We start from the raw sequence: 118,149 nt of genomic DNA on the forward strand, positions 1-118,149 counted from the left end.
AGAGCGGTATATGTGACGCAGCTTGCATCTGATTCAGCTGGAGTGCAGAAAACGCACTTATTACTATGCACTTCAATTTCCATTAATTATATGGAATGCAAAGGCAATACATTTACCATCTATAGAAACCCTTTTTTTGCGCCCATTTTATTTTACTTTATTTAAGCCTGCGAATGCCATGCAAATCGCGGCCGTGTGACCCTTTGAACTAATTGCATATTGCACTCATGCCCATTAGCCCTTAACCAAAGAGAAAGCTCCAACTTTTTTGCGAATATGTTAAACACAAATTATTATTTTATTTTTAGTCGTTTGAAAAGTTCGTAAGAATACTACAAATACAGAATCCACAAATCTAAAAATACAAAAAAAACTATAACATTTTTCTCGGAAATAGTTGTGGGTCATTATTTATTTGCACTTGAACTAGTTTCACTTAAACACTGGGGTAGGATACTAAAAATATTTTTATTGTGATTGTTATCTCAAACGGAATTATACGCTATTTCAGAGACCTTCCTGTAATTGTTGCTTTCGTTCCATTTCATTTCATTTTATTTTATTTACATATTAAGTTTGTTACGATGAAATTGTGCTTATGTGGCTTCAAGGATTTTCCGCTTTTCCGCTGGAAATCGTTGTTCAGCACTTAATGCTCCAATTAATCGATTTAAGATCGAGCATATATATGTTTGTTTTCATTTCGACATTTATTAGACCTCTCGCACAAACAACGACACGTGTGCACCTCAAATTGATTAATACAATAAATAGTTTCTAATTCAGAGTTCGAATGATGAACGACTTCTGGACGCGCGCGTAAAATCGAACATGGAAAATAGAAATGGAACAAGTGGCCGAGAAACAGGAACGAAGCGATTCCGACAAAAAGCCATAAAAACCATATACTCGTATACTCGTATAGCAACCGTATTAATATACAATAATTGCTCAAGGTCGACCTGAGCATTCTGCCTTAGAACAACACAAAAACAAAAAAAATTAAAATAAAACACAAGCTTCGAGGGGAAAAGAGTTTTGCTGGCAGGTGGATATCTAGGTGTACATATTATGACACGAAATGAGCTTGCATTCTGCAAGTGTGAAATTCACAACAAATAAAAGTACAGCGAAAATACCATTAAAAAGTTAATGGGAAATGGTGCTTAGGTAATTCGCCAGCGTTGTACTGCAACGGGATTCACAGGGCTGAAATGCGTAATCCGTTCCGACTAAAACGTAGATCGCAACTGGGATATTTTCTGAGGAATAGATTACTACTTTACAATTTGCAAGTCAAGGGAATGGAATACCTTTATAAAAGTCAAGTGAATGGAATATCTTCTTATGTACATTTATCCATACAAATATCTAAATACGAGGGTGACAGACATATTTCATCCATCAAGCAAATAAATGGTTTGAATTCGAATTGACGTTCCTAAGAATTCTAATTAAATCGTTGACATCTTCGACACAAAATGTATTTAATTCATTTCTCAGTTGTATCGAAATCTGATTGCTGCAGGATATTCAATTTATAAATTGTACAAAACGTCACTTGGTATTTTCACAGCTCATCCAGATGAAATTCGGATTATACTCGACTATGATCTTTTACTTTCCCAACTGTGCTTCGCTCATCACTTTGCTATGATGCTTAAATATTAAATATAAAATATTTAATATTATTTGCTGCAGTCAGCACCTTTTAGCCAATTGCGCATTAAGCTCATGGTGTTTCTATTTCAGCGCTCCCATCCCGAGACAGAAACTATTTTCAAAGATCGCAACTGTCACTCAATCGCTACAATGTTGTTATCCGTTCAGCAGTGGATGTCCAAGTATGATCAAATTTTGGCTCTGCCTTTTTTGCTTGGCAGTCGTTATTTGATCGCAACCAGAAACGAGTAGCCGCCGTTCGCGAGTGGGCGGGGTGGTGAGGGGGCGGTTTGGGAGGCGGGGAGTGGAGGGGAGGCTGCTCAAGGTCGCCGCGTCTCTGAGCTGCTCGCGCTGAATAATTAAGTGCGAAATAATTAATTTCGGTAGAACTTTTTAGCATGCGTTGTGTGGCATTTTAGTCGCAGCCAGCACACACACAGCCAGCGAAAAATGAAAATTTATCAAGCAGTTTATCAAGCGTCTCGAATGGCAAACAAGAAATTGTACCTCCTAATAGACGGGCAAGGTCAAATCAAAGCATGACTCAAGGCCAAATGTGCGTGGGCAGTCGGTCGATTGAGTTGGCTGGATGGTGTCTTGTTATGAGTTTTCCTATGAACTGAAAAAATTACTATCGATCTTAAGTCCACAAAGAAAAACACGAGGTAATACGACTATCTGATACCCGCTAGTTCCTCAAACTGGGAGGGAAGTACTTCCGAATTCTTCTGAAATCTCGATAGAACTTAACAAGAAATATATTAATAAAATCGACAAGAAATTCAATACGTTCCAGCTTCCTAGTTTTCAGTTTCCTACATCTTTACGTTCATACGGACAGCCAAACGGACAGCTGTAAGTGGACAAATCGACTCTTCTAGTGATCCTGAAATATAAAATGCGAACAAAAGGGGATTTTCGAAGATCTTTATTACTTCTAATAACAAGAAAGGCGATAATTCAAATTGGCAACTTTTTGCCAAACGCTCTTGTGCCACTTTCAACACAAAAGACAACTAAACTGCAAAGTGCAGCAGTTAAAAATGCAATTATTTACATCTAGCGAAAGCTGCAACGAAATGGGAAATGCTGGAATGCAGTAAATAATTTCTTCGTCAAAATCTAATTACATCGCTGCGCATTTAACCAATTTTATGAGTATTTAAAAAGCACAAATTTTAATAAATCTAGCACAAACTATTGACCCCGAAGTCAGCCTTTTGAGTCCGCCTTTTGGCCACAAGGGGCACGAGGGGCAGAAGGGGCAGTCGGCGAGTGGGGCACAGAGTTTCGTGAAAGTTGCTGCGCGAAAGTGAAAACTGATTTGAGGCTGAAAATGTTGCGCCGGCGCCGGAGACATGGAAACCCACTGACATCGATTCCGCGGCTGAATGAAACGAGGGGGGAGAAAATCAGAAAATAAAGCTGGCACACAAATCGAGTATCCATACTCCAGCCAAATGTTTGAGCAACTGGGGCTGGCTTTTATGTCACAGCAATTAAATTATTTCAGGCGAGCGCTGCTGGGCAACAAGTAAAAATGAACGCTTAAACAAATTATATTTATTTGCATTTATTTGCCATAACAAAAGCACACAAAAATACAGCTTTGAAAAATAAAAAAGACAGAAAATACGAATATATTGAAACAAAACCCGAACGACCTTGAATGGCTGGGCTGCAGGCAAAACAGGCAAATAGAAACATTCAAAAGGCTAAAAAAAAAAATAAGAAAATATAAATTAGCCGAAATGCAATTAAACCGACCAAAACAGATATAAATAAATATAAATAGAGTTGGAGACAGCGAACAAATGTTTTGAGCTCAGAACTTCAATTTATTTATGTGGACCAGTTAAACAAATAAAACAAAACTACAGGATTATTTATTTCTAGACGGGCTGGAAATGTTCTTTTGTTTTGAAAATAAACTTAGCTTGAAGAATTATTAAGAATCCTATTCAGTATTTTATATGCAAAAGTTTATAATGTTGAGAACTTAATAATAATGTTCTAAAAAAAATAAAAAGGAAAAAAATAAATGTATTACAAGCTCAAGTTTTTGTCTAAGCAGCTTTGATTTTAAATAAAATAAAAATAAATAAAATAAAATGATTGTTTTATATTATTATTATTATTCAAAAAACAAAACTGTATTATTTTATTCCTGTTCCTAAATAAATATAATATGATATACATATAAATAACAAATGATATAAAATGATATAAATAGGATCTCATTCACTATTGTTTTGATTTGCACTTTAGCCATTTGCGTATCTGCAATGCATGCTTGCATCTGTATTTTTTGTATCTGCATTATTCATGCCTGACGTGCACCTTTGCAGCCTAGCAACGCGACATGGAGATAAAAACAAAATAAAACCGAACTGCCCGTTTTGGGTCATGATGACGTCCACTTGGAAGCCGCGTGCCGGCTGCAATTCACCGGATTCGAATCGAGTGCATTTGAATGCGCTGTGCACTTGGCCATGCAACGCAGGCGTGAGAGAGAGTGCACTGCGAGAAAGAGGGAGAGAGCGGAACAATCGCGCCAAAATGGCAACAACTTTTTGGCTGACGAGTTAAGCCAAGCTCAGCAGAAAACGACAAATTCAAAGAGATACGGCACAATAAAGAGTACTTTTCGTTGCAGAGAAAAAAAGCTTTATCTCTTTCAATTGCGTGGTGGATTTTGAATTTGAAATAAATTTAAGAGACGAAAGAAAGCAAGCCGTTAAAAAAGCTCATGTGTTAAAGTTTTTAATTTGCATCTTGAGATTAACTATAATAAAAGAGAGCAATACAAATAATTTAATTATTAATGGCAATGCATTAGCCTTGCAGCTTCTTAAAGGCCAATAATATTAGCCAAAATTGGCTTAATTACATGTTGGCATTATTACATGTTAAATAACATAATCAGGAACTCATTGACGCAGGCTGAGAAACATTATTCATAAACGTATCTTAGTACATTTTATGCTAGTTCTACTCAAACTGTAGTTAAGACTCAGGAATATAGCATAAAAAATAGTTTAATTTTAATAATTAATTTAAAATTCCATTCAAATAAGCCGCATTAAAGACCAATTAGTTGGTAACGGGAAATACCACCCTTATCTTACCACCGGATTTGTTTGGCCATGACAGCCTTGAACCCAATCAGATTCCGTGCGGCGATAAGTGGTCGCAGATAGCCCCACACATCGCAATTAAATGGCACTGATACCCTTTATCGCATCTTGTGCTATTGGGTTTCGCCGGAATATACAAAGTATCTGCCAGATACGATTTCTTTTGTGTCTCCGCCAGCAACTGTACTGCGTTTTGGGGGGCTGTGTTCGCTGCCATTGCCCCACCCCAACCCACCAACACCACCACCCCCTCGGCAACACAACACAGCGAGTTCTCCGATAGCGACGCCAATCGACGACCTTGACCGTGAAATTTAAATTTAGAAGCTACGGCGGCGGCTAAGACGTAAAAAATAAAATACCACCAAGCTTTTCGAAGCTACCTCCGCCAGTGTATTAGTCACTGTGTGTTCTGGTAATTGCAAAAAAAGCTGCGCTCTATCATCGGTAATTCCCCTGCACTCCCCCAATAATAACAAAGATTCTTTAAAAATAAATTTGGCCATTTCACGATTCCGCTTCATGTGACTTATGCAAATAATCAAGTGCGGCGGGCAGCTATTTTGAAAAGCAATTTAAATGAAACATGAACTTGCGCACTGGCGCCGTCGCGACTTGGTCAATGATGTAAGTCCGTCTAATTATGTGAAATTGAGTGCAGCACTAATCGGCGCAGGGCGGATTTAGCGAACGTACGTCTAAAAATAATGCCTGTGCTTTCAATTAGCTGCTTGGCGGATGAGTTTGAAATTACCGCCAACACAAAGTGTTGGCTAACGAACTTTTGTAGGTGGTTTGGTATTTTTAATACTGAACTTCAATACCTTCGAAAGTTCAAACTACTTGTTGAAACTAGACCAAGACTTATTGCTAGTTTCTGATTGTGTGTAAATTCATCTAACGTATATTATAATTGATACTTAGTTGCTAATATTAATTATAATATAGGCATACGAACATACATTTGGAAATGATAAAAGGAGCAGTTTTTTAAAAGTAACAAGTTTATTTTCTTTAATTTTTCCGCCCTTAGTAACGATATTTTGTATCAGCTGATTATTTGCGCAATATTCGGGAACTGCCATCACTAATAAACAATCCGCACGGTTTAAAAACATTCTAGAAACACGCTTTAAATGACTGTTTAACAGCTGAATTAAGGTTGTATTCATTCCTGAAAAACTGCTGAAGTACGAACCAAGTATAGTTTCTCTTATAAAGTTGAAACTTTGCCTGAAATCAAGCCGGTATTTTATAGCACGTGAAGCACGTGGATTGTTTGTCCAAACAATACAACAATTTCATCACAATTTATTTCTATAATGGTGGCGGATATATTCAGTGAATATTATATATGCAATTTCAACGATGCGGTGGCAGTTGAAGGTAAAGTATAAACGAGCACAATGGTTTGCCCATAATATATGGTAACTGCCCATAGATCTGCCAGCGGATGAGGCACTGCGTCAATTGTGGACTCGCCAAAAACTGTGGACAGTAGATGATCTCCGGGGGATCCTTCAACGCTGGCAGGAGCAAGGCAAGCCAGGCTTAGAGGATGATCCCACCTCACAGCTCAAGGATTTCCTGCTCCTGATCTTCGCTTTTGTTCAGAACAATTTTACTGGACCCTTTGACAAACTGGAAGAGTACCAACAAATCCATAGTGAATTGGAACTGGAGAAACTCGACGCACTGGAGAAACTGAAGGCCAGTGGCGAGGAACTGAATCCGAATGTAAAATCTGTAGAACTGTTACTTATTGCCAAGGAAATTCTTCAGGGACTTTTAGAAAGCCATCCAGAATCAAAGGTTTTTGGGCTTCAGTATGATCCACTTTCGCTTATTAATGAGCAATATATATAGGTTCTGATTTGGTGGCGATTGCGTGTGCTCTGTCTGCATCAGCATGTCCTGGATGATTTGGCGGCCTCCCTATACGAACAGTTTAAGTCAGCAGCTGGACATCTTCAGGCTCACTTCAACCAGTTTGGGAGCAGGGAACTGCAATCACTGCTGCTACTGGAGTTGGCTAATGGCTACCTGCAGTTTCATCGCTCTGAAATAGCCTCACAAATACTGGATGAACTATGCAGGCATCTCCAGGTGGAGCTGAAAGTTGAGGGCTTACTAGGGGTACGCACCAAGTTCCAGCAGAAGGCTCTGCCTCAGCTCTGCCTTAAAGTTGAGCAACTAAACGAGCAGCAGCCTCTGCCTGCAGCCATCCATACAAATGAGGCGACCAAGTTGCCCAAACTGCTCCTGCTGGAGGATGACACGCGATTGGAGCGGATACGCTTTGTGGAGCTGAAGGACAACGAAGTAATGACGCTTCCCAGTGTACTCCAAGCTCTGGTGCTGGCAAAGGTGTGAGTATGGGCAATAATCTATATTAATTTTATACTATACTCACATTTTTTTCTTTCACAGAAAACAATTGAAACGCTCGACGCCCAAGGATCGCCTTGCGGATGAGCAATTGGAGCCGTATACACAAACGCTGCTCTACCAGGAACACGGACCATTCCAAGTCCGTCAGTCATCCCTTCTGCTAAACTGCCTTCAGGAATCGAACCAAAGAAGGACAGTCGAGCGCAGCTGGAAACAATGCGAGGAGTGTGTCAAGCTGCTTGACACTTCCGAGGAGGAGTTATCGCTTCGATCCCGACTCTCCTATGGTTTCGCTGCCCACTTGAGTCCCAAGTGGCAAGTGCAGCTGCAGCTTGTGGACTTGCTGCGATCCTTGGGCATGACCAAGACAGCTCTGGACATCTGTCTTCGCATACACGCCTGGCAGCAGGTGATCGAGTGCTACACGAGTCTGGAACTCCGTCACAAGGCAGCGGAGATCATCAGGCAGGAGCTGGAGAAGAAGCCGACGGCATTGCTGTACTGCCTTCTTGGCGATGCCATCGATGATCCTTCGTTCTACGAGCAGGCTTGGTTGTATTCCAAAAAGACAAGTGGAAAAGCTCAAGCCTATTGGGGCAACCACTTCTACAGGAGTGCAGATTATGCCCAGGCAATGGATCACTTCGAGATTTCGCTGGAGATTAACAACTTGCAGGAAGCGATTCTTTTGCGCTGTGGCTACTGCGCAATCCAACTGGAACGCTGGGAGCCGGCTGTTAAATATTATTTGGCTTACACCCACCTGGAACCCAATGGCTTCGAGTCCTGGAACAATCTAGCCAAGGCTTTGATTAAATTGGGTGACAAGCAGCGGGCCCATCGCGTTCTTGGCGAGGCCTTGAAGTGCAACTACAGCAACTGGAAGGTTTGGGAGAACTACATGCTGGTGTCCGTGGATACTTCCCACTGGGACGACGCCATGCGGGCTTACCAGCGCATGGCGGAGCTGAAGCAGCACTACCTCGATCAGGAAGTGCTCACCCGTATTGTTTACGGAGTTTCCAAGGAGGATCCCGCCGGCTCAGGTGCTTTGATCAAGAGACTCATAAAGCTGCTGGGACAGCAGAGCATTCAACATGGTAACGAGCCTCTTGTTTGGGAACTGGCAGCCTTGGTGGCCCAAACACCACTGAAAAAGGCCGAGAAACTGGTAAAATCTTATCGCGCATACACGCCGAAACATTTGGGCTGGGAAACCAAGTCGGAGCACGCCTTGAAAGCACTGGATCTTTGCTTAGAGGTCTGCGATCTCTCAGTGGCGGCCATCAAAGAGCACATCCAGGAGGAAAGTGAGGTGATGATTACTTCTCAACTAAATTCAGCCAGGTTGGCGGGCACATCTTGTCTGAATGCATTGAAGAGGGCCATTAATGTGGATGTGCCGGCAAAACAGACGGCAAAAGTGGAACAGCTGGAAAAGCGCATCGAGGATCTGACAAAAATTGTCCAAGAGCGAATGAATGTGTCCCGATCTTAGTTTTAAACTCTGAAAGATTTTGTATTTTCCTTAAAATAAAATAAAAGTTTTTTTGAAAGTGTTTATTACTGATGTATTTGTATGTTTTGATCTGTAATATATTTAAGATCAAGCAGATGATCCAGTTTTTCTGATTCGGGAAGCTTTTGAGCGGATTGATTATTTATTTCTATTGTCTAGCAAACATTGAAAGCTTGAACATTTGCAATAAGTGCAATGAAAATATATTCATAAAAATATACACCTAAGGATAGACCCATAATCCAGTATCACAAGTATGAGGCATTTGTTTTATGGGATTCCTGATGTTCACCTTCTAATAAGTGTTTAATTTGGTGGTAATTAAAACCCGCACGCTTTGATCGAAAGCTCCACAGACGGCTAGGCCCAGTTTGTCCGGATGCCAGTCGAAGCAGTGCACCGGCTGAGTGCTTATAGTGGCTGCACTTACCATGTTAAGTGCTCCAGCCACTCCCAACTTGTTTCCATCGGAGTCATCAACTACCCTCCTGTCGGGATACTCGTATTGCCACAGGCGAATAGAGCCAGTTCCGCCACCGGTAAGAAAGAGATCTCGATTCTGGGGTAGATGACGAACCACCCACACAGTGGCTTTTGGACCGCTGATCACGCCGTTAGTTCCCACACTTCGTCCGGCGTTGCGTTCTTCCACGTAACTGAATCCCTTGGTCGGATGTTGGGTTCTCATATCGAAGACAAGGAGCCCGCCCTCCAAAGTGGTTACCGCCAGCTTGTTCATGGGAATGTCCCGGCGATCAAACTCCAGGCCACAAATACCATTCTTCATGGTGGCCTCCCAGCGTACGGAAAGGGTTCGCAAGTCGAAGATCTTTAGATCGCCGTTATCATAGCCGGCGGCAACGATGCGCTCCTCAGCGTTGTAAGTATTTCCAAAGGCCACGGCCCAGCAATCCCGGCGGCCAGCGCTGTTGTTAATGCCATCGCCCATTTGCGGCGGCGGCGACATGTCCACCACAGGAGCCTGCCCCTGGCGGATATCCCAGACTTTAACGGCGCCGTCACGGCTGCCAGTAACGATTTCCGGAGCACCACAATCGATTTGAGTGCCGCCAATCGCGTCGATGGTGTTGATGATGCCGCTGTGAGCCTTGACATTGTAAACCGGAAGATCTGGCTGCTCCATATCCCTGCAAAGAACACATGTCAGAGAGGTTTCGAAGGGTTTTAAGCGGGATTAAGCCTACAGAACTTGCAGCCTGCCCTCGAAATCACCGATTGCCATGTGACGGTTCCTTAGCGAAGCTGCTCCGAAGGTGCCGCACTTGAAGGCCACCTTCTTCTCCACCGACTTCACCTTCACCAGCTTATCCTGGTTCAGTTCGTAAATGTCCATGATTCCGTGCCCGTTGGGCTTGGAGCCCAGAACCACAAACTTGGCCGAAAGAGGCACCCACTTCGTGTCGTACACCGTGTAGGTGACTGCCTCGTGGAGGTGCTCGATCAGCTGGGGCTTGTCCATTCCGACGATCTGTTTTTCCGTTTCTACTTTATGCTAATATTCCCCAAGCGGCCGGTGAAAAGTTAAGGATTTATCAGAAACAACTTGTTTTGTTGTCATGGCTACCTCTTCCTCTTATTTAGTGTAGCCGTATTTGTGGCGCCTTAAAAATACCTATCAGCTGACGAAAATATACCAAATCCGAAGAAGAAACATATAAATTAAGGCATTTCCACTATGATGTAACACGTTCTAAAATATTAACGTTAAAAACATGAACTATGGAATTTTGATAGCTCTTTTCCTTTAATAGGATGAATAAGTAAACTAAATGGACAGGGTTCTGATGCTGAATTGCGTCTGTCGTTAAATATACTGTACTATACCATTATGAGATATTTTCATATTATGGATGTTCTACGAATATGGAAAAGCTTGTAGAAACTTTGTCCCGCCTATAGTTCGTATTTTGTATTTATTCAGTAGAAACATTTTCGATTAACCAGAAAATGTAAGAGTTCGATATTTATACCGATAGATTGCGAGGCATCGGGAACAGCTGTTTATCGGAAAGCTTACAAAGCTTTTCCCGCTTCGTGAGTTCGTAACTTTTTTTCTTCAGTTTTACTGGGTCAGTCGGGCGCTGTTTTGCTTCCGTCGCGGATTTTCCAAATTCTTAGTTTTTGGCGCGAGCATCTTTTTTTGGCGTTCGACCCCCCACTAGCAACAAAAACAACAACGGCAGCAACATTTTCATATATAACGACAAAGAAATACTTTTACGTGTGTCGCAAGCGACGCTTTTCAACATAAAAAACAACATAAAAACAGAAATAACAACATAAACAACAGCTGTACTCGTTGGCAACCGAATTGAGTGCCAACTAAAAATTAATGTACATAGTTTTAATAAGGTAAAAGCCACAAAGATTCTTCCATTCTCGACATATTTTCACATTCATTCGCATTGCCCAACATTTCTTGACTTCCGTTTGCCTTTCGATTTCTCGTCAATTTGGGACAATCACGTTAATTGTGTACTTTGCTGCTTTTTCATTGGCTTTATTGTTTTTATTTGCTTGCTTCCACCCAAATTTGCCCCCCGCCCTCGCCCTCTTTTGTTGTTTTCGCGTGCATTTGCACTTGACACACAGTCATCGGGTGTACATATGTATATGTACATCTATGTACATCCATGTATAGTGTGTAAAGCGTTATGGGATGTTGTTCTTCCGTTTTGGTGACTTTTTGCCAACCTGTCGCGTCGCCCGTTCGGAATACCCTATATTTATTGGGATTTGTGGGTAAGCCCTCCGCTCTGAGGAAAACAAACAATGAATGGAAACTAATTGGTTTTTTGGTATGAAAAAAAAGAATGTACTATGTAACATTTACAGTGCACAATTATAAAAGCAATTATTTCTACAAAAATTCCCCTTGGTTATTTGTGCAAATTGTTGGTTATGAGTACGGAACCAGATTTAAATCAGTTAAGTCAGTATACCTTCTATAATCTATATATAAATAATGTTTGGATAATATAAAATTGTACCTCTCGTTTTTCCAGAACAAAGCAAATGGAGTAAATACAATTTGTGAATTGCTTATCAAATAATCGGTCATTTACGCTGATTATTTTTAAAATTTATCACTTATACGTGAGCTGTAAAAATTGCCAATAATCAGGGCCTTGAGCACAAGAGTAAAACCCCTCAATTTCACACCTGTCTTGGCTTGAGTTTATTTCTATAGTAACAACTAGGGAAACTGCGGGATTAGTGATAACCTCATATTGTGCCGGGAAATATCACATATCATGTGCCTATACTCAATTTGCTTTTGAGAAAGAAAGCGGACACACACAAACTTATTTTAGACCTAAATGTATAAGTTATCTACTTATTTATTTTCATAACTAATGTTTAAAAAATCTTTGTATTTAAAACAAAATTCGGTTTTGCAATAAATATTGGCGCATCGAGTTTTCAAATCGTTGTTGATCAATCAACGATGTTTCAATTGATTTTACTTGCTTGCTTTCCACTGCGTTGTCCGAAGTAGGGAAATGTGCGTGCGCACAGTAGGGCAAATGGAAAATGTTGCAGCCCCAATTCTTCCCCGGCTCTCCCCCTCCACCACAGAAAAATAAATAAATGCCGCACAATCGAAATCTAAACAAAGAGATATAAAAAATCTGCCAACTGCCGCGCCAACACTTCTACTGAAGCTAAACAAGGGAATCTCAAAGTCCAACCGATGAACATGAATGCAATTCATATCCAACGGAAGCTAAACATAATCGGGGGAAATGGGTAGTACTCGCTGTTTGCAGTCCAGTGGTCAATTCGATGATGAAACTGGACTCCGCCAGCAAGGGTTAATCTGCTGATAAGGGCGCGGCCCACACATACATATATGCCCTATATACATACATACATAGCTCCATAGCCAAACCCAAAGACAAACTATTTCATGGAGTGATATGCTCCGACCTTATTGTTAACTTTACACAGCGAATCGCTGCTGGTTTATTCAATTAACAAAGTGTTAAAATTTGAAGTTCGAATTTCGTATATCAATTTCTTAACATTGTGAATCATAAGGGAAGCGGCAGGCTACCGACAAGAATAGTAAGAACTTAAAGTAATGACCTCAAATGTCAAAGAGTTATCGTAACTGTAACAAATCGTATGCTATTTACACAAGGAGCTTAAAATGTTTATAATAATTTAAACTTGAACTCATTATTGCGACTTTAAATGCCGAAGGGGTCACTAAATGTCAATTCGCTTTATCAGAAAAAAAGATAATATAATAGCGCATGCCAACGCTTTCTATCAATTTATTTTGGGCTAAATGAAAAGTGACTCACTTCTTGCTTGTGAAATATCTTGTTGGACAACCATAATTGTTTGCCTGAATGAATCAGTCAAGGCACTTGCTATATACATATACATAAATATTGCCACGATTATTTGCAAGTCTACCATCTTTCTAAAAATAAAATCTGAGTTCATAAAACGAGAGCTAGAGCTTAGTTTTTATATTATTTCTTTAAAAAAGAAATGTTATACAAACGCTCGCGTGCTCTATAAATTTTCTCCAAAACCCAGACAAATATTTAGCCAAGAAATGCCCGTTTATGTACTTCAACGTCAGCTTTATCACATCAAGTAGACAGCATCAGCTGAATGGGGAAAACGGAGACCCCCGATCTGATCCGACTCTTAGTATTTGCCTCAGTTTTCTCCATTAGCCAGAACAAAGAAGTCGCTGCCAGAACAGCAAGGGCGTCAGTAAAAGTCACGGCGGATCAATCAACATGATTGAAGTACGTATCTCCAATCCGCCGATTTTATTACCTCAAGTTCGTTTCAAAATTGTCTGCGTTATCAGTGACACTCACACCGAGTCCACTTACGCAATCAACATTCTGATATCGAACGCAGTGCATATGGTGGCTAGAAAAGTGGGATTGCTGAAGCAAACTGTAACTATTTCATGGCCATTAGTTACTGATAAGACCCGGGTCAATATATCGACAAACACCTGTCTGAAATCCCCCTGAATTTATATACTCGCTGCAGAACATGACATGACGAGTTAAATTCTTTCGACTGTAGTTGTATGCGTATTTTCAATTAATTTTGAACTCGACCTCTCGAAACTTGGAAACGAAAAGCCTTAAAAGCCAACAGTGAGGTCTTACTTAAAAAAAGTGAAATGCTTAAATCCAGTTTTTACAACTTAAAGTATATGTCATTTTTTCAAAACAGCCTGAAACTTAAAACGGTTGACAACTTAAGCTTGAAAATAGCATCTGTATATAAACTTACACGTATGTACAATGTACAACTCAAAGTTGCGCATGAAACATACACAATTGTTTCCCGATCAAAAGCTAATAATTAGAAGATTTCATTAATAAAACACAAGTTTTAGTGGGACGAAGTAGGGGTTTTGTGTCTGTGCCGAGGCTAAAACATTGATTACCGAGACTGATGTTAGTGCTCGTGTTGCTGATAAGCGGAGTGGACACTTTCGATAAGAATTCAGCAGCGATTCCAGTATATATGCACATATATATAAATAAATTTGTATATAACGCTATTTCCTTCCCTTCGGCTCCCTTTTGAGCTAATCTCGCTTTGGTCATGTGCGTTTGGGCCCATTGCATAAGCCATTTGGATTGGGCCAAATGTGGAATCCCGTTTTTTGCACTCTGTTTTCACAGTAACCGCTTCGTTGGTAGAACTAATGAGGTCCATCACAATTGCCGGCAGTACAACAATGAGCCAGGGGCATCACAATTAAACCGGATTGAAGGTGTTTGTTCTATATATGTATAATAAGCTCGTTTTTATGGGCAAATACGTGTTTAGTCATTACTTTCGAAAATCGAGCGAAAAGAGGAGAAACAAACAATTACTGTCGATTTTGGCAATTCAAGTTGTGGAACAAAAACCGATTTTGGTGAATAAAACAATAATTTGGTAGTAACAGAATCCACAACAATATTATATACTTAGCTTACAAACTTTACTACTAAATAAAAAATAATTTAAAGTACCTGATAAATGGCGAATGGGTTGATGGTTTATTCTTAAGAATAATCTGTGTGGGAATCAATTCACATGCTTTAATCTAAAATGCAAATGCAAATGCAATTGAGTCCGTTGATCTCGGTAGGATCAGAGATCTCTTGATCCACTGATTGATTCCAGATATTTAGCATATAACTGTCTATACATTTGTTTTTTCAGTCAATCGTTGAACTTGACATTGGCGGCAAGGTTTTCAGCAGATCGCAACTGAAAAGCTGGGGAAGTATTATATTTGTGATGCAAGTGGCGTTGCCGAACACAGCTTTCAAAATATATTTTTGGTCGTATTTGTTGTTATGTCTGGCTGCCACTTTGTGGATCCGGTTTATGAAGTTGTTTGCTTTGGTTTATGGAGTGCCATTTCGTGGTCACTTAGCAGGAATTGTGTCAGTTGGTAACGGGGCTTTAAAAAGTGGAATTATATGTAATCGCGGGTGTGTAATGGCAACATTTCATTTGTACTGACTAATTGTTCTAAAATCTATAATATGCTTTTGTTTATATAAAATAATATGTTTCATTAACCATTACCATTACGAGTGAACACTTCAATTTCTGAACAATCTCGTGCAATCCCACTTTTTGTAGCCGAGTTTGCTTTCAGCTGTTCAGTTATCCCCTAATTACACTATTTGCTCGCGATAAACCCTCGAACTGATATTTGTTGGTTCTAGACCAATGTCTTAGGTCATAAAAGTTATCTACTACAATGAACCGACTATTATAGGTGATTATGGTTTCAGCCAATGGAACGAATGACAAAACGCGCAAAGTGCCGTCTACTGTTATCCCATTTGTCGCAGGTGTGTGTTACTTTATTGAGCACTTAGCAAGTGGCTTTCGCCAGACTGTAATTGATGATGAACATCTCTAGGAAATACGTCAACGGTCGACACTTGTCGTCGCTTCGTATGCGTAATGATGGCCGATAGCGAAAACTTCTTCAGGGAATTTGAATGAGTTCGACGACTAAAGCTTGCGGTGGTCACCCAGGGAACAAATGTTGATCAAATCATTAAACCAATTAGCATTTGGCATGGAATCACGATTCACTGTATCTAAAAATGTCCAAGAATTCGGGGATATTGTTATAAATTATCGAAAGGTGATGATAGATGCCTCAGTCGTGTGTCGAGTTTGATAGGGTTAGTTGCTCTGTGTTTTCGAAAGTGATGCTAATCGGTGGCGGTTGGTTGATGTTATCTAACTGGTGTTGCGAAATACTCGGTTCGGTGTTTAAGATAATAAGTTTTAAGTGGATTGCCGAAAAGTTTTCCGTTTACTATCTTGTACTTTGAAAGCATCAACGGTGATAAGAAAACAAATTAAGACAACTACTTAAAAATCTTTAGAAGCTTTAGACGGCAATTTCAATGCGCTTAGATAAGATGAATTGAAAATTAGACATTGGTTGATTCCCAAAATGTACTTTACTTACTTGCGGACGTTTAAACACTGAACATATTATCGCTTGAAAGAAATAGTTTTTATTAAACTTTGTTTGCATCACATAATCCATAGCCTCTATAAAGCAATATTGGATACACAAATTCACCGCACCTAATGTACTTAATTCTTGTATTCAGAAACCAAAACACCATCTTCAAACCCTGCCCAAAGGAGCTTGGAAGCGATTAAAAGACTTACGCGATCGCCAGAAAAGACGGCGCTACTTACCAATAGAGAACAATTACCCAGATTCACATATCAACAACGAATCTGGCACCTCATTAGTACCCATTGCCCATACCGAAGGGATCCCATCAATCAAAGCCACTGGAACAATACCCAAGCAACCCAAAGACGCTTATCTGAATCCAAGTTGCCCAGTTTCACTCTTCAGACAGTTGCAATTCCAGCGCGACCTACGCATTCATCCTTTTACAGACACCAATGTGGAACACGGAAGGAAGCAAAAGGACATAGAAGTAGTGGAAGATAAAGCCAAAATGCCTAGTGACAAAGAGAGTCCAGAGTGAGTTATAAAGATTGTTAACCGTTTTTGAAGATGCTCACCTTTCTTCTTTCTTCTTGCAGAACCAAACCACTGAACAATAATAATACAAATGGAAACGGTGGCAGTGCACCAAGCAAGCTAAAGATCCAGCCGAAGTACAGCATTCACCGGGATGTGTTGACCCATGAGGTGGTGATAAAGCAAACAGGATATGCGGCTAGGGACAAGAGTATACCCTCCTCCTTGCGAAACTGCTGGCAGAGCTGGAACTTCTTTGCACTCTTCACCGGCGTGATTCCCATTCTGCAATGGCTACCCCAGTATTCACCCAGGAGAGATCTTCCCGGCGATATAATCGCCGGCTTCACCGTCGCCATTATGAACATACCCCATGGCATGGCCTATGGCATTTTGGCGGGAGTTTCGGCAGGAAATGGTCTCTACATGGCCGTGTTTCCGGTGCTGGCCTACATGTTCCTGGGTACCTCCAAGCACATCTCCATCGGCACCTTTGCGGTGGCCAGCATGATGACGGCAAAGGTGGTGGATACGTACGCCAACGTGGATGACCACCCTCATATATTGCCAGTTAATGGCTCCGCTTTGCTGTCGAATGGAACACCGACTGTGTCCCCACTGCTATTAAATTCCCCCGCGTATTCGAAGTATATCTCTTTGACCACTGTATCACCTCTTCAACTTTTAAATTCGACTCTGAATGCGGATCCCATTACAAAAATAGAGGTGGCAACCTCTTTGGCCCTTACCGTGGGAATCGTAAACGTAAGTTATATTTTCAGAATTTATTTTAAAAAACGTTTGTCTAATTTTAATTCTTTATCAGCTCCTAATGGCTTTTCTAAGACTGGGAACCCTGTCATCGCTTTTGAGCGAACCTCTGGTGAATGGATTCACCACTGCTGCAGCGTGTCACGTGGTCACCGCCCAGCTCAAGGATGTGCTGGGCATCTCAGTACCCCGCCACAAGGGCGCATTCAAGATCATATACACGGTTATTGACGTGATCAAGGGAGTGCCGCAAACGAATCTTGTGAACTTTGGCTTCTGTATGGCAGTGATCGGATTCATGATGATCTGCAATGAGATCTTAAAGCCGCGACTGAGTAAAAAGTGTCGCTTTCCCCTGCCTGCGGAGCTGATTATGGTGATCGGTGGCACTTTGATCTCCAGATGGTTCAACCTTTATGTTGAGTACAACGTCAATCCAGTGGGAACAATACCCAGTGGCTTACCAGAACCCGCTCTGCCGCGCTTGGATCTTGTACCAAAGGTGGCTGTGGATTCGATTGCCATTGCTATAGTCACCTACTCCATAATCATGTCCATGGGCCTAACGTTCGCCAAAAAGCATGGATACGAGGTCAGGCCGAATCAGGAGCTGTTCGCCATGGGTATTGGGAACATGGTTGGCGGCTGCTTCTCCTGCATTCCCATGGCGTGCTCTCTGTCTAGATCCGTGATCCAGGATCAGACTGGTGGTGTTTCACAGATAGCTTCATTGGTCTCCGCCTCGCTGGTAATCGTCACCCTCATGTGGATCGGACCCTTTTTCAGCAGTTTGCCAAGGGTGAGTCTTATACTTGGCTTAAATATTTTGCAACTCTTATTTATTGGTTTATGCTTACACTTAGTGCGTTCTGGCTGGCGTTATTATAGTGGCACTGAAGCCGATGTTTATGCAGGCGAAGGAGTTGAAAAAGTTCTCCAAGCAGGGCAAGCTGGAGATGTTCACATGGATATCCACCTTCCTCTGCGTGGTAGTCATCGATATTGATATTGGGTTGGTTCAAATTTTATATAGCATTTTGCATTTAAACAATAATGTGTTTATCATTCTATTACAGTCTTTTGATTGGCATCTGCATTTCCTTGTTGGCTCTGTATATCAAGGGATTGAAGCCGTATTCCTGCCTTTTGGGCTATATGCCAGAGGCGCCAGGCATCTATATGGATCTCAACCAGCACCGAAACGCCATGCAGGTTCCCGAAGTCCGCATCTTCCGCTACAGTGGATCGCTAAACTTTGCCACCAGCCTGTTCTTCCGGCGTGCTCTGTACGAAGCCGTTGGCCTGGATAAGATTCCTCTAACGAAAGTCAGCAGCAGCAATAGCAATAGTCCCAGCAAGGGCAGCAAATCGAGTTATTCCCCAGTATCGCAGAACGGCGGCCAGGCGATCAATGGCAAGTTAGAAGAGACATCTGGTGCGTTCAAGGTGCTCGTCCTCGATTTCTCCATGCTGGGACACATAGATGTGGCGGGATGTCGCACACTGACGGATCTGAGCAAGGAGCTGAAGGTGCGAGGAGCCCGTTTGTTGTTAGCTAGCCCCGTAGATCGGGTGTACGATACCCTGGTGCACAGTATGGCCCTCAGCGAAGGACCTTTTGAGATCTTCCCCACCCTGCACGATTGTGTGGAATACGCCAATGCCTGTCGAACAGCGTGAGAGGGTGATCCTGCTCCAGACTCCCCAGTTAACTGGGGCAGAGAGCCAAACCACGTTTTGTGATATGTCCAAGTGATAGCTTGTGAATCGTAGCATCAAAACCCCCTTCCTAGTTGCTAAAATCTATTTTAAACTGAATAGAAACAATGTCGCCGTCTACAATCAAGCAGAATAGGCTAAGTTTGTTTAAGTGCCTCCAAACACAATTGATTTTTGTACTTAAAGCATACACAGCCCACCAGTCAGGCAACCGAAGAACTTCAATCGATCAATGAAGTGCATTGATTTAGTGCAATTTGTACCAAAATGAACAATTCAAAAACACACAATTAGTCTGTAAGGTTGATATGTATGGAGATGTATAAACTGTACATAAACATTTCAAATTTGTTGCATTTCTTGTAGTGTGGATCTTAAGCGGGTCGGCATCGAACTTCTAACACAAATGTGAAGCCTACCTTTAGGGTTTCTCAACAAAAGCGCTATTCAATTTCCGTATGTAAGTATGCGTACCGGAAATCCGATCTCTCCATATCGGAAAGCCAAATCCGTGCGGAATTTAGAACAGGGCGGTGTTGAGTTAAATTTGGCAAGATTTTAAGGTGCCTCCAAATAAAGAGAATAACAATAAAAAAATCGATTATGTAAATAATAAGAAGTGACATGTGGCGTTAATTATGAGATATCATATTAAACAATATTAAACATATGTTTAAGATCAAGGAATATGATTAAAAGTGGCATTTGCATTTAAAGTTACCACAATTTTTTTAAACTAATTATTTTTGTGTGGGTGGAAAGGTAACAGAGTAATGGAGAGGGAAATTGGATTCCGTGAGGGTCTTTCTGATGTGAGTCTCTTGTCAAACTTTAGAAAGTGCAAACTCGAACAGAAACATGTAATTGAACCATAGAACCGATCTTTAGAATATTTGTTAAACAGTATTCTTTAAAATGATTCATATATTTATGTACATAGGATTCTTGAGACTGCCATATTGGTCGGAAATGCCTGACCTGATCGGCAGACTTTATAGTCAGCGGTTGGCTGACACATCGACACGTACAATCACTAAAGCTGACACCGACCAATTAGCAGGCACATGACTAAACTGAGATGTGTATTTTTGGCTATTTGTTAGCCCAATATCTGTGTGTTTGCGTGGGAGGAGGTGGAACATGCCCTCAGCGGCGGCCAAAAGGGAATACAGTTGTTCCAACTGATTAGCCATTTAATGACTTTGGCCCGAGGCCACAGAATGCACTTGGAGTTTGCTTTAGACTTGTGTGGCGCTTGGGAAAAACTACATGACTTGAGTTGGTCAAGATCTGGGATTCAGTTGCGTTTTGCGGTTGTCCACCAAAATAAATGCCAGCCCTCAAGTTCGAATTTTGGAAGGTGACTTTGCGTGTAAGTATTGTTTCGAGCGGTTCATTTATATTTAGAATTATTAGAATATTTAAAATAAAATAAATGCTTTAGAATTAGCTCTGGATAACCTTTCAACTTTCACAATGCATTATTCAAGAGCTCCACACATTCCCATAGAATATTAATGGAATATGCAAATTATTGATTGATCGAGACAGCTTAGATACAGAGATCAGTAAATGGAGAAGGCATAATTAGAGCTATAGCAGTCATATGAGAATATATCATGTGAGAATCAAAATAATGACAATGGCAGAATAAATGTAGTTTTTCTAAATGTTTCACTTTAGTTTTCATCCGATATTTATGTGTTTCGCTGTGTTATTTTGGTTGTTTGCTCAGTTCGGTTAACATTTTAATTATATTTTCCACCACAAGTAGTCACCTGCTTCCAATTCCCGTCTTTGACTCATTCCAATCAGTCAAAGTGCCACAATTTAACGCCTTTGACGCTCGTCACCTTCGCCGAGCTCAACGAGGCTTTCAACTCGCTCACACTAATCGGATCTCAGTAAGTATATTTTCATAGGCGAAATTGACTGGTTTAAATTAAGAATTCCCCATAACATTAATGATTCTTAACTGCTTGAGAAAGAAAAAACGCAGCACTTGTCGCAAACTTCGATTTCTGAGCAATACTTTATCACGAGGCGCCTGTACTCGAGTGTGTGGAAATGGATTTTATGGCATCTATAAAACGCAAAAGGTTCCCACAGCGAGTTTATAAGATGCAAAATCAACAGGCAGAGTAATTGTTTTTCTTTTTTTATGATTTATTTTTATTTTTGCCATGCAACCAACACATTTGCGGCAAACTACGGGGATGTGGCGGGTGGCTGTTGTTAACACGGCCATAAAAGTGCTAAACAAGTCAACAATTTGAGCGCTTTTCAACCGTGCTGTCGAGTGTAAGTTAGGAGGTGTAGCTATTTGTCTATCGGCAGCTTACTTTCTGACCTTAACTTGGAAATTGCTTACAAAATTACTCGACGCAGCCAAAACCATTTGTTCGACTAACAACAAAATTGAGCTCTTAATTGCGAAGGGTTGTCCTTCGGTGCAGCAATTGAGTTGGATCAACAGAAGCCTGAAACACGGATAATAGTATGATGTTCTTGTGCTCTCTTGGAACCCAACCCAATGACCTAAAAATCAAGAAGGGAAATAGGCAATATTTGGTTTATTTTCTATTAGTTTCAATAAATACTCCGATATTGCTACATAAAAAGACCAGATCAAATTAAAAGGAAGATTCACTAATTTTCCATTTATTTTGCGTTTATTTCTATGGCACCCAGGCCCGGCGATGGCACCTAAATGATTTAGTATTTAATAAAGTATTTAAGAAAGGGAAATATAGGAAAGGGTCGGAGTTGATGAGTCTACTCGGCTGATCAATTTAGTGAATATATTTTATGTGGTTGCCAGTGTCGCAACTCAAGAAAGAAAGCTGCTTAGCTAAGAAAACAATCATAACATATAATCCTTGTTCAAGTGGTATTTGAACTAAATATAAATCCATTTGCCGCCGATGTCAACGATCCGTACATTGCCATGTGCAGACCGAAAACTAACTTAAATATCGAATTTCGTTTGCTTATCAATATTTATATTTTGCAATTGGCCGAAATGAAACAAAGGTGCTGGCTGTGAACGGCGGACAATATTTTGTTTGCTCAACGCATTTTCACATGCCGATGCCGACTTCGCAAAAGTCGAAGAGTCGAAGTTGGGGTAAAAAGCCGAAAAATAGATGAATAAATAAGAGAGAAGCACGAAAACATTCAGAAGTATTTGCGGTTTGTAAGCGAGTAGAGCCCCATCTCCCTCGCACCTGAGGAGCTAAGTCCCCAAAAGCAGGGGCTCAAGTCGGAATTGTTGTAATTTCGAGAGACCAGGGCCAGAAAAGCCCAACAACGAAGCTCTTTGTGAGCGAAACTAATAAAAAACCGATCGCCCCGACTGTTCCCACAACCAGTTTCAAGCCAGCTCTCGAGCGGTGGAGTCGTCGCCGTCCCACATATAACACCATAGTATCATAGATCCCCGATCCACTCACTCCCTGTAAGCGAGCTCCAAAACGAGGATTAGGTCCATGAGACCCCAAGTGAAACGTATAGTTTTAGCAACAAGAAATATATCCCGGTAGTACAGTGATAACTCCGCTAAGGATAATGCTGCCTTGGCACATGTGACTTAACTTAAAAAGCAAATGTTAAAAGCAAGACGGCAAAAAAAAAGTGGTTTGCCATGGGAGAACTGCAATTGACAATAACAATAACAACAACAAGCAACAACAATCGAATAAAAACTCAATAACAATTATCGACTGCGAGTGACGCTCAAAACAAATGCAAGAAACCTGTATTAAAAAAAGTTTCATCGAAATTCGAGAGCAAATATTAACGAATATTGAATAAATTGCTATATACATTCGTATGCGTATGTAAACTTTGCAAGCTCTTTCGATCTGCATGAAGTAAAAACAAGCCGACAAGAGAAAACGAACGATTTAAAAATAGGCAAAAAAAAAACAGACAAATCTTGTGAATAATATTTAGTCATAACTTAAGGGACACGAAGTTTAAAACAAGTGAATGAAAATGATTAAGCAACAAATGTACTAGCGTTTTTTCACCAAAAAGTTGTTTATACATAAAAGTGAAATCATTAACACTTCTACTTCTTGCCACAAAAATGTTAATTAAAAGGGCTTAAAATAATTTTTTTCTTCTTTTATAGCCACTTCCCACGCTTCTGTGCATTCAAGTGCAACTAAAAATAGTAGCTATTTCTTTTGTTTTGCTTTGTGTTTTTGCAAAACAACAATTTGAAGGCAATTTACATACACGAAGCTGAGAAAGAAAACCGCCAAAATTGGTTACCTAACGAAAACCTCGTTTGTGCTACGGGACGGCAAACTTGTAAGTGAATTTACTTATTGGATAATATTTCATTTTCTTCATGATATCGTGCGCTTCACAGTTACAAACAGAGGTCCTTCAATTTGAACCATTTCCCCATTTCTATTGGTTTATGTTCAACTACATATAGTATAGTAGAGTATATAGTATATAGCATTGACTGATTCTGCTTACCAACTTTCAAACTATCAAGAACTAGGTTTGAGTTTTAAACCTTAATGACCTAGTAATACTATTCCTAGGCTTACAGCTAGAGAGTAGAATATGGAAGTTGAATCCAAGCCAGTGAGCTCAAAGTTTAGTAGAGTGCTTACAAAGACTGAATACATTTCATAAAACAAAGCTTCAATCATTTTCCAAGTTTTCCTTGAGTGACAGGACTTGGAAACTGAGTTTTAATTGATCTATTAGCATGTGTAGCACGTACAGTTGAACAATTACCATAAACCTAATTGGTTTCAGCTTACAAGCAGCAGATATAGTGATTCGTCCCGCCACCAACGCCCCGTCATTAATGGCGACTTTCGGATGACTTACTGGCATCTGCAGCACGATTCGCGCAACATGATAACGCCGAATGAAAAATAGTGAATATTCAGACAGTGTGAGAACATTTTTTTAATAGCCCCGCCAATTACCTGGCGATCTCGACTGCGGCTTAGCACATTTGAATTTGTAGAATAATGCTCGAAATGAGATGTCGTTACTCGACCCGACTGCTCAGCCTGCAATTACTTTTAATTAGCATTTAGAACATCGCACTGATGATTCCAAGATGATTCAGAGTTTGGGGAGGCGGCACTCCACTCGTAGGTAAACCACTACAATTAGCTGACAATTTTTCGGGCTGGCTATTACTTTGATTTATTTGTTTTGATTGCTCCAACTTCAACTGGAAGTGGGAATTCGTCTCGGCGCGGACCCTTGAAGTGGGCCCAATGCGACGTATGTATGTACGTAACCAAAGTCTCGCATTTGGAGCCGTAACTGACCACATCCACAATACGTTGGCTGGCACCGCCGATAATGAACGCTTGTCTAGTCGCATTGCGTTGGCAGCTGCGCTGCGCAGTCGCAGTTTCCGGAAAGTGGGTCATGGTTAAGTGTACTTCGGTCGCTTCGCGGTTCGGACCCGGCTTAGAAACAGCGAACAGTCGGCCGAAACCACAGCTACGCATGCGCAGTGCGCACCACTCTCCAAGCCGAGCTCCATTGATAGGCAGTCCATATAGTGGAGTGGATCTGACGCGGAAGAAACTCCTAAGAGATTCGTTTCTGGAAATCAATGCATTTGATCTTTCATTGGAGAAGTTCACACAGCATCTTGGTTTACTCACTTGGTTTCATCATGAGAAATAGGGATGAGTTTGTAAAATCGTTAGGAACTTGTTCAAATTGAGTGACCTCACAACGTGTAGCATACAATTAGTTTAATGAATGAAGTAGCCTATTAGTAAGAAGCATAAAGTAGAAGTTAAGATAATGAAGTACATTATGTAAAATTATTATTATCTGCCTTTGCCGTATAGACTTGTATCGCCATCAAGAACCTCTGCATCTTATCCCACCCCAAATTCCCCGCATTATCCTCCTTGCATCAAGTTTCTCTTGGAACTCTTCACCTCTAAACAAAAGTAAACAAAAGTAAACAACGTGACACGCACTAATCAATTGAACTGGTTAATTAAAATGTATTTTACTTTAAAGGAAGACGATATGGGCTTCAGTTCGCGAATGGACTGCTGCGGGCAGTTCGTCAAGTACAGTCTTTTCATAGCCAACTTTGTGATATTCGTGAGTATCCAGGAGTCGATTAAAGAACATCTTATTAGAAATAAATATGATTCTATGTATATATATATTCCAGGTGGGTGGAGCCATTGTGTTTTGCCTCACCCTGTGGACTCTGGTGGATCGTAGTTTCGTCAATGAGTTGCTCGGTACAAATCTTTTCTCGGGAGCTGTCTACGTCCTGCTGGTTACCTCGATTATCATTTGCCTGGTGTCCTTTTTGGGTTGTGTTGGTGCTGGAAAAGAAGTCAAATGCCTGCTTCTAACAGTGAGTTCACAAAATCACGAAAGGAAGTGGTTGTCTGCATCTTCTTGTTTACTATGATGCAAACACTTAAGCATTTAGCTTATATATTAACTCGTTTTCCCTTTTCAGTATTTCATAATAGTGGCCCTAGTTTTCGTCACCATGCTAATTGGCGGCGTCTTGGGTTACGTGTTTCGCGAACGAGTTCAGCAGACCATGCGGCAGGTGAGGCAAATCCATCAATATCAACATGTGGATGTGGGTGGCACACTAAACCTTACCAATGCATACCAATCCATAGGAAATGCGATCGACGATGGCGCTGTACGGAAGCAGGAGGGAGATCACCCAGGCCTGGGACTTGACCCAGGAGCGACTACAGTGCTGCGGAGTGGATACGTGGCACGACTGGAATAGGTACGGACCGGTGCCCGAGTCCTGCTGCCAGGAGCTGTTCGGTGGCCAACGCAAGGAGTGCACCATCTTTCCGACCATCACGAATCTGTACAACCAGGGCTGCCTCTATGTGACAACCAACTTCATCAGGGACCACGCGGCGGTTATTGGGGGTACATCCATAGCGGTGGCCATACTGATGGTAAGTGCATTTCTTAGAAATCATTAATTTGTTATTCTGATTTCTTTCTTATTTCTAGATCTTTGGCATGATATTCTCCTGTCTACTATTCAATATGATCGAATAGCGCCAAAGAGAAGGGAAATCCCATGGTCACGCAGGAAAATCAGATACCAAGGTCCACAGTCCGAAAGAAACCGATTTTTAAACGTACTTCGCTGGAGTTATATTAAGAGTATTATCCGAGTGTATGATTATGTTAGATCTGCACAGGTCAACTTTGCGTTTGTATTATGTATTGTATGTATATACGTGTCTAGATACGCATAACTAGTGAGTATTGAACTTAGTAGTGATTGTATTGTTATCATCTGTTGCATAAAAGTGTATTATTTTTATGAAATTCTGTAAATTTTGTCTTAAGCCCCCGTTATCAAAGACCCATTACTTTTGCTAGTTTTAAGCGAGCTTTTCTATTCTGCATGGAGAATTTAGATGTCTGTCCATTGTTGTTTCTAATAAAATTAGTTAAAACCAAACATTTCAAAAATACAATCTGACATCTGGATTAATCTAACCAACTTTTTAAATACCCTTGAAACTTGGAATTTAAATCATTGATTTAAAAATGGCGCATTACTTTCCAGTGTTCTATATAATTTACTTTTATTAACAATTATTCTAGTAAGAGCTTACCACTACAACAAATTTCGGTGTACTACAATACTGCCAATCACAAGCCATAAATTGATGGGAAATGTGCCGGAACTTGAATCCGTGTCCGTATTATTCCACCACTCCCAATTTCCGTTGTGGAAAGTAGGGTTAGCTCGTGAATCGGAATAGGGAACTCGGGCGCTGGGAATCGCCGTCTTCCGGATTTGTTCCACCTCATCGGCAAGTTGCTGCAGTTGGAGTGGATAGGTTTCGGCTAGGTTGTATCGCTCGCACGGATCTTTGGCCAGATCGAAAAAGCAGGGCGCCTTTAGGGGCTCACACTTGAATTGGGGCTCCAGAGGATTTAGCCCTTCAACAGGGGGGCACATTTCGGTGGCTTCGCTGCGCATCTGTCGGATGCGATCCTCTGTTAACCACCGATTTCCCAGTATGCTTTGAACATCCGAGGCCAGGACATGCTGTTCATAGCTTTCACTCAGAGGATGGTCCTCGTTAGTTTTCAGTTCACCCAACCAGTGATCGTATCTTCCTTGAAAGCTGCTACCGTTTATATACTTTAGAGTATCCTTCATGTACGATGAGTAGCCGAAAACCTCATCGAGTACATGAATCATGGTTCTCGGTTTCGGTTCCTCGTTGCCGCTCAGCATAGGCCAAAGATTAATACCGTCCAACGGAAGATCCTGCGGCAAGGATACCCCGGCAGCTCCTGCCAGTGTGGGCAGCCAGTCTATGGCATGTATCGCCTGGTTGGACACATATCCTCGCTCCTTCAGTAGAGGACTCCACAGAGCACCAGCCGATCGAATGCCACCCTCCCAGGGAGATTCCTTTTGCTAAAGGTAAAATAAACGAGTGTTCTAGTTGCATAGCATTCAATATATTCGCGGAATACTTACTCCTCGATAAGGGTAATTGGAACCCGCATTGGAATGGATGCCTATCGTGGGCGCTCCGTTGTCTGAGTAAAGCAGAATAATGCTGTTATTCAGCATGTCATTATCCTTCAAAGCACCAATTGTCTGAGCCACGCTCTTGTCCAGACTCGAAATCATACCTGTGGTGACCATTAGAAACCAGTTTACAAATACTGATTTGTCAAACGTGTTGTATTCACTTGCCAGCGTAAGTGCGTCGCTTGGGATCCCTGATGTGGGGAAACTTGGCCACCTCCTCCTCAGGAGCCTGCATTGGACTATCCTCGTTGCCCGTGTGCACCGCCAGATGGCTCATCACCATGAACAACGGCTTGCTCTTATCATGCTGCTCAATTATCCTTTTTGCCTCCGAAGTAAAGGCTTCCGTGGCGTATGTGCCATTTGCTTCGGGACAGGGCTCCAGATCCCGGCGGAAATCCAGTCCATGCGAGTAGTTTCTGTCGAGCATCCGCACCTGATGGTCATAATAGTCAATGTACCCATTGTAGTAGCCAAAGTGATGGTCGAATCCTCGCATTGTGGGCGTGAGATCCTTACGCCAGAAGCCCAAGTGCCACTTGCCCACCAAATGGGTCGAGTAGCCTGCATCCCGGAATATTTCGGGCATTAAACGCTCTCGCGAGGGAAGGCCCCACGGCTCGTCGGTGATAATCACAAAGTGTTGCATTCCTGAAAATATTTGAAAATTTGTATTTCAAATCGAATGATTATTTTTGATTTGTAGGTTCTATTTTACCTGTGTGGATGGGATATTTTCCGGTGAGCAAAGTAGCTCTGGATGGAGTGCAGAGGTTCGGGACATAATGCTTATTCAGCAAGATGCCATTGTAGGCCAGAGCATCTATATTCGGTGTAAGGATCTGGTTCGAGCCATGAAAACTCACGTCGTTCATGCCCTGGCATTGGAATGGCAATTCGCTTCTTATAACCATTCATATCAAATTCCTATTTATTGCCAACAACTTACCATGTCATCAATCAGTATTATAACTATGTTTGGTTTTGCGGAATATGCAGATCCGTATGCCAGGCTGACCATGGCACTCACTACCAGCAGTTCGTGGATTTTTGCAGTTGCCATTGTAATTGACACTCAGATAAATTCAAAGTCGATGCTATAAAAAATACACCAATTAGAAATAGGATATTCCTGAAGATTTAGTTTTATTCATCGTTATTACTTTAAAATCAGTTTATGATATGTATCCTAACATCTCTTAATGCTTATAACAATTTCGAACTGCAACTGCCAATTTTGTGAAATGAATGCATTAAGGAAGTGTTATTCCCGGTCATATGGTATTTTCGTTTCGTTTTCTTGATAGTTGTCTGCACATGTTTCGTATTAGTAAATAGTCAATACAAATGATTGAGATACGTCTTTAAAAACTCCTACTTAACGCACACAGCCGAAAGCACTAAAGTGTTGCAATATGTGGAAATTAGTAATATTTCACAGTTAGGCAGTATCTGTTGAGTTTTCCGCGCCATAATTGGCAATTGTATAATCGGCCATCTTCCACAGGTGCTGCCCCCAAGCTTCTTCCCCCTTGACCTCTTCCATTGTACTTGTGCTTGTGTAGTGCGCCATATGGCCAAAAAGTTCATTCAACCGTTCCAGCGACGGTGGTCGTTTTATTTTGGTGGCTTTAGCAACAATTGTTGGGACATTATATAAAACGAGAAACATTTGCAAGCTTGTGAGGAGTGTAATTTCTTTTCATCATGGCTAAAACTGTGTCTTAATTGTCGCAATAGGCCATAAAAAAGCTGGCAATCATGAAATTGAGTCAGATAAGCGAGACAAGCCATAAAATCTATGAGCTGTGCAATTGTTTTAGCATTTAGGCCGAGTTTTATTAACGCCACATCATTTTAATATAAAAACAATAACAAAAAAGTCGTGCGAAAAGTCGTGGAAGCTTTCCCCACGAAATGTGGATTGTGATTGAGAATGGGAACGCCCAGTGAGTAGGCGATGACCTTCACAGGTTTTTTATATCGTGACCTTGATAAAACACATGTTATGTAATTGATATCAAGTTAATCAGTCGCTATTGGAAAGGTTCTTAAGTATAAAGACCCCACAACTGACACTGACTTGTGCGATCAGAACAAGTTTTTTTTTTAGGATTTTGTCGATCTTGTATAAAAACCAACTTATAGTTATTTCCAAACACATTTTTTCTTAGCTCTAAGATAAATCAAAACGATGGCCAATCGTACTATTATTATTATTTAACGGCCCTTTTATGCGCTTTAAGAAAGTGGTTCTCAATTTTCAATCGTTTTAATTTTATTGAACCTCTTCAATTGTCATGAAGTAATCCGTTTTTTCAAGTGCTTTTCATTTCAATTAAAAACATTGATTTTTTATTAGGTTTTCATTAACCCAGAGTCTAGAGAGGTGTTTGCCATTTTAATATAAAACTGGTTCAGAGCTCAATGCTAACTGAAATTTCGTATATTTAATTAGTTGATGCTTTGTAATGATAAAATATCTTTTATAAATATTTTGAGTTACTATTAAGACTATTGGATTCAATTTGAAATATGAACGTGAAGAGTTCTTATTCACAACTGCATAAGTCACTGCATTTGGTGTGATCATCTTTATTCATGTCAATCCCATTAGTTAAATAGAACACTTGAACTTCGCGAACGTGGTATTTTAACTGTCCTAGCATCTTACACCTTATTTTGTAAACTTTATTGTTTTCCTACTGGATGGTACAGCGATGAAAAGTGATCGTCGACGATCCTTCTCCCAGCGACTTCTCCACTCGACTAAACGCTTCGCTGGATTTTGGCGCTTTTAAAGTGACAACGTTTTCGCCGACTCCGACGACTGTGACGTCACTAAGCGTGCGCGCAAAATAGTACTAAAAGTTATAGCTTACTGCTATAAAACAGCAACTTTGCAAAAGCAAAGCCTACTGCCAATAAAAGCAAAAGCAAAAGCAAAAGTTTAATGAACTTTTGAGAGGACGTTGTAAGATTGCGAGTTAAAATGTAAGCCAGTTTTTGATTTAATCTTTACTTTGATAGTTGACTTAGGTCAGGGTTCTTGTACCTCGTTCTTTGATAAGATGACTACGTTGCTAAACCACAAACTGGTTTGGATAGCTTCAATAAAGTTGATTAGTATTCCTGCCTTTGATTTGGTTCCAATTTGGCCTTACCCATATGCGTGCCAAGTTTGGAAGGTTGACCAATTCACATAATATTATAACATATTAGAACTCGCTAAATAAAAAAAACACTCTTTTATTTCCGCAAAAGCTCAAGTGAATCGGTCTATTTGTAAAAAGTAGTAGTAGTAAGAAGTATCGGTTTCAATTTTCCACCATATGTCATACTGCTTTTTTAAGGGGATTTTTTGTTGCTGGGGCTTTGCAAAAGTTTACAAGATCCTCCAAGTAACGGACTCGGGACTTTCCAATCCAAAAAAGTTACCAACAATCTAATCACAAAAGTCCCCCTCGATGAATTATTTACTATTAAATTTTAGATAATAAAGACCTATAAAAGCCGTTGGCAAATCAAAACGACGACAACACCTCGCTTCTCAACAATCGAATCATGTTCTCAGCCAAGAGTTCCGTAGTTGTGGCCGTGGTCCTCGTCCAGCTGGTGGCTCTTATCCAGGGAGGAGTCTACAGCCATGAGGACAAGTGGGTGTACCTGGACAAGACCATGGATCTACCGCACGAAGCGATTTTCGGTGGCTTCGATCCCGATGGTTACTACACCTACGTGGGTCGTGTCACATACAGCAGTAATATTCTGCCAGCACGAGTGGTTCCGGAACTGGGAAAGGCCACCTACAACACAGACACCTTGGGCAACCAAGCCTCCACCTACGAGGTTCTGGTGTCCAACGCCACAGTCAGCTACCACTGGATCCGCAGTTTCGATGGATTCCGGGAGAAGAACGCTGTATCTGTGGGAACCAACGCCGCCAACGACCGCGTCTTCATCTGCCGTGTTCGCTGTGATGGATCGGTCTTTATTGGAACTCTGTACCTTGCCAGCCGGATGTGCATCGTCAAGTACGAGAACTTCCCGCTCCGGCAGTACTCCAAGTACGAGATCCTCGTCCGCAAACGTCATGTAGCTGCCTTCTCCCCATTTGTTGATGGTTATATTGAACATTAAATGTTGAACAACTTAATAAATATTTATTAGAGTAATTTCCTTGCAATTTATTTATTTATATATTTATTTACATATATATGAGATTCAAATGTGAATTTAAATTCATTCACTCATTAACATAATCGCATAGAAAGAAATGCACTATAATTATTTACTTCTTTACTAAATTCATTACATATTTATACCTGTCACATTTGTTGAAAAGCTGTCGATTTTTATATGTCCGTCCGTTCGTCTGATTGTCCGTATGAATGCTGTAATCTCGGAAGCTATAAAAGCTAGAAAGTCGAGATCAGACATGCAGATTCCATAGTCGAGGAAATCGTCTATACGTTCTCTATTATTTTACCTCTATCCGCGATTATAAAAAATTAAGATCTAATGCTAATACGAATTATCTCACTTGAAAGGAGATAAGGTATTGTATAATAATACAAGTTTTATGGCGTTTCTAGCCCAAAGAAGCAATTACTCCGGTCATTTTTGTAAAATTAAATATCACGATGAACAATCAGCATAATCATCAGACCTTTGAAAAAAAAAACAATTTATCTAATCTATTAAATTACACCCAAAATAACGAGAAATAACCACAAAAATAAAAAAGCCATAAAGGCGGTCAGCAATTGGGAATGTGCAGCACATCTTCTTAGTCAACAGTTCCTAGTTCATTTGGTGATCCTCATCAGGGGAGCAGTCTATAGCACTGATGACAAATGGATCCTTGCCGACAGGACAAAGGATCTGCCGGACGAAGCAGAGCTGGGTGTCTTTGATTTCGAGGGCTACCACCATGAATCCGACAAATACGAGATACTGGTCAGACAACGCCAAGTGACTACGTTCATGACATTCGCTCTGTAGATTGCGTTATTGTATACTGAATGCAAGCAAGTGAAATTTATAATTATCGGTAAAATATGTTTCGCGTTCTAATTGATTTATCATGTTAGATAAGATGAAAACTGTGGATTTTTGTGTTCGTTAGGAGGGGAAATCATTACCACTTTCAAACATGAAAATTTCACAAACATAATAAAATAAATAATAACACTATATCATTTAGTATGTATTAGAGGAGTACGTTATAAAGGTATTCCTTGAAACAATGTTTAATGTATGTGATAATATCTTTGATCGTTTAAAACATTTGTGAGATGCAACGATTAAAAAAGAACATTATTATAAAAAAGTTATCTTATATTGTCTGGTTCAAAATACATTAGAGTAAAACAAGCTACTCGTACTTTCAGTTTATTTGTATCAAGATATATTTTGACGTGAATAGCTACTAACTTGCTTTTTAACTTGAATAGGGGTTATTTCAGTCAGACTATGCTCTTTACCAATGGTGACTTAAGGCATAAGTACATATATTTAAAAATATTATGAAATGACTTAAAGGGGGATTTTTTCTTCAAATATCTGTTATTTTTAAAGAGTGCAATAAAACTACGATGTCTAAGCGCACTTCATATGTTAGTCACCGAAACAGATGCTATCAGTACCAATCTTTCGATAGCGATAAGTTCAATTGGAGTCGAAAGATAAGAAGGCGACTATAAAAGCAGTTAAGTCACTGGCGAGATACTCAAAGTGAATCCAGCAGTCCGTCAAGATGTACAAAGTTGCCTGTGCGGTTTTGGCCTTGTTCGCAGTTGCCTACGCTGTGCCCTCGGCTTATGGTGAGAACCAATAATCCAGAAGGTTATCTGAAACCTATTAATATAGCTTTTTCAAACAGATACCGAGCACGTGTGGAAGGCGGGGAACCTGTCCTACGTTATTCCCTATAATGCTGTTGTAGGTGGCTTCGACCCCTACGGATTCAACACATATGTTGGTCGTGTTAAGTACGTGAATGATATTCTGCCGGCTCGAGTTGTTGCGGAAACTGGCACCGCTTACTTCAATACCGAAACCGCGTCCTCGAAGCTTCTTGTATACGACATCCTAGTGGCTGAGCGAGATGTGAACTACGTGTGGGTCAGGAGCTTTGATGGATTCTATGAAAATGGAGCCGTTGCCGTGGGCACAACACTCAAAAATGAGCGGGTGTTTTGCTGCCGTGCCAAGGCCGATGGAGGTATCCTAATCGGGACCCTTCTTCTCAGCAGCCAGAAGCTTTGCATCATCAAGCACGAGAGCTTGGCCCTGCGAAAGTTTGACAAATACGAAGTTCTGGTAGCCCAGCCCAAGGGCAATGGGACATACTACTAGATTCCGGTCTCTGATATCCCGAAACCCTATTAAAAAAATAAATAAAACATAATTTATGTCAAATATATACCGAATAGCAATTATTTAACTGTTTTAAATGAATCAAAAATGTATTTGTTTGGTAAATGGACGGACTTTAAAACAAATAACTTTCATAAATTACTAGACTAATTTCATAAAAAGTGATTTCCAGGACAGAACCAAAGAACCCTTGACAGAACCCTGTTGTCTAATTCTTCTATAAGATATTCGTTGTTTATTTTATAAATTAAAAATCAAACACTAGTGGAGTTAATCGACTATCAGATACCCATTACTCAGTTTGTGTAAGTGCAAACGAGAAATATAAAATTTTTTTCTGACATATTAAAAGAAATTGAAAAAAATTATTACAATTAAAAAAATTCAAAAGTAAGGAAGTTTGGGTGGTTAATGGGCAGGACGTGGAAGTCAAACATTTTCTTCTTTTGTTTTTTGTGCCAATTTTTATCGATAACTGAGTACTGGGTATCTTTTATTAATAGCTAGAAGAGCTGTTCTTGATAACAGTATTTGCCTTGATTTCAGTGTCGTAAATTAAAAAGGTTAAATACTTTCTAAGCCACTTTGATTGGCAGAAAGCTATTTTGCTAGGGTTTCATTTAATTTGACGAGGTTTCGAGGTGACTGATTAGAAAAAAAGGTAGATTGGCTATTTCACACTAGATCCATTTGGACATTTCTTAGAAATGATTATTGATAGTTAAAATATAAGTCACAAAGTATCACAGTGTTTATAGTGAGTTATCTTCACAAGCTAAATGGCCAAGGCTTTGCCTTTGAAAATAAATTAGCAATAAAGTAAGAATAAAATATATACTGCCTATCCTGGTTTTTATTAATTTATCGAATGCAGATTAACTTTGCTAACAAATTTTAATTTAATATTTTACCTACAGACAAATTTGTATTTTATGAATACACCGGCTTGTGAGTATGAATACCACCAAGAGGGTAAAGACTTTCAGTCCTCCGATTGTCCCTGAACTGGAAGCCATCTCGTCCTGCCACCAGGTCCACTCATTATGGTAAAATCTGGGGTCGCAGTCGGGATCCCCTGGTTTATTGTTGGGAGGATGTGACTGTTTGGCAAATTGCTGGATCCGGGCCCAAAGATCCAGAAAGGTCGTCGAGTTTTTATACTCTGCATATAGGTTGCTCCGCTCGCAAGGATCGGCTTCGATGTCGAAGAGACAGGGTGCCTCGAGTGGCAAGCAGGGTCTGACTCCATTCGCAGTATCCGGACATTCAATACTGGCCTGATCTCTTAATTCGCTGATGTTGCGCTCTCCGAAGGACACCTGCTGCAATTGCCGCCACACACTAGTATTCCGAACGAGTTCCTCGTATACCGCGGCGCGAGGATCCACTTCACTGGTTTCCCTGTGACCAAGCCACCCGTCATAGAGACCCTGATTGGTAGTGCCGCTAATGACCTTCCACTTGCCACGCGTGTAGGACAAATGCGGCATCGCCACGTCCTCATCAATCACATGGACAATCTCCCGCTCTACAGATTCGTATCCGTACTTGAGGGCAGACCACAGATTCAATCCGTCCAAATGGAGCGCCGGATCCGGGGATATTCCGGCTCCTGCCGCCAATGTAGGCAACAGGTCGCCAATGTAGATCTGCTGCTTCCACACACTTCCCAGCCGCTCGAACTCAGTGCTCCAAATGGCCGCCGAGGATCTCAGAGCACCCTCCCAGGGCGAATCCTTTTGCTAAAATATATACAAATAAATTAACTAAAAGTTAAGTACACATATGATGTATATGTAGTTCTGGCATATAAATAAATGTGGGATTAAATGTAAATTGATAATACGACTTACCCCCCTCAGTGGATAGTTAGAGGCAGTCGTAGAGTGCTGTCCCTGTGTTGGCCCACCATTATCGGACAGGAAGAGTACGATGCTGTTTTGGAGCATTTCCTGACGAGCTAGAGCATCGATCACATATCCCACACTTTGATCCAGCTTGGAAACCATTGCGGCGTAGTAGCGATGCGTTTTATTGCCAATGTATTCGAATCGGGAGACCTCCTCTGCTGGTGCCTGCATGGGATTATCATCATTTGCAGCATGGGGAGCCAGGTGATTCAAAAGTAGAAAAAGGGGCTGGCTACTATTTTTCGATCCATGATCCTCAATTTCCTTCACGGCAGCATCGGTGAGCACATCGGTGATATAGCGTCCCACATGATCGTGGGTGGATTTAAGATTGTCGCGGAAATCGTGCCCATTGTATCCCTTATTCTGACAAAAGAAAACAACAATATTAAAGATTTCAATGAAATACAATAAAACCAATCGGTTCTGTCCGTCCGTATTAACGTATAATACAAATATGTACTTGTATTAGATAAGTTAAGTAGAAGTTCATTTGTCAAGATGTTATCTTACCTGTTGTTCATAACTCTGGGTGTAGTAGTCCACATAGGCCCCAAGGTATCCGAAATGCCGATCGAAGCCCCTTTGCGTAGGTGTAAAATTACGCTGTGAAAATCCCAAATGCCACTTTCCCAGGAGACTTGTTCGATAACCGTTTTCCCGGAAAATCTCCGCCATGGTAGTCTCATTGAGGGGAAGACCCCAAGGCTGATCGTTCACAATCACATAATGCTGCATTCCTAAAAAAGATAGTTATAGGATCACTTGGTGAGATATCTCTCCTAATTTGTTATAATTAAAGTTCGAGAATTATCTTAGACTAAACTTGCCCGTATTTATAGGATATTTTCCAGTCAGAAGAGCTGCTCTACTGGGTGTGCACATTGGAGCGACATAGAGATTATTAAGGATCACTCCGCTATAGGCCAAAGCATCAATGTTGGGAGTGAGGAAGTTATTGGAGCCGCGAAAGCTAACGTCGTCGAAACCCTGTCGGAAACTGGTGCTAAGTGGTATTTAGCTTCAATAACCATCACGTAGGCCCTACCAGATCATCTGCCATTATAATGATGATATTGGGCTTATCGGATGTGGCAATTATGCCATTTGATAAGGCAATACATAAAACAAAGCCAGTTATCAACGAATTAGCACTGCTGAATCTATCCAGATGAGTTGACATCGCCGTGAATGGAGTGAGCAAGATGTGGGACAGCTAGTATAAAACAAACAAATGAGAATTAGTGCTTATAGGCGTTTAACAAAATTATCATTCCAAATGGGCCACAAGTCAGCGGGTAACTCTCTGTTTATGATGGATGAGCTCTTTAGATCGTTCCGGATATATTAGCATAATTACTTTTTAAAATTTAACCAATTTGGGGAAGCTTTTCATAGTAAATATTGGGAATTTTCTGCCGCTTAACTACTTATCAATTCAATAACAGCTAGTTGAAAAATAAATAAAGTACATCCAATATAAATACTGATAGACAGTACGCAAACATCGAGGCAATGTGCACTCAGGCAAATGTTTTCAACAAATTGGGCGTAATTAAAGATCACAGCTTCACAAATACGCAAATATGCAAATGAGATGACTCTGGAAGTTAGTTAATTAGGAAGTTGGTAATGATCACTGCTAATACAGCAAAATTTTTTTTATGATGTTTATACATATACTTACATATATGTACGTAATACTTATATTTAAATTAAAGCAATAAGTTTTTGTTTTTTAAAAGAAAACATTTGTTTTTCATAATAAAATAAAATGCAAAAAAAAATATTTATTTTACAAGTTTACAAGTTTAACATAAATAGTAGATAATCATAAGTTATTATCACATTAATCAATAAGTTACATTTTAAACATGAACAGTTGCAGCTTGTTTATTGCACACACATAAACATATATTTTACTTTCCCTAATTATTTTCAAATGCCAGTCCAAACCAATTGATATACAATTTAAAATTGTATTTGTACCTGGCGGAAATTTATTTCCAAATCTTTTAATTCTGTTCTCACACTTTTATTATCAGACAAGCTGAAAAAAGTACTCACCAAAATCAAATAAAAGGAATCCAAATAACAATAGACTTATCAGCTGGATTCGTGCATGACAATTTCACTCACTGATTTACGCGATCGAGGTAATAGTTCCCCTAATTCCAATCTCTGTTCCGCCGGACACGAAGTGCGGAGAGCAACTAAATAGCCACTGAGAATATTTGAGGCTGCCTTAATAGCCAGTTACCGGTTAATATATATATCCCATCCAAATTAACATCAAACCAGCTTTGGAGTGGGTGGTACCAAGAGAAGAGAGAGCTGATTCAAAAGAGATATGTATAGATATGTATGTACGTTCCTCTTAACGTAAACGTATCTGCAAGACAGATATGCTGCATACTTTTAGGCGATATAAACTTTTACATTTAAAACTTGCTATACCCGTTAATGGTAGTGTAAATGAGTATTATAGAATCGGTTAAGTGACACTCGAGATCTCGGCAACTATAAAAGCCAAAAAGTTTGGATTGGGCATGCTTTCTTAAGTAACACCTAAATTAAATTTTATACATTTGCAAAGGCTATAAAGGACACACTTGCGATTATATAAGGTATACGGATATACATTCATACATACATATACTGGTCGGAAACGCTTCCTTCTTCCTGTTACATACTTGACAACGAATCTAGTATACCCTTTTACTCTACGATTAACGGGTATAATTACACATAACATATATGTACCATTATATGTGCATACCCGTTGCTGTTAGATTAATATTACATTTTAAATTAGAAATGATCTGTTAATTGGGATTTATATTTTATTTTGCCCATCATTTTCAATTTATTAATAGAAGAGAGTTACATACATAAGTCGAATTCATTCACCTCCGCCCTCATCACCACCGTCATCTCCGCCTCCACCACCGCCTCCACCGCCACCACCACCACCACCGTTACCACCACCACCACCGTTACCACCACCACCACCGTTACCACCACCACCACCGTTACCACCGCCACCACCGCCACCACCAATAATGTTCCTCCAGGCTTTCTTCATCCAGCTCCAAATCCTTTTGCCCCAATTCCATAGCCACCCAAAAGTTCTGGGTTGCATTTCTCTATTCATCATGCCCCTGATCAATGATGTAGTGTCGTTGCTAACTTCTGTTTTGAATATATCAGAATGCATGCAATCTGTCACAGGTTCCGTGTCATCGCATAAATGTTGAAATTTGCCATTAATCCCAGTGGTGCAATATGTTCCAGATTTTCCGGAATACTCGTATAGAAACGAGTTCTTCTTAGGTGAACAGCTATACAGGCAGGTGAGCCATTGGTGAGTCCATCCGTCTTTTTCGATTCTAGCTATGGCACAGCCTAATCGGTTACTGGGTCCCACCATCATTCTTAGGAAGTGCCCAACCTCCTTTCTTAAATCGAGAAATATTAGTTGGCCATGAATTAGATTAAGTTAAGTAGTTAAGCAGTCTAAGTTAAGGATATCGCTTACTTATCCGGGGACAATCCATTAATTAGACTATATGCAGAAACGTGCTTGTACTGATCGTACCACGCATTCAGTTGCGATCGAACTATCCTGGATGTATCCTGGGTCCCCTTGAACTTGTTATATACCGTGTTATAGCCTGGAGACGAAAACTCTTCTGTGGATATGCAGTGGTCTGTGGGTTGGAGATCGCAGCGTTTTACCAAGAGTGTAGCCAAAAAAGCCAAGTCGTGGTCCCAATTCAACTTAAGCATGCGGGCTGCAATGGGCAGCTTGTGCAATTGGCCACCGGCCACCATATCGCGAAATGTGTTATGATAGTTCAGAATGAAATTTCTTATATGCTGGGGTATTGAAACAATTGTTGGCTCTTTTCCGCACTTTGGCGACCAGTTCTGCAATACAAACAAAAGTTACTCATGTAATAGAAGTGACAAGAATATATTCACAAAATTATGTTGGCATACCGTTTAAAATTGGCATAAAAAAATTATTGATATTTAAATAAATCGAAAAAAAATTTAAATTTGTTGGTGTGGTGGTTATGGGCGGCTTGTAGGCATGGCCAACATTTTCAGGATGTCAATAGAAATTGAAAAGACAAATGAGAAATTTAAATGTAATATTCAAAACTGCGGGCGTGGCAGTTTACGGAGCTTTAAAGGCGTTAGAGTGGGCGCGGCAACAGGGCTAGCGACACAGTCGTCGTTTGGAGTGGGGAATGGATTTACTTGAACCCTTACCCCACTAATATTGCAGCCAATATGTGGCAGTTTTTTATCCGCTGGGCAGTTTTTTAAATGGCAATAGTTTGTTTCTGGCAGCAGAAAGACCAGATTCAGACTGAATATGAGCAGCAATCCGGCTGCAACGCAAGGACAACTCCACATCTTCACTATCGTTTTAAAACTAACATTGTTGGCTATTATTCGGTGTTGAAATTAGCTAAGATTATTAGATTAAGCTTGCTTCATTATGACCAAGTGTGACTTAATAGTATGAATGTATTTCGCTTGTTTCATGCTGCAAATGAAAACAAGAAAGATTCCAAAGATTCACCTGCTGCTGAGCTGCGAACGAAAAAATTTCTGAATTTTTATTGAAAATTTGTCATTTTTAAAAACCGATAACAATTTAAAAGACTAATAGAAAAATGCAAGAAAATAAAAAAGAAATTCAAAAGTGTACGTTGCGTGGGCTTGTGCCTTGCAAATGGATTAATACTAAAAGTCGATAGATATAAGTTAACGACAATAATGCAGTAGAAATGACAGGAAAATATTTACAAAACAAGAGAAAACGCTATAGTCGAGTTCCCCGGCTATCTGATACCTGTTACTTAGCTGGTGGAAGTGCGAAGGAGACTCTTCAACACTAACAGTTCTTGGCGGTTTTTGACAAATCGATAGAAATTTACAAGACTAATACAAAAATGAAAAAATATCAAAACATTTTTCAAAAGTGTGGGCGGGGCAGTTTTGGGCGGTTTGTGGGTAGGCGTGGCAACATGAATCGACAAACTTGCGCTGCTCCTATGTCTCTGGAATCTGTATGCTTAATCTCAACTTTCTAGCTTTTGTACTTCCTGAGATCTCGACGTTCATACGGACAGACGGACATGGCCAAATCGACTCGGCTATTGATCCTGATCAAGAATATATATACTTTATATGGTCGGAAACGCTCCCTTCTGCCTGTTACTTACTTTTCAACGAATCTAGTATACCCTTTTACTCTACGAGTAACGGGTATAAATATGAAGCATTATCCCAAGAATAGACCATTTAACCGATAAACAAAGAAAAACATGGACCAACTAGCAAAAAAGTATCCGACACTATTTGCTAAAACAGACGAAAGACTTACATACACCACAAATGTCAAGGCAGAGATCAGAACAAGTACAGACACACCAGTGTTTTCCAATGCCTCTCAGAGAGGAGGTGAACAAACAGGTCAAAGAATTATTGGATGACGGAGTGTGGGTTGTTCCAAAAAAAGCAGACGCACCAGGTGAAAAGAAATATCGTATGGTCATCGATTATAGGAAACTTAACAAGGTGACTATAGCGGATAAATACCCCTTACCCGATATTATCTTTAGTAAAATCCACCCAAAATCTCGAAAAAATTTTCAGAATCTTGCAAGAAGCTAACATGAAATGCCAGTTAGACAAGAGCGACTTCTTCAAACCCAGAGTAGAGTGGGTTTTGTCATATTAGACAAAGGTATCGAGACAAATCCGAATAAAGTGTTGGCCATAGCCAATTAACCTCAGCCTAAAACGCTGAAAGAACTACGAGCATTTCTTGGCTTAGCTATTTATTACAGAAAATTCGTTAAAGATTTCGCTAAGATGGCAAAACCACTTAGCTCCCTTTTAAGAGGGCAAGATGGACGTGTGTCCAAGAGAGAGTCTGCAAAGAAATAAATTGACCTTAATCAAAAAGATACCGCCGGTACCGTCCTGGGTTGGACATCGCCGGCCGAAACGGTGAAGGATACGATTTCCCCATTGACGCAGATCAGTTTTCGTGGGTGGGATCGGCCATGACGCTGGGTGCCGCCTGTGTGTGCATTCCCATTGGCTTCCTGATCAATATGATTGGCCGAAAGTGGACCATGCTGTTGCTGGTGCTGCCCTTCATCCTGGGTTGGGTCATGCTCATCTGGGCGTCCAATCTGGGTATGCTGTATGCCTCCCGTTTCATCCTCGGTATCGCCGGTGGAGCCTTCTGTGTGACCGCTCCCATGTACACGGGTGAGATTGCCCAGAAGGAAATTCGCGGAACGCTGGGCAGCTTCTTCCAGCTGATGATAACCATTGGTATCTTGTTCGTCTATGCCGTCGGAGCTGGTGTGAACATATTCTGGTTGAGCGTCATTTGTGGCATTTTGCCCCTCGTCTTTGGAGTCATCTTCTTCTTCATGCCAGAATCGCCCACCTACTTGGTTTCAAAGATCGGTCGGAGAACGCCATTAAGTCCATTCAATGGCTGCGTGGCAAGGAATACGACTACGAGCCAGAGCTGGCGGAGCTGCGTGAAATCGATCGGGAAACCAAGGCCAGCAAGGTGAACGTGTGGGCTGCCCTGAACCGTCCCGTCACTCGGAAGGCTCCACCCTGGTTGTGGATAAACTGGGCCGTCGCATCCTTCTGTTGGCTTCTGGAATTGCCATGGCCATTTCCACCACCGCCATTGGAGTGTACTTCTACCTCCAGGACCAGAACATCAATCAAGTGGCAAATCTGGGCTGGCTCCCAGTGGGGAGCTTGTGTCTGTTCATCATCATGTTCTCGATTGGCTATGGACCGGTGCCATGGCTGATGATGGGAGAGCTCTTTGCCACCGACATTAAGGGATTCGCTGGATCGCTGGCCGGAACATCCAACTGGCTATTGGCCTTTGTGATTACCAAGACGTTTGTGAACTTGAACGAGGGCATGGGCATTGGCGGAACCTTCTGGCTCTTCGCTGGTCTGACTGTTCTGGGAGTGATATTCGTTTTCTTCGCCGTGCCGGAAACGAAGGGCAAGAGTCTTAATGAGATTCAGCAGGAGCTGGCTGGCAACCGGTCGACTCCTGAAGCTATTCCCGCGGAAAAGTAAAGGAACACCTATATCCACCTGTGTAGCCAGAAACACAAATCGCAATTTGCAAACCGGAAGGCGAAAGACGGACCGGAAATCACTGTTAACTTGCTGTTAATATATTATACATTCGATTTAAGTTCGCGTTGAGTGCAAGTCTTTTGGCGTTTTCGATGGATGAATTTGTTTATAGAATTTAATATCCGCATAGATTTTCGGTTAAGTATAGCAGATTCAGATAAAGATGAAGAAAATTGCAGGAAACTATAACTAAGAGCGAAGACTGAAGGTCAACTGCGGAAAAGCCGCGATATTTTTTATTTTGCAGGCATAGAAAAGACAACAGCAATTTAAGAAAAAACATATATACATACCTATATATATCCATATAATGTATGTATGCTTATTTAGTGTTATTCATTCAACCAACGAAATCTGTTTTACAAAATTTTATGGCATACTTGCATTTGTTCGGATTTTTACGGTGTTTGCAAGCATTTGTTCGATAATTCGTAATCTAATTGTACTATATTGTATGTCTATGTATATGAACTTTATGTATGTGTAGCTGTTTGGGTCTAAATTTCCAAAAGCATTCAGTCGATTCACTTAGCATAGCTCGTTTAAGTTATATATATCCCGTCTATCATTGTTAAACTTGCATATAGTATTTATGGAAAAATGTAAACTACCGAGTAAAATAAAAATATATCAATATATTTAATATGTTAGAGGCATTTAACAAGCTAAAGAACGCACTTGTATCTAATGAAGTAATGCTACAATACCCTGACTATAATGAAGAATTTCAGCTAACCACGGACGCATCCAATTACGCAATAGGGGCGGTTTTATCACAGAGTGACAAGCCAATCGCTTTCTTGTCCAGATCACTTTCAACTACAGAAGAGAATTACGCGACAAACGAGAAAGAAATGCTCGCGATAATATGGGCATTAAAAAAATTCAAAAATTACCTGTACGGTAAAGCAAAGGTGAAAATTTTCACTGACCACGAGCCCTTAACTCATTCTCTTAGTAATTGGAATGGAAACGGTAGAGTAAAAAGGTGGAAAAACTATCTCGAAGAATACAATCATGAATTACTTAACAGACCCGGTAAAGAAAATGTTGTAGCCGACGCGTTTTCAAGGATCAATGAAATAAATTCGGTTACTACTCAGCATAGTTCAGAAATTTCTGGAGAATATCTGATTCCGAGTATTGAGGTACCTATAAATGCGTTTAAAAATCAAATCTTTATAAAAATAGGGACTAACACAGACTAAAATTTCAGCATACCGCATCCCACATTTCACAGACACACCATAAGCCAACCAGAGTACGATAGTGAAACACTTGTTAAAATACTAAAAAATATCTTAATCCATCAGTTGTAAACGGAATCTTTACTGAAGAAAAAATAATGGGAGAAATACAGAAAATCTACCCTCAACACTTTAGAAACGTTAAATCGAGATTTACATCTTTAATTGTCAAAGACCTCGCAACAGAAGCAGAACAGGAGGAAATGATCCTCCAAATTCATAATAGAGCTCATCGAAATACCCTAGAAAACAAGCAGCAACTATCAGACAAATTTTATTTTCCCAAGATGAAACAGAAAATAGCGGCCCTAATAAAACAGTGCAGAGTTGGAAAGAAGAAAAATATGATAGACATACCACTAATCCCGAAATATCTAAAACACCTATCTATTCGATGGAAAAGAAATTAGTTCTAACTGCCATAGATAAATTTTCCAAACTTGCACAAGGCAAAATAATAAAATCAAAAGCCATCGAAGACATTAAAAAACCATTGCATGATATATTATTCTATTATGGTGTGCCACAGTACGTTGTAATGGATAACGAAAAGTCCCTTAATTACGCTACAATAACTTTTATGCTCAGAGACCAGTTAGGTATTCAAATCTTTAGGGCCCCACCTTACAAAAGTTCTGTAAAGGGACAGGTCGAGAGATTTCACTCAACCTAGTCAGAAATTATGCGCTGCCTAAAAACTAAACAAGAACATAAGTCATTCGAAGAATTAATCGATAGAGCTATCTACGAATACCATTATACCGTTCACTCAGTGACGCAAAAAAGACCACTGGACGGACGTATTCTTTGGAAGAAATATTACTACAAACCCCGAACAATTTGAAAAAAGTAGACAAAATCAAACAAAAACAATTAAAGGACCTAGAAACTCACAATAAGTCACGGAAAGAAATAAAAAGCTATTTATCAGGACAAGAAATTTTCGTAAAAAAGACTAACCGGTAGATAAACTAACCCCCAATTAAACTAATCCCCAGTTTAACCACCAGGTAAGCTAAACCCCAGTTAAACTAACGCCCAGATAATCTAACCCCCAGTTAAACTATCCGGCAGTTATACTAACCTAAGGGACGGACAGACAGACGGACATGGCCAGATACATATATAAATACACATAACTTATATTAGCAAATTATTATATATGTATTACCGATGCTATTAGAGTAATATTATATTTTAAAAAGCAAATTATCTGTTAATTGGGATTTATTGTTGTATTTTGCACATTCTTTTTAATTTTTAAAATTTTAACATTTGCCTTTATACGGGTGAAAACACCTTCATAGTGCCACGAGGGCAACTTGGACAAGTAAAAAGGTACTCCTCTCGGAACCTTCTTCGTCACCCTTGCTAACCATGGCACAAAAAAAAATCTGGGTTTAATTTTTCTATTCATCATGTCTCTGATCAATGATGCAGTGTCGTTGCTGATTGTTGTCTTGAATAGATCAGAGTGCATGCAATCTGTGACAGGTTCCGTGTCATTACATAGATGTTGAAACTTGCCATTAATTCCATTGGTGCAATATATGCCAGGTTTTCCGGAATACTCGTATAGAAGCGTGTTCTTCTTGGATGAACAGCTATACAGGCAGGTGAGCCATTGGTGAGTCCATCCGTCTTTTTCGATTCTAGCTATGGCACAGCCTAATCGGTTACTGGGTCCCACCATCATTCTTAGGAAGTGCCCAACCTCCTTTCTTAAATCGAGAAATATTAGTTGGCCATGAATTAGATTAAGTTAAGTAGTTAAGCAGTCTAAGTTAAGGATATCGCTTACTTATCCGGGGACAATCCATTAATTAGACTATATGCAGAAACGTGCTTGTACTGATCGTACCACGCATTCAGTTGCGATCGAACTATCCTGGATGTATCCTGGGTCCCCTTGAACTTGTTATATACCGTGTGGTAGCCTGGAGACGAGAACTCTTCTGTGGATATGCAGTGGTCTGTGGGTTGGATATCGCAGCGTTTTACCAAGAGTGTAGCCAAAAAAGCCAAGTCGTGGTCCCAATTCAACTTAAGCATGCGGGCTGCAATGGGCAGCTTGTGCAATTGGCCACCGGCCACCATATCGCGAAATGTGTTATGATAGTTCAGAATGAAATTTCTTATATGCTGGGGTATTGAAACAATTGTTGGCTCTTTTCCGCACTTTGGCGACCAGTTCTGCAATACAAACAAAAGTTACTCATGTAATAGAGGTGACAAGAATATATTCACAAAATTATGTTGGCTAGCGTTATAATTGGCATAAAAAACTGATAAATATTTAAATAAATCGAAAAAAAATTTAAATTTGTTGGTGTGGTGCTTATGGGCGGCTTGTTGGCGGTACAGTAGGCATGGCCAACAATTTTTAGCATATCGATAGAAATTGAAAATACAAATATTTAAATGGAAAATTTCAATATATTTTTAAAAACTGTGGGCGTGGCAGCTTAGGGCCCTTTGTAGGCGTTAGAATGGGCGCGGCAACATGCATGGTTAGTCCCAAGTTTCTAGCTTTTACAGTTCCTGAGAACTCGACGTTCATAAGGACGGACAGAAGGACATGGCCAGTTTTCAACTATTACTCTTACCCCACTGCAGCCAATATGTGGTTTTTTATCCACTGGGCAGTTTTTTAAATGGCAATAGTTCGTTTCCGGCAGCAGAAAGACCAGATTCAGACTGAATATGAGCAGCAATCCGACTGCAACGCAAGGACAACTCCACATCTTCACTATCGTTCTAAAACTAACATTGTTGGCTATTATTCGGTGTTGAAATTAGCTAAGATTATTAGATTAAGCTTGCTTCATTATGACCAAGTGTGACTTAATAGTATGAATGTATTTCGCTTGTTTCATGCTGCTAATAAAAACAAGAGAGAACGCTATAGTCGAGTTCCCCGACTATCTGATACCCGTTACTCAGCTAGTGAAAGGGAGAAGGAAAGTCTTAAACACAGTTTTTGGCGGTTTGTAGGCGTTATAGTGGGCGTGGCAGAAAGTTTTTTGGCAAATCGATATAAATTTACAAGACTAATACAAAAATATCAAAACATTTTTCAAAAGTGTGGGCGTGGCAGTTTTGGGCGGTTTGTGGGCGTTAGAGTGGGCGTGGCAACATGAATCGACAAACTTGCGCTGCTTCTATGTCTCTGGAGTCTGTATGCTTAATCTCAACTTTCTAGCTTTTGTAGTTCCTGAGATCTCGACGTTCATACGGACAGACAGACGGACAGACGGACGGACAGACGGACATGGCCAAATCGACTCCGCTATTGATCCTGAACAAGAATATATATACTTTATATGGTCGGAAACGCTTCCTTCTGCCTGTTACATACTTTTCAACGAATCTAGTATACCCTTTTACTCTACGATATATATGAAGCAGTCAATAGCATTATCCCAAGAACGGACCATTTAACCGATAAACAAAAAAAAACATGGACCAACTAGTAAAAAAGTATCCGACACTATTTGGTCAAAGAATTATTGGATGACGGAATAATTCGTCCATCCCGATCACCATACAACTCACCAGTGTGGGTTGTTCCAAAAGTGCATAGTTCAGAAATTTCTGGAGAATATCTGATTCCGAGTATTGAGGTACCTATAAATGCGTTTAAAAATCAAATCTTTATAAAAATAGGGACTAACACAGACTACAATTTCAGCATACCGCATCCCACATTTCACAGACACACCATAAGCCAACCAGAGTACGATAGTGAAACACTTGTTAAAATACTAAAAAATATCTTAATCCATCAGTTGTAAACGGAATCTTTACTGAAGAAAAAATAATGGGAGAAATACAGAAAATCTACCCTCAACACCCGGCCCTAATAAAACAGTGCAGAGTTGGAAAGAAGAAAAATATGATAGACATACCACTAATCCCGAAATATCTAAAACACCTATCTATTCGATGGAAAAGAAATTAGTTCTAACTGCCATAGATAAATTTTCCAAACTTGCACAAGGCAAAATAATAAAATCAAAAGCCATCGAAGACATTAAAAAACCATTGCATGATATATTATTCTATTATGGTGTGCCACAGTACGTTGTAATGGATAACGAAAAGTCCCTTAATTACGCTACAATAACTTTTATGCTCAGAGACCAGTTAGGTATTCAAATCTTTAGGGCCCCACCTTACAAAAGTTCTGTAAAGGGACAGGTCGAGAGATTTCACTCAACCTAGTCAGAAATTATGCGCTGCCTAAAAACTAAACAAGAACATAAGTCATTCGAAGAATTAATCGATAGAGCTATCTACGAATACCATTATACCGTTCACTCAGTGACGCAAAAAAGACCACTGGACGGACGTATTCTTTGGAAGAAATATTACTACAAACCCCGAACAATTTGAAAAAAGTAGACAAAATCAAACAAAAACAATTAAAGGACCTAGAAACTCACAATAAGTCACGGAAAGAAATAAAAAGCTATTTACCAGGACAAGAAATTTTCGTAAAAAAGAATACAAGGCTAGGGTCTGAGTTAACTGCTAGATTTCAAAAAGAAACAGTAAAAGAGGATAGGAACACAACAATTCTTACAGAATCGGGAAAAATAGTTCACAAAAGTAATATAAGAAATTCATAATTTTTCAGGTTATTATTATTACTTGGGAGCCTGACCACAACAGATGGATTCGTAGAAGTAACCAATTATACTGATGCCCAAACAATTTCTATCTTCCAAGGGATAGGAAAAATAAGAACCTCCACCATAAAAATAGTTCATATAATTTATCTTAATTTCATAAAAAATACACTTGACAAATTATCCTATTACATTTAAAATGAATTAAAAACTAACAGTTTGTACCCTACATAGCGATTAAAAATTGGCAAAAAAAAATTAATTTTAATAAATCGAAAAAAAATGTACATGTATTTGTGTGGTGGTTATGGGCGGCTTATAGGCATGGCCAACATTTTCAGCATGTCAATAGAAATTGAAAAGAAAAATGAGAAATTTAAATGTAATATTCAAAACTGCGAGCGTGGCAGTTTACGGAGCTTTAAAGGCGTTAGAGTGGGCGCGGCAACAGGGCTAGCGACACAGTCGTCGTTTGGAGTGGGGAATGGATTTACTTGAACCCTTACCCCACTAATATTGCAGCCAATATGTGGCAGTTTTTTATCCGCTGGGCAGTTTTTTAAATGGCAATAGTTTGTTTCTGGCAGCAGAAAGACCAGATTCAGACTGAATATGAGCAGCAATCCGGCTGCAACGCAAGGACAACTCCACATCTTCACTATCGTTCTAAAACTAACATTGTTGGCTATTATTCGGTGTTGAAATTAGCTAAGATTATTAGATTAAGCTTGCTTCATTATGACCAAGTGTGACTTAACAGAGCACTGACTTGTTTGGTTTTAAAAGTTCGACCACAACAAAATATTAAGTACGGTTATATACTAAACAATATATTACATTAGTTACTGTGGACGTCAGCATTACATTTTCTAAGTGACGATATAAGTAGATATGTTTCAAGTGGGAAATAAACTTAAATATGGTGGTAAAACTTGCCGAATGAAATTAAAAGGACCCTTTCCCTCTATCGATAATAAATATGGATATTAAAGGACTGGCGTTAATTTGAAATAAGCAAATTACTTCATAGCATTAATACAAATTTGAGCAAACTTATTGTAAATACACATAAAAATAAATTAAAAATTTAAAATAAACTAACAAATTTTACTTTGTTTGTTTTTAATAATAAAGTGTTCTTATTCATTATATATAAAATGAATATTTTGCAGCCCTGAATATTTTTTCCGACGGTGAATATAATGCAATATTATTAGTTAATATTATTTATTACTTCTTAGGGGACCCTTAAGACCTTTTTACAACAAGATGATTTTCTTTTAAGTTTAAACGTTTCACTTGTCAAAGGAAACATATAAAAGACTACCTAATAAATAAGAGCTAAATGTATACGTGTATAAAAAAATATACTGACCCTTATAAGGTAGAAATTAGAGGTCTGTCCCAAATACAGTGAAAGCAGCATTTGGTACTCTCACTCAAAGTTCTGACTGACTGAGTGAGACATTGAGTAAAACAGATTTGGCAAATGTGGTAAAGGCATAAAACGGCAGATAAACTAACCTAACGGACGGACAGACGGCATGGCCAGATACATATATAAATACACATAACTTATATTAGCAAACTATTATATATGTATGTATACCCGTTGCTATTAGAGTAATATTATATTTTAAAATGCAAATTATCTTTTTACAACAAGATGATTTTCTTTTAAGTTTAAACGTATCACTTGTCAAAGGAAACATATAAAAGACTACCTAATAAATAAGAGCTGTTGGCGGAACTCATATTGTCGGTTATTGTTTATTGTTTGTTGTTTATTGTTGGATTGTGAAGGAGAAAAAATCTGAAGTCTAGTGTAAGTTAGTTTAGGGCGAAGGCGGGAGCATAATAAAGTTCTCTCTCGCTCTTTGCAAATTCGCCCCGTCTTCGCCAACCTCTGTTAAGCTAGGCCTAAGAACACATATGTATGTTAAATAGAGATGAAGTCGAAAATTGAATTCGATACGAGCACACGCATTTTTTTCGTTGTCGTAGTTCCGAGTTTAAACTAATTATTCTTGCCACCAAAATTAAATATTTCTAATAAACTAAGTAAAATCTTCATGGCGCCGCCGAGTGGACTAGATAATTAGTTAAACAAAAGGCAACATTTAATTAAAGTGACAGTGACACATATGTAATATATAATAAAAGTGCAACATATAAAATTGTTCTTTGTTTTTTTTTTTGTGAGTGCAAATAAATAAAAATATTGTTGCCCGCGACGCGCTAGTGTGTTTAAACAATAAATATTTCTTAAACATATTCCGTGTCGGTCGCGAAATACCCTGCTTCCGGAATTGCCGCCACCACCGAGGGAACTTTTAAGGAAAGTGGCCGCTAAAATTAGCATTCGGAAATCACAGGTATTTGTGCAAAAAATTGAAAGCTAGAGTTATAGACAAATTTAATGTTTATTGTCTTGTGCTGGAATATTGCACCCCGCTTTCAGTTCTTGGCACATATGTACGTATCAATATAGTAGAGCTAGATTGCATGCAAATTATTCAATTTATTGGTTGATAAAATAAATACACATACATATTGAACTGCTTTGGACGCAACTTTTATCTATTATTTGTACTGTATTATTGCAATCACTGTCGCCCCCCCTTCCCCCTCTCGTTCGTTGAAACTCGCATTAATAGTTGGGAAGTTAATCCAAGCTTGCGCACTAATACACAGCCTTATATACTAGCAGCTGCAGCGGTGAACTTTTCGTTTTCGCTTCGCTTTTTCGTTGGCGCTTAGATTAGCGGACCGTCAAGTGACGTTCTACCCTGTATTCTGCGGGTATACCCTTTTCAGCGTCATTTCGCACCCACTATTAATTGATACTGCGTGACTTGAATTTCAATTTAAATAATTTGTTTTCGTTGTTCTCATCAGAAAAATATTTAATATACATTTCGAACAATAAATTAATTATTTTATGAAATTAAAAATAACCTATTTTTTTGGTTTAATAAATTTCTAATTATTGATTCGAAGGTTTTTAAATTATATTGTCGGTCTGATTTGAGATAATTTGTTTCGGCCATTTATTTAGCTAATTCGGAAATACAATTTAATTTATTTAATTTAATTAATTTAAATATTTAATTTAAAATGAGCCTAGAAACCAAAAATAAATCTGTTCTGGAAGAGCTGAAAAGCAAGATCCAAAGTCGGGTCAGAACAATTCGCCGATTAAATGAGCGACTAGAAACGGGATCGATTCCGCTATTAGAGGAAGAATTGAAATGTCGACTAAAAAAATTTAAATGCTTCAATTAGTAAGGCAAATCAATTACAAGAACAGATAGAAGACATAGATTGTAGCAATGAATTTGGCGACGAGTTGGAAGAGCTTTGTATAGTGACCAAGGCAAAATTAATGTCCCTGTTGTCTGCTTGAAGGTAGTAAGCGTCAGCGAAGCTCCGGGATCAGTTGCTGTAGCTCCAACTCGTGCGCGACTTCCGAATTTGGCATTCCCAAAATTCAGTGGAGATTATTCGGAGTTCAAAAATTTCATCAGCCTTTTCGAAACTTTGGTTCATAAAGACATCAGCATTCCAGTTATCGAAAAATTTAACCATTTAATTTCATGTCTCTCTGGTGAAGCTTTAGGAACAGTTAAAGCTTACCAAGTCACCGAGAGCAATTACGAAAAGGCACTAACCAGTTTAAAAAAAAGTTTACGATAACGAATGCCTCATCTTTATGAATAATATATCAAAATGTTTTAGTCTGCCTAAAATATCGCATCAGTCCGCTTCCTCCTTGAGAAACCTTATCGATACTGTTTCTTCGATTTATGGTTATCTGTTATCGATAGGAGATGATATAAAAATTTCGAATGCAATGTTGATATATTTGGTATTGAATAGAGTCGACCCAGTGACCAAACAAAAATGGGAGGAACAGCTCGATTATGAGACTTTGCCGCTTTGGGCCGATTTTGAAAAAATGTTAAATCGCCGATATCAGCATTTATCAGCTGAAGAATCAACAAAGCCGAAGCAAGATAAAATTGTGTCGAGCAAGCCACATAATCGTAGCTCATTCTCGTGTTCCTTCTCCAACAGCAAGCCTCAGCAAACTTGTAGCTATTGCAATGCAGCAGATCATTTGCTACAGAATTGTAGCCCGTTTGGGTGTCTCTCTGTAATGCAAAGGTTCGAGTTTGTTAAGTCTGCCTCCTTATGTATCAATTGTCTGCGAAAAGGCCATACTGTTTCGAAATGCAAAGGCAAAAAGTGTCGAGCTTGTGACCGCTCACACCATATTCTGCTTCATAGATATACAGTGCCTGAGAACAGTTTAGCGTTGCCACCCCCGCCAGAGACCATATCTCCTACTTTTAACCAAGATCCGCCTTCCACGTCACATGTTATGCATGCCACGTCCTTGGACAGGGTGATTTTGGCTACGTCAATCGTAAGCGTCCGTACGAAAAACGGAGAATACGTTTTGGCCCGAGCTCTGCTGGACTCTGGGTTTCAAACGAATTTTATAACAAGAACTGGCGAACCGCTTACAGATTCGTAGAGAGGAGTCGTGTATCAACTTACTTGGTATTGGCGAGTACAATTCTCAAGTCAAACAAAAGGTATACACAGTGGTGAAGTCGCGAATAAATGGTAGTGAGTTCTTGTTCGATTTCTGGATCTTAAAGTCGATCTCCGGTTACCATCCTGATCAGTCGGTGAACGTCAGTGATTGGAAGATCCCGAAGAACCTACCCATACCCATACTTCTACAAGTCACAAAAAATTGATATGTTGATAGGAGCAGAATCATTTTTCGAATTGCTAGCTGTTGGTCAAATTAGACAAGGTCCTGACTATCCAACTCTACAAAAGACCCTACTTGGTTGGGTTGTTTCGGGGAGATACAAGTCTGCAATCCCGAAACCAGTTGTGAATAGTTTCAGTTGAAGTGAAGAACCTTTAGTATCGATTGAGAGCACACTACAGAAATTTTGGTCGCTGGAGGAAATGCCAAATCCAAAGAAAATTCTGTCGCCTGAGCACAAGTTATGTGAAGACCATTATAGGAAGACTACTCAGGTATTGCCATCAGGTCGGTTTGAAGTTAGGCTGCCGTTTAAATCTGATCCAAATGGATTAGGCAACTCCTTCGAGGTTGCAAAACGGCGGTTTTTGTCGCTTGAGCGAAGGTTGTCTCGAGATCCTAACTTGAAGACCATGTACTTGGAATTCATGAAAGAATATCTCGCCCTACGTCATATGTCGCCTACAGACAACAAAATCCCTTCCACTCCACATTATGTCATTCCCCATCAATGCGTGTTAAGGCCCCAGAGTACGTCAACAAAGTTGCGCGTCGTGTTCGATGCGACCTGCAAAACATCGTCTCAGGTGGCCTTAAACGACATTCTGATGGTGGGGCCGACAATTCAAGAAGAGTTGTACTCCACTCTACTTCGCTTCCGGCTGCACAGGTATGCCCTGACTGCCGATGTAAAAAAGATGTATCGCCAAGTATTGGTTAATCAAGCGGATAGGAAGTTTCAACTCATAGTGTGGAGGAGAGACCCCTCTGAATCCTTGAGATTATACAAGCTTAACACCGTCACATATGGTACTGGACCAGCCCCATTTCTGGCTATTCGGTGTTTAAAGAGGTTGAGTGAATCTGCTAAATGTTTATTCCCTAGAGCTGCCGACGTGATTGGATCCGATTTTTACGTCGATGACATGTTAACTGGTGCTGCATGCGTAGAGGAGCTAAAGACAATTAAGTCTGAAGTGTCTCAGGTTCTTCAAACAGCAGGTTTTGAATTGACAAAGTGGTTTTCAAACTCACCTGAGGTTACTGGATCTGAGAGCACAGTTAAGGCGATACCTATCTCGGATTCAGAGTCAACTAAGGCGTTAGGAATATCGTGGTTGCCTAGCGAAGATGCCTTCAAGTTCAAAAATGGCACTTCTGTCATGGGTCTCCGAGCGACAAAACGGAACATACTATCGGTGACATCGAAGCTGTTTAACCCCCTCGGCTTGTTAAGTCCCATTGTGATTAAAGGAAAGATCCTACTGCAGGAACTCTGGCTTAATAAGTTAGATTGGGATGAGTCAATTCCGATGCATTTGGAAACAGCTTGGGATATGCTAAAAAGCACTCTGTCTCAACTGGATGAGATATCGATTCCTCGGTTCGTGCATACCGACCCATTGTCACCGGTACAGCTACATGCCTTCGTGGACGCCTCCATGAGAGCTTATGGAGCTTGCGTCTATATTCGTAGCAAAACTGCCGAAGGTTTTAAATTATCGTTGTTGACTTCAAAGTCAAAAGTAGAGCCGCTCAAGACCAAAACGCTCCCAAGGCTTGAGTTATGTGCCGCTCACCTTCTCGCAGATCTCTGCCATAGAATCAAACCCTTATTAAAAGTCCCTATCGAATGAATTGTATACTGGTCGGACTCTGAAGTTACTCTTCACTGGATTCGATCTCATCCATCTTTGTTGTCGACATTCGTTTCGAACAGAGTAGCGGAGATTCAAGAATGGTCAGGAGAAGCTACATGGCGGCATGTTCCCACAAAGCAGAACCCAGAAGATATCGTTTCGAGAGGTTGTGACGTCGACGAGACATGGCAGGCGATCTGGTTCACTGGCCCACCATTTCTGAAGGACAAAGAAGAAAACTGGCCCGAAAATGCTCATTTCGAGCCGGATGAGGAAGTCTTGCGTCAGGAAGCTAGGAAGACTGTGGTCGGGCTGACCGCTGCTGTGCAAACTTCCGATTTGCTGGATGTCATCGAGGGGTTTTCGTCACACCTCAAACTGCTTAGAGTGTTCGCTTATAGTATGTTCCGCTTTATAAGAAAATGCAAAGACAAGAGTATAGTTTTCGAAGAAACTCTGTCACCGACTGAATATAATGAAGCGTTTCATAAGATTATCGAAATAGTACAAAAGCACGAGTATCAAGTAGAAATTGAAAAGGTTCGTAAAGGCTCCAAGGTCGGCCCAAGTCTTCAGCGATTGAACCCATTCATCCATGAGTATACAGGCACTTGGTGCAACTTTTCGTTGTTGCGAGTTGGGGGGCGACTAGCTAACGCTCCTATATCGTATGATGCCAAGTTTCCTTTGCTGTTGACGAAACGCTCGCAGTTTGTGCAGAGCTACGTCCGGCATTTGCACCATTCCAATATTCATGTCGGCCCTCGAGCACTTGTGAGCATCCTACGACAGCGTATTTGAACCGTAAACGCTCAGGAACACTGCAGTCAGACAGTTCGATCATGTGTGCGCTGCTTCAAATGCTTCAAGCCTCGACTGATGACACAAATTATGGGAAATCTACCCGCAGATAGACTCCGTGCTCTCCGCCCATTTGCGATATGTGGCGTTGATTTTTGTGGCCCTGTCTGTGCGACATTAAAAATTCGAGGAAGGCCCCCGTATAAGTCCTACGTTGCCTTATTTGTTTGTTTTGCGTCCAAGGCGGTTTACTTAGAGATTGTCTCAGATCTAAGTACTGATTCTTTTCTATTGGCTTTTCAAAGATTCATTGGTCGACGAGGATGTCCGCAGACGGTGCATTGCGACAACGCGACGAACTTCGTCGGAGCGAGTCGCCACTTCCTGGCTCTTCGCGATCGGATCGAGGAGCAGGCGGACGCAATTCGCGAGTTCGCATTAAAAAGCGGATGCGAATTGGCGTTCACACCCCCTCGGGCTCCGCACATGGGCGGACTATGGGAGGCAGGTGTGAGAACTGCAAAGCACCTACTCCTACGAGCGGTGGGCAGCGCACTTCTCAACGCCGAAGAGGTGGCAACAGTCCTCGTCGGGATCGAGGCCACGATGAACTTGCGGCCCCTCGGAGCGCTCAGCCAGGACCCAAGCGACGGAGAGGCGCTAACTCCCGGGCACCTGCTGACAGGCGGGCCGCTCATCGCAGCACCAGCACTCCGGACCCCGGACCAGGCGGGTCTCAGTTGCTTGCGGCGATGGCGGCTTGTCTCGTCAGTCAGGCAAACGTTCTGGCGTCGATGGTCCCGGGAATATGTCCTGGGCCTTCAGGTTCGGGGCAAGTGGCACAAGGAGAAGGCCAACGTCGAGGAGGGCCAACTCGTCGTCGTGGCAGAGGACAACCTGCTGCCTCAACAGTGGCTCCTGGGAAGGATCGTCGCGACGCACGCAGGAGAGGACGGCAAGGTCAGGGCGTCGACCTTAGGAGGAGTGATGGAGCCATCTTCCGGAGGGCGATCCACAAGCTGGCGCCGCTGCCGATTTGTTGAAGCCGTGGAGACGTTCAACGGAGCCGGTGTTGGCGGAAAATATGAGTTCGGTTATTGTTTATTGTTGGATTGTGAAGGAGAAAAAATCTGAAGTCTAGTGTAAGTTAGTTTAGGGCGAAGGCGGGAGCATAATAAAGTTCTCTCTCGCTCTTTGCAAATTCGCCCCGTCTTCGCCAACCTCTGTTAAGCTAGGCCTAAGAACACATATGTATGTTAAATAGAGATGAAGTCGAAAATTGAATTCGATACGAGCACACGCATTTTTTTCGTTGTCGTAGTTCCGAGTTTAAACTAATTATTCTTGCCACCAAAATTAAATATTTTTAATAAACTAATTAAAATCTTCAAGAGCTAAATGTATACGTGTATAAAAAAATATACTGACCCTTATAAGGTAGAAATTAGAGGTCTGTCCTGAATACAGTGAAAGCAGCATTTGGTACTCTCACTCAAAGTTCTGACTGACTGAGTGAGACATTGAGTAAAACAGATTTGGCAAATGTGGTAAAGGCATAAAACGGCAGATAAACTAACCTAACGGACGGACAGACAGACGGACATGGCCAGATACATATATTATATAATTACACATAACATATATTAGCAAACTATTATATATGTATACCCGTTGCTATTAGAGTAATATTATATTTTAAAATGCAAATTATCTGTTAATTGGGATTTATTGTTGTATTTTGCACATTATTTTCAGTTGATAATTCATCTGCTTCAGTTGCCTCATCTTCATTATTAGTTCCATCATTTCCCTCATTTTCTTCACGATTTTCCTCATTTCCAATTTGCGGCAAATCACCATAATTTTCAAAATCTGGAAATTGTTTAACATCCTTAACCAGCCCCGAGACTTCCTTCGCCAACTTTTTAACTTCTCTCACAACCTTCTTCGCCCCCTTTACAACTGGTATCACAACAAACTTTTTAACTCCTTTCGCAACCTTCTTCGCCCCCTTTACAACTGGTCTCGCAACCTCCTTCGCCACCTTTACAACTTTTCTCGGAACCTTCTTCGCCACCTTTAAAATTGGTCTCGCCACCCTTAAAGCAGTATACGATACCTTCTTCGCCACGGTTGCAGCTGCTTTCGCAACAGTAACCGATGCCTTCACCACCGCGGTTGCAGCTGATTTCGCAACAATCAGTGCCTTCGCCGCCACAGCAACGACAGCCTTCGTAACAACGGTCTTCGCAACAGCAAACAATGCCGGCAAAAAAGCCAGAAAAAAAAATCTGGGTTTAATTTTTCTATTCATCATGTCTCTGATGAATGATGCAGTGTCGTTGCTGATTGTTGTCTTGAATAGATCAGAGTGCATGCAATCTGTGACAGGTTCCGTGTCATTACATAGATGTTGAAACTTGCCATTAATTCCATTGGTGCAATATATGCCAGGTTTTCCGGAATACTCGTATAGAAGCGTGTTCTTCTTGGATGAACAGCTATACAGGCAGGTGAGCCATTGGTGAGTCCATCCGTCTTTTTCGATTCTAGCTATGGCACAGCCTAATCGGTTACTGGGTCCCACCATCATTCTTAGGAAGTGCCCAACCTCCTTTCTTAAATCGAGAAATATTAGTTGGCCATGAATTAGATTAAGTTAAGTAGTTAAGCAGTCTAAGTTAAGGATATCGCTTACTTATCCGGGGACAATCCATTAATTAGACTATATGCAGAAACGTGCTTGTACTGATCGTACCACGCATTCAGTTGCGATCGAACTATCCTGGATGTATCCTGGGTCCCCTTGAACTTGTTATATACCGTGTGGTAGCCTGGAGACGAGAACTCTTCTGTGGATATGCAGTGGTCTGTGGGTTGGATATCGCAGCGTTTTACCAAGAGTGTAGCCAAAAAAGCCAAGTCGTGGTCCCAATTCAACTTAAGCATGCGGGCTGCAATGGGCAGCTTGTGCAATTGGCCACCGGCCACCATATCGCGAAATGTGTTATGATAGTTCAGAATGAAATTTCTTATATGCTGGGGTATTGAAACAATTGTTGGCTCTTTTCCGCACTTTGGCGACCAGTTCTGCAATACAAACAAAAGTTACTCATGTAATAGAGGTGACAAGAATATATTCACAAAATTATGTTGGCTAGCGTTATAATTGGCATAAAAAACTGATTAATATTTAAATAAATCGAAAAAAAATTTAAATTTGTTGGTGTGGTGGTTATGGGCGGCTTGTTGGCGGTACAGTATATCGATAGAAATTGACAATACAAATATTTAAATGGAAAATTTCAATATATTTTAAAAACTGTGGGCGTGGCAGCTTAGGGCCCTTTGTAGGCGTTAGAATGGGCGCAGCAACATGCATGGTTAGTCCCAAGTTTCTAGCTTTTACAGTTCTTAAGAACTCGACGTTCTTAAGGACGGACAGACGGACAATGCCAGTTTTCAACTATCACTCTTACCCCACTGTTATTGCAGCCAATATGTGGCAGTTTTTTATCCACTGGGCAGTTTTTTAAATGGCAATAGTTCGTTTCCGGCAGCAGAAAGACCAGATTCAGACTGAATATGAGCAGCAATCCGACTGCAACGCAAGGACAACTCCACATCTTCACTATCGTTCTAAAACTAACATTGTTGGCTATTATTCGGTGTTGAAATTAGCTAAGATTATTAGATTAAGCTTGCTTCATTATGACCAAGTGTGACTTAATAGTATGAATGTATTTCGCTTGTTTCATGCTGCAAATGAAAACAAGAAAGATTCCAAAGATTCACCTGCTGCTGAGCTGCAAACGAAAAAATTTCTGAATTTTTATTGATAATTTGTCATTTTTAAAAACCGATAACAATTTAAAAGGCTAATAATAAAATGCAAGAAAATAAAAACATATTTCAAAAGTGTAGGTTGCGTGGGCTTATGCCTTGCAAATGGATTGATACTAAAAGTCGATAGATATAAGTTAACAACAATAATGCAGTAGAAATGTCAGGAAAATATTTACAAAACAAGAGAGAACGCTATAGTCGAGTTCCCCGACTATCTGTTACTCAGCCAGTGGAAGTGCGAAGGAGACTCTTCAACACTGACAGTTTTTGGCGGTTTGTGGGCGTTATAGTAGGCGTGCCGAAAAGATTTTTGATAAATCGAGAGATATTTACAAGACTAACAGAAATGTAAAAAATATCAAAACATTTTTTAAAAGTGTGGGCGTGGCAGCTTTGCGCGGTTTGTAGGCGTTAGGGTGGGCGTGGCAAAAAGATTTTTTGAAAATCGATAAAAATTTACAAGACTAAGAAAAAAATAACAAACCCGTTTTCAAAAGTGTGGGCGTGGCAGCTCTGGGCGATAGAGTGGGCGTGACACGCAATTTTTTTGCAATTCAATAACAAATTTAACTAACAAAAAAATGAAAAAATATCAAAACATTTTTCCAAAGTGTAGGCGTGGAAGTATTGGCTTGGGGGCGTTTCAGTGGGCGTGGCAACATGGGTCAACATATGTCTCTGAAGTCTGCATGCTGAATCTCCACTTTCCAGCTTTTATAGCTTCTGAGATCTCGACGTTCTTACGGACAGACGGACATGGTCAGATCGACTCGGCTATTGATCCTGATCAAGAATATTATATATACTTTGTAATTATATATGTAAAATACATATATATTATAATATAAATATATACATATATAATTTATGTAAACGCTTCCTTTAACCTGTTACATATTTTTTAAAGAATCTAGTATACCCTTTTACTCTGCGAGTAACGGGTATAATTATGTAGGCATAGCGACTAAAAATTGGCAAGAAAAAATTAATTTTAATAAATCGAAAATAAATGTACATGTGTTTGTGTGGTGGTTATGGGCGGCTTGTAGGCATGTCTAACATTTTCAGCATGTCAATAGAAATTGAAAAGACAAATGAGAAATTTAAATGTAATATTCACAACTGCGGGCGTGGAAGTTTACGGAGCTTTAAAGGCGTTAGAGTGGGCGCGGCAACAGGGCTGGCGACACAGTCGTCGTTTGGAGTGGGGAATGGATTTACTTGAACCCTTACCCCACTGTTATTGCAGCCAATATGTGGCAGTTTTTTATCCACTGGGCAGTTTTTTAAATGGCAATAGTTCGTTTCCGGCAGCAGAAAGACCAGATTCAGACTGAATATGAGCAGCAATCCGACTGCAACGCAAGGACAACTCCACATCTTCACTATCGTTCTAAAACTAACATTGTTGGCTATTATTCGGTGTTGAAATTAGCTAAGATTATTAGATTAAGCTTGCTTCATTATGACCAAGTGTGACTTAATAGTATGAATGTATTTCGCTTGTTTCATGCTGCAAATGAAAACAAGAAAGATTCCAAAGATTCACCTGCTGCTGAGCTGCAAACGAAAAAATTTCTGAATTTTTATTGATAATTTGTCATTTTTAAAAACCGATAACAATTTAAAAGGCTAATAATAAAATGCAAGAAAATAAAAACATATTTCAAAAGTGTAGGTTGCGTGGGCTTATGCCTTGCAAATGGATTGATACTAAAAGTCGATAGATATAAGTTAACAACAATAATGCAGTAGAAATGTCAGGAAAATATTTACAAAACAAGAGAGAACGCTATAGTCGAGTTCCCCGACTATCTGTTACTCAGCCAGTGGAAGTGCGAAGGAGACTCTTCAACACTGACAGTTTTTGGCGGTTTGTGGGCGTTATAGTAGGCGTGCCGAAAAGATTTTTGATAAATCGAGAGATATTTACAAGACTAACAGAAATGTAAAAAATATCAAAACATTTTTTAAAAGTGTGGGCGTGGCAGCTTTGCGCGGTTTGTAGGCGTTAGGGTGGGCGTGGCAAAAAGATTTTTTGAAAATCGATAAAAATTTACAAGACTAAGAAAAAAATAACAAACCCGTTTTCAAAAGTGTGGGCGTGGCAGCTCTGGGCGATAGAGTGGGCGTGACACGCAATTTTTTTGCAATTCAATAACAAATTTAACTAACAAAAAAATGAAAAAATATCAAAACATTTTTCCAAAGTGTAGGCGTGGAAGTATTGGCTTGGGGGCGTTTCAGTGGGCGTGGCAACATGGGTCAACATATGTCTCTGAAGTCTGCATGCTGAATCTCCACTTTCCAGCTTTTATAGCTTCTGAGATCTCGACGTTCTTACGGACAGACGGACATGGTCAGATCGACTCGGCTATTGATCCTGATCAAGAATATTATATATACTTTGTAATTATATATGTAAAATACATATATATTATAATATAAATATATACATATATAATTTATGTAAACGCTTCCTTTAACCTGTTACATATTTTTTAAAGAATCTAGTATACCCTTTTACTCTGCGAGTAACGGGTATAATTATGTAGGCATAGCGACTAAAAATTGGCAAGAAAAAATTAATTTTAATAAATCGAAAATAAATGTACATGTGTTTGTGTGGTGGTTATGGGCGGCTTGTAGGCATGTCTAACATTTTCAGCATGTCAATAGAAATTGAAAAGACAAATGAGAAATTTAAATGTAATATTCACAACTGCGGGCGTGGAAGTTTACGGAGCTTTAAAGGCGTTAGAGTGGGCGCGGCAACAGGGCTGGCGACACAGTCGTCGTTTGGAGTGGGGAATGGATTTACTTGAACCCTTACCCCACTGTTATTGCAGCCAATATGTGGCAGTTTTTTATCCGCTGGGCAGTTTTTTAAATGGCAATAGTTTGTTTCTGGCAGCAGAAAGGAAAGACCAGATTCAGACTGAATAAGAGCAGAATTCCGGCTGCAACGCAAGGGCAACTCCACATCTTCACTATCGTTCTAAAACTAACATTGTTGGCTATTATTCGGTGTTGAAATTAGCTAAGATTATTAGATTAAGCTTGCTTCATTATGACCAAGTGTGACTTAACAGAGCACTGACTTGTTTGGTTTTAAAAGTTCGACCACAACAAAATATTAAGTACGGTTATATACTAAACAATATATTACATTAGTTACTGTGGACGTCAGCATTACATTTTCTAAGTGACGATATAAGTAGATATGTAGCAAGTGGGAAATAAACTTAAATATGGTGGTAAAACTTGCCGAATGAAATTGAAAGGACCCTTTCCCTCTATCGATAATAAATATGGATATTAAAGGACTGGCGTTAATTTGAAATAAGCAAATTACTCCATAGCATTAATACAAATTTGAGCAAACTTATTGTAAATATACATAAAAATAAATTAAAAATTTAAAATAAACTAACAGATTTTACTTTGTTTATTTTTAATAATAAAGTGTTCTTATTCATTATATATAAAATGAATATTTTGCAGCCCTGAATATTTTTTCCGACGGTGAATATAATGCAATATTATTAGTTAATATTATTTATTACTTCTTAGGGGACCCTTAAGACCTTTTTACAACAAGATGATTTTCTTTTAAGTTTAAACGTTTCACTTGTCAAAGGAAACATATAAAAGACTACCTAATAAATAAGAGCTAAATGTATACGTGTATAAAAAAATATACTGACCCTTATAAGGTAGAAATTAGAGGTCTGTCCCGAATACAGTGAAAGCAGCATTTGGTACTCTCACTCAAAGTTCTGACTGACTGAGTGAGACATTGAGTAAAACAGATTTGGCAAATGTGGTAAAGGCATAAGATAAACTAACCCCCAGATAATATAACCCCCAGTTAAGCTAACCGGCTGATAAACTAACCGGTAGATAACCTAACCCCCAATTAAACTAATCCCCAGCTTAACCACCAGGTAAGCTAAACCCCAGATATATAAATACACATAACTTATATTAGCAAACTATTATATATGTATACCCGTTGCTATTAGAGTAATATTATATTTAAAAATGCAAATTATCTGTTAATTGGGATTTATTGTTGTATTTTGCACATCATTTTCAGTTGTTAATTCATCATTTGCCTTATCTTCATTTTCTGATCCAACATCTTCCTTATTTTTAATGTTTGATTCAACATTTGCCTCTAAAGCGACTAAAACCTCTTCAGATTTCTTATCTTTTCTCGATACTTTCTTCTTCTTCTTCTTCTTGTTCTTCTTCTTCTTCTTCATATTCTTCTTCTTCTTCAAAGCTCTCTTAACCTTCTTCACCACCTTTCTAACTTTTCTCGCAGACTTCTTCGCAAAAGAAAAAATCTTAAAAAAAAATCTGGGTTTAATTTTTCTATTCATCATGTCTCTGATGAATGATGCAGTGTCGTTGCTGATTGTTGTCTTGAATAGATCAGAGTGCATGCAATCTGTGACAGGTTCCGTGTCATTACATAGATGTTGAAACTTGCCATTAATTCCATTGGTGCAATATATGCCAGGTTTTCCGGAATACTCGTATAGAAGCGTGTTCTTCTTGGATGAACAGCTATACAGGCAGGTGAGCCATTGGTGAGTCCATCCGTCTTTTTCGATTCTAGCTATGGCACAGCCTAATCGGTTACTGGGTCCCACCATCATTCTTAGGAAGTGCCCAACCTCCTTTCTTAAATCGAGAAATATTAGTTGGCCATGAATTAGATTAAGTTAAGTAGTTAAGCAGTCTAAGTTAAGGATATCGCTTACTTATCCGGGGACAATCCATTAATTAGACTATATGCAGAAACGTGCTTGTACTGATCGTACCACGCATTCAGTTGCGATCGAACTATCCTGGATGTATCCTGGGTCCCCTTGAACTTGTTATATACCGTGTGGTAGCCTGGAGACGAGAACTCTTCTGTGGATATGCAGTGGTCTGTGGGTTGGATATCGCAGCGTTTTACCAAGAGTGTAGCCAAAAAAGCCAAGTCGTGGTCCCAATTCAACTTAAGCATGCGGGCTGCAATGGGCAGCTTGTGCAATTGGCCACCGGCCACCATATCGCGAAATGTGTTATGATAGTTCAGAATGAAATTTCTTATATGCTGGGGTATTGAAACAATTGTTGGCTCTTTTCCGCACTTTGGCGACCAGTTCTGCAATACAAACAAAAGTTACTCATGTAATAGAGGTGACAAGAATATATTCACAAAATTATGTTGGCTAGCGTTATAATTGGCATAAAAAACTGATAAATATTTAAATAAATCGAAAAAAAATTTAAATTTGTTGGTGTGGTGCTTATGGGCGGCTTGTTGGCGGTACAGTAGGCATGGCCAACAATTTTTAGCATATCGATAGAAATTGAAAATACAAATATTTAAATGGAAAATTTCAATATATTTTTAAAAACTGTGGGCGTGGCAGCTTAGGGCCCTTTGTAGGCGTTAGAATGGGCGCGGCAACATGCATGGTTAGTCCCAAGTTTCTAGCTTTTACAGTTCTTAAGAACTCGACGTTCTTAAGGACGGACAGACGGACAATGCCAGTTTTCAACTATCACTCTTACCCCACTGTTATTGCAGCCAATATGTGGCAGTTTTTTATCCACTGGGCAGTTTTTTAAATGGCAATAGTTCGTTTCCGGCAGCAGAAAGACCAGATTCAGACTGAATATGAGCAGCAATCCGACTGCAACGCAAGGACAACTCCACATCTTCACTATCGTTCTAAAACTAACATTGTTGGCTATTATTCGGTGTTGAAATTAGCTAAGATTATTAGATTAAGCTTGCTTCATTATGACCAAGTGTGACTTAACAGAGCACTGACTTGTTTGGTTTTAAAAGTTCGACCACAACAAAATGTTAAGTACGGTTATATACTAAACAATATATTACATTAGTTACTGTGGACGTCAGCATTACATTTTCTAAGTGACGAACAAAAAATTGTATCAACAAAATTTAAACGCAACATAATTCCTGTATGTTTCAAGATATTATTTACTAACTTATTTTATTTTTGTATTTTGCCAGTATTTTTTAAAGAATTAATAATGAAAATGCACCTCAAAACAATGCCACAGCTTGTGGCATTATATGTTATATTTCCTAATGATATATTTTCTTATGCTTAAAACTATTAACAGCAAACCATGCCGGCAAAAAAAGCAGAAAAAAAAATCTGGGTTTAATTTTTCTATTCATCATGTCTCTGATGAATGATGCAGTGTCGTTGCTGATTGTTGTCTTGAATAGATCAGAGTGCATGCAATCTGTCACAGGTTCCGTGTCATCGCATAAATGTTGAAATTTGCCATTAATCCCAGTGGTGCAATATGTTCCAGATTTTCCGGAATACTCGTATAGAAACGAGTTCTTCTTAGGTGAACAGCTATACAGGCAGGTGAGCCATTGGTGAGTCCATCCGTCTTTTTCTATTCTAGCTATGGCACAGCCTAATCGGTTACTGGGTCCCACCATCATTCTTAGAAAGTGCCCAACCTCCTTTCTTAAATCGAGAAATATTAGTTGGCCATGAATTAGATTAAGTTAAGTAGTTAAGCAGTCTAAGTTAAGGATATCGCTTACTTATCCGGGGACAATCCATTAATTAGACTATATGCAGAAACGTGCTTGTACTGATCGTACCACGCATTCAGTTGCGATCGAACTATCCTGGATGTATCCTGGGTCCCCTTGAACTTGTTATATACCGTGTGGTAGCCTGGAGACGAGAACTCTTCTGTGGATATGCAGTGGTCTGTGGGTTGGATATCGCAGCGTTTTACCAAGAGTGTAGCCAAAAAAGCCAAGTCGTGGTCCCAATTCAACTTAAGCATGCGGGCTGCAATGGGCAGCTTGTGCAATTGGCCACCGGCCACCATATCGCGAAATGTGTTATGATAGTTCAGAATGAAATTTCTTATATGCTGGGGTATTGAAACAATTGTTGGCTCTTTTCCGCACTTTGGCGACCAGTTCTGCAATACAAACAAAAGTTACTCATGTAATAGAGGTGACAAGAATATATTCACAAAATTATGTTGGCTAGCGTTATAATTGGCATAAAAAACTGATTAATATTTAAATAAATCGAAAAAAAATTTAAATTTGTTGGTGTGGTGGTTATGGGCGGCTTGTTGGCGGTACAGTATATCGATAGAAATTGACAATACAAATATTTAAATGGAAAATTTCAATATATTTTTAAAAACTGTGGGCGTGGCAGCTTAGGGCCCTTTGTAGGCGTTAGAATGGGCGCAGCAACATGCATGGTTAGTCCCAAGTTTCTAGCTTTTACAGTTCTTAAGAACTCGACGTTCTTAAGGACGGACAGACGGACAATGCCAGTTTTCAACTATCACTCTTACCCCACTGTTATTGCAGCCAATATGTGGCAGTTTTTTATCCACTGGGCAGTTTTTTAAATGGCAATAGTTCGTTTCCGGCAGCAGAATGACCAGATTCAGACTGAATATGAGCAGCAATCCGACTGCAACGCAAGGACAACTCCACATCTTCACTATCGTTCTAAAACTAACATTGTTGGCTATTATTCGGTGTTGAAATTAGCTAAGATTATTAGATTAAGCTTGCTTCATTATGACCAAGTGTGACTTAACAGAGCACTGACTTGTTTGGTTTTAAAAGTTCGACCACAACAAAATGTTAAGTACGGTTATATACTAAACAATATATTACATTAGTTACTGTGGACGTCAGCATTACATTTTCTAAGTGACGAACAAAAATTTTTATCAACAAAATTTAAACGCAACATAATTCCTGTATGTTTCAAGATATTATTTACTAACTTTTTTTATTTTTAATTATTTTGCCAGTATTTTTTAAAGAATTAATAATGAAAATGCACCTCAAAACAATGCCACAGCTTGTGGCATTATATGTTATATTTTCTAATGTTATTTTATCTTATGCTTAAAACTATTAAATTTTTTTAATATTTTGTGTGACCTCCCTTGTTGTCAACCACCATTTTAAGCCTTTTCGGCATCGAATTCACTAATTTCTGGGGTGATTTTAGCCCTTTCCTCTACTAAAACTACTCTTAGGTCAGATTTATTGGAAATTTGGCGTTTCCGAACGTTTGTATCCAAAATTTCCCACAAATTCTCTTTGACATTCATGTCTGGCGACTGTGCTTGGGGTTGCACTACATGGGGACAATTCCACACTAGCCAGGTTTGCACAATGCCAGACTTATGTTTTGGGTGACAAGACAATGGTCTTAATAAAATCGAAAATTGTCCCGTAGGCCCAGTTTTTCTGCACTATCCAATAAATTTAACTTCAAAATATCGAGGTAACGCATTTTATTCAAGAAATACGAGCTTCTCAACTCGAGCTGCCGACATACAGGCCCAAACATGACGCTGCCACCGCCGTGCTTGACTGTAGCTTTTTAATTTTTGGCTTTGCAGCTCTGTATTTGGCTTTCTCCACACATATGATGCTCCATCTGAGCCAAAAATATTGAACTTGGACTCATCAGCGAATACAACTGTGTTCCAAAAAGCTGAATCCATTTTTAAATGCTGTTTAGCAAACTTTTAACGTGCCTTAATGTTTTTAGCACTTATAAATGGTTTCTTCCGTTCAATTCTACCATTTAAATAATGCTCACGGAGCACACGCCGACTTGTTTTCGGGTGGCAAGACTTTCCTAACTCTGCTTCTATTTCGTTGGCAATTTTTGGAGCCGATAATCTGAGATTTTTCTGAATTTTCCGGACGTTATGGCGCTCGTCCGTCTGATTAAAAGTTTTTTTGAGAGCATTCCTTCCCTTGTCGTGCGTTCTATTTTCTGGTACGAGATTATAAATGATGTTTTGGACTGTAGAATCACTAAGAGAAACCATTTCTGCAATTTTCCTGCGCGAATGTCAATTTTTAAAATGTTTTAATACAAGCTCCCGCTGTTCTAAAGTTGTACGTGGAGCCATATTGCCAAACGATTTTTTTTAGCACGATCTTTGGCAGAGAATTGTCCAAAATCAATCTTAACTGCATAGAAAATAATAGAGCAAGGGCATAGACCATTTGCGAAGTATCGAAAAATTGCAAAGCTTTAAAGCAGATGGTTGAAATGAGCTGTGGCATTGTTTTGAGGTACATTTTTATTATTAATTCTTTTAAAAATACTACCAAAATAATTAAGAATAAAATAAGTTAGTAAATACTATCTTGAAACATACAGGAATTATGTTGCGTTTAAATTTTGTTGATAAAATTTTTTGTTCAGGTTTTACAGACCGTTGAAGTTTCAGATAGACGCTGGTTGAAATAAGCTGTGAGCCACTGTAAGTAGATATGTACATACACAGATAGCAGCAAGTGGGAAATAAACTTAATAAAACTTGCGGAATAAAATTAAAAGGACCCTTTCCCTCTATCGATAATAAATATGGATGTTAGAGGACTGGCGTTAATTGGAATTACAAAAATTACTCCATAACATCAATACAAATTTGAGCAAACATATTGTAAATACACATAAATACAAATTAAGAAATTTAACATAAATTAACAAATTTTACTTTGTTTTTTATCATGTAACATGAATATTTTGCAGCCCTGAATATTTTTTCCAAGAAAACAAACATTCAAAGAAACTCTGTTAAGGGTGGAACTAAAGTCTGATGAAATAGAAATGGCTATTAAACAAGCTCACAGGCAAGGCCCAAAAAGAGCCCTCAAGAGAGAGCGGCTATTGTGTTTTTACCGGCTGAATCAGGGCTGCCAGGCCACCGCGTTGAATGTATAAATATCGCCAGCATACGAAGATTCGAAGAAGTCGACTACCCGGATTTTCTCTCGCCCCACAAACGAAAATAGTAGATGAACATGGAAGTAGCGCGAGGGCGAAAATAATGCAATATTATTAGTTAATATTATTTATTACTTCTTAGGTGATTTGCAAAACTTACAGACCTTTTTACAACAATACTCGTCAAAGGAGTCTTATAAATAAAAGCTAAATGTATTCGTGTATACAAAAATATACTGACCCTTAGTTAATTTTATTTCAACGCATAAAACCAAACCGAAAACCATTTTTCTTTAATTTAAAAAATTAAGAAATGCCAACAAAAGTCTTTCAAAGCTTTGAAATCCAACAAACATTTGCTGTGACTGTTATTAAAAAGGGTTCAACAAGGTTCAAACCCCATTGACTGCGGTCATGGCAATGGGAGAGCGAGAGGCAGAGAGAGCGGCAGCTTGTGTTGCGTGGAAAAGTGATTTTATGTCCAAAACACATGGTTTGCGGCAGAATGGTTATGTGAAGAACGGAAAACGGCCGCGAATTGATGAGCGGTACAGTATTAATTGAATTTAATCAAATCGATTCGCATGACAGCAATGGAGGAGTTCGCCGAGTACTATGGGTGAGTTTAATGGGATGTGAAGTACATACATATGTACGTATGTATGTATCTCTGTGGGGGACTACAAGAACACGCATGCAACAAGTGTCTAAAATTAGCGTTTAATGCAATCAAACACGGTGGCTAATTTTAGCCACGATTTAGCACCCACTTCTCGGCCACACGACGTGAATCGGCTATTCCCTATCAGCTGAGTTGTGTATAAACAATGGCCAAATCTCCAGCCCCACGCGGCCATGTTAATGAAAAGCTCAAACAAAGCTAAATTAGTAAAACCATCCAGGAGCTATCAGCACCCCAACTGAAAAATGCCCTTTGCAGCGTCCCAATCCTTTTCATAAAAGGACGAAAAATGCAGCTGCTTTTTTTGGCGCGTAAAAATTGCAATTAAACTGGAGGTAATGGAATATTTTCTACTCTTACTTGCATATTGGGAAAGTATACATTATTTTAAAAATGAGTCATCCAAATAAAATGTATGTTGATTTTTTCTGAATAAGAGCTTAGTTCTGTAGTCACGTTTCTTATCTTATGAACGTTTTTTAAGATATTCGCAACATTCCAAAGTGTAAGATGAATAAACTACTAATGCAATGTCCGTGTCAAAGATGCAAATATTAAAGTTTCTTAAAATCGTAATTTTAAAGCAAGTGCCACACTTGAACTGAGCCTAAAATGTAGCTACTCTGCTATTTATTTATTGACGACAAACAGTTTCCACTATTCGAACCGCTGCTAATCGATCGCGACAATTCATTAGGGCTTGTGGTAAACTTGGCCCATCGACCTGAGAAGTCATCCGTTGGATTGAGAATTCCCATCCGTAGTATGCATTCGGGTATGCGATACTCGTACTTCACGTTCAGGTGGGGAAGGAGGTGGTAGCGGGTTACCAATTAGCGTTATCAGCGTCAGAGGCGCGATTCCACCACAGTTGTGTCTGACCTGAGGATTCGAGAGCTTCTGTCCGGCTGGCACTCACCACGATTCCCGGAGCCGTAGAACCGATTCGCTATTTAATGGCCCTGGCGTGCTTGACCAACGCTCAGAAATAAGTGGAACGCTTCCCGGCGCTATACGCAAGTCGATCAAGTTCCAAACTGCGAATTCGAATACGCAAACTCAATTAAGTGGCAACCAGATACATTCGGTTATTAGTTGCACACTCAAGCATTTGAAACTCGATTCGGCCCTTGAAATCGCAGAATGGCTGGTAGTTTGTAAAATTTAGTAAATAAAGATTCAAAGGCGATAAGGAAGACAGGCAAAAAATTATCTGTGTGATAAAGGATCTAAACTAGTTCACTAACAAGCAGGTGAGAAATCGATATTTAATGCTCAGAAATTTAAATGAGCAAACATATCTCAAAATTTTAAAATATTTAATAATATTAAAAATATTTCAAAGATTTCAAAAAAATGTAGAATTTGATCTTTACATAAAAGTTTTTAAATAACCTTAAATGGTGAATATGACAGCCTATTACTATTAATTATTTTCACCTATGTACATGTACATATATTAACATAAGATGTTTACATTGAGTAGTAAATCAAACTGAAATGAATTTAAAAAACTTGAAGGAATTGAATTTTAGTAATTGTTTAAGCCTTAACCAATATGTATCTGAACACCTTGACAAACTCATAGTTTCTTGCGCCTTGCGTTAGCTGAGACACTGCACCTTGGGATGAATTTGTGTGAGATATCCCCTGTTAGTCATCGGAATTAGTCCCCGATGATCACAAGACTCCAATTTAGATCAGCTTCGACGCGACTTGGCGACTGTAAAACCGTTGTCTACATTCGCACATTAACGGACGCCCACTAATTTTCTTATGGCCCGATCCATAAACCCAACTCCGCAAATTTCTTAGACCACCTACCACCACAGGCACTTTCCACAAATTGCGAACGTGTTAATATGTGGGTTCTGTAAACATCGAAAATACGGCGGGTTATTATTGCACGGCTCAGCAAAAGCCCTAAGCCCCAATTGCACACTTACCCATTATAATAATTGTTTAATGAACGTATTCCAGAATGCCCAGCTGGAGCGTGACGAATGCGTTTCGCGTGCTCACACGCAAGAAGCCCCTGGAGGACTCGAATGAATCCAAACTGGCCAAGGTCTTATCCGCCTTCGATCTTACCGCCCTGGGAATCGGATCGACGCTGGGCGTGGGTGTTTACGTCCTTGCTGGCGAAGTGTCCAAGCAATATGCTGGCCCTGCCGTGGTCGTGAGCTTCCTCATCGCCGCCATCGCCTCGATCTTTGCCGGATTGTGCTATGCGGAGTTCGGAGCTCGGGTTCCGAAAGCGGGATCGGCGTATATCTATAGCTATGTGACCATTGGTGAGTTTATCGCCTTCCTCATCGGCTGGAATCTCATTCTCGAATACGCAATTGGTAAGTTCTTAATTGGTGACGCTATCGACTGATTGGTTTGATTTAATTGCCCAATATTCGAATTCCCAAGGCTCTGCCAGTGTCGTCAAGGGTTTAAGCACCTATCTCGATCAGCTTTGCGGCAATCCGATGAGTAGTTTCCTGGGCACCCACATGCCCCTCAACATTGACGGAATGGGTGCCTATCCGGATCTGTTTGCCTTCGTGGTGACCATACTTTTTTCCCTGGCCATTGCAGTTGGAGCCAAAGAATCTACCAGGGTGAACAATGTCTTTACCATGCTAAATCTTGGTGTGGTGATGTTCGTCATTATCGCTGGTCTTTTTAAAGGTGGGTTTTGAAATTGTTTCACTTACTAATTTACTTATACAATCCCTTATTCAGTTTCCAGCAGAAACTGGTCCATTCCAAAATCGGAAGTACCCGAGGGTTACGGCGATGGTGGATTTATGCCCTACGGAGTTTCAGGCATAATCAAGGGTGCTGCAGTTTGCTTTTACGGCTTTATTGGCTTCGACTGCATTGCCACAGCTGGAGAGGAGGCCAAGAATCCCAAGAAGTCCATTCCATTTGCTGTGATTGTCTCGCTGGCCATGATCTTTCTGGCCTACTTTGGAGTGTCCACAGTGCTGACCATGATGCTGCCCTATTTTGAGCAGGACGAAAAGGCTCCACTGCCCCATGTCTTCCGGATTAACGGTTGGCATGTGGCCGAGTACGTTGTCAGTATTGGGGCGATGTTCGGACTGTGCTCCAGCATGATGGGAGCCATGTTCCCGCTGCCAAGGATCGTATTTGCCATGTCCAACGATGGATTGCTGTTCAAATTTCTCGGAGACATTAGCGAGAAGTACAAGACGCCTTTCAAGGGCACCATGATCACAGGTCTGCTGACTGGCATTTTGGCGGCAGTTTTCAATCTCAGCCAATTGGTGAACATGATGTCCATTGGCACTTTGTTGGCCTATTCCATGGTGGCCAGTTGTGTCCTCATGTTGCGCTACGAAGTGGACGATCGCCGGGAGAGTCGCATTGTGGCAAATGGACGTGCCACGGGTCTGGAGCAGGATCATCCCAGTGCCCTTTGGAGGCGGATATTCAACCTAAATGGTCAGACCGTACCCACAAAGCAGACTTCAAGGATTGTCACCTACAGTGTCACGCTGTTCTGTGAGTACAAGTTGTTTTGAAATTGGATTATAGCTTACTTCATACTTGTACTACGAATTAGTATTGTTTTTATACTTTTTTAATGAAATCTGATCAAATTTATTTGGTTTCAGCTCTTTGGTGCATGGTTTTCTCGCAGATTCTGACCAAGTTCGAGGAGGATCTGGCTAACGTGACATCCTTCGATGGTATTAAGCTGGTGCTGGGCATCATACCCCTTGCAGTGCTTCTCCTGATTATCTCGCGCCAACCAACATCAGGGGTGAAATTGTCGTTCAAGGTTCCCTTGGTACCCTGGCTACCGGGAATTTCCATTATGATTAACATTTACCTGATGATCAAGTTGGACATTCTCACATGGGTGCGCTTCAGCATATGGATCGCCATAGGCCTGACTATCTTCCTGGCCTACGGCATCCGTCACAGCCGACTGAGGCAGCGGGAACAGCGTAACAATTCCATCGCCATGATGCGGGACTGCAGCAATTCGGCGTTGTTGGGCGGGCAGGAAAACTCGAAATACAGCAACGAGGTGCCCCTGATATTAATGCACAGTACATCCTAAATATATATTGATATTTAACATACTATACAATTACTTTTTGCCTGCAAGATACGCAAATAGACGCGCTCTCATCATCCACCTACTCACCTATGTAATTTACACATGCACTTATCCTCATACCGTTAAATAGGATACCAAAAACTACGAAAGTACAATAAGTTAGCTGAAAGCAATAAACATGAATATTCCTATGCTAAATAGGTTTAAATTTATTTCGATGCTAGATTTGCTTATAATTAAGCGGGAAAATCACACCGGCCATGCAATCGAATGGTAACAAACATTTTACAATTTTAAAATGTAATCTTACCGCACTCTCAGTACGTAAACGATATTTAATAATTGTAGCGTTCAATTGGAGTCACCATCCATATGTCATTTGATTTTGATGCGTCTATATTATTATCTTGACATAACTGCACTTTAAATATTGACTAGTTTTCTGCTGCGAAAGCTGTCCGCGATTTTTATAAAAACGATAGATTTAACAGAAATGGGATCTAAGTATACTTGTACTACACTTATAACAATTGCAATGTTTCCCTGACTTAAATCTCGACTTTGGTAGCTGCAGCAGCATTTCGCTCGCCATTCTCCCTTTCGCGTTCCGCAGTCTCCTCCTCTTCAGCTTCTTCGCGTTGCTCCTCATACGAGGACTGCTCTTCCTCCTCGTTCGCGACAATAATGAACTCACTGTCTCCTGCCGTGGAGTTAGTTTTTTCGCTTAAGTGACTGGAATTTGAACGCTGTTCTAGAGCAGACCCGTACAAAGCGGGATTGCAGGTAAACTCCTGCTTCTTGGCAGCGTTTACTTCACGTGCAATGGTGGATACCGCACTGGGATTCACGTTCTGGCTGTGCTTAAAAGAGCCACCCTGCGATTGCTGGCCGAATCCCAGAGCGCCAGTTACGGGTTTAACTATCGGCCGCTGGTTCTTTCCCAGACCACCTGTTACCATGCCGGCCGAAAATCCCGGCGGCGGTTTGAAACCAATATGCGGCGCATTGCAGGTGTCCATTTTAAATACGTGTCTAGTTCGGGAGCTACCTAGTTGTTTCTCCACACGCAGAGACTGAGTGGGAACGACGGGCGCCCGACGGACCACCCGCGGTACAGCGGCCTGAGACATATCCGCCAACTCCCCGGTGACTGACTGACCAGCTCCTCCGCTTGGCTGATCTCCGAATCCGTACATTCGCTCGTGGCGCTCGTGGACATTTCCGTCGAAATCCTTGGACATTCGCCTGCTTGCCGAGGTTTTGGATATATCGGGTGCGGGCAAAAGTGGAGCCACATGCACCGCAGCCGGAATGTTGACACTGGTGCCTAGCCCTAGGCGTTGTTTAACATCGTTCAAGGTTTGATGTGCCTGCTGACGTGCCTTTTCTGCCCCCACTTCAAGCAAGTACATCATCTCGTTGCGCCTGGTCATGTGATGTTGTATCTGTTCACGAATCGGTCGCAAGTGTTCGACCACAGCCTCCGCCACACGGTCCTTATACTTGGCCGTGTCCAGGGTGGCGGCCTCGTCCACCACTGTCTTTATCGGCTGTCCCGTGACCTGGGCATGGATGTTGACCAGATTGCTGACGCCAGCTCGCTTGCCAGGATTATAGGTAATGTCTGATGTAAAGTCTGTGACGGCTTTCTTTATCTTTTGCGTTATCAAGTCGGGCGAGTCACACAAGTTGATTGTCGCTTTAGGATTTGCCTCCGATTTTGACATCTTTTTGGAGGGATCTCGCAGGGACAGCACACGGGAGGCATCACCATCTTCAATAATTGCGGTGCATACAGGGAAGGTCTCACCATAGCGACTGTTATAAGTTTTGGCCAAGTGCTGGGCCAGTTGAATGTGCTGAATCTGGTCAGCGCCCACAGGAACATGTGTGGCCCTAATGGAAAAACGTAAATGAATATTATAAGTACCAGAATAAGTAAGCCTGAATCATTGGGTTAAGGTGGAGACTTCTTGCAGTTGGTGCATATAGATATTTAAAGTAATTTTGTACTTAAAAAGATGTTAAGCTGAACCAAAGCCAAAAAGTCTGATAAGCTACTAGGACTTCACGGGTGACATTATAATCAGAAGAACGAAGATATTTACTTGTAGAGCATGATGTCGGCTGCTTGAAGAACCGGGTAAACGTATAATCCCAGAGGAACATCCTTAAGAAGGCGGGATTTCTCCCGGAACTGCGGCAGTTGAGCCAATCGCGGCATGGTGGTCAGGGAGCTAAGGATCCAGTTGAACTCAGCGTGCGCGGCAACTGCGGACTGGACGAAGAGGGTGCTCTTGGTGGGATCGATTCCACAGGCAAGCAGCGTGGCGGCCATGGTAAAGATGTTCTCACGCAGAAGCGGCGGATTGTGGGGCATGGTAATAGAGTGCAAATCCACAATACAGACGGTGACATCGTCACGGGCATTCTGCAGCTGCACCCACTTGCGGACGGCGCCGAGATAGTTACCCAGATGCAGGGAACCCGTTGGCTGGATGCCACTGAAGATCTTCCTTTGCCAGCGGCTGTTGTGCTGAATTGGGGTAATGTATTAGAGCCGTGGGTTATGTAAACTAATTCTACGAATGAACTCACTTCCTCGTGGCCACTGTCACCAGTATTACCATGGGTCTGATGCTTGTTGCCACCGGTCACCTGGGCCGTCGCAGAGGGCGTTCCAGTTGTCCTAGTGGCCAATCCCGGCAAGAAACTCCTAGCCTGAATGCAACGGCGCTGAATATGCACAGCTGTCGGTTCCTTTTTGGTCACCTTAGACAGGCTGCGACGGAGCTTGCCAAATCGGAACATTGCAATGAGCTATGAATTTTGTACCCCAAAACCTTTGAAAAAAATATTGGGAATAATGCGGTGCTAAATGTGAGAACAAAGCCCAAAAATAAATTATTCGTTTGAAACGGCCGAAATTTTGACACTGAGCGTTCGCGAGCGTTGCCAGATGGTTTTCGAAAAGCCGGTGCGACAGCTGTTAACAGTGATACTCAGCTTGGCGAGTTTACCGCTAAAACGGGAATATTGCTCATTCCCTAGCTAGTTTTGGAAATCATTCAAAATTTTTCAAACATTTATTAAAAAGTTCAAGATTATGTTCAGATAACTTGCCAATCAATTTAAATTAAGTGAATACTTAAATATATAATCTTTCTTTTAAAAAATATAGCTTACGATTTTTTAAACCAATTGTTTGAAGGTAAAAAATCCCTAGAGAACAATTTATAAAAAAATAAGTTTAAAAAACTAGAAGCCTAATCTCCCATTATTTTTTAGCTAGTAGCTTTATTAGTTGTACACCAGAAAATCGAACTACATTGGAAACGCATTAATCTACTGAAGTGGGGTTTCGAGTTTTCAAACTGTGTTGTATTTATTCTAGCTTAATACACATATTACATTGCAATTAACGCCTGGCGCCATTACCATTATTTATATTTTCCACTTTTCTGTTCCTACACTGAGAGTTACAAATATGCGGAGACTGTCGTTTCGGCCGTCAGGATAATTTTTCGAATAGGGGTTATCCAAAGATTTCAAACGCGGTGCAAAATTCTTCACTATCTGGCAGGGATTGGGAAGTGCTTAGAAATTGATCGGTTTGCCAAAGGCAGCTGCCACATTAGCCTCACGTAAAGCCTCGGCACAAGTCTGAAACAAAAAAAAAATTGTGCTTTAGGCTCGAAACATTCTGTTAAGTACTAAAGTTATTCTAAGCTACAATCGATTTGTGATCACTTACTGGATGCGCATGACAAACACGGGCCACGTCCTCGGCTGCCGCTCCGTACTCCATGGCCAGCACAGCCTCGTTAATCAACTCGCCAGCACTAGGTCCGATGATGTGGGTTCCCAGGATCTTATCGGTGGCCTGGTCGGCCAGAACCTTGACGAAACCGTCGGTTTCATTGTTGGTCTTGGCACGGGAGTTGGCCAGGAAGGGGAACTTGCCCACCTTGTAGGCAACGCCCTCCTGCTTCAGTTGCTCCTCGCTCTTGCCAACCCACGCGACCTCGGGATGCGTGTAGACCACACTGGGCACGCAGTTGTAGTCAATGTGCACGTGGCCTCCGTTGATGCCTTCAATGGTGATGAGGCCCTCATCTTCAGCCTTATGCGCCAACATGGGTCCGTGGATGCAGTCGCCGATGGCGTAAATGTTGGGCACCACAGTTTGGAAAGTGGCGTTGACAGGGATCCTGCCGCGGTCGTCCTTAACAATGCCCACGGCCTCGAGACCCAGACCTTCGGTGTAGGGACGACGTCCAACACTGACCAGTAGGGCGTCGCACTGAATCTCCTCCTTCTCGCCAGACTTGGCGTTCTCCACGGACACGGTGACGTTGTCGCCGCTGCGAGAGGCTGCCGTCACCTTGGTGCCCAGCTTGAACTTAAGACCCTGCTTAGTTAGCACCTTCTGGAACGTCTTGGAGACTTCGTTATCGATGCCCACGCCGCCGATCGTGTCCATGAACTCAATGGCAGTGACCTCAGCGCCCAGACGCGACCATACCGAACCAAGCTCCAGACCAATGACACCGGCGCCGATGACAACCAGATGCTTGGGCACCTTGGCCAGCTTCAGGGCGCCAGTGCTACTTACAATAACTTCCTCGTCAATCTGTGAAGGTTTTGTATGGCATAAATAATAAAGCGTGTTGTATAGGTCTTGCACTTACTTCAATGCCAGGGAAGGGGGTAACCTCCGAGCCAGTGGCGATGAGAATGTTCTTGGTCTTGACAGTCTCCGTGGAACCATCGGATTTCTTCACTTGCACCTCGTTGGGATTGACGATGCTGCCGAAGCCCGACAGCTGTGTGACCTTGTTCTTCTTGAAGAGCATGGCAATGCCACCGGTCAAAGCCTTCACAGCGTTTGACTTTTGACCCATAAGCTTCTCCAGATCCAGGCTAACGCTGCCGCAACTGATGCCACGGCTCTCCAGATCCCCGGAGTGAGCCATGTGGTAGTAATGGGAGTTGTTCAGCAGCGCCTTTGAGGGAATGCAGCCAACATTCAGGCAGGTGCCGCCCAGAGTGGCCTCCTTTTCCACGCTGACCGTCTTCATGCCCATCTGGGCGGCCTTGATAGCGGCCACATAGCCACCGGGTCCGGAGCCAATCACCACGATGTCCGCCTCGTGGGTGCTGGAGTAGCAGCGGGCGTTAAGGGCACCCAGAATGGCGGCATTGGTGCGCAGAGGAGTCTGTAAAGAGAGCAGATTACTACATGTTGTGCCGCCTTATCATTTATCACGCCAGTCGCACGCATTTCGCACTAATCTTCGGCCGACTATCAGCTGATAATTGGCCCAATTAGCGACCTTGAAAACGGGGCCAAACAAATCCCCCAAACGCCAGTGATTCACCCCTGGGATCATATGAGCACTGCAGGTGATCCAAGTGCATTTTCCAGGCTTTTCCTACCCATTTCTCGACCCCCTCGGTGAGGTTAGATTGCATAACTTGAGGGGCGATGGCGTTTGGGGAATCTGTTATGTCTCCCGATCCTTACCTTGGCTACTGCCGAAACAACATGACGGAGCGTGAACTGCATGGCTGGTGCGGGCGTGTTATGAGGATAATCGTTATTTAACTACAAACACAACACTAGTTTGATGTGTTTTTCCGACTGTTTTTCGTGTTGTGGAGCTCGGAGCGGTCGCAGGGCTGGCGATGTGCATTCGATAGTGGTCATATGATGGCCAGGGAGCTATCGATTGTTTTGGGAATTTTCCACTCTGTTGAAATGAGAAATTCTAGAAAATTGTCAAATTATAAAGGTTGTGTCTAAAATTATTTATTTGATGATCGTTCAAAATACGAAGTGTATGTAACTCAATTGATAGTTTTCAAATATTTATATTTTATGGGTCATATACCTTAAATCGAACCAGGTATATTTGTGAAACAATTTTTATAGTTTTGGCTTCCATTGATTTTTATTTTTGTATTTGTTAAAAAGTATTATTTGAAAAATATACGTACCTTTGTACATACTAAAAACATTTCGGGAACACAAAAAAAAATTAGGACTACAATTATGCCTTTTTGTTACAAAGACCATAGGCGTTTTAATTTTATCTTGAATATTTCCTATGATGAATAGTATTTCAAAAACGATTGAAATCTTATATTTTTGTATGAAATTAAAAATATAATTTACGATGAAAAATCGATACTTTGAAACTCAACTCTGTGTGGTATTCCCCAGTCCTGATATTTTCGAGAACACTTTTGGTATTTTTGCGGCACTTTCCACTCGCGTTTTCGTTAAATCATCAGTATTTCGCTAGCTGTCGCAATGCGGTCACACTGGTTCGCGGACACAACAAGATGGCGAGACTTGCCTCCGAAATCTGTTAGAAAACGCCACAAGAGCAGATAATTAGTTGAGTATTCAACCAGAAAATAGTTCGCCGAAGTGCCGGGCAGCCGCGGCGTATTTTGCAAAGTGTGTGCTTGGCCAGCGCAGCCCGAGAGTCGCGACAGGCGATACCTTCTGCTGGCCTTGCCTTGTTGCTGTGCCCGTGTGTGCGTGAGCGTGTGCGCTGCGAGTGTGTGCGTGGGCTGCCAAGAGGGCCGAGAATCGCTGAGTTTCCAAGATGATGAGCAACTACGGCAACATGATGGACTCACCAAAGTCATCGCCCCACGGCGGCGGCCGATCACCCGTGGTGGCACGTCAAGACTCCTCCGGCACTCTGAAAACGACCATTTCGCTGGGCAAGACGCCCACGATCATTCACACGGGGCCATTCTACTCCATGAAGGAACCGCCCGCCAAGGCAGAACTTACCGGTGACAAGGATCTCATGACCGAGTACGGACTGCACCACACACTCACCAAGTTCAAAGAGAAGAAGTTCAAGGAGTCGCTGGCCTCGTTTCTTCAGAACATCCCCGGTATCAACGACCTCATCACGCATCCCGTGGAGAACAGCACGCTGCGGAGCGTGATCGAAAAGCCGCCCATTGGTGGAAAGGAGCTTCTTCCGCTGACCCCCGTGCAGCTGGCCGGATTCCGCCTGCATCCCGGACCGGTTGGTTTTACCAATTTGCCTTTATTTCACTTGCTCTACCTTACGAATGACGAATGCTTAGCATATTCAAACATATTTGGACGCACTGTTTTGCGTTTCTATACATTTGCTTTCATTAGGTTCGCCTTTCAATTATCAAATGTAAGGTTTTAAATGTAATAATGATCAAAAAATATGATGCATTTAACTATGCTTTCAGCCTAATCCTAATTCCTGCACAGATTTATCTACTAAAGGCAAAACTACTATAAAATTTAATTTTGTCGCGACTTTTCTGTCATTTATAATAGTATTATGCACTTGTATTTTATTGGCACTACATTTTCTTTATGTTAAAAAAACAGTTTGAAACACAAATAATTTAGCCATTAATTTATGTTCCAAATAATTGTATTTAAATTTAATTAAACAAGTAAATTTAATTCTAATGTAGCTTTTCCCCTTAAAGCACTTTTTAAACAAGGTATATTGAGTCAAATTGATCAGTATGAACAGCTAAGTTGATATAGCCATGTCCGTTTCTACGCGACCTAGTCTCTCAGCAATTAAATGTTTAAATTTGAATTGCACGTAAGTGCATTAGTCAAAACGCTCCAGATAGGACCACTACTTCATTTTGCTGCCATATGCATATTCTGAAAAAATTTCTTTTCGGCATATTTTTATCAGTTCTGCACTTTCACATTGGTAATTTATCCTATTTTGATATCCATTTCAGCTGCCGGAACAGTATCGTACCACATATGTCACACCTGCGCGTAAACACAAAAACAAACACAAAAAGCACAAACACAAAGACGGCGTGACCACGGGACAGGAATCCACGCTGCTCGGTAAGCTATCTGCTGAATTACCGCTCAACTCGATCACACTTAACCCAATGATTACGATCTTGCAGACTCGGCCGGCTTGGAGACTTACGAGAAAAAGCACAAGAAGCAGAAACGCCACGAGGACGACAAGGAGCGCAAGAAGCGCAAAAAGGAGAAGAAGCGTAAAAAGAAAAACCAGAGCCCCGAACCGGGCGTGAGTTTGCTGCCCGGAGGAACGGGTTTGGGCGGAGCACCGGGTGTAATGGGAGCTACTAGTCTGGGTTCGCTGGGAGGTGGACCTGGCCCCGGACTGTCCAGCCTTAGTGCCAGTATGGGACCTAACGTTGTGGGGAGCATGAACAGCTTTTCCTCATCTATGCAGATGCAGCAGCAACAGCAGATGCCCATGCAGCAACAGCAGATGTCAAGTGGTGGGCTTTTAGGATCTGTGCTGGGCACGAGCGGCGGTCCAGGTGGCGGCGGCGGCGGGGGAGGAGGTGGGGGCGGCGGCGGCGGTGGGAGCCTGCTTATGTCGCAGTTCTAGGCAGGATCCTTTAGCAAAATAGACTTGGCTCATTACCTCTCATCAGCAGACGCACCCCAAATGGCAACATAAAAAAAAACGCAAAAGGGCCTCGGTCCTCTAAATGCAATTTTCTCGATATCGTTTCGTGTCCTAGTTATTAATTTATGATTATCGTAAATGTAAAATAGTTTATTTCTGTAATTAGCCAACAATTTTTCGTTCGTTTTTCGCGCTAGCTTAATGAGATTTATTTTAACGCAAGTTATGGTACAAAACGCAAAACGTTTTCGCTCTCGATTCCAGCTCTTCCCTCCACACAAACACACCCCTCGCCAAGCCCCCCAAAAAACCCACTGCTTTGCAACCTTTTTATTTCGCTTACCAACCTTGTAACGTGTAGGGTCAGTATTTCAATTAAATTTCTGCAATGGTTTGTTCTTCCAGCAAGTTTATAAACACAAAAGAAAGCTGAGATTCAACAAAATAAAAATGCCTGTACTATAAGTAATTAATTTTAGTGATTAGGCACATAAAACAATAAACAAGTATACAAATGATCAAAGTGTGTGTTTATTAACGGTTGGAGTATCTGCATTTTTCAAGTATCAACATTTGATGTAATGAAGTTCTGCTTCCGAGGAGCCTTTGAATTCAAATCTGGCGCCAAACACTTGTTAGCACTCTGTTGACCTTAACAGGGCGCCCTAACAGCTACGCTGAAATCTGACAGATACTAACATAGCCATAACAGGCGCCAACAGCTGCTTCAATTCTCAGGGAGTTGCTCGCAATCGAGAGTCAATTAATAAATTAAAAGTGATGTGTAAAAGATAGTCACCGCTGCAAGGCCATAAATGAGTTGTAACTTTGCCAGATTCTCGCGACAGGCAGCTATCAATATGTACAAACAGACGTGCACCAATCTCCTGGAATTGTCCTCCGCCAAGGTGACCGAGTGGATATCAAGCTTCGACAGTGTAATAACCGACTGCGATGGTAAGGGGGTGGTGGGGTGGGCATACTCTCAACTCGCCATAGGATTCCGCCCAGGAAGCTGCGTTACATAAAGATATGTGTATACCACATTTTGCCCAAATACGTCAGCAGCCAATTGGTTTTGTGTTGTGGCAGCGTCGTGAATTTCAATGTCAAAGAGTGAAGTGCGTGATATGGCGGGAAGTCGACTTTCGGATGCCCTCATGACTTATGCGTTATAATTATATTTAGGGTTGACAGTTAAGCGCCAGTAAGAGTCAGATAAATGCAGTCATATTGATGAGCCTTAGATTTATTAATAATTGTCAGTCTTATGAAATAATCATGTATTCATGTTATCCTTATTATACATTAATTTTATGTTTTAATGACTCAATCATTGCCTTTTTTTTTAATTTTAAATGTTACTAATCAAGTATTAGAATTCATCTCAAGTTGACCTCTTGGCCATGCGTTGGCCTTCCATGATCCTTCATAGTATCAAATTTAGTAAAAGATAATGACAAATCAATAACGCTTTTAATGCACTTTTCCACTCCAGGTGTTCTTTGGATCTATGGCCAGGCACTGGAGGGTTCGGTGGACGTGATGAACCAGTTCAAGGCTATGGGAAAGTCCATTTACTTTTGCACCAACAACTCGACGAAGACCCGGCCGGAACTTCTCAAGAAAGGCGTCGAGCTGGGCTTTCACATCAAGGAGAATGGCATTATATCGACGGCCCATGCCACAGCTGCGTATCTGAAACGCCGGAACTTTAGCAAGCGGGTATTCGTGATCGGCAGCGAGGGAATCACCAAGGAGCTGGACGCCGTGGGCATTGAGCACACTGAGGTGGGTCCGGAACCCATGAAGGGATCGCTGGCCGAGTTCATGGCGCAGCATTTAAAACTGGACACGGACATCGGAGCCGTGGTTGTTGGCTTCGACGAGCACTTCAGTTTCCCCAAGATGATGAAGGCCGCTTCGTACCTGAACGACCCTGAGTGTCTGTTCGTGGCTACTAATACGGATGAGCGTTTCCCCATGCCCAATATGATAGTGCCCGGCAGCGGGAGCTTCGTGCGGGCTATTCAAACCTGTGCGGAGCGGGATCCAATAGTGATCGGAAAGCCCAATCCTGCCATTTGCGAATCTCTGGTCAGAGAGAAGAAGATCGATCCATCGAGAACTCTGATGATCGGAGACCGAGCCAATACGGACATACTTCTTGGCTACAATTGCGGATTTCAGACCCTGCTCGTGGGCTCAGGAATCCATCAGCTGAAGGACGTAGAGCGTTGGAAGCTCAGCAAGGATCCCGAGGAGAAGAAGCTCATACCAGACGTATACCTGCCCAAGTTGGGAGATCTTTTGCCATCGATCGTGAACAGTCTGGCGGTCTTGAAATGAATTAGTAATCAGTAAATAGTAAATAGTACGGACATGTGTTTGTATAGATGTTACATTTAACGGCAATAGACAGGACAGTTTTAAATATTTAACGCAAATTTATAGTACAATTTATACCACAGAACAAAGAATATTTAAATAAATTCAGAAGCATTTTGTGAGACGGATGACTTAATCGATATGCCCGATTCAATTAGTTTTTCCGAGCGAGCTTTGTGCGAAAGGGAGATAGCAGGTTTTCCCCAATCACCATGAATCGGAATCAGCCAGCCCGTCGCCGATTTAGTCGAGTCGCAAGCATTTGGCGAAGCGGTCTACGGAGCAAAATGTCCAGAGGCGGTGCTGTGGACTTGACCGGCCTATCCGGGGAGCAGGTGAGCGAGTGGCTCCAAAGTTTCGACACGGTTCTCTGCGACGGCGACGGTGAGTCTCAAGGGCGGAGTGGAGCAAGTGTGGAGCTTTTGCCAGGGTTGTCGCCTCACCGAAATAAATAACATTTAGGTGGTAATTTACATGGGTGAGGGAAAAGCTTGGCGATCGCTGTAGCAAGAAGTTTACATTTCACCTTAATGACAATTTAGAAAACTTTAAACATTAGTTATTGGAAATACTTGATTGATATTTTTCGGATTCCGTTTAAATCTGAGCATTCGCAATTCTTGTAAAATAAACCATTCTAAGCTGAAATATTCCATGCAGATATGTGAAATTTTATTTATGTAGTATATATTTCCTTTTTACAAACGGCTAACAAACAGGATTTTGGGTTTAAATTATTTAAAAATATAAATAAAGAAAAGATGGAAGTCTTTGGAAGTTCTCTAAATTCAAACGTTCTCAAATGAAACCAAATTAAAAATCCATTAAACGGACAGGCACAATTTGGCAGGATGACACGGCCATCGCGGGTGCTCCGGATGTGGTGAATGCCCTGCAGGATCGCTTTGGCAAAAAAGTCTACCTGATTACCAACAATGGACTGAAGACGCGTCATGAGCTCTTTGAACGCTGCCAGCGCCTTGGCTTCCATTTACCCAGCGACCGACACATCATATCGCCTACGGCGGCCATCTCCGACTATCTGGTTGGGAGTCCGCAGTTCGACAGGACGCGACACAAGGTCTATGTGGTGGGCAACGCGGCCATTGCGCGGGAATTAAGGCAGCACGGAATCGACAGCTACGGAGCCGGAGGAACAGATGAACTGCCTCCGGGCGACAAGTGGCCGGACTTTGTGGCACGTGAGTTTGGCAACTCAGAAGCGGCAAGGGATGTGGGCGCCGTGGTGGTCGGCTGGGATGAGTACTTCAGCTATTGCAAGATGGCTCGCGCCTGTCACATCCTCTGCAGTAATCCCGACGCCGCATTCCTTGTTACCAACCGGGATGCCGTGCACAAGTATCCAGCCTTCTGTATCCCCGGTACCGGGGCCTTTGTGGCCGGCATTGAAGCCTGTTCGGAGCGGGAAGCCCTCGAGATGGGCAAGCCAAATCCTTTGGTCCTTGAGCCCCTAACCAAGGCTGAGGAACTACGTACCGAGCGAACGCTTATGATTGGTGACTGGTAAGCGGGATTAACCCATCCTTTGAAGCTTTTCTAATGAGTTCCTCCCTCCCGTAGCCTCAAAATAGATGTTGGTTTCGCCAGCAATTGTGGCATGCTATCGCTTCTGGTGGGCACTGGTCGATATAGTAATCTCTCGGATGTCCAGCGGGAAAAAGACAGGCTTCCCCAGCCAGATTTTTATCTGCCCCGGCTGTGCGACCTGCTGCCCCTTTTGTGAGCCATAAGTCCCATCGGCTCCCGTACAGCTATAAACACGTTATCAACATCTTAATTCGACTTTTATTTGGCTTTAGTTGGTGTGTTTACACATAGTTGTACATATTGTATCTGCCGGCAAGTAACACTCTCAGATGGATACTTTCTTTACATATATAAGAGTGGGTGAAAAATTGCAGGCCCTGAAAGTTATCCATGAACAAACCCATTTTAAACTATGTATTTCGCAGAATGAAAAATAGAGTGTGTTGCAAATAAATTTAGAAAAACAACAATGTATTTTTGACAAATAAATCACTAATCATTTGCGAATAATATTTCATATGTCCGGTCCCAAATAAATTTCAGGCCCACAAACTTTTCTCTGCATTAACAATATAGGCTGAGTGACTTATTAAAATACTAGCTTATTCCCTATTACTTGCCCGGACAGAAAAGCAGAGACGGCCATTTCTAATTCTTTCCCCATCTCCTGGTGATCCCATGTAAAACATGCAATTTGCAATGAACTAAAGAAATTCCTCAACTAAGTGCAAATTCCTTGTGCTGTGACTTTTAAATCAATCCTCAACAAACTTGAACTATTTAAGACACACACATAATCGAAACTATTTAACTTATTGGTTACCTGTACAACAAATTTACAGAACACCCATCGATGAGAGCTGCTAATTGTCAAAACCAAGAAAGCAAGTATCACAGAAGTTATATTTTTGGCGGCTTGCTTCCGTGTAATATTGAAATAATTCAACACCTGTTTTCGCTAATATTTTACGATATTTTGACCGTTAAAGCCCGACATTTTAAAGGGTGTTCGTTTTAACAAGTCCTCTGATATGTTAGAGTTGAGTTCTGTTTTCTGTACTTTAGCAATTTAGCGCGAAAAGAAATTCCATAAAGCGTTGTCACATTTGGTAGCAAATCAGAATAAGAGCGCAACTGAATCTGAAAAGTTAAACCCATCCCCTGCTTTTCCCGCTCCCCCAACTGATTTTCCCCCACGCGTTGTCTTCTCCTGATTTTAAACGATGCATCTGCAGCGTTTTCCATCAGCTTTGGTTGTAAGTTTGCTGCCGGCGATCGCTTAATGATTTCTTCGAGGACCCTGTCTAAATTGCTAAAAGGTAACATCAGGTGCTCGCATCCGGCGTGTTGGCCAAAATCCTGGAGCTCCTCGACAAATAGCCGTACCAGTAGAACACGTTGATAAGGATGAATAGCAGTGGGAAGACGATCCGCGAGGCGCGATCGATCTTCGACACAGAGTTGTACTGTGGCGTTCGTTTGCCCTTCCTTCGGGCCTCCATCTCCTCGCGTCGGTAGTAGGACATTCTGCGGCGACCTCCAGCTGGAGGACTAATCCGAGCAGCCTGTGCAGCAGCTTGTGCCGCCGCAGCTGCCGCAGACGTGGTCGGTGCCTCGTTGGCCCTCAGCTGCGTCTGCTCGTCATCCTCATCCTCGTCGGAGTCGGCACGGGGCTGCTTTCTTCTCCGCCGCCAGTCGAAGAGACCCAGGAGCTTCATGCTCCACAGACCATGTCGCCTGTTCCTGGGCCTCCGATTCCTGGATGTTAGCATACCCAGCCGATTGGGAGGCGGGGGCATGCTAATCGCGCACATGGACAGTGGTATGACCTCGTAGATCTTGGACTCTGTGCTACCCCGAAACTCTGAAGTCAGTGGCTCCGTCTCTGATTCCCCGGAATCCGAGTCCAGCTCCTCGATTATGAAATAGCACTCCCCCGATCCGTACTTGGTGTAGTAGTGCACCACGGCAAACTGCAGTATGGTGGCGAAGATAAAGCCGAACGAGAGGAACACGAAAAAGTCCAGGGCCGTGGGATAGGACACCTTCGGCAGATCTGTGCGAGCCTCCAGTCCGAGGAAGGTCATCGTCAGCACGGTAGTGATGCCGAGGGAAACCCGATCAGCAGTGGCCTCGCGGTTCAGCCAGAAGGACACCCAGCTGAGGACCACCAATAGGCAGCAGGGACCATAGACCTGGATCAGGAAGTTGCCCATATGCCGCTGCAGGTGGAAGTTCACCATCAACATCGAGTACTCCGCTGGAATAAATAGGGTATAATATTTATATTTATTATTTTAAATGATAACTTTTCTTCTATAAATAGGTATAGTTTTATTTAACTATTTTAAACTTTTTAAATAAATATAATAAGCATATTATAAACATATAATAAACATATTATTAAACAATTCCTCGAATGTATCGGACTTACACGGATGATTAGTTTCCAGCGTAATAGTGCCGCTTAGACCGGTGGACGACCCCGAGCCTCCAGTTGCATCCCTTCCGGTACCGAATGCACCTTTGTCCAGTTTGAGTCCCGTGCCGCGGACATGCTGATTCTTGGCCGCCGGACCGGCAAAAGTGGTCATTATTTTGCTGGTGGGTCGCGGTGGATCCTTGTTGTTGAATGGGCGACGTTGCGGTCTTGGAGCAGCCGCCTTGTAAACAATGTCCGTTAAATTTCCAGCCGGACAGTCGACCAAATCGAATTGGGACAGCTTCATGTCCTCGGCAATGGCGACGGGTGGCCTTTCCTTGTTCCAACGGTAGATGACATCGGACGTTGTGTAGCCAACTGTTTCGATTGTTTTTTCAAAGAGTTTTAACAGAGTCTGGAAAAATGTCTATTAAAAGGGTGACATGCGGAACTCAGATGTGTGCTGAACTGTGACTTTTGGGCAGGATATTCGAATTGACTAAATCACGTGTGCATTTACCAATTGCGACGATAAGGGAAACGAACTTTGTATCATTTGTTTTAGAATATAAACATACAAGATATTTCGTTTATTTTCAACGTATGCCAAGACTTATTAAAGTCAGTTTGAATACATAACTCTCCCGTGCGCACAAAAGCACTGTACGTCTAGTCATTTACAGAACCTATCTTAGTATAAGATCCCATCCCCCGGTTGCCTTCCAATCACTGCCTCACGTGTGCTCAGTTATTTTTTTTTTATTTTGATGCTGCTGGAACTGCTCCAAAATGCACAAATTGCCAAACATTGCGCCATATGCGGGAATCGGTTTACCTACCACCCAAATCCGCATCTCTCATCCTGCAAACCGACGCCCGATCTGCTGCCTCTGTTTGGCGTTTGGCAATCGCTGACTTTGGCAATATTTTCAGTTCGCTCGCATCAAATGGGAAATTGTCAACATTAGGCGGGTGGCAATGTACATATTAGGGAGCGGGGGAGTAGATGGAGGGGTAATTGAATTCTTGACTGCTTCCATCCAGCATTATTCACAACAAATCGGAAGTAATAATACATTTCTAGGTTGGGTGGTGGCTTGTTCATTTGCGATAAGCTGCAAAGGCAGTTAGAAACCCAGTTAGGTATCGCAGACATGGCTGGAGACACCTTTCCCATCACCAAAAAATGTATCCAAATATTTAACTAGCACCATTGCCTTCATTTACATTGCATACTCTCTGTTTTGCATTTGAATAGTAGGAAATGTGATGGAAATTCATCAAATGCAAGGAGGTGTTTATTTTTTTGTGACCGAAAAATAATGGATATGTCATGACCAGCAGAAAATCTGGTTCAGAATGAAGAGAGGACATTTTTGGGATATGCTAATTAATTGCGAATAAGTTATCTTTTAAAAACTGTAAGAGTAAAATTTTAACTAAACATTTTCATTTTGCGCTGTCTAGCGCAGTGTCGGCAGTTGGACAATAACAACAACATAAGTGTAGTGCGATAGACTGCATTTGTGGCCCGTCAGGGCATCACTGTCCCCCTCACACTGCGAGCAGCTGCACAAGAGGGGAAACAAAAGCAGTGATTGTCTTACATTCAAATCTGCATATAATCGCGAGAGATGGCAAACTCTAGGAAAACGAAGCTTCTTGGCGAAGCTATGAGAGAAGCCGTCATGGATGAGGAGATTACAGGAGTGTTAACTCTGGCTGAAGAACTGGACACTAGCGGCAAGCTTGACCCATTTGTTATAGCAGTATCAAGCAGTAATGCAGCCTGTGTCACTAGTACTGTGATAACAACTCATAGTCCAATGTATACCTACACTTCATCATCGCCCAGCATATGCAGTAGCGTGTGCTCAGCGTCTATGCCTCTTAAAGCATTGGGCGCTTCTATAGACTTCCCCCCTTTACCGGGCCTCAATGAATCTGATTCACCTAGATGGCAAAAAATCCAGAGCCAGAAGAGGAAGGTGCCATTGAACTCACCAAAAATTCAACGAAAACGTGCCGTTTCTAGAAATTTAGAACCCAGTGACCCTGTGTCAGCTAACAGGTTCGAGACACTATCAGTAGATGACGATGAGATGGACTGTATTAGTGTGGACGAACCATCGACTAGCGCTGAAGCAGCGGCCTACCGTTCTAATACCGCTTCTAAGGCTAAAGACAGCAACGTACATAATAAGAACGCAAACGTACAAAGTAAAACTGATTCATCTACGATAAACTCTGCTCATACTGGTAGTCCAAAACCACCTCCAATCGTTCTTATGGACGTGACAAACGTGAACGAACTTCTTATCGCTATCGAGGAAGTTACAAATCTTGAAAATATTGAAATCAAATCCTCTGTGGGCTCCACTCACAGAATCTACACCAAGGACGCTAATACCTACAGGGCTGTAGTACGACAACTAAATACTCTGAAAATTGAATTCCATTGCTATCAATTGAAAGACGAGAAGCCATTCAGAGTTGTTGTGCGAGGATTACACCATTCACAGCTCCATCACAAAATCAAAGAGGAATTACTCAGACAGGGGCATAAAGTTCAATCAATATATAACCCAAAAAGCAACAAGAGCGGTGAAAAGATGAACCTCTTCTTCATTAATGTAGAAAAAAATCTAAATAACAAAGATATACTCCAACTACGATCTCTATGCCGCCAACGCGTCAGTATTGAAGTAGCCAGAAAAGCGCACGACATTGTGCAATGTCGGAGATGCCAATCGTTTGGTCATACTGCAAGATATTGCTACAGACCTTTTATCTGTGTCTCTTGCGGTGAATATCATAAATCATCAGATTGTCCCAGAAGCAAAGAAGCACCAGCAACTTGCACTCACTGCGGAGAAAATCACCCAGCTAACTTCCGTGGCTGCAAATCCTATCAAAAATTGCTCAAAATGAACGACAATGTACAGAAAACTCCAATAGTGGGCATAAACAATAACTCTACACCTAAACATTATGAAAATGGAGTTTCTTATGCTCAAATAGCCAGAAATGCACTTCCAATCACGGAAAAACAAAACAAACGACCAGGAAACCTAACAAATAGGCTACAGGACGCCAATCAACAACAACATCACTACGGTGCAAAAAATCATGCGCACTTCTTCTCAGATGTTTCACAACAGCAAAATGCACAAGAATCTAATATAGAAACGGCAATTGCATCGCTCACAAAAGCTATCGAGGGTCTACACCCCATGCAAGCCCAGATGCTGCAGATGCTGATCGCAATTAACGCGCAACTCACACAATGTCCCAAATAAAAATTCTCACCTGGAACACGCGAGGTGCTGCCGGCAAAATGACTGAAATCGGCCACCTTGCGGAGAGAGAGAATATTGACATTCTCCTTCTCACCGAAACGAAGACATCCAACCTTCAACTATTTGGATATGAAGTCTACACTTCAAATTTACCTGACGGCAGTCGCAGGGGTGGAGCTGCAATCCTGGTTAACAAAAAGATCAATCACTTTCCCATTGAGCCAATCGCCCATGCTAAAGTCCAAATCGTGGGTGCCAAAATCCAAACATGTATAGGACAAATATTCATCGGATCAATCTACTGCCCTCCAAACTTCAGCTGGACTCAATCAGAATTTGATGACATATTCGCTAACTTCAACTTTCCAAGATCATTCATCAGCGGAGACTGGAACGCAAAACATCCATGGTGGGGTTCTGCGATCACCTGTCACCGAGGTAACTTACTTGCCGCTAGCGTCAACTCAATTAACGCCAACATCCTGGCGACTGGAGCACCAACATACTATCCAAGCGCAGTAAATCGAAGACCATCCTGTCTAGACTTTGCAATCTATCGCAACATTCCACACGACAAGCTAAACATCAGAGACAGCTGGGACCTTGAATCGGACCACCTGTCTCTCATCACTACATTAAAAACAGAAGCCACACAATGCACTCAACGTAGGCAACTTCTTAGCAAACACACAAATGTAGCTGTTTTCAAGGAAGAACTATGTAGATCGATACGCCTTAACATTAAGATCAACTCTGCTGCTGAAATTGACGACGCGGTAGACCTCTTCACTACCAATGTGACAAATGCGGCGAGGAGTGCAAACATGCACACTGTAAATAATCATAGCAGAGCCCTCATACGCCACTCGAATAGATTTGATCCAACCATTGCAGAGATGCTAGTCCGTAAGAGAGCACTGAGAAGACGTTATATTCGAACGCACAGTCCTGAGGATAAAGCTCAATGGCATAGATGCGCCAGAGAGCTTCACGTTGCCATGGCTGAATTGAAAAATGCGCAATTCGAACATATGCTAACCAATATGGATTATTCTAATGATTCCACTTTTAATATGTGGTCCTTTACCAAAAAAGTAAAAAGAATGCCACAGAAAGTTACGCCTCTGAAGAACAGCAATGGTAACTGGTGTCGCTCCTTAGAAGAGCAAGTACAAACATTTGCGGAACACCTTGGCGACAGATTCACTGCGTTTAATTTCGCATCCGAGGGGGATATCAACAGTATAAACGAAGTACTACAGCGCCCATTCCAGATGTCACCTCCAATAAGACCTATCCGTCTGGAAGAAGTCTCAAACATGATACGTACCCTCAAAAGACGAAAGGCGCCAGGTCACGACCTAATAAGCAACGCAGTACTTAAAATCCTTCCCAAGAGAGCACTATTACTTATCACATTGATATTCAATGCGATACTTAGAGTGCAATACTTTCCCAAAAAATGGAAGAGTGCTAGAATCAGTATGATTCTAAAGCCAGGGAAGCCGGAACAGGATCCAAGCTCCTACCGGCCTATCAGTCTCCTGCCCTCCTTATCGAAGGTAATGGAAAGGCTGATAGCTTCCCGACTTATAATACATCTAGAAGACAATGATACTATCCCAATGCACCAATTCGGATTCAGAGCTGGCCACAGTACGATTGAGCAACTGCACCGTGTAGTCAATCACATCCTGAAGGCCTATGACCATAAAGAATACTGCAACGGAATCTTCCTCGACATTCAACAGGCATTTGATAGAGTTTGGATCCCGGGACTACTAGCCAAAGTCAAAACAGCGCTGCCAGCCAACCTGTTTGAGCTCATCAGATCGTTTCTCACAAACAGAGAGTTTTGCGTCCAGTCCAGAGACGCAACCTCTGTAAATGTTGCCATTGCAGCTGGCGTACCTCAAGGAAGCGTCTTAGGACCGATACTTTACTCCATCTATACAGCAGACATCCCCAAGCCAAGCTATTATGAAATGACCAATGACAACAGCAAAATGCTGCTGGCCAGCTTCGCTGACGACGTCTGCTTTCTCAGCTCCTCGAACAGTGAGACCGAGTCGTCACAAATGCTGCAAACTTATCTCAACGAATTCGAGAAATGGGCCATGGCGAACAACATCAAAATTAACGAAAGCAAATGCGTAAACGTTTGCTTTACGTTACGCCGTAAAACAACTCCTGCGGTACACATTAATAATGTGGACATAGAGCAAGCAACTAAGGCGAAATACCTAGGCCTCACACTGGACAAACGCCTAACCTTCCGAGATCATATTGCCAGAGTCGTCAAAATGTGCAACCTAAAGCGTAACCAACTATTCTGGATGCTAAATAAGAAAAGCAAACTACCTTTAAGATGCAAGCGTCAGATTTATCAGCAAATTATCGCACCTACTTGGAGATACGGCATCCAAATTTGGGGAGTGGCGGCTGCGTCCCACCGAAAACGATTCCAAACCGTCCAGAACAAAACATTAAGACAAATCACTGGCTGTGACTGGTTCGTTAGCGGCCAAACGCTTCACAATGATTTAAACCTGAGCCTTGTTGAAGACCAAATCTCGTTCTTCTCAAGCAGATACAACGATCGACTAACTGCCCACCGTAATCGTCTCGCCCGGAGATTACAGGGGGCTATCCCAATTCGCAGGCTCAAAAGAAGACATTTTGGGCTGCTTCTAAGATGATAGTATGAATATATTATTTACCTGAAACCTCACTACTCGAAATTTGACCTATTCCTATATATTAAGATGAAAACAAATTATATTTTATAATTAAGAGATTATTTACTTAAGACAACATTTAGGTTAAAGGCTTTAATTGACCTGTTCCTGAATAATATTAAATAAAGATGTTAATTAATTTAAAAAAAGTATGCAGGAAAGTCTAGAGGATTACTTGGCAAACTATTGTTTTAAATTTATCTTTCTTTAAGCCGTGCAGTGTGTTTTAAAGGCAATGTAACAGGAATAATATTTAAAATAATTTACTCGTAGAGTAAATTGTTATACTAAATTCTTTAAAAAGTATTTCTTCCAGGTAGAAAGAAGAAAGTTAAGTTTTGAATTGTTTAAATTTGTGAGAACTTATTTTTAGTAATTTCTTCAAGTCTCTATATCTATGTTTTTCTTAGATAACAGTCTCCCATAAAACCACATATGATGTGCGATGCCAGAAGTTTAATGTTCCTAAAATATACAAATATTTATAGTTTTGTTACAATAGTGTGGTGTTGCTCGCAGGAATCTCCTTTAAGTTTCCGTAAAACTAAATTCTTTTACAATTTAAAATATTTTGTTAAGATTTTTGTTATAAACAAATGTAATAATTAATGAAATTGATTTAATTTACTACTGGCGTTTTACTGAGTTTTCGTAAAAGAGGTTGCGTCGTTAGCTAAATGTGTATTTCTTTAAAACAGATTCAAGTACCGTTGAGTATATTGCTCCAAATACAAAAAAGAGTTTTTTGCTATCGCAACACATTTAATGAAAAATTGTTTGTAAAGAGAAAGTCTGGATCTCGTTGGATTTGGGTTTTTTCGCGTTTGCCTCTTACGTCCAAAAAGATGTAAATAATCTTAACAAAGCTCCAGAAATATTCGGCGGGACTGTAATTTGAACAATACACAAAAATATTTCCAAGGGCCACATCTGTGTTTGCACAGAACCTAATACTCGTCGTCTCCCGCCCAAAGGTTCTATAAATTCCCATCTGTTTGGTCCACTGACATTAGTTCCTGATCTTCTACGAAGCCTATCGTCATGCGCTATCTTCTGACCATTTCCCTGGCCGTCCTGGCGGTGCTGATCCTCCAGAGCAGCCCGGTTTCCTCCACAACCACCACCACCACCACCACTGATGCCACAACCACCACTACGACTGCCGCCACGACCACCACGGATTCTTCCGACACCACCACCACCGAGTCCTCGACCACCACTGAATCCACAAAGAAGAAGCACCGACGCCGCCGCCGTGTCATCATCAGGCGCGTGATCATCCGTGATGGAGGATCTCGCCGTCGGAGGGCTGGACAAAGGGAGACCGGAGTCGGTAGACGTCGGGTTGTCGTCCGAGTTCGCAGGACCGCCAATTAAAATTCCAAACTAATCGGTACTTTCTATAAAGACCGTTGCTGTCATTCAAAATAATTCAATAAAAAATTTGTTTCTGTCAAAATGACCATGTGTTTCGTTTACTTAAGTAAACTTTAGTTTAATTTGTTTAGTGAAAAATTGTATAATAATTTGTATATTATTAAACACGAGATTTAGTAAATATCACAAGAGAATATTGTTCCTTACAAAATATGCTCCCATTGGCATTCCTACACGATGCACTTCCAAAATATACCAAGTCTGCATTGTTCTTTGAAAAGGTTAACTGTCAGATGGATGCTTTGTTAAAATTCAAGTTTCAAAACATTTTAGTTGGCCCAAATAATGCCTACATAGGCCTATTCTATTGGACTACTGGTAGCCAACCTTTCAGTTTTAATGACCACCGTAGCAGCCAATCAAATCTGCGGCTTAAAGTATATAGCAGTCGCCATTTCACATTCTCTTGGTGAGTTTACTGCAGTAGAAAATGTAGAAGATTTTTGGCTTCTTGAGCCCGTAATCCTAAGTGCAATGGCTATAAAGTGCAGAGAAAAAGGAGTTCATATTTCAAACGCGCTACCCTTTTTATACCCGTTACCCGTAGAGTAAAAGGGTATACTAGATTCGTTGAAAAGTATGTAACAGGCAGAAGGAAGCGTTTTCGACCATATAAAGTATATATATTCTTGATCAGGATCAATAGCCGAGTCGATCTGGCCATGTCCGTCTGTCCGTCCGTCTGTCCGTCTGTCTGTCCGTCCGTATGAACGCTGTGACCTCAGGAACTACAAAAGCTAGAAAGTTGAGATTAAGCATACAGACTCCAGAGACATAGAAGCAGCGCAAGTTTGTCGATTCATGTTGCAACGCCCACTCTAACGCCCACAAACCGCCCAAAACTGCCACGCCCACACTTTTGAAAAATGTTTTGATATTTTTTCATTTTTGTATTGGTGGTGTAAACCCCGCACCCAGCACCCCGCATAAAAATTGATAAAAAACAAGAGAGAACGCTATAGTCGAGTTCCCAGACTATCCGATACCCGTTACTTAGCTAGTGGAAGTGCAAAGGAGAAATTTCCACACTGACAGTTTTTGGTGCGGTAGCACCCCGCTGAGTAACGGGTATCAGATATTCGAGAAACTCGACTACAGCGTTCTCTCTTGCTTAACATCGAAAAGGTTTGATCTATACTTCGGCTATATATGCGGAAAACCCACAAACTTTTGAAAAGTATTTATGTTTTTTTTTTCTATTTTATTACTTGCCTTGCAAATTCCTATCGATATGATCACATGCACTATACTATAAAGTTCTTTCTTGTTAAACAAAAAGTTTAAGTACCAAAGCGCAGTAATCTTAGCAAAGAAAATAAAATAGAAATAAGATTATAAAAATAAAAATTAAATAAATATAAAAAACCTCAAAGAACATTAATCTTAGCACAAAAAATAAAATAAATATTGTATGAAAATAAAATTACCATCTACGTCCAAACATGTGTCAATAGCCTTAACAAAGCACGATAAATACTAGGCGTTACTGTAATTAGAACAATACCCAAAAATATTCCAAATGTGCACATCTGTGTTTGCATAGAACCTAGTACTTTCAGTCCCTGGCCCAACGGTACTATAAATATCCACCTGTTTCGCCCACTGACATTAGTTCCTGATCTATTACGAACCTTATCGTCATGCGCTATCTTCTGACCGTTTCCCTGGCCGTCTTGGCGGTGCTGATCCTCCAGAGCAGCCCGGTTTCCTCCACAACCACCACCACCACCACCACTGATGCCACAACCACCACTACGACTGCCGCCACGACCACCACGGATTCCTCCGACACCACCACCACCGAGTCCTCGACCACCACTGAATCCACAAAGAAGAAGCACCGACGCCGCCGACGTGTCATCATCAGACGCGTGGTCATCCGCCGAGATGGAGGAGTTCGCCGTCGGAGGGCTGGACAAAGGGAGACCGGAGTCGATCGACGTCGGGTTGTCGTCCGAGTTCGCAGGACGGCCAACTAAACTTCGGAGCCTAGTAATTGTTTGTCGGATTTGATCCCAATAATGTTGTTAACAGCCCTTCCGAAATATATATACCAATTTTCATTTTTCAATTCTTCTAAGGAATGTTCATAGTTGGAAGTTTATAGAATAACTGCAAATATGTGCAAATTACCGCCTGCTACCCCGAATACCAACCTCGATATAAGATATATGGTGTCTCGCTATAATAGGAGTGCTTAATCATGTACTTTTGAGCACATAAACCCCATCACCGATTTGGCTGTACAAAAGGACGTGAAACAACCGTGTCGCTTGTTTGGCCTGAAGGACTTTTATACAAATCTAGACGGACCGCACATTTTCTGCGCTTGTGGACAACTGCCCTGCCAGCAAAGACCCTAAACATGTCGGCGTACGGCGTAACTCAAGGATGCGTCCTGAGGCCATTACCTTACTCTATTTTCACCTCGGACCCACCCAAGTTTAATAGGCGGCTACTTGCGCGACGGCGCCATGCGCTAAATGCAATGCATATACGAATTTGCAGACCAATTACAAGAATACTTACATACTTATACACAATGGACTCAAAAGCGGCGCATGTGAGTCAACACGGACAAAAGCACTGCATTTTGCATACAAACTACTTAAGCTGTACCAGGCGCATTGTACTGCAAGAGTATTTCCTAATGACACCCTGCACGTTACTCCCCCATTCCAACTCTGGCACCTACTTGGTACCTGTGTACACATACTGGCCAGAAGACTCGCTTTCAACTCATTACAGACTTCTTTCATTATTCCCACATGACCTAGCATCATGCTCCATATACCCACAACTATCCACGAAGACGTGTACTTTGTAAGTTCAGCACCACATTAAATACGAAACAATCTTTAAGGCATCCGATAACCCAACAACCTTTTGGGTAGAGCACGAAAAAGGGTTATAACTTTTCATAGAATACAATTTTTGGTTTTAATTACTATTTCCATTACTCTTGCCTTTGAATAATGATCGCAAATACTTATATTTTCACAAAACCTATGCTAAACAGTGTACTTTGTAGTAAGGTCCGATTCCGCATCAGAGAAAGGGAAAAAGCCCAACTTGGCAATTCGGTGAAGTGGGGTTCCGAAACCACATTTGGATATCCCATTAAACCATTACCTCATCTAATCCGCCCCCAGCATTCAGACGCATGGAACCACTTGAATATTTCCGGCCCTTGTGCTATTTCTTTCTTTCTTTCATTTCCCCTTCAATTCACAGCATATCTCACTTCACATTTCTTGTCGCCAACGGTTACTCAAATCCAATCCCATTCCATCCAATGTCATGGCATTCAGCTTAATCCCCACCCCAGATTCATTGTCCTTCGTACCCAACAACAAGTGGACATTTTGCCGGCACGAGAAGAACAAATCACATCAAAGCGCAATAAGCAGCCATTATGCATAATTATACTACAGCGCTGAGTTTCACATGCCCCACTTGGCATTTAAAAGAATTTGTACTCACATGAACCGAATTTCAGAGGACACTTTTGTATATCCATTGGAAAATCGGCCAGATTCATCGGGCAGCCGGCTTTAATTGTCAGACGGCTGGAGTACAGCACGCGTCCATTCTGATAGATCCTCACAAACTTATTTGGCGTGGTAATCGTGTGCAAATAGCTCTGCTTGCCATTGTAAAAGTACGTATCCGGCTTCCAAATCCGGGCCAACATCGAGACGCTCAGTGCCAGCGTGTCCTGGGCGCCCTCGAATGCGAGACGCTTATCCACCCAGGATTGGCGGAAATAACAGTCCATCGAGTAGGTCTGCAATAAAGAAATCGGCGGAGACTGAATTGCAGAACAGTGAGAAAGTCAGACAGGAGATGTCACTGCAAATTGAATTGGGAGGCAGAAACGCTAGCTTGTCAGCTTGTTAATGTGGATTCTTCTCAGAAAAACACTTTCAACGCACAAAATCGATCAATTTAAAATGTGTTTTATACCTTTCGACAAGTTAAATTATCAAATGATTGAAAATTGTGCAATTTTAACATAAGATATCAAATGAAAATAATTAATCATTATGCATTTAAGTACGTATGTAATCTTACAGTTTAAATGTGTTACTAAAAGAACGCGTTACTAGGATTTTAAATAAATCCTAAGAAATAGAAAATAGTTTTTAAATATATTTTGTGTTTCATGAAATGATTCCTGTTGTAATGGTGAATTGATTTGATATTATTTATTTAAGTTCGTCATACCATGTCAACCTCTGATATTGGTCCCATGCTGCGAACCATTATATCCACTTCTATAGTCGCTGGAGGTCCTGAAATGAAGTGTAAGTTTGTAAGTTTGTAGATCCAAGTAAATTAATTTTTCTATTTAAATTTAACCTATGCTTTATACGAATGTGTGACATCATTACCTTCCTTACAGTTTACTATTCAAGCCTGTGCCTAGTTTAGTTATGGAAATGGGATTTGCTTCAACTGAAGGCCACGCAATCCAACTATAGTCCCTACTATAATCCCCGTACTCTCCGTATCGGTTTTGTTCAACCATGAATATTCATATGCTAGTCGCAGCCCCCAAATGAAAATGTTAAATGCTCCTCTGTGCGAACAATGACACTTAAGCCGCTTCGCAGACAGTCCCAAACCCTCTGAATCTGTTACCATCCCCAGCTGACACTCATTTTTATCTAGCTTTTCTGCACTAATATGCAATTTTTCAGGCCCTAGATTCGCCTCCTCCCGAAGCCCCCAGGAATTTTTTGTATTTTGCCTATGCGAACAGTTTTTAATGACTTTGCTGCTGAGCTCGCTCGGCAAACATGCGTCGCGCTCACAGGATGCGGATGTGCATTGCCGCGTATCCTTTGAATCCTCGCCAGCTGGCGCCACACCACGAAGGCGGAGCGCTGAAGGGGGCGTGCCACGGCCCATTCTTAATGAAGTGTTAAAAACAATGTAATTTGGTCTTAAGCCGTTGAGCGAAAACAATTTTCGCCACGTTGACCAAAATCCATTCCCCAATTGAGTGAATGGCATTTTAAATTTCGAAAATATTTAAATTTTTATTGCCTCAACCATTTGCGTGATTGAAAACGAATCGAATTTGCTTATCCGTTTTGGGCATGTCCTCGAAGGAAAGGCTCTGGATGCTTGAAAAAAAGGCAATAAAATTGTTGGTGTGTAGGTAAATATTTGTCGATTGTGACACTAACTATTTACCAAATAAGCTGCGAGGCAATCATCAAGGGAGGATTCATCACCTTGGTGCCGTTTGTGAGTGATGTGTCGCCTCGCAGCGATTTCCGCTTCATTAAATGCTTCCGTTGAGCGGAAAATCTGCGAATCTATGCTGATTACACCCGGAATGGGGAAGGAGTCAAAAGGGTAAACAACGCAGGATTTCGAACAGACAGAATGATTTGGGGCTGCTTGCTACTCCAAATCAGAAGTCCTTACCTTGTTTGCCATAGATGCCTTGAGCGATGTGAACTTTTTTAATAAGGTCAATTTATTGTTGTTTCTTAATAAACATAATCCACACCTATTGATCATAGGTACTGTATTAAATTAGCATTAGCATTCTTTTAGCTTTTATAATCTAAGCTAGCTCTTCTTTTCTTGACTAGTTTATAAAATATAGAATTATATGATATAATTCCGCAACTCAAAAAATATAAATTATTTTCTAGAGTTTGTGTGGCACACTCTCTTTATTTACTCACCACCGAAATCCGGACGTATGCTATTGTCATAGCCGCGCAGCAGATTGTCCAGTAACTCGGATATATTTGCATGGTTATTGCTCTGGGTGAGCCAGGAGGACGGCAGGGATGAGGACAAGGAGGTGTGGGACTGGGAGCCCATCTCACCAAGGCGGTGAGCATCGCCGCGACCCTTGATGCTGTCGGCTGAGACGGAGAAAGGTCCTGATCCGGGGCCGATGGACCAGGGCCAGGCATTTGGGTAAATGCACAGCATTAAGAGGCAGCAGCTAATCAAAAGTTTAAATATGCGCAAGTTGGAGCGGTGTCCTTGGTGGCAGGAGAGGCTCCTTGCTGCGATGAGGTCAGTTGATGCATCGGCGGAGCCGGATGCATCTGTTGTTGCTGGCATTGTGCACATATTGTTCGGTTTTGTTTGCTGTTTGCTCGCTGACTGCAACTATTGTTTAGTCCAAGTCTTCTGCTGTTGTTGCCGGTCTAATCTACACATCCGTTTGTCTAACTTTTGTCACTCCAACTGGCCTCTGGCTCCCGTTGCCATGCCCGTTCCCATGCCCATACCCAATCCCATTTTCATTCGCATTGCCATTGCCGTTGCCTTTCCAAATCCCATCGCCATTAAAATTCCCATTCTGGAGGTCCTGCTGCTGCTTCTGCTGCTGCTGCTGCTGATGACAGTGCCTTTTTCCTGAGCTGTGTGTTGACTCGGCTTTGCTCGTATTTATTTTCATTTATGCACCGGAAGTTGCACTCGGGTCGAGAGCAATTGCATGAAGCGTTTTCTTCTTAATTTCTGAGATTCCTTTCAGGCTGGCATTAGTTCCGTTTGTCTTGGCCCGTGTCCTCGTCTCCTTTGCGACAAGTTTCCTTAGGTTTTTTTAATTGCTGAAACTTGTTGGACTTGCAGTTGGCAGTTTTTGATTGGCCAATTAGCCAGCGGCATTTTCAGCTATCAGCTATCAGCTATGAACTATTAAGATTACAGGCTGTTGCTAATTTGACCGAGTTCACAGTTCTTTGCGTTTGTTGATAAGCGTTTCCTTAATAGCTTGGTTGGTTATTAGATTATTCGCCTTTTCTTGACCGATCGCTTTGTTTATCACCATGCATAACAATTTTTTGGCAGTTTTTAATTACTTATTAATCTTTGTAAGAACTTTTCATGCTCGATTTTCACTTTCTGGAATTCAAATTGTATAACCTAAATTTATATTTCCATTGTTATAATTATTAAATTATTTTAAGAATGATGGTAACTCTTGCTTTAAGTGTCTATTTTCACATAATACACGGCGTATGCGCAGTTTTCCATTAAGTTTTTAATAATAGGTTTTTTATAATTAGAGAGGCTTTAGAAATACAACTTTAACTGTTTAAATTTATTTAGGCGTCGACATGTGAAAACTTATTCCTCAACCTTTCTGAATATCATGTTTATTAACACCACATTGCGTATGCGTAATCTCGAGTTTAAAAATTGCACGTTTGGGAGAAGTCAAAGATTAATGAGTCCACTCTTGAAAAAAATGAACTGCAAGCTGTACGCCAGTGGTGGTACTCAGATTCTCGCCGTATGCATAATATAAAATTAATCTTCGCTGAACTTTATCCTAATGGATGGCAAGTAATTAAGATCAACTATGACGGGGACTCAGAATTCGATGCCGCTGCTGTAACCAGCTCGACAGCTGGGCGATTTGTTAATGAAAAATCAACCGGAAATGTCAAAGGCGGAGGTGAATGGTACCCAGGTCTGATGTCCTCGAGGCAGCACGACATCATCTTATTGAATAATATGGGGGAGAGTGGAAAGAACAATGCGACCCCATAACTTAATTATGCCTCACCCACTAACCTAATTTTATGCATGGCCATTGGCCAATGCCGACATCCGGCCCAGGTTGCGATAACTATTTTCAATACTTTGGAGTGGCTCCTCGGCCACTTGGCTATTGCCTTCAAGTCGGCCGTCTGATATCAGCCAGCATCTAGTGCATATTTAGCCTCGACGTCAATGCTACTTGCCACTTGATTAGACGCCTGTGTTAGCTAATTATGGGCCAGCCCGAAGGAAACTCACATTATTTTTGCTTGATTTGTCACCTGGGAGAGGCAAGCCATCACTTCGGGACAATGGGAGTAAAGATAAGATTTATTTAGCATTTTCCAAGCCACTAAGACTTTTGAAAGGAGTTGTTTGGCTGGCGATATTAAATCATTTTTAGTCGGTCATTTTGACAAAGAATTATGGCAATATTGAATTGACATGACATGAATTTATGCAATTTTAAATAAATATGTATAATTATGTATGTCATTGAATTGAAACGGCATAGATGTCTACTGCAACTTAACCTTAACAAATGAGCAGGCTTTAGGCAAATATTTGTATGCTTCAACATTTCCATTATTGTTGGAATAATTTAAATAAGATTCGAATTCTTACTTCCTCAAATATTAAGCAAAAGTCGCATAAATTCTTTTTTGTCTGTCATGAAATCAGAGCCTCATACTTGGCCTTGTTTGGCTGCTAATTACACTTCACTTTATGTTTTTGATGGCCAAGCTTCGTCAAACAAACAAATTGCTGCCAGAAGCACAAACATCAGCCGACATCCCAGAAACACGACCCACCGAAGTCTTGGCGTCCCTTTTCGTTTATAATTTCTAGCTTCGCTTAGCCGCCATCGTTTTCCACGCCTTTTGTTAACTGGTGCGAACGGGTTAAAGTTAAATGTGGAAATACCCACTTTCGCCTTGCTAACAATTTTCCTCGGTTTGGCAGAGAGCAACTTGAGCACGTTCAACGCATTTTCTCATCAGCGTCGAAATTGCACTCAATTTTTGAAGGCTGCTGACGTTTTCCTGTCCCTCGTCACCAATCCTTCCATCCTTTCCTACCCTTTGCCTGCTGAGGAATATTTTCCTATGTGTATTTCTTTTTTTGGTGGAAATGCATTGTAAATAGGCGTTCACTTGGAAGAAAGTGTGTGTTCGGTGTCTTTTTATTCAAAATATAATAATAATGGCAGTAGAAAGGTGAAGTACATTAATTTGTCTAGCAAGCGAGCGAAATTTATTAATTTAATTCATTAACACACACACACACACATTTAAGATCATTACAGTATTAGATATTATGGACAATCATAAAACGATCATTTCTATCTTTCAACTGATTAAATGGCCAACATTCAATTTTTAGAGTAAAGTTGCAGGGTGCTTCTCAAGCCGGATTTTCTTTTCGCTTTTGAAGCTCCCTACTTTGTTGATGTGCCTGACATCTGGTGCCTATCTATGGGTGCATTATGGGTTGGTCCCCCTGTACTTTGTGGTTCATCGGAAGCCCCAGCAGCAGGTGGCTTATATGGGATTTTCGGAGCAGTCTGCTGGCATTATTATTTTCCTGCTTGCAAATGAGATGAGCGTTTCAATTTGGCCCTCGAAAAATATATGAATGAGCTGCTTAGTTTACGCCTTTGTGGCCTTGAAATGGGAATGAGGGAATGGGAATGGCGCAAGTTTTCCAGTTAACCTAAGTAGCATTAAAATCGCATTTTAATTAAATGAAAGTCAAAAATTGTAACACTGCGGTCAGTTCAGTTTTTTGGATGGAATGAGTTGGGACTGCCCGACGACAAACTTTATGGCCCTAGGCCAATGCAATTGCTCTAATTATTTTACAGTCAAGCGACAGGCACGTGCTGGTTCCCAGTCTCCGGATTCAGGATCCCACTTTCCCTTGGCTGTGTCCCCCACTCGGAAACGGATATTCCTCCCCAGCTGGCTCACGTTCGGCGGAAATGTTTGTCGAAGGGAGCTGGCGAGGATTAGGGAAGCGTGAAATGCAGCTGAATCGCTATTGTCGGGGCATTATAATGCACAAATGTTTGCTCTTGTCTTCGCTAAGTGGGTTCCCTGGCTCAGTAACCGATTTGGAGGACAAAGATTCCAGCTAGTGGGGATATTTTCAAGTTATTGATATCCTATAGGCGTTTCCATTTTCATTACATGTATAACTTGAGAACTTAAAGGGTGATGAAACAAGTCTACATCTAGTTCTGCAATTTTCGTCTAATGGGAGCGCAAACTCATTTATAATTTTTGAACATTCCATTTGGCCAGGCTTAGCAAGGGCAGTTGTGGAAGTAAACAAAAACATTTCAACTTACTTGCAAATTTAATGAACACAAATGCAGGAGAGCATACAAAAAATGGAAATGGAAATGAAAATGAAAATGGAAGAGCCTTCCACTCGGCTCCCCTTTGGAATAATGACACACAAAACGCATTCGGACGGCGCTTAAGTAAACTTGTGGTACTTGCCTCACCAGACACGCCACAATCTTGACTTGTGGGTCAGCCAACAAGTCCCCAAACCAATTCAATAAGAGCAATAGAACCGAAGGACAGGATGGTCGGATTTGGGGCCTTGGTCGCCCCTTCGACGGGAAAAAATCAACAAAATTCAATTAATTTAAATGCAGTTTTTTGTGAGCCTGCATCATGTACTCTGTATACTCTGTACATATATAGCGACGAGGCGAGGGGATCACTTTACAATGTAAATCTCAAGAGTGCGATGCCCCATCTGCCGCTTTTTACGCTTTGCATTTTTCTATTTAAGAGATGTTTCGTAGCCTCAAGCGGCGTCAACAAAAAAAAATGCAAAATCTGCCAAAAAAGATAAAGGCCTTTGAAAGCCAGAATAGCGTAAGAGAGTGGCATAAAAACTCGTCTAAGTCAACCTTAAGCTGTACGATAAAGAACTGAATTATTTGCCGACCCTAGTTAATTTTTTCTCAGTGAACAACATTTATAGAAAATCAGAGCCTAAGATAGAGCCAAAAATGTTCAAGAACGTATTTCATTTCTAAGGCTATTAAATTGACTTGAAACAATTTATTCCTCGAACCTTAGCTTTTGGTTAATTTAAACATTTATTTGTTTGATGAAAATTCCTAAAAATGTTACATTCTAGGTAAAGTGATCTAAGGTAGTTTCTTTAAACAGTTGCTTTGACTTTCTGAAATATTTATATTCAATGCAGTGGCCGTCGTGCAATCAATTTGCCCAGCAAATAGTTTTTGTTATGCTGGTTTACCAAAATTCTCTGGTGGATTATTTGCGGGTGTTGGAGTGTATTTTCCAACCCTAGTCCCTGTGGCCATGTGGTGCTCATTGCAAATTTATGATTCTCTAATGCCCGTTTAAATCAGCGATAATTGCATTTTATTTGCACTCGATGTCGGCAGTCTCCGCCATCAAGTTTTAGTTGTTTCTATTGAAATTGTCATATTTGTGGTTTATTGTGAATCATTTCATTTGCTGGCCCAGTGCGGATGACCACATTTCAATTGATTCTTAATATGTTCATATGTTTTTTTTCTTTTTTTGCGTTTAAGATGTGATTTTAATTTTAGATATTTTTAATCGATGCTCAATTAGTCACATAATGGAATGTACGGATTGTAATGCTTAATTACCATTATAACTTTCCAATGTTGTATTTTAAATAATTTATAAAGACCTTGTTAATTAGGTTGATTCAGACAGTTTAATTAGCACTCAATTGTAAATTAAATGTGTGGGAGGGTTATGCAATTACTATTTGACAGTTCAATTAGAGGCAGTGCCTTTGCTTCTTTACAAACTCAAACGGATTTGTGTTTACCTAACTCAAAGTTTTATAAGGGTTTCCTTACAAATGGAAATACTGTTCGAAAAGGTTTCTAAAATACAAAAAACCTTTCAGAAGTGAATGCGCTTATACAACTTAAAGCTTTAACGGTTACAAGAAATTTGTATCTTAACAATGCGTATACGCCGTGTTGGCCGTTCACGAGTTAGACACTTACACAACATTTTTACAAAACATTTAGTATGTATTTACGCTAAACATTGTGGAAATAGTGGAAATAAGTATTATTAACTTTTTAATAACCCAGTTCAGATACTGGTTATTTTTCGCAGTAGTTTTTATATCCATTTTATTTAGGAGAGCTTTCCGCTCATATATTTACATTATTTGCTCAGTTATGTATTTTTTGCCATCACTTTTGGCGATTAAATGAAAATTATCAAAAAACTTATGAGTTACGGCAACGCGCACTTTCTGCAAGACTCATAGCTAGTTGTGATTTTTCAACCGCACTTATCACACCAAAACACACTGAAATCTCCAGAGCCAAGCAACAATAGCGGCGACGAAGAGCAGCAAAAGTAAACAATCTAACAAACCAACCGAGGCGATAACCAAACCAAATCGAACTGAACTGAAAACAGGGACAGGGCAAATTTCCAGAGAAAGATGCGGATATTCGGAAATACGTCAAAACGCGCCAAGCGCGCAACGCAGACTGAGTCGAAATGATATTGAGACCAGGCCAGAAGATTGAAATGTGCAGCATTCGTTGGGTGGCGGAATGTGATGTGGGCAGCAGGATGGGGGCGCCATGCAAAAGGCGCAAAATCACTAAAGCCTGCGGCGCTGCCCTCCTGACCCACAATCCCTCCCACAATCAAGCGGGCTCAGAAATCCATTAACACCCACCCACCGCCTGCTTTTCATTCATAAATCCCTTCTGCACTTTTGTTTACGATACCGAGTCCTGCGCAGGCGCCTTGGCCAAAACACTTGTTGCTCCACTAGCAGGATATCTGCGAGCTGAAATGGGTCCCAAAATTTCGACGGAGCTGTCCATCAAAGTACTCAATTGGACGGCTGCCCCAAAAATTTGGCTATAATAACTTAATTGGCCTCGTTCGACATCTCAGCTTGGGGCTATAAAAGAGCCAGCCGTCTGCCGTTTATTTGGTCGTAATCGAAGAAAGCCGTCAAGATGACTAGTAGTTGGCCATTGTATCGGTTGATTGTTTTCAATCTACTGGAAATCAATTTGAGCAATCTCATGGTATTTCACTGTTGGTCGATAAAGGGTGAGATGTTGAGCTGCCCTCTATTTAAATAATACTAATAATTACATACATATTCTAGAGGCTTTCCCTTTGGTTGAGATGCTAAACCAGAACGGCATTTATTCGCAATACATCAACCTGCAAAACCCTGAAAACTTGGCCAACGTGCACAAGAAATACTTGGATAGCGATTTAGTCAGGATGGGAGTCTTTCTGGATTTGGGTTGTGACCAAGCCGAACTAGTAACAAATCAGGTGGGCCTTTTAAAGTATTTTTGATCAACGTATTAGGTATGGAGCTAATAGTTAAAATGTGAATTCCAAGTATATACCTCACAAATTTTAAAATTAATTTCTTTGCAGTCCAGTCGTGCCCGGCTTTATAATCAAAATTTGCACTGGCTCCTTTACGACGAGGCGGGTAACTTTACCAAGTTAAGACAACTATTTGGGGGGGCCAATCTAAGCCTCAATGCAGACCTGACCTATGTCAGCCGTCAGGATGAGGAGCTCTTTATGCTGCATGATGTCTATAATAAGGGAAGTCATTTGGGCGGCAAGCTCAACATCACCGTGGACCAGACTCTGCATTGCAATCGAAGCCACTGCCAAGTAAAGGACTATCTCAGTGAACTGCATTTAAGACCTAGACTGCAGCACCGAATGGATTTATCGAGCGTTACCTTTCGATTGGCCGCATTGGTGGGTTTTTCTAAAAGTATATTGAAAATCCTTGATTGAAAAGCTTCCCCTAGGTTTCTGTGCTGCCAATTAATTCCAGCGAGGAGGAACTTCTCGAGTTCCTTAATAGCGACCGGGACTCTCACATGGACTCGATTTCCCGCATTGGCAATCGGCTTATCATGCACACGCAGGAAATTCTTGGTTTTAAGTAAGAGTTTGTTTTAATTATATTAAAGCCTAATCGCAACCACTATAGATATCTATAACTAACAATGGTTGCTATTTTTAAGACTTCATTACATTTGGTGTGGCACATGGAGTGTTCAGGATGCTTTTGGCGGAGCTATTGGGATGTTGACTAACGAGTCCGCCGAGCTCAGCACTTCCCCGTTTGTGCCTTCTTGGAATCGCCTCCACTACGTACATCCCATGACGGAGCAGGCCCAATTTAGGGCCGTCTGCATGTTTCGTACTCCACATAATGCCGGAATTAAAGCGGCCGTATTTCTGGAGCCCTTCATGCCGAGCGTTTGGTTCGCCTTCGCCGGGCTCCTCATCTTCGCCGGAGTGTTGCTCTGGATGATCTTCCACCTGGAACGGCATTGGATGCAGCGTTGTCTGGACTTCATACCGTCTCTGCTTAGCAGTTGCTTGATCAGCTTCGGAGCAGCCTGTATTCAGGGTTCCTATTTGATGCCGAAGTCAGCAGGAGGACGATTGGCCTTCATCGCCGTGATGCTGACCTCTTTCCTCATGTACAACTACTACACATCCATTGTGGTGTCCACTCTGCTGGGATCTCCAGTTCGCTCCAATATCAGGACTATTCAGCAGTTGGCCGACAGCTCCCTCGATGTGGGATTCGATACGGTTCCGTTCACCAAGACATATCTGGTGGTGTGTATTAACCGATCCTTAACTATTGTCTTGTCAATATATCTTAAAATACATACATCTATTATCTATTATCTATTTAATTGTATTTTATATATTTACCTGTTAAATCTATTTAAAGAGCATTTGTTTTCCAGTCGTCTGCGCGCCCAGATATTCGCAGTCTTTACAAACAAAAGGTGGAAAGCAAGCGAGATCCGAACAGCGTGTGGTTTTCTCCGGAGGAGGGAGTGATCCGGGTGAGGGATCAGCCGGGATTTGTGTACACATCGGAGGCCTCGTTCATGTACCACTTTGTGGAGAAGCACTATCTTCCGCGCGAGATCTCCGATCTGAACGAGATTATCCTGCGGCCCGAGAGTGCCGTCTACGGAATGGTTCACCTGAACTCCACCTACCGACAGCTACTCACCCAACTGCAGGTGCGAATGCTGGAGACCGGAATAACCTCGAAACAGAGCCGGTTCTTTAGCAAGACCAAGTTGCACACGTTCTCGAATAGTTTTGTGATCCAGGTGGGTATGGAATATGCTGCCCCCTTGTTTATATCCCTTCTGGTGGCCTATTTCCTGGCCCTTGTGATCCTGATCCTGGAAATTTTCTGGGCCCGTAATTCAAAGAAGAAATTGATCACTGTTATCCCGTAGAATCAGTAAAAAGGAACATTTATAATAGACCTGGTGAGTGACAAATTGTTGCCCCTTTTTTTTACAGTTCTTTAACCATTGAAATTGCTATTAAATTGTCCCAATTTTCTTTCCACATTGATTGAGCTTGTCAGGACCTGTCTATACCTTTTATGGCCCATTAAGTTGTCAAGTCAAGTTCAGCCATCAATTGTCTTTTATGTTGATTATTTTCACTCTGATGGCATTATGTGTGCCCTATAAAAGGCCCAGTTGACTCATAATCAGTATCAATAATTGTCAAGTTCTTTGCTTGAGCTTTTGCTATGATCCAGTTGCACAATTTAATTGTACACAACCTTATTCACATGGCTAAATTGAGTCATGTCATCATTTTGCACTGCTGGTCAATGGACTGTAGGTGGTTGTGTGGCAATTCTATGATATTCGATTCAATTTTCCTGTTTCAGCACTTTCGCACCTGGCACTGCTGGCACAGTCTAAGAATATCTTCACTCAATTTAAGCCATTACACTCGGACATTCAGCTGAACGATGACTTTCTTAATCACAATATTCTTAAGCTAGGCGTTTTTTTGGATATCAATTGCAATTTAAGTGGTACAGTCTTGGATATGGTAAGTACTTAATTGCGCCTAATGATTTGATAATGTCTTAGATAATCTTGTTCTTACAGGCCAGTGCTAAAAGATTATTTAGTTATCGATATCATTGGCTAATCTATGATAGGGAATTGAACTTTTCCGAATTAGAATCTCACTTTAAGGAGGCACAGATATTCATTGATACCGATGTTACCTATGTTACTAATAATCCGATCACTAAAAACTTTTTACTCTACGATGTGTACAACAAGGGAAGACAATTAGGAGGCGATTTAAACATAACAGCGGATCGGGAAATTTCCTGCAATAAAACGAGCTGTCGAGATGAACGATATCTGAGCGATCTTTACACACGGAGTGCTTTGCAGCATAGAAAGTCATTGACTGGATTAACTATAAGAGCCACAGCTGTGGTATGCCACAGCATAAAAAGGATTAGCTAAAGGAGGAACCTCTTTTAAGTATTCTTTTTAACAGGTAAACGCTTTACCCTTGAATGTGTCCACAAAGGAGATCTTTGACTTTATGAACTCCAAGGATCGGATTCAGCTAGATACCTACAGTAGATTGGGTTACCAGGCGCGTCAGCCACTGAGAGATATGTTGGACTGCAAGTGAGTTTTCTTACATAAATAGTACTAATTTTATATTCATTTTGTATTTAAAAAACTGCAGGTTCAAGTACATATTTAGGGATCGGTGGTCGGATGGTAATGTAACAGGCGGCATGATTGGCGATCTGATCCTGGAGAAAGCTGACTTGGCGATAGCTCCATTCGTTTATTCCTTCGATCGCGCTTTGTTTTTGAAACCCATCACGAAATTTAGTGTTTTCCGGGAAATTTGCATGTTCCGTAATCCCCGATCCGTTTCAGCGGGTCTCAGTGCCACGGAGTTCCTGCAGCCCTTCAGTGGAGGAGTTTGGCTGACATTCGCATTGTTACTATTCCTGGCAGGCTGCCTCCTCTGGGTCACGTTCTCCTTGGAGCGCCGTAAGCAGTGGAAGCCATCGCTACTCACCAGCTGCCTTCTATCCTTCGGAGCTGGCTGCATTCAAGGGGCCTGGCTAACGCCCAGATCAATGGGTGGAAGGATGGCCTTTTTTGCCCTAATGGTCACCTCCTTTTTGATGTACAACTACTACACATCCATTGTGGTGTCCAAGCTGCTGGGCCAGCCAATTAAGTCCAACATACGTACACTGCAACAACTGGCGGATAGCAATTTGGATGTCGGCATAGAGCCAACAGTTTATACCCGCATGTATTTGGAAACATCTGAGGATCGGAATGTGCGTGACCTCTACCGAAAAAAAGTGCTTGGGAGCAAGCGATCCCCGGATCGAATTTATATGCCCACCGAGGCTGGTGTCAAATCTGTGAGGGATCAGGAAGGCTTCGTCTATATAACCGGCGTGGCAACGGCCTACGAGTTCGTGAGGAAACAATTCCTGCCTCACCAGATCTGCGAGCTCAACGAGATTCCCCTACGCGATGCCTCCCACACCCACACCCTCCTGGCGAAGACGTCACCCTATGCGGAGCTAATCAAACTGAGGTAAGCAGATATCAACGTTACGTCACCTAATTACTTTCTGAATAAAAGCGATATATTGTCCATCCCAATTCCAGTGAGCTGCGAATGCTGGAGACAGGAGTTCACTTCAAGCACGAGCGGTCTTGGATGGAGACCAAACTCCACTGCTACCAGCATAATCACACGGTGTCCGTGGGTCTGGAGTACGCTGCTCCCCTGTTCATCATCCTACTGGGAGCGATAATTCTCTGCATGGGCATATTGGGACTGGAGGTCATCTGGCACCGCCACTGCACTCTTCACTGAGGTGAGCAGTCGGGGGTCATTGGTAAATGATGACCAATTTCTGGCAATTTAAAAACAAACAACGCACATTGATGACAGCCAAATTGGGCGACATTTTGGCTCTATAAAAAGGCACTGCAGGGAGCTGCATGGAAAGCAAAAGGCTAAAGTCCACAATGCAGCTGGTGCAGTTGGCCAACTTTGTGCTGGACAATCTTGTGCAGTCGCGAATTGGATTCATTGTTTTATTCCACTGCTGGCAGAGTGATGAAAGTGGGAAAGGAAGTTGTACACTCTTCTGATAATTGTAAACCCATACGTTCTTTCAAGGTCTTAAATTTGCTCAGCAGTTCATCAAGCCCATACATCCCATTCTTGTCTATCATCAGTTCGTTCAAATTAGAGGAGTGCCGAATTGGCCACACTTAGAACTCAATTACATGGGCCACACACAGCCCACTCTAGCGATCTACGTAGATATAAAGTGCGAACAGGCTCAGGAATTAGTAAAGGAGGTTTGTTTATATACAACATTTCTATACATACATCATTTCTAGTTATGTTTACTTTCAGGCTAGTCGGGAGCAGATCTATAATCAGCATTACCATTGGCTCTTGGTTGGCAACCAGTCTGAATTGGAGTTTTATGATTTGTTTGCATTATTCAACATATCCATTGATGCGGATGTAAGTTATGTGAAGGAGGAGTACCGGAATAACAACGACTCGGTTGTCTATGCAGTCTATGATGTCTACAATAATGGGAAAATGATTGGGGGGCAGCTGAATGTCACCGCATCCCACGAAATGTCTTGTGATCCCTTCGAATGTCGTAGGACTCGATATCTAAGTTCCTTGCTGAAGCGTTCTAAATACGGAAATAGAGAACAACTTACGGACGTTGTCCTGAGGGGTAAGGCATTATTTTATATATGAAAATATTTAAGCTCAAGCTATTTGTTAGTGGCAACGGTGGTCACCCAACGTTCACTCACCTTGTCGGATAATGAACTTATTCGTTTTTTGAGCCAGGAGAACGATACCCACATTGATTCATTAGCTAGATTTGGGTTCCACCTGACCCTAATCCTGAGAGATCTTCTACACTGCAAGTAAGTTCGGTAAACTGGGAATTATGGTGTTCATAGTGTCTCCTGCAGAATGAAGTTCATCTTCTCGGATAGCTGGAGCAAATCGGATGTAGTAGGTGGTTCCGTTGGTGCTGTGGTGGACCAGACTGCGGATCTTACGGCCACGCCCTCTTTGGCCACTGAAGGCAGGCTTAAGTATTTGTCTGCCATTATTGAGACAGGTTTTTTCCGTTCCGTTTGCATTTTCCGGACTCCCCACAATGCGGGACTCCGGGGAGATGTATTCCTTCAACCCTTCAGTCCCTTGGTTTGGTATCTCTTTGGAGGAGTACTTTCGTTGATTGGTGTCCTCCTGTGGATCACCTTCTATACGGAGTGCAAGCGAATGCAAGAACGATGGCGATTGGACTACCTGCCCTCTCTGCTGAGCACTTTCATGATCAGTTTTGGAGCAGCCTGCATCCAAAGTTCGTCCTTAATTCCTCGTTCCGCCGGAGGCAGACTTATTTACTTCGCCCTGTTCCTGATCAGCTTCATTATGTACAACTACTACACCTCCGTTGTCGTTTCTTCTCTACTAAGCTCGCCCGTGAAGTCTAAAATCAAAACGATGCAGGAGCTGGCGGAGAGTTCTCTAACCGTGGGCTTGGAACCACTTCCCTTCACCAAGAGCTACTTAAATGTTGGTTTCATTTATTTTCTTAACCTAAATACTATTAAGAGACTTCGTGATTTCAGTACTCAAGACTTCCGGAAATACACTTGTTCATAAAACGCAAAATCGAAACGCAGACCCAGAATCCTGAGCTTTGGTTGCCCGCAGAGCAGGGTGTATTGAGGGTCAGGGATAATCCTGGCTATGTCTACGTGTTCGAGACCTCCTCCGGATACGCCTATGTGGAGCGTTACTTTACGGCCCAACAGATTTGCGATTTAAACGAAGTTCTATTTCGACCCGAGCAGCTATTCTACACGCACTTACATCGCAACTCCACGTACAAGGAGCTCTTCAGACTGCGGTAAGTCACTCTGGTACTCTTCCAAAAGATAGTAAGTGTATGCCAAAAGTTCATGGATTTATTTATTTATCTTCTGATTAAATGGATAGAACTGTCCTCGTGATAACAATAATACAATGCAATGCTATTCTATTTAGAACTTGAAGTAAGCCAATATATTTTATTTCAGATTCCTTAGGATCCTGGAAACTGGTGTCTACCGGAAGCAGCGCAGCTACTGGGTGCACATGAAGCTGCACTGCGTGGCTCAGAACTTCGTCATCACTGTGGGAATGGAGTACGTGGCTCCTCTGCTCCTTATGCTGATCTGCGCAGATATCCTGGTCGTGGTAATCCTGCTGGTGGAACTGGCCTGGAAGCGCTTTCTCACGCGTCCGCCCCTTACCTTTCACCCGTAGTGCTTTAAGACCGCTTAAAGCTGCTGTAACAACTATATTCTATTTGCACCCAGGAGAAAATAAAAACACTTTGCGTTAACTTTTCACATCGCAAAATTATGCAGGGCGACGCTTTCCTCACTTCCTGTTTTCGCGCCGGAAAATTGCAGCACGGCTCGTTAAACGGAGGGATGGATAAAGGGGCTTGCAAAGGACGTGGTGGCCATGTTTCCATGCGATTTTCGTATTTGCATTAAAAACTTTTCGTGTTTGGCGGTTACTTTTTATTCTCCATTTTCCCTCTTCTCAATGATTTTATTCATTCTCTTCGGGCCATTTTATTTGCATTTTTGCGCCCGGCCGTCCACATTCGAATTGAAACTTTGTTCCCTGATGCCAGGTGTGAAAGTTAGATAACTGACTGTGAGCCTAATACGGCCTATTAGAAACAGTTAACAGTTGTGTTTTTCACATTTCCCGGCCAAAATGAGTAGTTTTCCCACCGCAGAAATCGCATGTTGCCCCGTGATGATTTATGGTATTTTAATGATTTGTGCCGGAGGCGACAAATATTAGATGAGATGTGTCAGATCTTTATCAAAATTGATTGTACAATAAATAACAGTGCGTTGAGTTGGAACAAATATTATTGAACTGGGTGTAGGAGAAAAAAGAGTGATATAATGCGACTGGCTGCTAATTAATATATAATATTGTACGTTTACGCAGTAAATTGTATTTGCTAACGATCTTAAATTTGCATAAATTTGCCCCAAAGTATTAGGAACTTTCTTACTTAAATGACTCCCTGTCGACCTTTTAAATGCAACTGCCACAAATGCTTTGCCAAACAGCACTCACTGCATTTCCGGAATTCCCAACGTATTACTATAACAAATTGCCTTAACAATTTTTCAACTCAATCTGGCTGTCAACAGGGCATTGCTTTGGCCATAGTTTGTGCCATAAAAGGACTACTTTCGCATCGCAGGGAGGACAACTTTGGAGTGACTCGAAATTGACAAGCAATTGTGAATTATTTATTATTTACAACAGCGAACACGGGTGTCCCTTTTTATCCCTAGAAGCCTCAACCACTTTATTTTTGCAATTTGTCAACAACATGTTTCTTTTTTTAAATGCCATGTATAACCCTGTGGCAAGTAAAAAGTGTTCCATGCTTTGCGGCTGCGGTGTGAAATTGGTTTTGGTGGTTTCCGTACGTGCTAAATGAGCGCGAAACGGATTTAATTTAAACGGAGATATTGTGGATGGGAGAACGATACCCAATGAATTTATTATGGC

At 41.3% G+C, this 118,149-nt stretch overlaps 23 protein-coding genes, 2 long non-coding RNA genes and 1 pseudogene across 33 annotated transcripts; 13 read left to right on the plus strand and 13 right to left on the minus strand.

The window, feature by feature from the left end:
* Positions 1 to 277: 277 nt before the first annotated feature.
* Positions 278 to 5,606, minus strand: LOC120321443. The gene is made up of 2 exons (XR_005561049.2): positions 4,791 to 5,606; positions 278 to 3,377 (listed from the first exon to the last, which is right to left on the minus strand). It is a non-coding gene; the product is annotated as an uncharacterized LOC120321443 (long non-coding RNA).
* A 254-nt stretch (positions 5,607 to 5,860) lies between these two features.
* LOC6534262 (tetratricopeptide repeat protein 27) lies at positions 5,861 to 8,764 on the plus strand. The gene is made up of 4 exons (XM_002094907.4): positions 5,861 to 6,185; positions 6,241 to 6,611; positions 6,666 to 7,168; positions 7,230 to 8,764. Exons 1-4 carry the CDS (start codon positions 6,122 to 6,124, stop codon positions 8,686 to 8,688), a joined length of 2,397 nt encoding a protein of 798 aa, XP_002094943.2. The 5' UTR covers positions 5,861 to 6,121; the 3' UTR covers positions 8,689 to 8,764.
* A 49-nt stretch (positions 8,765 to 8,813) lies between these two features.
* Positions 8,814 to 10,307, minus strand: LOC6534263 (dynein axonemal assembly factor 10). The gene is made up of 2 exons (XM_002094908.4): positions 9,915 to 10,307; positions 8,814 to 9,857 (listed from the first exon to the last, which is right to left on the minus strand). Exons 1-2 carry the CDS (start codon positions 10,187 to 10,189, stop codon positions 9,005 to 9,007), a joined length of 1,128 nt encoding a protein of 375 aa, XP_002094944.1. The 5' UTR covers positions 10,190 to 10,307; the 3' UTR covers positions 8,814 to 9,004.
* A 6,051-nt stretch (positions 10,308 to 16,358) lies between these two features.
* On the plus strand, positions 16,359 to 19,584 carry LOC6534264 (sulfate anion transporter 1). The gene is made up of 5 exons (XM_002094909.4): positions 16,359 to 16,747; positions 16,810 to 17,512; positions 17,574 to 18,317; positions 18,382 to 18,530; positions 18,595 to 19,584. Exons 1-5 carry the CDS (start codon positions 16,722 to 16,724, stop codon positions 19,196 to 19,198), a joined length of 2,226 nt encoding a protein of 741 aa, XP_002094945.1. The 5' UTR covers positions 16,359 to 16,721; the 3' UTR covers positions 19,199 to 19,584.
* Positions 19,585 to 22,587: 3,003 nt separating this feature from the next.
* Positions 22,588 to 26,708, plus strand: LOC6534265 (CD151 antigen). Of its 2 annotated transcripts, XM_015195051.3 has the most exons (8): positions 22,588 to 22,694; positions 23,373 to 23,554; positions 25,084 to 25,198; positions 25,262 to 25,348; positions 25,422 to 25,613; positions 25,722 to 25,817; positions 25,894 to 26,190; positions 26,249 to 26,708. In XM_015195051.3, the coding sequence occupies exons 4-8, from the start codon at positions 25,271 to 25,273 to the stop codon at positions 26,294 to 26,296; spliced, it is 711 nt and encodes a 236-aa protein (XP_015050537.1). In that variant the 5' UTR covers positions 22,588 to 22,694; positions 23,373 to 23,554; positions 25,084 to 25,198; positions 25,262 to 25,270; the 3' UTR covers positions 26,297 to 26,708. The 2 variants fall into 2 exon arrangements, with proteins under 2 accessions (XP_015050537.1, XP_002094946.1); XM_002094910.4 differs by lacking the exon at positions 25,084 to 25,198.
* A 101-nt stretch (positions 26,709 to 26,809) lies between these two features.
* On the minus strand, positions 26,810 to 30,587 carry LOC6534266 (arylsulfatase B). 2 transcript variants are annotated; one of them, XM_002094911.3, is made up of 6 exons: positions 30,510 to 30,587; positions 28,753 to 28,900; positions 28,522 to 28,681; positions 27,969 to 28,454; positions 27,747 to 27,904; positions 26,810 to 27,683 (listed from the first exon to the last, which is right to left on the minus strand). In XM_002094911.3, the coding sequence occupies exons 2-6, from the start codon at positions 28,864 to 28,866 to the stop codon at positions 26,868 to 26,870; spliced, it is 1,734 nt and encodes a 577-aa protein (XP_002094947.1). In that variant the 5' UTR covers positions 28,867 to 28,900; positions 30,510 to 30,587; the 3' UTR covers positions 26,810 to 26,867. The 2 variants fall into 2 exon arrangements, with proteins under 2 accessions (XP_002094947.1, XP_039229752.1); XM_039373818.1 differs by having other exon boundaries at positions 30,478 to 30,574.
* Positions 30,588 to 31,325: 738 nt separating this feature from the next.
* LOC6534267 lies at positions 31,326 to 31,978 on the plus strand. Its single transcript, XM_002094912.3, has one exon. The coding sequence runs from the start codon at positions 31,368 to 31,370 to the stop codon at positions 31,941 to 31,943; it is 576 nt and encodes a 191-aa protein (XP_002094948.1). The 5' UTR covers positions 31,326 to 31,367; the 3' UTR covers positions 31,944 to 31,978.
* A 1,538-nt stretch (positions 31,979 to 33,516) lies between these two features.
* Positions 33,517 to 34,246, plus strand: LOC6534268. The gene is made up of 2 exons (XM_002094913.3): positions 33,517 to 33,628; positions 33,688 to 34,246. The coding sequence occupies exons 1-2, from the start codon at positions 33,562 to 33,564 to the stop codon at positions 34,161 to 34,163; spliced, it is 543 nt and encodes a 180-aa protein (XP_002094949.1). The 5' UTR covers positions 33,517 to 33,561; the 3' UTR covers positions 34,164 to 34,246.
* Positions 34,247 to 35,017: 771 nt separating this feature from the next.
* Positions 35,018 to 38,307, minus strand: LOC6534269 (arylsulfatase B). Its single transcript, XM_002094914.4, has 6 exons — positions 38,162 to 38,307; positions 37,143 to 37,310; positions 36,925 to 37,084; positions 36,608 to 36,834; positions 36,038 to 36,460; positions 35,018 to 35,926 (listed from the first exon to the last, which is right to left on the minus strand). Exons 2-6 carry the CDS (start codon positions 37,275 to 37,277, stop codon positions 35,096 to 35,098), a joined length of 1,776 nt encoding a protein of 591 aa, XP_002094950.1. The 5' UTR covers positions 37,278 to 37,310; positions 38,162 to 38,307; the 3' UTR covers positions 35,018 to 35,095.
* Positions 38,308 to 38,919: 612 nt separating this feature from the next.
* On the minus strand, positions 38,920 to 40,547 carry LOC26534890 (antigen 5 like allergen Cul n 1). Its single transcript, XM_015195052.3, has 3 exons — positions 40,373 to 40,547; positions 39,633 to 40,024; positions 38,920 to 39,552 (listed from the first exon to the last, which is right to left on the minus strand). Exons 1-3 carry the CDS (start codon positions 40,517 to 40,519, stop codon positions 38,997 to 38,999), a joined length of 1,095 nt encoding a protein of 364 aa, XP_015050538.2. The 5' UTR covers positions 40,520 to 40,547; the 3' UTR covers positions 38,920 to 38,996.
* A 1,439-nt stretch (positions 40,548 to 41,986) lies between these two features.
* LOC6534271 lies at positions 41,987 to 43,331 on the plus strand (annotated as a pseudogene).
* Positions 43,332 to 45,759: 2,428 nt separating this feature from the next.
* On the minus strand, positions 45,760 to 49,861 carry LOC6534270 (antigen 5 like allergen Cul n 1). 2 transcript variants are annotated; one of them, XM_039374268.2, is made up of 4 exons: positions 49,688 to 49,861; positions 48,106 to 48,177; positions 46,352 to 46,743; positions 45,760 to 46,271 (listed from the first exon to the last, which is right to left on the minus strand). In XM_039374268.2, exons 1-4 carry the CDS (start codon positions 49,832 to 49,834, stop codon positions 45,767 to 45,769), a joined length of 1,116 nt encoding a protein of 371 aa, XP_039230202.1. In that variant the 5' UTR covers positions 49,835 to 49,861; the 3' UTR covers positions 45,760 to 45,766. The 2 variants fall into 2 exon arrangements, with proteins under 2 accessions (XP_039230202.1, XP_039230203.1); XM_039374269.2 differs by lacking the exon at positions 48,106 to 48,177.
* Positions 49,862 to 51,518: 1,657 nt separating this feature from the next.
* On the plus strand, positions 51,519 to 57,610 carry LOC120321532. The gene is made up of 2 exons (XM_039374272.2): positions 51,519 to 51,556; positions 56,714 to 57,610. The coding sequence occupies exon 2, from the start codon at positions 56,895 to 56,897 to the stop codon at positions 57,540 to 57,542; it is 648 nt and encodes a 215-aa protein (XP_039230206.1). The 5' UTR covers positions 51,519 to 51,556; positions 56,714 to 56,894; the 3' UTR covers positions 57,543 to 57,610.
* Positions 57,611 to 58,115: 505 nt separating this feature from the next.
* LOC26535564 (allergen Tab y 5.0101-like) lies at positions 58,116 to 60,067 on the minus strand. Its single transcript, XM_039374266.2, has 3 exons — positions 59,888 to 60,067; positions 59,107 to 59,498; positions 58,116 to 59,026 (listed from the first exon to the last, which is right to left on the minus strand). Exons 1-3 carry the CDS (start codon positions 60,032 to 60,034, stop codon positions 58,123 to 58,125), a joined length of 1,443 nt encoding a protein of 480 aa, XP_039230200.1. The 5' UTR covers positions 60,035 to 60,067; the 3' UTR covers positions 58,116 to 58,122.
* A 1,158-nt stretch (positions 60,068 to 61,225) lies between these two features.
* LOC120321533 lies at positions 61,226 to 63,645 on the minus strand. Its single transcript, XR_005561175.1, has 2 exons — positions 63,088 to 63,645; positions 61,226 to 61,814 (listed from the first exon to the last, which is right to left on the minus strand). It is a non-coding gene; the product is annotated as an uncharacterized LOC120321533 (long non-coding RNA).
* A 660-nt stretch (positions 63,646 to 64,305) lies between these two features.
* Positions 64,306 to 66,012, minus strand: LOC6540388 (allergen Tab y 5.0101). The gene is made up of 3 exons (XM_039374267.2): positions 65,832 to 66,012; positions 65,027 to 65,418; positions 64,306 to 64,946 (listed from the first exon to the last, which is right to left on the minus strand). Exons 1-3 carry the CDS (start codon positions 65,976 to 65,978, stop codon positions 64,313 to 64,315), a joined length of 1,173 nt encoding a protein of 390 aa, XP_039230201.1. The 5' UTR covers positions 65,979 to 66,012; the 3' UTR covers positions 64,306 to 64,312.
* Positions 66,013 to 66,243: 231 nt separating this feature from the next.
* Positions 66,244 to 67,811, minus strand: LOC120320446 (antigen 5 like allergen Cul n 1-like). The gene is made up of 3 exons (XM_039374271.2): positions 67,638 to 67,811; positions 66,856 to 67,247; positions 66,244 to 66,775 (listed from the first exon to the last, which is right to left on the minus strand). The coding sequence occupies exons 1-3, from the start codon at positions 67,782 to 67,784 to the stop codon at positions 66,376 to 66,378; spliced, it is 939 nt and encodes a 312-aa protein (XP_039230205.1). The 5' UTR covers positions 67,785 to 67,811; the 3' UTR covers positions 66,244 to 66,375.
* A 2,705-nt stretch (positions 67,812 to 70,516) lies between these two features.
* LOC6534272 (cationic amino acid transporter 2) lies at positions 70,517 to 75,018 on the plus strand. 2 transcript variants are annotated; one of them, XM_002094917.3, is made up of 5 exons: positions 70,517 to 70,673; positions 72,717 to 73,084; positions 73,155 to 73,415; positions 73,470 to 74,255; positions 74,369 to 75,018. In XM_002094917.3, exons 1-5 carry the CDS (start codon positions 70,639 to 70,641, stop codon positions 74,818 to 74,820), a joined length of 1,902 nt encoding a protein of 633 aa, XP_002094953.2. In that variant the 5' UTR covers positions 70,517 to 70,638; the 3' UTR covers positions 74,821 to 75,018. The 2 variants fall into 2 exon arrangements, with proteins under 2 accessions (XP_002094953.2, XP_015050540.1); XM_015195054.3 differs by lacking the exon at positions 70,517 to 70,673 and adding an exon at positions 71,743 to 71,989.
* A 180-nt stretch (positions 75,019 to 75,198) lies between these two features.
* LOC6534273 (tryptophan--tRNA ligase) lies at positions 75,199 to 77,780 on the minus strand. Its single transcript, XM_002094918.4, has 3 exons — positions 77,419 to 77,780; positions 76,929 to 77,356; positions 75,199 to 76,716 (listed from the first exon to the last, which is right to left on the minus strand). Exons 1-3 carry the CDS (start codon positions 77,629 to 77,631, stop codon positions 75,369 to 75,371), a joined length of 1,989 nt encoding a protein of 662 aa, XP_002094954.1. The 5' UTR covers positions 77,632 to 77,780; the 3' UTR covers positions 75,199 to 75,368.
* Positions 77,781 to 78,179: 399 nt separating this feature from the next.
* Positions 78,180 to 80,537, minus strand: LOC6534274 (dihydrolipoyl dehydrogenase, mitochondrial). Its single transcript, XM_002094919.4, has 4 exons — positions 80,348 to 80,537; positions 79,512 to 80,039; positions 78,575 to 79,453; positions 78,180 to 78,483 (listed from the first exon to the last, which is right to left on the minus strand). Exons 1-4 carry the CDS (start codon positions 80,387 to 80,389, stop codon positions 78,418 to 78,420), a joined length of 1,515 nt encoding a protein of 504 aa, XP_002094955.1. The 5' UTR covers positions 80,390 to 80,537; the 3' UTR covers positions 78,180 to 78,417.
* A 587-nt stretch (positions 80,538 to 81,124) lies between these two features.
* On the plus strand, positions 81,125 to 83,676 carry LOC6534275 (mediator of RNA polymerase II transcription subunit 19). The gene is made up of 3 exons (XM_002094920.3): positions 81,125 to 81,875; positions 82,594 to 82,708; positions 82,774 to 83,676. Exons 1-3 carry the CDS (start codon positions 81,438 to 81,440, stop codon positions 83,229 to 83,231), a joined length of 1,011 nt encoding a protein of 336 aa, XP_002094956.1. The 5' UTR covers positions 81,125 to 81,437; the 3' UTR covers positions 83,232 to 83,676.
* Positions 83,677 to 83,954: 278 nt separating this feature from the next.
* On the plus strand, positions 83,955 to 85,776 carry LOC6534276 (glycerol-3-phosphate phosphatase). Of its 2 annotated transcripts, none has more exons than XM_002094921.3 (2): positions 83,955 to 84,209; positions 84,751 to 85,776. In XM_002094921.3, the coding sequence occupies exons 1-2, from the start codon at positions 84,068 to 84,070 to the stop codon at positions 85,599 to 85,601; spliced, it is 993 nt and encodes a 330-aa protein (XP_002094957.2). In that variant the 5' UTR covers positions 83,955 to 84,067; the 3' UTR covers positions 85,602 to 85,776. The 2 variants fall into 2 exon arrangements, with proteins under 2 accessions (XP_002094957.2, XP_039230204.1); XM_039374270.1 differs by lacking the exon at positions 83,955 to 84,209 and adding an exon at positions 84,228 to 84,459.
* Positions 85,777 to 85,852: 76 nt separating this feature from the next.
* LOC6534277 (glycerol-3-phosphate phosphatase) lies at positions 85,853 to 87,655 on the plus strand. Its single transcript, XM_002094922.4, has 3 exons — positions 85,853 to 86,024; positions 86,477 to 87,164; positions 87,222 to 87,655. The coding sequence occupies exons 1-3, from the start codon at positions 85,853 to 85,855 to the stop codon at positions 87,382 to 87,384; spliced, it is 1,023 nt and encodes a 340-aa protein (XP_002094958.2). The 3' UTR covers positions 87,385 to 87,655.
* A 433-nt stretch (positions 87,656 to 88,088) lies between these two features.
* LOC6534278 (gamma-aminobutyric acid receptor alpha-like) lies at positions 88,089 to 109,145 on the minus strand. Of its 3 annotated transcripts, XM_039374264.2 has the most exons (7): positions 108,813 to 109,145; positions 108,648 to 108,683; positions 102,790 to 103,969; positions 101,312 to 101,379; positions 100,568 to 100,871; positions 89,623 to 89,988; positions 88,089 to 89,448 (listed from the first exon to the last, which is right to left on the minus strand). In XM_039374264.2, exons 3-7 carry the CDS (start codon positions 103,187 to 103,189, stop codon positions 88,514 to 88,516), a joined length of 2,073 nt encoding a protein of 690 aa, XP_039230198.1. In that variant the 5' UTR covers positions 103,190 to 103,969; positions 108,648 to 108,683; positions 108,813 to 109,145; the 3' UTR covers positions 88,089 to 88,513. The 3 variants fall into 3 exon arrangements, with proteins under 3 accessions (XP_039230198.1, XP_039230199.1, XP_002094959.1); XM_039374265.2 differs by lacking the exon at positions 108,648 to 108,683; XM_002094923.4 differs by having other exon boundaries at positions 108,648 to 109,145.
* A 436-nt stretch (positions 109,146 to 109,581) lies between these two features.
* Positions 109,582 to 112,653, plus strand: LOC6534281 (ionotropic receptor 75a). Its single transcript, XM_002094926.4, has 7 exons — positions 109,582 to 109,728; positions 109,787 to 109,962; positions 110,071 to 110,409; positions 110,463 to 110,599; positions 110,682 to 111,288; positions 111,423 to 111,965; positions 112,382 to 112,653. The coding sequence occupies exons 1-6, from the start codon at positions 109,632 to 109,634 to the stop codon at positions 111,930 to 111,932; spliced, it is 1,866 nt and encodes a 621-aa protein (XP_002094962.3). The 5' UTR covers positions 109,582 to 109,631; the 3' UTR covers positions 111,933 to 111,965; positions 112,382 to 112,653.
* A 324-nt stretch (positions 112,654 to 112,977) lies between these two features.
* Positions 112,978 to 116,964, plus strand: LOC6534282 (ionotropic receptor 75a). Of its 2 annotated transcripts, XM_002094927.3 has the most exons (7): positions 114,461 to 114,630; positions 114,688 to 114,872; positions 114,931 to 115,270; positions 115,322 to 115,469; positions 115,518 to 116,130; positions 116,187 to 116,467; positions 116,637 to 116,964. In XM_002094927.3, the coding sequence occupies exons 1-7, from the start codon at positions 114,507 to 114,509 to the stop codon at positions 116,863 to 116,865; spliced, it is 1,920 nt and encodes a 639-aa protein (XP_002094963.3). In that variant the 5' UTR covers positions 114,461 to 114,506; the 3' UTR covers positions 116,866 to 116,964. The 2 variants fall into 2 exon arrangements, with proteins under 2 accessions (XP_015050541.3, XP_002094963.3); XM_015195055.3 differs by lacking the exons at positions 114,461 to 114,630; positions 114,931 to 115,270; positions 115,322 to 115,469; ... (1 more) ...; positions 116,187 to 116,467; positions 116,637 to 116,964 and adding exons at positions 112,978 to 113,150; positions 113,212 to 114,093; positions 114,168 to 114,379 and having other exon boundaries at positions 114,688 to 114,776.
* Positions 116,965 to 118,149: the final 1,185 nt, after the last annotated feature.

The sequence above is a fragment of the Drosophila yakuba genome, chromosome 3L, assembly GCF_016746365.2.
Source record: "Drosophila yakuba strain Tai18E2 chromosome 3L, Prin_Dyak_Tai18E2_2.1, whole genome shotgun sequence".
Lineage (NCBI taxonomy): Eukaryota > Metazoa > Arthropoda > Insecta > Diptera > Drosophilidae > Drosophila > Drosophila yakuba.

Bases quoted from the DNA above. Each gene is read 5' to 3' on its own strand.
- LOC6540388 (XM_039374267.2), bottom strand. From the start codon at position 65,978: ATGTGGAGTTGTCCTTGCGTTGCAGTCGGATTGCTGCTCATATTCAGT. The intron at 65,419-65,831 runs GTAAGAGTGATA...TTTGTATTGCAG, and splicing joins TTGGCTGCAATAACAGTGGG to AACTGGTCGCCAAAGTGCGG. The intron at 64,947-65,026 runs GTAAGCGATATC...TCTCGATTTAAG, and splicing joins AATGGATTGTCCCCGGATAA to AAAGGAGGTTGGGCACTTCC.
- LOC6534273 (XM_002094918.4), bottom strand. From the start codon at position 77,631: ATGTTCCGATTTGGCAAGCTCCGTCGCAGCCTGTCTAAGGTGACCAAA. The intron at 77,357-77,418 runs GTGAGTTCATTC...ACCCCAATTCAG, and splicing joins GTGACAGTGGCCACGAGGAA to CACAACAGCCGCTGGCAAAG. The intron at 76,717-76,928 runs GTAAATATCTTC...TTTTTCCATTAG, and splicing joins GCCGACATCATGCTCTACAA to GGCCACACATGTTCCTGTGG.
- LOC6534276 (XM_002094921.3), top strand. From the start codon at position 84,068: ATGAGTTGTAACTTTGCCAGATTCTCGCGACAGGCAGCTATCAATATG. The intron at 84,210-84,750 runs GTAAGGGGGTGG...TTTCCACTCCAG, and splicing joins TGTAATAACCGACTGCGATG to GTGTTCTTTGGATCTATGGC.
- LOC6534281 (XM_002094926.4), top strand. From the start codon at position 109,632: ATGACTAGTAGTTGGCCATTGTATCGGTTGATTGTTTTCAATCTACTG. The intron at 110,410-110,462 runs GTGGGTTTTTCT...AGCTTCCCCTAG, and splicing joins CCTTTCGATTGGCCGCATTG to GTTTCTGTGCTGCCAATTAA. The intron at 111,289-111,422 runs GTGTGTATTAAC...TTTGTTTTCCAG, and splicing joins TCACCAAGACATATCTGGTG to TCGTCTGCGCGCCCAGATAT.
- LOC6534282 (XM_002094927.3), top strand. From the start codon at position 114,507: ATGGAAAGCAAAAGGCTAAAGTCCACAATGCAGCTGGTGCAGTTGGCC. The intron at 114,873-114,930 runs GTTTGTTTATAT...GTTTACTTTCAG, and splicing joins CTCAGGAATTAGTAAAGGAG to GCTAGTCGGGAGCAGATCTA. The intron at 115,470-115,517 runs GTAAGTTCGGTA...TGTCTCCTGCAG, and splicing joins AGAGATCTTCTACACTGCAA to AATGAAGTTCATCTTCTCGG.
- LOC26535564 (XM_039374266.2), bottom strand. From the start codon at position 60,034: ATGTGGAGTTGTCCTTGCGTTGCAGTCGGATTGCTGCTCATATTCAGT. The intron at 59,499-59,887 runs GTAAGAGTGATA...TTTGTATTGCAG, and splicing joins TTGGCTGCAATAACAGTGGG to AACTGGTCGCCAAAGTGCGG. The intron at 59,027-59,106 runs GTAAGCGATATC...TCTCGATTTAAG, and splicing joins AATGGATTGTCCCCGGATAA to AAAGGAGGTTGGGCACTTCC.
- LOC6534264 (XM_002094909.4), top strand. From the start codon at position 16,722: ATGCCTAGTGACAAAGAGAGTCCAGA. The intron at 17,513-17,573 runs GTAAGTTATATT...ATTCTTTATCAG, and splicing joins TTACCGTGGGAATCGTAAAC to CTCCTAATGGCTTTTCTAAG. The intron at 18,531-18,594 runs GTTGGTTCAAAT...ATTCTATTACAG, and splicing joins GTCATCGATATTGATATTGG to TCTTTTGATTGGCATCTGCA.
- LOC6534275 (XM_002094920.3), top strand. From the start codon at position 81,438: ATGATGAGCAACTACGGCAACATGATGGACTCACCAAAGTCATCGCCC. The intron at 81,876-82,593 runs GTTGGTTTTACC...TATCCATTTCAG, and splicing joins TCCGCCTGCATCCCGGACCG to CTGCCGGAACAGTATCGTAC. The intron at 82,709-82,773 runs GTAAGCTATCTG...ACGATCTTGCAG, and splicing joins ACAGGAATCCACGCTGCTCG to ACTCGGCCGGCTTGGAGACT.
- LOC120321532 (XM_039374272.2), top strand. From the start codon at position 56,895: ATGGGCGGACTATGGGAGGCAGGTGTGAGAACTGCAAAGCACCTACTC.
- LOC6534277 (XM_002094922.4), top strand. From the start codon at position 85,853: ATGAATCGGAATCAGCCAGCCCGTCGCCGATTTAGTCGAGTCGCAAGC. The intron at 86,025-86,476 runs GTGAGTCTCAAG...TTAAACGGACAG, and splicing joins GGTTCTCTGCGACGGCGACG to GCACAATTTGGCAGGATGAC. The intron at 87,165-87,221 runs GTAAGCGGGATT...TCCCTCCCGTAG, and splicing joins ACGCTTATGATTGGTGACTG to CCTCAAAATAGATGTTGGTT.
- LOC6534269 (XM_002094914.4), bottom strand. From the start codon at position 37,277: ATGTCAACTCATCTGGATAGATTCAGCAGTGCTAATTCGTTGATAACT. The intron at 36,461-36,607 runs GTAAGATAACAT...TTCTTTTGTCAG, and splicing joins CCCAGAGTTATGAACAACAG to AATAAGGGATACAATGGGCA. The intron at 35,927-36,037 runs GTAAGTCGTATT...TATATATTTTAG, and splicing joins CTAACTATCCACTGAGGGGG to CAAAAGGATTCGCCCTGGGA.
- LOC6534268 (XM_002094913.3), top strand. From the start codon at position 33,562: ATGTACAAAGTTGCCTGTGCGGTTTTGGCCTTGTTCGCAGTTGCCTAC. The intron at 33,629-33,687 runs GTGAGAACCAAT...TTTTTCAAACAG, and splicing joins CGCTGTGCCCTCGGCTTATG to ATACCGAGCACGTGTGGAAG.
- LOC6534267 (XM_002094912.3), top strand. From the start codon at position 31,368: ATGTTCTCAGCCAAGAGTTCCGTAGTTGTGGCCGTGGTCCTCGTCCAG.
- LOC6534270 (XM_039374268.2), bottom strand. From the start codon at position 49,834: ATGTGGAGTTGTCCTTGCGTTGCAGCCGGATTGCTGCTCATATTCAGT. The intron at 48,178-49,687 runs GTAAGGGTTCAA...ACGCATTTATAG, and splicing joins TTGGCTGCAATATTAGTGGG to GTACCTCAATACTCGGAATC. The intron at 46,744-48,105 runs GTGAGTTGTATG...TTTGTATTGCAG, and splicing joins TTTTGGAACAACCCACACTG to AACTGGTCGCCAAAGTGCGG.
- LOC6534263 (XM_002094908.4), bottom strand. From the start codon at position 10,189: ATGGACAAGCCCCAGCTGATCGAGCACCTCCACGAGGCAGTCACCTAC. The intron at 9,858-9,914 runs GTAGGCTTAATC...TGTTCTTTGCAG, and splicing joins GAGGGCAGGCTGCAAGTTCT to GGATATGGAGCAGCCAGATC.
- LOC6534262 (XM_002094907.4), top strand. From the start codon at position 6,122: ATGGTGGCGGATATATTCAGTGAATATTATATATGCAATTTCAACGAT. The intron at 6,186-6,240 runs GTAAAGTATAAA...AACTGCCCATAG, and splicing joins CGATGCGGTGGCAGTTGAAG to ATCTGCCAGCGGATGAGGCA. The intron at 6,612-6,665 runs GTTTTTGGGCTT...CAATATATATAG, and splicing joins AAAGCCATCCAGAATCAAAG to GTTCTGATTTGGTGGCGATT.
- LOC6534272 (XM_002094917.3), top strand. From the start codon at position 70,639: ATGACAGCAATGGAGGAGTTCGCCGAGTACTATGG. The intron at 70,674-72,716 runs GTGAGTTTAATG...AACGTATTCCAG, and splicing joins GAGTTCGCCGAGTACTATGG to AATGCCCAGCTGGAGCGTGA. The intron at 73,416-73,469 runs GTGGGTTTTGAA...TCCCTTATTCAG, and splicing joins TATCGCTGGTCTTTTTAAAG to TTTCCAGCAGAAACTGGTCC.
- LOC6534274 (XM_002094919.4), bottom strand. From the start codon at position 80,389: ATGCAGTTCACGCTCCGTCATGTTGTTTCGGCAGTAGCCAAG. The intron at 80,040-80,347 runs GTAAGGATCGGG...CTCTCTTTACAG, and splicing joins TTGTTTCGGCAGTAGCCAAG to ACTCCTCTGCGCACCAATGC. The intron at 78,484-78,574 runs GTAAGTGATCAC...TTTTTGTTTCAG, and splicing joins GTGTTTGTCATGCGCATCCA to ACTTGTGCCGAGGCTTTACG.
- LOC120320446 (XM_039374271.2), bottom strand. From the start codon at position 67,784: ATGTGGAGTTGTCCTTGCGTTGCAGTCGGATTGCTGCTCATATTCAGT. The intron at 67,248-67,637 runs GTAAGAGTGATA...TTTGTATTGCAG, and splicing joins TTGGCTGCAATAACAGTGGG to AACTGGTCGCCAAAGTGCGG. The intron at 66,776-66,855 runs GTAAGCGATATC...TCTCGATTTAAG, and splicing joins AATGGATTGTCCCCGGATAA to AAAGGAGGTTGGGCACTTTC.
- LOC6534265 (XM_015195051.3), top strand. From the start codon at position 25,271: ATGGGCTTCAGTTCGCGAATGGACTGCTGCGGGCAGTTCGTCAAGTAC. The intron at 25,349-25,421 runs GTGAGTATCCAG...TATATATTCCAG, and splicing joins TAGCCAACTTTGTGATATTC to GTGGGTGGAGCCATTGTGTT. The intron at 26,191-26,248 runs GTAAGTGCATTT...TCTTATTTCTAG, and splicing joins TAGCGGTGGCCATACTGATG to ATCTTTGGCATGATATTCTC.
- LOC26534890 (XM_015195052.3), bottom strand. From the start codon at position 40,519: ATGTGGAGTTGTCCTTGCGTTGCAGCCGGATTGCTGCTCATATTCAGT. The intron at 40,025-40,372 runs GTAAGGGTTCAA...TTTGTATTGCAG, and splicing joins TTGGCTGCAATATTAGTGGG to AACTGGTCGCCAAAGTGCGG. The intron at 39,553-39,632 runs GTAAGCGATATC...TCTCGATTTAAG, and splicing joins AATGGATTGTCCCCGGATAA to AAAGGAGGTTGGGCACTTCC.
- LOC6534266 (XM_002094911.3), bottom strand. From the start codon at position 28,866: ATGGCAACTGCAAAAATCCACGAACTGCTGGTAGTGAGTGCCATGGTC. The intron at 28,682-28,752 runs GTAAGTTGTTGG...TTCCAATGCCAG, and splicing joins TAATACTGATTGATGACATG to GGCATGAACGACGTGAGTTT. The intron at 27,684-27,746 runs GTAAGTATTCCG...TTTTACCTTTAG, and splicing joins CCAATTACCCTTATCGAGGA to CAAAAGGAATCTCCCTGGGA.
- LOC6534278 (XM_039374265.2), bottom strand. From the start codon at position 103,189: ATGTGCACAATGCCAGCAACAACAGATGCATCCGGCTCCGCCGATGCA. The intron at 101,380-102,789 runs GTGAGTAAATAA...ACTTCATTTCAG, and splicing joins CATACGTCCGGATTTCGGTG to GACCTCCAGCGACTATAGAA. The intron at 89,989-100,567 runs GTGAGTACAAAT...CAATCGAAACAG, and splicing joins TCCTCTGAAATTCGGTTCAT to TTGGCTACACAACGTCCGAT.